At 41.9% G+C, this 144,179-nt stretch overlaps 2 protein-coding genes and 1 long non-coding RNA gene across 7 annotated transcripts; 2 read left to right on the top strand and 1 right to left on the bottom strand.

Moving 5' to 3' along the window:
• Positions 1 to 7,233: 7,233 nt before the first annotated feature.
• Positions 7,234 to 114,713, bottom strand: dlc1 (DLC1 Rho GTPase activating protein). Of its 3 annotated transcripts, XM_061772246.1 has the most exons (18): positions 114,149 to 114,713; positions 111,704 to 113,493; positions 105,794 to 105,928; positions 104,907 to 105,017; positions 80,141 to 80,171; positions 31,778 to 31,849; positions 30,346 to 30,427; positions 26,381 to 26,444; positions 23,197 to 24,857; positions 22,426 to 22,605; positions 20,472 to 20,631; positions 19,564 to 19,771; positions 18,112 to 18,328; positions 17,645 to 17,759; positions 13,996 to 14,211; positions 10,226 to 10,443; positions 9,979 to 10,152; positions 7,234 to 8,906 (listed from the first exon to the last, which is right to left on the bottom strand). In XM_061772246.1, the coding sequence occupies exons 2-18, from the start codon at positions 113,453 to 113,455 to the stop codon at positions 8,807 to 8,809; spliced, it is 5,496 nt and encodes a 1,831-aa protein (XP_061628230.1). In that variant the 5' UTR covers positions 113,456 to 113,493; positions 114,149 to 114,713; the 3' UTR covers positions 7,234 to 8,806. The 3 variants fall into 3 exon arrangements, with proteins under 3 accessions (XP_061628230.1, XP_061628231.1, XP_061628232.1); XM_061772247.1 differs by lacking the exons at positions 80,141 to 80,171; positions 104,907 to 105,017; positions 105,794 to 105,928; positions 111,704 to 113,493; positions 114,149 to 114,713 and adding an exon at positions 68,643 to 68,826; XM_061772248.1 differs by lacking the exons at positions 80,141 to 80,171; positions 104,907 to 105,017; positions 105,794 to 105,928; positions 111,704 to 113,493; positions 114,149 to 114,713 and adding an exon at positions 39,154 to 39,421.
• Positions 38,375 to 42,531, top strand: LOC133477464 (uncharacterized). The gene is made up of 3 exons (XR_009788375.1): positions 38,375 to 38,809; positions 38,964 to 39,033; positions 41,804 to 42,531. It is a non-coding gene; the product is annotated as an uncharacterized LOC133477464 (long non-coding RNA).
• A 7,570-nt stretch (positions 114,714 to 122,283) lies between the features above and the next one.
• LOC133477465 (choline transporter-like protein 1) lies at positions 122,284 to 140,749 on the top strand. 3 transcript variants are annotated; one of them, XM_061772249.1, is made up of 16 exons: positions 122,284 to 122,532; positions 122,837 to 122,923; positions 127,421 to 127,563; positions 129,903 to 130,039; positions 130,303 to 130,396; positions 130,474 to 130,643; positions 133,078 to 133,167; positions 133,286 to 133,428; positions 134,584 to 134,770; positions 137,191 to 137,359; positions 137,888 to 138,044; positions 138,128 to 138,211; positions 138,932 to 139,069; positions 139,703 to 139,939; positions 140,259 to 140,345; positions 140,437 to 140,749. In XM_061772249.1, exons 1-16 carry the CDS (start codon positions 122,509 to 122,511, stop codon positions 140,440 to 140,442), a joined length of 1,953 nt encoding a protein of 650 aa, XP_061628233.1. In that variant the 5' UTR covers positions 122,284 to 122,508; the 3' UTR covers positions 140,443 to 140,749. The 3 variants fall into 3 exon arrangements, with proteins under 3 accessions (XP_061628233.1, XP_061628235.1, XP_061628234.1); XM_061772250.1 differs by having other exon boundaries at positions 122,285 to 122,532; positions 140,259 to 140,333; XM_061772251.1 differs by lacking the exon at positions 122,837 to 122,923.
• The last annotated feature ends 3,430 nt before the right edge of the window (positions 140,750 to 144,179 follow it).

Raw genomic sequence — 144,179 nt, forward strand, 5'->3', positions numbered from 1 at the left:
TTTGAAGTTCTATCTTTGCTTCATTGGTCCACTTTTTCACTGTTTTCACTGTAGACTCCGCGCATTTAAGTTCTTGCCTGTATGTTGGTATGAAGTGAATTAAGCAGTGATTAGATGAGCGCAGGGCTGCACGAGGTATTTAGCGTAGTATAGCAGTGATCTAAAATGTTATTTTCCCTGGTAGGACAGTCGATGTGCTGCTTGTATTTAGGGAGTTCGTAGTTGAGTTTAGCTTTGTTAAAGTCCCTGAGAATAATGAGGGGTGAGTCCGGGTGTTTTTATTTCAATTTCATTTACTTGTTCAGCGAGCATTAGTAGTGCGGCATTTGTGTTAGCTTGAGGCGGAATGTAAACACCGGCGAGTAAGATGCGAACTCACGAGGCGAGTAGAATGTCTTACAGTTCAAAAACAGTGATTCTAAATGCGGGCTGCAGTGTGTGCTGAGCTCTGTGACGTCCGTACAAGATTTTTCATTGATATAGAAGCATATCCCGCCGTCTTTTGTTTTCCCCGATGATTCCATGTCGCGGTCTGTCCGGTGAAGATGGAAGCCGGGAAGCATAACGGAGCCATCGGGTACAGCCTCACAAAGCCAAGTCTCCGTAAAGCACAGGGTGGTGGAACACCCAAAGTCTTTAATGGTCTTTATCAGAAGATGAAGCTCGTCCATTTTGTTGGGTAGGGAGCGTAGATTCGCGAGGTGGATCGACAGAAACGCCAATCTGTATACTCTCTTGCGGAGCTTCACTTAGATGCCGGCTCTTCCCTCTGTGGCGTTGCCTCCGTCTCCATGCCCCAAAGACTGCGGTCGGTGCTCCAGTGAGTAACTCAGGGAAAAAACTGAGCGCATTTGCGAAAGTTGGTAAAAGAAAGTCCGGGGTAGACTCCTTGAAGTTTAGCAAGTCTCCCCTTGTGTAAGTGAGTCGCGTAATGTCTCCAAAGGCGAATGAAAAACACAAAAACAAAAACAATACGAGAGCGCGCGTAACCGAGGCGTCCACACGGGTAGGCGCCATCTTGTAGACAGTGCTCTGGTCTTCATGTTTGATTAAGAGCAAATGCAGTTTTCACAGGTGAAACCCAAAGCCAAAAACAAGCGCTATCAATGTTTAAGCAATCAATCTAAAAGGTAACACCTGAGCAACTAGAAACACCCATGAGTCACATGTTCCAATACTTTTTCTCACTTGAAAAGTGGGTGGCTTCCAACAGAAGGTGCTCTGTCCTGAGTTGTTTAACACATATAGATGTAAATACCATGAAAAAAAAGCTGGAATTCTTGCCGTCCCCTAAATGCCCTACACATTGTTGCTTAGGGGCTAACTGTAGGTAAAACTACGGGACTAAATTTGGGCAATCTCCCAACACGCATTGGGCCAGGGTGGCAGATTAGGGCCTATTCCTTCTTCATGACAGGACAACAAAAAACATGGTCCTCATTCCCCGGAGGCCAAAGAGCCTCTGCCTACGGCAGACAAGTTTGGCGGCAGAGGGTGCTAAGAATCATCGGGTTAATTAATGGATGCTTACAGACAACGGACTTGGCTATGCTAGACCAGAATACGGTTACTCCTACAAACATTTTAAGTCAAACCAAATGACAATCTTTAGAAGTAGTAAGAAAGAAGCAAAAAAGACATAACGCACGAAATCTAATTTTTGGGATGCTCAACGTGCGAACGCTAAAGGACGAGTCTTGATTAGATGAGCTACAACATGAGCTAGAAGCCATCAAATGGGATATAATTGGACTTTGTGAAATACGTCGGAAAGATGAAGCTATGTTGACTCTCGATAATGGCCATCTATTTTATTACAGAGGATCAGAAGGCGGACGCAATGGTGGAGTTGGTTTCATTATTAATAAAAGTATCGCCAATTACGTTACCAGTGTGTTTCCGATAGAATCGCCACATGTACCATTTCTATTAGAAAGCGTTACTCGCTTCAGTTGATACAAATATATGCGCCGACCATCAGCCACACCGACGATGAGGTGGAAGCATTTTACGAGGATTTATCCCATCTTTATAGTCAATCGAAGCACAAATTTCGAATAGTCATGGGTGACTTTAACACCAGGATTGACCTTAACTCTGGCGAGAAATCAATTGGATCCTACGGAAAGAGATCAAGAGACGAAAGAGGAGAAACAGAATTTGCTGAACAAGAAGGCTTATACTTTAACAATTTGTTCTTTAACAAGAAATGGAACAGAAAGTGGACATGGATAAGCCCAAAAAGGTAACACTAGCATCATAGACTACTTCCTGTCCAACGACAAAGGGGTATTTACGGATTGCACCACCCTAAACAAATTTGACATTGGAAGTGACCACTGATTGGTTCGGGTCAAAGTGCAAATCAACTGCCCACTTGAAAGAAAGAAACTTCAAAAGAGCAAGCTTACCAAATGAAACTTAATTCAAGAAAAAAATGACGGGTTTCAAATACGTTTAGCTAATCGCTTTAAAGCTCTTCTAACGTTGGAAGACACAGATCTGTCAACACACAACGACGAAATTGTAAACGGGATTGTTCAAACTGCACACAAAGTAACGCCAACGAGAAAGACGACAACATCCAGAATATCTAAAGCTACTCTCGACTTAATGAAAAAGCGACGAGAAATGAAGAAAGGGGGCAGCATTATTAACAAAATAATTCAACAAATAAGTTCAACAAATAATCGAACGACACAACGAGTACGAAATGCGTCTGTGTGTAGCCTTCATCGACTATGAAAAAGCGTTTGTCTCAGTCACCACCACTTTGATACTGCAGTCGCTAGTAAATCAAGGGATAGAGCCGACCAATATTAACATTCTACAATCTATAATATATAACGATTCTTCAGATTCACTACGAATTGATGATGAAAGAGTGCAAATAAGTCTAGGTAAAGGGGTCAGGAAAGGCGACACTGTCTCCGAAGCGATTTACAGCTTGCCTTGAAGAAATATTTCAAAAGCTCAATTGGGAAAAAGAAGGACCAAAAATTCACGGTGCTTATTTGAGCCATCTTCGTTTTGCAGGCGACATCATTTTATTTTCCTACGATGCTGAACAACTACAGCGTCGTATTCAGGAAGAGTTAGAAAGCTTTCGCTCAGGTCTTAAAATGAACAAAAGCAAAACGAAGGTCATGTTCAATCGTTACTGTCCACAAAAAGTTATCAAAATGGAGGACTATGTCCTAGACGCCATAGACAACTACATCTATTTAGGCCAACTTGTAACAATGGATGGAAATACAAGCACTGAAGTTGAATGCCGCGTAAAGCTTGCCTGGCAGGCTTATGGAAGGCTTAGTCTTATATTCAAGAACAATCTTCCCATTTGCTTGAAAAGAAAAGCTTTCGATCAATGTATTTTACCAGTTCTCACTTACGGTAGTGAAACTTGGACTACGAATGCCAAAGTTATACAAAGACAACGTTTAACCCAAAGGAACATGGATTGCCAAATGTTGAAAATAAGCATTCATGACAAGAAAAGATGCAGTTGGATAAGACAAAAGACGCGAGTTACCGACGTCATTCAAAAAATAAAAAGCCTTAAATGGAAATGGGCTGGCCACGTTGTCCAAAGAGCTGACAAAAGGTGGACCACAGAAACTATCAATTGGATATTACTGGACACAAAGCGACCACGGCGAAGACCTAAAAGTAGATGGATAGATGAAATCATTAAACACACCGGAATACACTGGCAACAAACTGCAAAATGTCGTAGTAGTTGGAAACGTGAAGAAGAGGCCTTCATCCTGCAGTGGATAGATAATGGCTGCTGCTGCTGATGATGTATATATATATATATATATATATATATATATATATATATATATATATATATATATATATATATATATATATATAAACTTACACTTACAGTCGGTACGAAAAGTATTCAGACGCCCTTAATTTGTTCACTCTTTTTGATATTGCAGCCATTTGTTAAAATCATTTAAATTAATTTTTCTCCACATTAATCTACACACAGCACCCCATATTGACAGAAAAAAACAAAATTGTTGAAATTTTTGCAGATTTATTTAAAATGAAAAACTGAAATATCACACAGCCATAAGTATTCAGACCCTTTGCTCAGTATTTAGTAGAAGCACCCTTTTGAGCTAATACAGCCATGAGTTTTTTGGGGAATGATGCAACAAGTTTTTCACACCTGGATTTGGGGATCATCTGCCATTCCTCGCAGATTCTCTCTGTCAGGTTGGATGTTGAACGTTGTTGGGCAGCCATTTTCAGGTCTTTCCAGAGATGCTCAATTGGGTTTAAGTCAGGGCTCTGGCTGGGCCATTCAAGAACAGTCACAGAGTTGTTCTGAAGCCACTCCTTCGGTATTTTAGCTGCATGCTTAGGGTCATTGTCTTGTTGGAAGGTGAACCTTCGGCCCAGTCTGAGGTTCTGAGCACTGTGGAGAAGGTGTTCGTACAGGATATACCTGTACTTGGTGTAAGCTGTAAGGTCTTACATAGACAAGGGTGTGGCTTTCCTAATCAAGTCCAATCAGTATAATCAATTACAGCTGGACTCCAATGAAGGTGTAGAACCATTTTAAGGATGATCAAAAGAAATGGACAGCACCCGAGTTAAATATATGATCACAGCAAAGGGTCTGAATTTCTTTTTTAACAAATCAGCAAAAATTTCAACAATTACGTTTTTTTTTTTGTCAATATGGGGTGTTGTGTGTACATTAACGAAAAACAATGAACTTAAATGATTTTAACAAATGGCTGCAATATAACAAAGAGTGAAAAATTTAAGGGGGTCTGAAAACGTTCCGTACCCACTCTGCATGTTTCTGCTCATTTATCAATGTGGGAACCCTCCTATGGCTGAAATTCAGACAAGTGTGCAGGAATGCATGCTGAGTCTGGATCAGCCTTATCTGGCCTGCATAATCTTTCTGGCGTGTTTGGGTTCCCAGTGCAAAATGCACATCTCCCAACGTACCAGCACTTTGAAGGAACATGTGCGTTTCAGGATGAAGCGAGGCTGATAGCGCTGATTGTTAATGAGACACATTAAAGAAATCTCAAAAACTGCAAGCCTTCTGGAGGCTCTGGTTCCTGGCCAGCTCCTCGTAGCCAAGTGAAGTGTGAGCGAGGGAGTTCCGGCATGTAACCCAAATGCGTAGTTCTCACAGTCAAGTTGCCACTTGCTACAGCTACCACACTTGGAACGAGCATCAACACACGATCCAAGGTCATGCGTCACAATTCCACTTAAAAGGACAACAACAGACAGCACCTGACACCTTGGTACACTATGTTCACAGGATAGACATTTCTTCTTTTTGAATTACCAACAAAAAAAATAGAAAAAAACCATAGCACACAGTAGTTTGCTTGGCTTTTTTTCTGCTTTGATTTTAGTTATCAAAAAAACCATAGAACCAGAAATGGAATTTGGACATAGGAAGGCGAATATGATCAATTTGCAATTAATTCAATATCACAAGGCGACAATACCTACAAAGCTCCATTAGGAGACTATCACACTTGGGTAAATAGTTGTATTTTATTTTAGTTGTATTATACAGTGGTTAGTTTCTAGTTTGCATCCAACCATTGTCTATACAGCTTATTAGGGTCGTGATTGAGCTGGAGCCTGTCCCTGCTGACTTTGGGCAAGAGGTGGGGTACATCATGCATGGACTAGTTGCTCGTCAATCGCAGGGCACATACCGCTGGCATTGGGCAGAATCTGCGTTCCTCCAAAACTCACTTTTCAGGAGAAAACCCACACTGCCCACACCGGAGTCAGGCAAATGTACCACTACACCGTTAGCGTAAAAATGTCACACATGTGGGAACTGTCCAATAGTATACCAACTGACCAATGAATAATCTAGAGTCCTTAATTTACCTCACATGCATGTTTTGGGAACGTGGGAGGCAGCCGGAGTACCTCCAGAAAACTCACATAAGCATGGAGAGAACATGCAAAATCCCCACAGGAAGGCCAGAGCATAGATTGGAACCCACAACCTCAGAACCATGAGGCAGCAATACATATAAAACGCCAATATGTGACTATTATCACTGTAAACAAGTTTTCAAGTGTCACCAAGGTAGTACTTTACAGTACTTTATTTTCATATTTGTATTTAGATGTATTTGTATTATACAGTGGTTCATATCACTTTATACATTGAAAAAAAAGTGATTCAAAAAGATGTTTTATGAACTAAAACAGATTTATCCACTTTACATTATAATAATACCCCGCTATATCGCGGTTTAGTTTTCACAGTCCCGGTATGTGTTTTTTTGTTTTGGGTGTGTGTAAGTGTTATTACAGTTGTTACTCTTTTTTTTTTTAAATACTGTTTGTAGAATATTTTTGTGTTATCCATGGCTCTTGCGCTCTCTCAATATATATTATAGATTTAAATGTTGGTATTGTTGGTTTGTTTAAAGACCTTAAAAGATTTACCATAAATGGTATAAAAACATGCCTTGGGTGTATTTAAATAGGGTATTGCTATCTCGCAGATTTTCCCTTATTGCGAGGGTTGTGGAACATGTTGGGGGGGGGGGGTAGTTCCTGTTGGCACAAAAATATATATATTTTTTGTTTTAATTAGAACAACTTGGAACTCGTACAGTCACAGAACTTAGTTTTTTCTGTTGGGAGGGTCCACTCGATCTCCAAATGTGGTGGACATTTACAGAAGCTGGTTGATGTCATTTATGCAGATTTTTTGACATCTGTAACTACTTACATTTGTGAAACTTTGCTTTGTAACTGCAATATCGTTGACTCTAAATGACAGAATTCAGGCAAAAGCAGCACGTGCACATCGTTGAATGTTAACAATTTGGTGCCAATTCAAATTAGGAGAGTTCGGTCTTGGTGGAGGTCTGCGGTCCACCAAGTATCATTCCGTGTACCCCTCTTCCAGGCCGCTGGCTTTGGAGCAGCTGTGCTACAAGGGACCCTATTGTCTAGTGCAATATGAAAGTACTGTAACAACATGTTATGTAAGAAACAAGTGAGAACAGCATCTAGAAAAAGGCAGTGGCCGGTACCAGACTCCCCTCAGTTCCTTGCTGGCTCAATCGGGGCTTAACTGGCATAGTTGAATGTGGCGATAACAGTAATCCACTTCTGGATCAGAACAAGCAAACAAATTAGTGAAGAGTTTATGAGGAATTATTTGTGGTGTGGCCTCCCAGTACACCTGATATTACATCAGACCTATGACATATGACCAAAATGTTTATTTTAATACATTTAATAGTGCACTTTGATTAAACTGTACAGAAATAATATTAATAAAAAAGATAAAGGATATTTTTTTCATTTCCATAACAGAGCGTAACATTTACAATACAACAAAACGATACAAAACAAACATATATCTGAGGTATAAATATATTTGTTTTAAATTAACGTTCATTGTCGTGTTATTATTTGGTATAGAGACACGGTTACATTAAAGATATGGACATTGGCTTAAGTGAAGTATGCAGACAGCGGTGTTAAAACAAGTGAACAACTACACAGAGAGAAGCTTCTCTTCCTTTTTTCAAAAAGCACACTAACATGCAATCTGCCCTCATCTTTACAGTAAAACCTGTAAAATCCCCACCTTTATAAAAGGACCTTTTCTTTTCCCATTTCTTTCCTACGATGAACGTGTTGTGTTTTCATGCACTATGACAGTCAACATTCTCAGAAATCACGTTTGTGGGTGTACAAAGCACAACTAAGTTTGTGTTGTGGAAAAGTCTGCAAAGATAAGAGGGTACTTTTTCTCAGATTTGGTCCGTTTTTGTCTATTAGTCTTCAACACTAATCATTCCTTGTAATGGAACGTTCAGGAAGGTGTCATGGTGCTCTCCTGCTGCTTTTGGTGAGCCAGCCACCGCTTCGTATTCTCTCCTCTCCATCCCACATGTCACCTCTATCCGGGCCAGCACATTCACGTCTTTCTTCAGCCATGCACTCATCAATCCGCACAACATCATAAATATTGTATGCGCTTCCTCCCACGCGTTGTAACAGAGAAAGAAACAAACCAAAAAAAAGGGACGGACGTAAGACAAGACAGAAAGTATTAATATTAAGTGAGGATAGCGTAGTTAGCGTATGCACGGTGCAGTGAAAAAGTATTGGCCCCCTTCTCAAATTCTTATTTTTGCATCGTTTCCCCACTTTGTTTAAGATCATCAAACAAATATAACCCGAGTGAATTTAAAATGCTGTTTTTAAATGGAGATTTCATTTATTAAAGAAAAAAAAAACTATTCAAAGTTAGCTGGCCCTGTGTGAAAAAGTAATGGCCCCCGAAACCTAATAACTGGTTGGGCCATCCTCAGCAGCAACAATTGAAATCAAGTGTTTTCTGTAATCTCTATGGCTATATTTTGGCCCACTCTTGCTTGCAGAATTGTATGAATTAAGCAAAAATGGAGGGTTTTCCAGCATGAACGGCATGAAAGTGGGGAAACTATGCAAAAATATAAGAATTTGAGAAGGCTTTTTCGCAGCACTGTACACTTCAGTCTGTTGGTCTTAACTATTGGTTGGACATGCAGTCACCTTTGCTTCTCAGAAGCAATAGCACTCGTTGGATTAAGCCTCACATCCCATCTCATCAATGTTCTTTGGCCCACATATTTGGATGGCAGGACCAGAGGGCATTTTATATAGTAACATCAATAATATGTTTTTTAAAAAAGTCCTTCAAATCCAGGAGCCAAGGTTCTTCCTGTGTTTTGTGTTTATGGAAGGTCTTCCTCACTCTTGGATTGACATCGAGAAGTCAGTCTCATTTGTCCACGGACAACGTGAAGGAGTCACGAATCCGCGTCGCTTCGGCAGCACACAAGTGTCCGTGCAATTTGTTGTACCACTCCGGGAAGCGACCTCTGTGTAAACAGACAACAGAGCGTGTCAACACGTGGCACTCAAGTGTTATTCAACAAGGCCTTGTTCACACCGCAGTTTCTTCTGATCGTTAGCCAAATCCCATCCTGAAGCGGTACTGTCATTTGCAAGTGGTCACAAAAGATTGATCATGTCACACACTATAAATCCGCATGTGTTGGAGTGGTAACGACATAGGGGTTAGGGATTAGGGATGCAAAATACAAGAGCAGTGAAACCTCCAAAGTTGAACAAAACCTGTTCCGTGATGCTGGTAAACTTGTAAAATGTTGTCATTTCAATCATAAAACCTTTATTTACTCTGCAGGCAATTTAAAAAAAGTAATCTTTTATCATTCTGAGCTGTCACACAAGTGCAAAAAGAAGGTAACCTTTGTTAGTAAATCATAAAACAAACATTCAGTTGGTTGATTAATTTATGGTTAAGAATTGTGTCTATTGTTCTTAGTAGTTGTATTTGTTTTCAATCATTTCAGACAAAATGTAGTCCACTACTCGGTTGCAACAACATGAGGTCACGTATGGAAAGTTGAGATACATCCATGCTATGGCAAATCATCCTGGCAGCAATAATCTGCTCAAAACAACACTGCCATGGAAACAGGAGTTTTTATTCCATATCAATTACAAAACTTTATCAAATTTCCATCCTTTCAAGCGAGCCATAAACATACTGATAACACATCGCACATTCTAATTAAAGTCAGCAAAGGGCTGATTAACGGATGTCTCTGAAAGATTTTTCTGAGTGATTATCCTGTGGTATGAGGTGTTGTTAAGAGGGATTTTTCCTCCCTGATCTGCTAGGAAAAGGATCGGGGCTGACAAGAGCAAATGTTAAACATATTTCCATTCACAAATCTTGGGCCGAGCCACGGATGCCGTGATAGCCAATCAAAAAGCTTGCACCGTTGACGCACATAAATGGAGGAGCAACTGGTTTGGTTGAGTGTTTGTATGTGTGTGAATAAAAATGACGAGGCGAGTTTGCCACTGCAATTATTCTATTTCTATTTTTTCTTTCGTCCAAGTGAAATAAAAAAAACCACTGACCTGCAGTCAATTCTGGAAATGTGCGTGAGCCGGGACTTGTTGGCTCCCCAGGGTTCGATAAAGTAGCGTGAGAGGAGAACGTTGACGCGCACACCCACCACGGGTGCCGCACCGTGATCCACTGATGTAGACACCAGCGCACACGCCCCCTTTGGCAAATCTGTTATCCATGTTCTAGTGAAAAACAAACAAAGTTTAGACCACAAGTGTCACAGCTGGGAGGGGGTCAAGATTGAGAGATATGTACCTGAGCACCAGGTGGTCCCTCATGGGATGAGGAGCCATGGTGTTCCGAACGTACTGGTACACCTCAGTCCTCTCGTCCAGGCTTTCCACCACACGGCTCTCGTACAGGTCCTCATCCCAGCGCACCTGCTCCCTCAGCAGCCGGGTCAGCACCTCCTCTGGAGCTGCAGGCACCTCCACGGTCACCTTCCACAGCCTCAGTGGGAAGCCGTCATGTACCTGAAGGAAACAACAGTAAGTGCTCACTATCAAAGTCTGTTTGAAACTCTTTTTGGAATTTTAAGGGATGGCTCGGGGATCATTTTGTCAACAAACAATCATACCAAATACAGGTGCATCTTAATTCATTAGAATATCATGGAAAGGTTTATTTCAGAAGGTCAAGTCAAAAAGAGAATATATCATAGATGAATGAAACATCAACATAAATAGCTCAGATTTTTTTCCTTTGTAATATTCAAATTTCTTGAGATAGAAAGAAAACACAAAATTCACAAATTATATAGACGTCAAAACGGTAAAAAATTTAAGAAAGAAATATTATACTCTGTTTAGGGAATCTGTGTACCATTTCATTTGAATTACCGAACTACATGACGCACTATTAACATTTATTGATATGAATTTGTATGCCAAGTCAGACTTAAAATAAACGCATGAAATGAATAGATTAGAACATGAAATATAGAAATGGTAAGAACCAAAGCGCACTGGACAGAGGCAGACTGGGCGGAACTAATCACCTCCCCAAAACATATTGTTGAATTCTCATTTTTAACACTGTGCCTTTTAGGCAGAGTGTCTATTGGAGTAGAAGGCCACTCACTATTTGAGAATTTCATGATTCAGGAATGTATTCCTAAATCTGCTTGTGGTGAAAAAAATGCTGCGATCACAAAATGAAAAGATAACAGAAACTGTGAAGTGATTTGGTGTTCTGCAAATAAAAATAAACTGAATGAAATGTGAAAAACAGATCAAACTAATCAAGACTCCCACTCTTCTGGGAAGACTTTCTACAAGATGTTGGAGTGCGTCTGTGGGAATTTTTGTCCATTCAACCAGAACAACATTTGTTGATGTTGGACCTGCGAGAGGGCCTGCTGCTTCCCAATCTCGGCTCTGGTCCATCCCAAACATGTTTGATTAGATTCTTCCACCTCGAAATCCACCAACCATGCAAAGGGCCTGATTGCTCCTGCTTGATGAATTCATTGATTAAGAGGCGTGTCTTTAAGAATATACAGCGGGTACGGAAAGTTTTCAGACCAGCCTTAAATTTTTCACTCTTTGCTATACTGCAGGCGGCACGGTGGACGACTGGTTAGAGCCTCTGCGTCACAGTTCTGAGGACCGGGGTTCGGTCCCCGGCACCGCCTGTGTGGAGTTTGCATGTTCTCCCAGTGCCTGCTTGGGTTTTCTCCGGGCACTCCGGTTTCCTCCCACGTCCCAAAAACATGCATGGTAGGTTAATTGAAGACTCTAAATTGCCCGTAGGTGTGAATGTGAGTGTGAATGGTTGTTTGTCTGTATGTGCCCTGCGATTGGCTGGCAACCAGTTCAGGCTGTACCCCGCCTCCTGCCCGATGATAGCTGGGATAGGCTCCAGCACTCCCGTGACCCTTGTGAGGATAAGTGGCTCAGATAATGGATGGATGTTATACTGCAGCCATTTGTTAAAATCATATAATTTAATTGTTTTCCTCATTACACATAGCACCCCATATTGACAGATAAAAAACTGAATTGTTGACATTTTTGCAGATTTCATTAAAAAAGAAAAACTGAAATATCACACAGCCATAGGTATTAAGACCCTTTGCTGTGACACTCATATTTAACTCGGGTGCTGTCCATTTCTTCTGATCATCCTTAAAATGGTTCTACACCTTCATTGGAGTCCAGCTGTGTTTGATTATACTGATTGGACTTGATTAGAAAAGCCACACCCGTCTATATCAGAGCTTACAGCTCACAGTGGATGTCAGAGCAAATGAGAATCATGAGGTCAAAGGAACTGCCCGAAGAGCTCAGAAACAGAATTGTGGCAAGGCACAGATCTGGCCAAGGTTAAAAAAATATTTATGCTGCACTTAAGGTTCCTAAAAGCACAGTGGCCTCCATAATCCTTAAATGGAAGACCTTTGGGACGACCAGAGCTGCCTAGAGCCAGCTGTCCGGCCAAACTGAGCAATCGGGGGTGAAGAGCCTTGGTGAGAGAGGTAAAGAAGAACCCAAAGATCACTGTGGCTGAGCTCCAGAGATGCAGTCGGGAGATGGGAGAAAGTTCTGGAAAGTCAATAATCACTGCAGCTCTCCACCAGTCCGGGCTGTATGGCAGAGTGGCCCGACGGAAGCCTCTCCTCAGTGCAAGACACATGAAAGCCCTGACTTAAACCCAACTGAGCATCTCTGGAAAGACCTGAAAATGGCTGTCCACCAATGTTCACCATCCAACCTGATAGAACAGGAGAGGATCTGCAAGGAGGAATGGCAGAGGATCCCAAAATCCAGGTGTGAAAAACTTCATTCCCAAAAAGACTCATGGCTGTATTAGCTCAAAAGGGTGCTTCTAGTAAATACTGAGCAAAGGATCTGAATACTTATGGCTGTGTGATATTTCAGTTTTTCTTTTTTAATAAATCTGCAAAGATTTCAACAATTCCGTTTTCTGTCAATATGGGGTGCTGTGTGTACATTAATGTGGAAAAAAAATTACTTAAATGATTTTAGCAAATTGCTACAATATAAAAAAAGAGTGAGTAAGGGGGTCTGAAAAACTTTCCATACCCACTGTAGATCCATTCATCCATTTTCCATACCGCTTATCCTCACTAGGGTCGCGGGCGAGCTGGGGGCTTTCCCAGCTGACTCTGGGCGAGAAGGGAGGGTACACCCTGAACTGGTCGCCAGCCCATTGTAGGGCACATGTAGACAAACAACCATTTGCCCTCACATTCACACCTATGGACAATTTAGAGTCTTCAGTTAACCTCCCATGCATGTTTATGGAATGTGGGAGGAAACCGGAGTACCAAGGGAAAACCCACACAGGAGGCGCGGGGAGAACATGCAAACTCCACACAGGCAACTTGATTTGAACCCAGGTCCTCAGAACTGTGAAGCAGATGTGTCGAGCAGTCGAGTTAGTTTTTTGTTGGACGTTTTAATGTCTTATGCATGTGAATGTGGTGTCATCTGTCATACAGATTTATTGATTTATTGAGTGATGCGTTCAGGCACAACAACCTGCTTGTGTTCTGGGCAGCCTCCAGCCAAGTCAGTTGCTTCCTCCTACCATCAGATGATAAAGATGACACTTTGAATCCTGAAGCCTTGTGACTTTGAGATAACCCCTCCACACTAAACATGGGAAATGTTACCCTGGGAGAATAGTGTGTGTGCATGTGTGTGTGTGTGTGTGTGAGACAAGCTGATGTCATAGTGGGACACTTTCCAGTGCTGGAGAGAGGAATGAGAAGCCAAGGGCCACGCTAGTTTCACACGGATGCGTTTCTCAGTACAGGAAACTTGAACTGTAGCTTTTCCACAAGATATTTAGAGAACAAGGACAGAGGGGAAGGCGGGACAGGAAACAGAGAAAGCAGGGAAGACACTTTGACGGACTGTTTACACTCAGGAGACTTGCTGACTGACCGCCAATCCTTTTTTTTAATAGCTCATTCGTCTATAGTTTGCGGAGGTTGGAGCCATTCCCACAAGGCACATACTTATATGAGTATGAGCAAAGCGTTTGACGTGATGAATTACCTTCCGATAGGCCAGCTCAGCTTGCTCGGGGGTAGAGAAACTGTCGTAACCTTTAAACTTGTCCTTGGCTTCCTTGAGGAGAGCGTCAAGACCGTCACGCAGGTAGGAGCGGTATCCTCCTCGTCCGCCGTCGCTACCCAACAGCTCCTCCAAGGGTCGCGGTAGCAAGGCCTGCTCCACATATGAGTTCCTACAGCGTCTCATCTCCTCGGGGATCTGCAGGAGGACAGGAGGGAATTTAAATTCAGTTGCATGTGATCTTCACTGTGGTGCACTTGGTTTCTTAGCTTGACCTCAACTGTGAAGGGCATTTAATGAAATACTACCCTGGGAAATCATTGTATAACAGTATTTGATTGTATATTGTATTGCAGCACAGTTCTCAGGTTCGGGGTTCAAATCTTGGCTCTGACGTTTCTGTGTGTTTGCATAATATCCCCATGCTGGTGTGGGTTTTCTGGGGGTACTCCATCTTCCTCCCGCATTCCAAAAATATGAATGTTAGGTTCATTAAAGACTAAAGTGTCTATAGGCGTGAATATGAGTATGAATGGTCTGGGGTGTACCCCGCTCTCACCCAAAATCTGCTGAGTTGGGCTCCAGATCACTTGTGACCCTAATGAGGACAAGAGCTATAGAAAATGGATGGCTGTATATTGTATTGTATATTGTATTTGGCATTTCCTCAACTTACTAACTTTTCTACATTCAGAATACTTATAGACACAATGATGACAGTGTGTGCAGTGTGTGCAGTACAACTATAACATTAATCACATGGTTCGTCTGCCATTGTGTTAGGAAAGTCACATATTTTTATTAACATACATGTTTAGTATAGACTACATACATATCACCTATATTCTATATGGAAAGTCCATTAATAAAAATATGTGCACAGTGAATTTCTGTAACGTGTGGGATACAATTTAACATTACCAACTATTGTTCCTCGCCCTATAAATAGCAACAAAACGTTTCAATCTACATAGATCTATCTAGGTTAAATGTGAATCAATGGGAGTCAGATAATGTACCGTAATTTCTCGTGTATAATGCGCAGCAATGAATAACACGCACCCCCAAAGTTGACCTCAAAATTCTGGAAAACCCTTCTCCCTATGTATAATGCATTTTTACAATGCATGAATTTGCTTCTACCCCTATGATCAAAACATGAAGTATTATTTGTATTTTGTTAGTTTTTTCAAATAATTATTCTGAAGTTAAGCACTTTATTTGAACACGTAATACTTTTTATTTACTTGCTCTTGTTTTGAAATTCACAGCCCTACTTTTATTTAGTAAACGAGAAAACAGACCGTTGTGCTCATATGTTTGATTACCCAGGCAGAATTTGTAAGATGGATACAATTCTTTAAAGAAAACATGAAGGGCCAGGTGAAACACATTTAATTTTATTTTAATGGGATTCAAATTAAACTGTCAAGCATTTCAGAAAAGCATTATCATCAAACAAAACATAACCATAAATATATTAATGATGGTTGTTGTTCAGTCATCAGTCGTATTTAAAAAAACAATATTTCACAAATTCTGCCATGGTATGTAAACTTATGAGCACAACTGCACATATTATGCGGTGGCGGTGGCATATTGGAATTAAAGTGTACAGCCTTTTCATAACCTCTGGATGGCGGCATACATTTACAAAATGGCATACATTTACAAAATGGGAAAGTTATTTTTTATTTTACTATACCTATACCCATGTATAATGCGCACCATTGACTTTTGACATTTTTTTGGGGGGGGGGGGGGGGGAAATGCGCATTATACACGAGAAATTACAGTAGGTCACCAAAATAATAGACTCACCTCGCAGTATGATTCAGTCCACCACGACAATAATAAACATATTGTTTAATTAATACCTCAATAACAGTGTCAATCAAACTGACCATTAGTATTTGTAAAGGCAGAATTTCTGATAAACTTTAGCATTAGATTGCGTAAGTGTACCTAATATTGTCCAGTGAGTGCATTGTATAATTATATTCTGATCCGCTGGCTATGTTTGCTGCGTTAACAGTATATATGTATATTGTAAATAACTGGATGATGTCCAGTGGGATACATTGTGGGTTTCTATGACTTTTCATGTCCACTTCAGACATTTCTGATACAGCTCTTGAACTGGTTGTCATTAGATGTGTGCAGGTGTACCTAATGCTTTATGCATCTATATTTTAAATTCTACTTCCACTGAAACACAGCAGAGATGTTTTGTTTTCATTCCTGAGAACGTGACTTAAACCAGAGCTCATGCACACTCACTGATTTACGAGTGTAGCGCAACACTCATCACTGAGGTAACAGTCAGTACAATTATGGCCTGCAAGATGAAGGATGTGTTACGAGATTACATAACCAAAAGTTGCACACGTGATCGTTATCTGCAAATCTCGCCAAAAGGCAATACATTTTTAAGACCTTTACTAATAGGGCTCGATACTTTTAGGGCCAATTTTACAAGCAGTAAATTGATGGTTTTCGCACGCTCAAGGTCTGGTAGATTACAAATTACAGTTACAGATGAGAAGCCAGGCCTCGCCAGAAAACAGCACTTTACTTATGTCGTAGGAAACGGAATCAAGCATGGAGGAGGATAACGATACTGAAAAACAGAGTAACTTGAAAACATGCCATGTCCTCTTTATGTTTCATCTTATCACTTTATCGTCCCTTCACAGTCTGACATTTTTCAGGGTTAACTGACTGTATTTAAAAAAAACTAAAAGAAGCATTATTCATTCCATAACAAAGGGTTTGCAGAATTGAAAACAAATTATTGTCAATTACAGACTCCTTTTATGAGCCTTGACTGGCAAACAGAAATTCAATTAAAGACCAATTATTTGCGAGGTAACTCTGTTAGTGACTGTGGGATACGACCATGACAGGAAGCTCTCCCACAATCTGATTAAGCGCTCACCCCTAATGACCCACAGCATGTCGCCCCTTTAGCGTGTGCTGTTGCGTGTCAGTGGGCAGCGACTGCGCCATGGTTTGGGACTGAAATTGGATTAGTAATCGTGTAGCAGGCTGATTATTTCCCGTTGATCCGCTACAGCTCTCTCCTTGTGGACACTCAACATTGGCGGAGATATTTCTGCTTATTGCTGGACTGCACTGAGGTGGGAATATTTATCTTGCGTTACCATAGCAGTGTTGAAGTCAAAGACAGCATGGACTGGATCAAATGGTTATGTAACCAAATGTTTGTTGATGGGACAGACACCAGAATAGCAGCTACTTGCTAACAATATTTCATCTTTAGCAAGAGGCATCATGCTTTCAGCAGATACATCCGAGGCAACATTTCAGACTTGAACCCGTGTACAGTGTTCCCACACATATTCACGATTCACCAGTTTGCTGATAATTAATTTTTTTAACCTATCATCCGTTATTCCATTTTGGTACCAAGGAACTAACTACTTTGACATGAGTTAAGGAGCTTTATTTAGACAAACGTAGTGCTTTGTTGGCCTCTTGAGACATTTATAGGCAATTATAAATTCTTCAGCAGGGACTGTGTCAGTTACTTATAAATCGAACAGTGTACTTTTTGAGGGGATCTATTCTCAAACACTAAAATTAGGCTAGGTTGTTGACTAACACTGACCCGGAAGAGTTTTCTGCACTCCTGAATCATGTGCGCCAGGCCGTGGGTCGCCGCCAGGTTCTCGTTCAGGTCTCTCTGGTCCGGCTTTCCCAGAGTCTGCTTCCTGTTCATCACCCTGCGAGGAAGATGAATGGGACAACAGAGAGAAGGAAGAGGTGGACACTATGAGATTAGAAAACAGAATTCATCAAAGAGACAGAGGCCTGTGGAAAAAAAAGCTGCATACACCTCCTGAACAAACTGTTTCTTAATGAGATCAAGACATTTATGTAACTTCTCCAGCAGATATGTCTCTCTCAAGCTGCGCTCTTTCCTTTTCTTGCCCCTCCATCTACTGTACATTATCGTGTTCTTTTGTTTCTTTAGTATGACCTGTTTGTGCAAGGTATGGCAAACATCTTCTGTAAGCTGCCAGTAACTGTCCATACCAACCATTGATTTAAATAAAATAAGTGATGGACACACACCTTGGTGAGGAGCTCTCCTTGCGCCTCAGCGTGTTGAGATGGAATACAGACGGTGCCAGGCAGACGGCCAGGTTTGTGGGCGTCATCTGGTTCTCCCCCACGCTGGCTGTCACATCACTCAGCAGGCACAGCAGTGTCCGCAGCGCCTCGCGATGCTCATCGGGCAGTAGCAGCACAGCTGCACGGGCGGCATGGAGGCGAAGCTCTTTGGGCATGTCTGCAGAGAAAGATGTCACCAATAACATCTGTCAACTTTCGTTATCTACTTCATGCACCTGGGAACACTGGGGAGGACGGAACATGTTTAAGTGGGATATGAGTGAATAAGTGGATTATGTAAAAGTGTGTGTGTATGAATGGCTTCATGTTCTCTTCCACCTTATGCAAACATTTCCTCACGCTGCCATCATGATCATAACGTAACAAGACTTCAGAGAGTGAAAGGGCCATGAACCAATTCTGTAAAAGTGCACGTCATCCCATAGGTATTTCCTGTTCTCGGCTTGTTTGTTTGCCTTTTAAATGTTGAAATTCTTGCCCTCCAGCGCTGAGGGAAAAAAAGAAAAAAGAAAAGAGAAACTGTACTTTTGGGGGTGGGAGTAACCCAGCTGTAAGGACTTAGGGTTTGGAAACGGAGGGTTCACAGTTCGAGTCCCGCTGAACATGAAAAAAATGGCTGCTATTCTGCTTCCGGACTACTGTTGAGGTGCCCTTGAGAAAGCCCCACCTCAAGAGTGGTGGAGCACTGTTTGCGCACCCCTTTCACTTTGACCCTCCACATCCTTCCCTCAGGTAGGCGCTATCGAACAATGCAAACCAAAACGAGCAGACATTCCAACAGCTTATTCCCTCCTGCCATTAACTTCTTAAACAGTTGACTTACAATTCCATTGTAACGTGCTGCTAATTTTGCACACCTCTTTGAGACACTGCTACATTATTCGTGCACTCACTGTAGTACTCTTGTCACTCTGAACTATTTGCTTATGTGTTGTTGACCAAGAATGGCCACTCATGTGCTTGAGAAGTATCTGCACCATTTGCACAATTGTCATTGTATCAGCATTACCACATTACCGGTAACCTTTCATTGCTCAACAACTCTTGGTAGTGTGTTTTTATGTCTCAAATGAATTTTTCTACACGTTGGCTGTCTGTTGTCGTACCAAATTGGCTCCAACCACCGGAGACAAATTCCTTGTGTGTTTTTGACATACTCTGCAAATAAAGATGATTCTGATTCTGATCTTTTGTTGCATGCCTGCATGTGTGTGATCTACTGTAGTTCCCTGTGTAGTATCCAGCACAAACATACAGCAGAGTTTGAGTTGAAGTTCTCTTTAAGGGATCATAATGAGAATAATAAAATAAAACTTAAATAACTAAAATAACTCCCTTCCCACCCTTTTCCCCAACACACACCTCTGATTGGACAAATGTGTGTATTCTTACACTGATAGATCTGAAGAAAGGTCTCGGACAGTTTGCTGGTGAGCAGCGGTTCGGGCAAATCTCGGAAGTACTGCTTGAGCATGTCAGCAACGTCATAGGCAGACTGGCCCTCATAGCTGACCCCACCCCCGTCGGCCCCGCTGGCCTCATTCATCTGACGCAGAGCCTGGATACGTGACTTCACTCCCGACTTTCTGAAAAGACCCACCTGGACAGAGAGGGATACAGGAATAGTTATGTCATGCATCCTATGGAATGTACGGCCTAGGTTTTGAAGCCTAAACCCTATATTACTCGTTGTAGTGCATATCAACAATACTCTGGGCAACAAAGAAAACAAACAAAAAATGTCTTTTCTGGTGCTGTTCGTCTGTTGGCTAATACAAATTCCTATAAATCCCACAAATCTCAAGCGTACTGCCAACAAGTTTTGTTAAATCTATTTAATAAAAGCGTCCATGAAACTGTGTTAGCTTGGAAGGAATTCATTAGTGAACTGTAAGAGTTGGTGCAAAATGTCCAGTACAAGCTTAAAACAATTACTCACAAGGTGTCTCATCAAAGGCACATGATCACCTCATCCTCTATTTTTGAACGTACACACAGTCCTAATCTTTCTTATTGTTTTTGAGTTAAACAGAAAGCGAGTGGTGATGTAACATCTATGAGCTGACTTTCCCTGGGCCCCTCTGCCTCAATAAGTGTGTGACAGAATGGAAAAACACAGGACACGTTTGGAAACACACTTGATGTCGCTTTGTAAAGAAACATTTTTTATCCCAAAAGTCAGTGTATTATGTAACTCTTCTTCAAGAAGAAATTGTTTTAAAACAAAAAAAAAGATTGGTTGAGCTACCAGACTACATTATTGAAAGAATCTGCGGTGTGTTAAGTTTGTGACACATTACCTGGTCTAAGCACTGGTTTCGCAAGTAGCGCATAGCTTGCTGGATGCCTTGAGGGAGGGGCTGACCAGTGCGCTGGACAATGACTTGCAGCGGAACACCGAACACATTCCTGCCTTTGTAGTCGCGCACCTTAATCCGCTTCATAAATTTGGGAACAGCCCTGCAACAAGAAGACACACAAATAACAGCTGATCAATATTTACTCTTTTGACAGGCAAATGAGTGCTCATATGTTGACCAGTCGAGTGTAAGGTGGAACCTCTGAAGTTTGAATCCCATGAGGTTGTAAACTTGGGAATTCAACCAAAATGCGCCCCTCCAGTCCACACAATGGCCATGAGACATGTCAATCCACTACAGGCGTGTTATGCGTTCTCTTTGTCTTTATGTAATTTATTTTTCTAATCTCCTTCAACAAGGGGTGTTAAGAGAAGAACGTGAGGGGACGAATAAAATGCAGAGGAAGTTACATGGAGACTGACTCATAGTATTCTCGTAAGACTCCAGTTAGCATCCTTGCCGTTACTCATCAGTTAGTGACAAGTACAGATGTTTAAAATTCAATCCAATCATTCAATTTCTATTCACAAAACATTTAAATGATCTTCAAATAGAATGAGACATTATAATCAATCAGCTCTTCAATCGATTTAGTGATATCGATCCATTTGTGTTTTTCACTGTTGACATTTTAAAGAAAACCTCTGCACCACCATGTGAACACACTTGACCACACCTCCGGCTTCCAAAGAGTGTGTGAGAGTATTTTATGGGCAAGAATGGAGGCAAGACAAGTGGCTGCAGAATCCCGTCTCCGGGTTTACGAGAGCGGATGATAAACAAGGCGAGGAAGACTGGGGGAGGTAGCTTTTGGGGTCGTGATGGGGTGTACTGTACTGTGACAAAAGGGGATGATTCCACCGCTTCACACTATTTGTACCATTTGTCTCTGTGTGTTTGTTCCCTTTGTTGTGTGTCCCTGTACTTGGGTTTAGCACTAGCACTGGAAAGTATCATCAGAGTGCCCCGACAGATTTATGAATGTGCACCTTTTTAAGAACGTTGTCAGTGTTTGAGATAGCAATGCTATATGTGAATTGGAACAAGCTCTTCTTTGTCAGAGTTGACGCCTTGAAGCCTCAGACTGATTCTGAGAACCACATTTTGGGAGTACATAGCAAAAGGAGCAAATTATGATCTTGACTTGGAATTCTGAATATGTGCAGGGTTCCAGCTGCCAACAAGTGGCCTCTGTCTTTGAGCAAAGCCCAGAAGTTCTATTCCTGTCCTAAGAAATGACCTCAAGCTCGAAAAAAATCGACACACAATAACATAATTTAGGAGACCATTTTCTTCACAGAACTTTTCTACATATCCTTTATTGAGAAAAAAATGTAGAGCATTGTTTCTAAAGCTAGACTGGCATTTCCAATTGAAGTCAAAATATATGTTTTTTCTGCAGTTGCTTAAGTCCTATGACTATAGCTAGCCTGTGGATTTCCCCATGAAATTTTGGTGGAAGTCACATGAAAAAATAAAAAATAAACTATATGCAGATGACTAGAGAAAACGGTGTACTTCAAAGAAATTGGACAATTGTGAGGAGAATGAACGCGATTGAGTTGGAAAGGTGGATGATAATTGTTAAGGACAGATCTTTCCAACCTCCAGCTCTTGTAAGACCATGCGTGTGAACGCCAATGATTGCCCCTTTGAGAAAAAGACAATGTAACCCCCTTCCCAGCAATTACAGGTCTAGGAAAAGAATGTGAAACCTAACCTCTGACGACAGAATTTACAATGACCTGCAGATGGAGGAAACAGAGATGGAGACGGTACACGAAAGCATTGATTGAAACCCGGACTGCAATTTTCATTACGTGCCTGCCTTCACTCTACATCACTTCGATATACTGTGACCTTCCCTTTGTATGGTTTCATCCAGACGACTCACCAGCTGAAGCCATGTTTGTTTGTTGGGGTGTGCCTCTCCAGAAGAGCGGTGAGCTGCAGCAGCGAGAGTTTCTGAAGAAGATTCATCTGCAGTACAGACTGGCAGCTAATCTGGAGCTGGGCAGAAGCCAAACTGGGCCGATGGGAGTTATGGAAGCTCAACCAGCGGAGTTTCTGTGGCCTGGAGCACAGGGGGAAAAAGAGAGGAAGGGCAGATGTTAAGAATAATGTCGGCTGGGAAAAAAAGCAGTAACGCTTGTTCTTTTGCATTCAAACTAAAGCCATGACTTACAGCCACGCACAGACACACAGTGCTTACAGTATTATCAAACAAGTGATCAGTTTTAAGGATTACAGGGATTTGTGTATACATCAATCAAGAGTTTGTCGAAAAACCCCTGTCACCAAATGTAAGGCTGTTAGTGGAATCCTAGAAAAGCAGCAACAGTCCCCATGGAGACCAGGCAGCATTCCAGAGAATTACATAAGGAGAGCAGTCTAAGCGTGTCTCCTGTTTAGCCTTTGCTGTCACCGGCTATAGAATACGCTTTGTGTTGGTAGACTTTGTCTTTCTATTGAACAATGACATGCTTTTTCCATTCGCAAATAATGAACGCAAAGATTGTCTGCAGATTTACAGAAGCGAAGATCTGTAGAAATTCAAAAAGTATGCTTTTTTTGCCCCGATAAAATTGTCACTGAACCATTAATAGTTTGTACAAACTGTATATTAAAAATCAACGGTAAGTCACATTCTAGGTTGTTGACTGACCTGCTGGTTCTTGTTAGTGATGCTCCAACACCAGAATCCCTCCTCTCCCTCATCCCTTCCTCCCCCTCCCCCAGCGGGTTCCCTGTGCTGTCTTGGTCACTTCCATTCTCGGTCTCTTCTAGATGGTTCTGCAGAGGAGAGGATGGGCATGGTGAGGCAGAGTCCAACGCTGAATCAGAGTCTCCTTCCTCTTCCTCCTCGTCCTCTTCATCTTCCTCCTCACCGGCCACCACAGCCTCGGACCAGGCGTTCACGAAGTGCTGCAGCCCGCTCACATGTTGTAGCACTTCCTCCAGTTTTCGGTCATCCCCCTCCACAGCCTCATCTCGCTCTATGTATGGGACGTTGTCATAAAAACTGAGGCGGCTGTCCACTGAGCCAGAAGAGACCCGACACTGCCGTCTACTTTGCCGTCCTCTTAGGATCACAGAGTTCCCATTATCATTACCATTGTTATTGCGTGAACCCCCATCTTGCAACGCTTTGGGGAAAGTGCCTGGCTTGTGACCTTCTGGTAAATAGAAAAAGAGCCTGCCTTTGTTGTCTTCTTCTTCCTCTGCTTGGCTGCCATTCTCCTGAATTCTGTGGTTGTTTCTTTGGTTCTGCTCGTCAATGCTCATATCAATATTTGCTTGACACGGGATAGGTGGGGCCGATTTGGGCGTTGGTGATGGTTGCCTATCGGCTGCTTGCTGGAGAAGGCTGAAGGGATCAAAACCCTCCAAGTACATCCCCCCTCTCTTACCGGAGCCCGCTGCGGTGCTGTGGCTACGAGCGCGAGTCACTGGGCTCGGTGTGCTCACTGTACTGCCACTGCTGGCTTCTGATTGGCTGCTCCCAGTGCTTCCAGTGCTACCGTTGCTAGTCTGAGTAGAGTAGGATACAGAACGATTCCTGTTAAGTGTCATAGTCTGAGTTGAATGGTGTTGGTGATTAAGGTTCTGGTTTAGGCTGATACTTGGGATATCCACACAGTTGAGTCTCCTCAACTTGTCATCATCAAGACCCTCTTTGATGACAGGGCCGCTGATCTCAATCTTCCCACCACTGATGCTCCCTTTCTTCTTTCTCTTGGAAGTGGTGCCACTGCGGAGACGAAGACTTTCCATCCTCTTTAGAAAGCTCTTGGCTCGTGAACGTGTGCTTTTATCACTGCCACCGCCACGGTCCAGACTTCCTCCAAGTTCTCCCATTTTCAGATCGAAGGTGAACTGTCCGAGCCTCTCCAAGGGTGATGGTGGCAGCCCATCAGACAGAGAGTCCTCATTAGCACACACTGACCCGCCTGTACCTGACGATGAACACACGCTCGCTACAGAGCTCGCACGCGTGGCTCCAACGGGAATGGCTTCATTTGGTAAATAGAGGATGGCGTCACGGCTCTTCTCCTCTGCTCTTCCGCCACTACCACTGCTGTGGATGGAGCCCACTTCAGGCTGCTCACTGAGATCAGTCAGCACACTCTCCGAACTGTTTCCCTCGCATAGGGCCAGCTTGGTTTTTTTGGATACTTGGTCCTTTGCTGGAGGTAATTGCGCGCTATCTGTGTACAAAGAGGAGAAAACCTCCAGCTCCTCCATCCGGGACCAGCGCTTGCTGTCTCTCTGAAAGGTCCAGCGGCCACTGATGGCACAGGGTTCATCCTCATCCGAGTCTTCACTCTGGATGAGAGCGAGCGAGAGAGTAAAAGATTATTTCCCTTATACAGAGGCTGAACAATACATTCGTGGCGTATATACTTATAGTCATTACATGAACTCGTACACATCTAAGCGTGGCCAAATTCTCATAAATCTCGAAAAACCCTAGACCCTTGACCATCTGGTGCATAAGTTACAGCAATTTTGTTCCCGGTCGACCAGAAAACATGTTTCAACACTTCCTGACTCCATGGAAGATATTTGCATACCAGAGAATATGGAAGCCACATTTACCACACATGCATCTTCTCTCAATGCACACACCTTCCCCAGCTTGGTTAATCTATCTCAGGCCCTGGAGCAATTTCAGGAAATTCCATTATGACCCCATAGATCACAATAAAGCCAGATAGACTCAGGTCACTCGCCTCCAGTCTTTAGTCAATCTGTCTGTATTTTAGCTGTGTCAGACAACCTCACTGATACCGCCTCTGTCATTCAACACTTACAGTCTATTCTCCCAGATTCCACAGATGACCCCACCTCACCTCCCTGTGGACACTAAATAAGACAGTAACTCAGTTGACCTTTAACCTATAATGATCACAACCCCTTTGAAAAGACGCAATGCTTGGAAATTAGCAGTTAAGATCCAGATGCAAAGATCAAGTCCGCAAAAGACGTATTTCTGTAATTTCAAATAAAAGTCAACAATGATTCAGCTAAAAAAACACATTGACTTTTACTCAACAATGATTTAAGGACGACAACGGGGGTTTTGGGGATATCTTTAACACATTCCACAGTAGCTTGTTTCTGATGTTATGTTGGTTGGAATGCGAGATAGCAATAGACAGCAGCTGATAGGCCAAATACACCTTCAAACATTTGTCAACATTCTGCAGCTATCTTATCAATTTATCAAAGCATTCTCTGCGACATGTGTGTGAACATCACTGTGCAGAATGAAAACTATTATTACTATAACATAGAGGGCGTAGACAAGAATTTAAGAGAGGCGTGGAGAGATCAATGCATTCCTAGGCTGTATAAGAAGCTGGTTGTCATCCCACTAGGAAGGCCAATGACCTCTTTGACTGCCCTGCTCCAAAATGAAAAGTGACATACAGAGGGTCATCCCAATGAATAGCACCACAAACAGGACAAGGGTGTTACTGTGTAGCACTTAAGACCATTAGGGAATTAAGGTTGATTAGCTTAAAAGACAGCAATTCTTGTCTCATCTATGTCAGGTTCTACATTACTTGAAAAACAGAAATTTGTTATGTGCATTGAAGTGGACAGTTTTTTTAAGGGGAAATCTGCCACATCATTATTAATGTATTAACAGCTTTTTTTCTCTAACTGTTGGGGCCCCTTGCAGTTCTCTTGATTTAGACACAGGTTACTGCTCATTCAATAAGATGAGAGAAAACCCAGCTTCGCCCTGTAGCTAGCCATAGACTTATTATTGAGGTGATGAAGTGGAAATGTGGTTGCAGAGAATGACTCATCATGCGTCTGCATGTGCACTTTATACTCACCCTTTTTCTTTGCGGTGATATCTCCAGTCTCATTAGAGCACACTTGTTGAGGGTGTTGAGCCTCCTGCAAGGAAACACATGCATGTAATAGATTATATTTAAAGTTGACCCCAAACGCACAGGGTGTAGAATAGAAGAAAGGAGGGAATATAAGGGAAAAGACAGAGGATGTTGTGCTCTCAGGGTGCCTAATGAAGTGCTGAAGGATAATCCCCACATGAGCGTAAAGAGATTGAGATGGAGACAGCAAAAGGGAGAGAATGTAATCTGCTGAAGTGGCTACGAAATCTCAGGGAGGGGACAGAAAGCTTATCCTCCCAGCCACCTGGTGAAGCGGAGCGAGAGTGGTGGGGTTCCTCTGGAGAGCTTTTAGAGGAGATCACGTAACAATGGAGAGATGAAGGGATGGAAACTGAGGAATAGTTTTGCTGGAGGAGGTGGGGTGGCAGCCACTGAGGGAGGAGACATTGATATGATAGCTTCCAGATGTATGAAGGCACACCTGCTGTGCTTTATGATTGAAAGCTGGAATTTGATGAAGCCAGCTTCATTAAAAGGCCATTAGCTTCCTCTAACTCCTATGCTAACTTATACAGCAATGACACAATGCAACTGTATGTGACCACTGCTACTTTTTTACTTTCATGGGCACAAAACAGGCTATCTCGACACCCTCTTAAAATAATGGCTTAAGTCATTTTTTAACATTTTTCAGAACACACAAAAAACTGCACCAAATGGTGAATATATGATATTTTGTAATTATCTCACTCAAAAAAGTAATGATAGTAGATGACTATTGACATAGTCATAACAATGTCTGTCAATTATGTTATGGAAGAGGAATAAATTACTTTGGCAAATTTTTTAACATGCCTTTATGACTTGAGCAATTTTAAACATTCGACTCAGTCAATAATAAAACATAACTAACAAACCAACTAAACATAATGCTGAGGAGGTATGTGCATCTCCTCACTTCTACCTCCAGCTCTTCTTTGCTTGGTTCTTGACTGATGCCTATTAATGTGGCAAATTGTCAAAGAAGTGATGACACTCGACTGGCATGACCTGTTTCATTGACTGGAGGTCCTGGAACTTTCTCTCCTTGATTGGTAGAGCACATGGAAACATTCTTATCCATGCCATTGGCTCATTTGGCACCTGTACCCTCTGTGGCAGTTCTTCCCACTCAGAGTCCTCCGAGAAGGACCGCTTGAAATGGACCTTGCCTTCACTGCTAAACTGAAGAGCCTGCAAGTCATGCACAGTTGGATCTCCAGCTTTTTTGCTAGGTCTGATGCTAATGAAGTAAGATCCCTTCAGTTTCTGGAACTCATCATGCTTGAGCACCTGCACATGGTAAGGTGATGGCCTGAGTCTTGCAGTGTGAAGTATGATGATTTAATCTCTTGGCGTGAAGATATCAGTAACTATTTTGCGTTCAATAGTAGTATGCATGCTGTCACACTCCATTTGTGTGTGCCATGCAACAAGGTATTTCTGTGTTATTAGTACCCCATATTTCCTTGCAAGCTCAGAGAATGCATTTGCCACACATGCATTGCGGTTTTGATATCCGCAACCATCGCTCCACACTATGATCTCCTTGAGTTCTGGATAAAATGGTGATATTGAAGGTGTGCAAATACCTCGCTACTGAGGTCGCCCTCCGATTCGTCCCAAATGTAGCAGTACCCTTCCTTTCAAGGTGAAGAGGGTGGTGTTATGGACCTGCAGTTTTGTTTTATAATACAGGCTGCTAGCTTTGATTTCTGGGCACAGCAGCACAGCTTGCAAGTCCATTGACCAAACAGACTTCTCATTATTTGCTGAATCCTTGTCACAGGATTTCTCTTGCCTCGCTTCATCTTTCTTGGTGACATGTGCACCATATTCGGCCTCACTAATATTACCATGTTTGAATGAAACGCAAACATCACACTGATCTTTCCGTGGAATGGATATTGAGTAGTTCTCTTCATGGAACACATTTGTGAAATATCGAATTGAAACTGCCCTCACTCCAGCAATTGCAGCTGCCTGTTGATATTCCCGGTGTAGATGGGAGATGGTTGTGCCCGCATGAAGGAACTTCTTGTCCTTATAGGTCTCTGTTCTTCTGCAGTATTGTGCATCAACAGTAGGCAATCAATCCTTAAGGAAATCTTTGACATCAGTTTCAAGCTTTGCATGCTTGCCGCTCTTAGGACCAGACTTAGCGAGTGGCGTTGCCGCTTGTTCATCATGGTCGATGGTGTCTTTGTTCAGCCACTGTATAATGGTTCTTTCAGGGAGACCAAGTGTAGAGGAAAAAAGTGCCTTGCACACTTTGAGACTCATTCCATCTTGAAGTTTCAGTTGGTAGGACAATGATGAATTGCGTCAGGATCCCTCAGCAACTTTCTTTTGCTTTATGTTAACCTTTGTGACCAGAGTGGTGACATATAAACGAAATTCTTCCCAGTTCTGAAATATCCACTGCCGCTGCTCTTCTGTAATGACTTGGCAGTCTCGGGTTGAGACTCGCTGACAGAACTTTGAGTTGCAGGGAGGATCCCTAACCTTTGCACCTATTTCTTTGTCACTTTTACTTTTATATGACATTCCTTTGACACGTTTATTCTTGGATTCATTTTGCTTCCATGTTCACGGACAAAGGCGTTTAATTTAGTTTCCTTATTTAGATCATAATGTGGAAAAAATGAGACAAAAGCTGTTTTTGAAATATTGTTTGAAAAGAGTTAGCAGAAAACCTTTCAGGTGTAACAGCCACAAGATTCTGCAGCCTTTCCACTCTTTGCGAAATGCTAGCTAGCTTCATGGTCTTAGACATTTTGCTGACAAAAAAGAATAAATAATAATGTCATATTTATAGCTTAGTCTATATCCATAGTAAACCTTATCACTTACCAATAGGGCATAAGCCCTGAATCATGGAAATAACTTCGGCTGCAACATATATTTTCTTTCTTCTTGAAACAGTTGCCATCTTGAAAAGCTTGTAAAAGTCACATTGTTGTTTGACTTAGGCAAAATCAAATGGCCCAAGTCTCACTCTTGACATAGGCCATTATATTCTAAGGGTAAAATCGCATGATCTGTTAAAAGTGAGGATGTGGGCGATTTTACCAGAGGTGGCCGGCATCATGAGGAGATGATTTAGCAACAACAACAAAAAAGTTTATGTGAAAAAATGACTTACCATTATTTTAGCAACGTGACTTTATACAAAACAAGGAATCAATTTCCCATGTGGGTTGTGGCTCAGTCACATCGATACATTTTTCAACAACTTTAAAGACAGGATTGAATTTAATGTAAAGAACATTACGTGACAAAGCAGCCTATAGTGAGTTCTGTGCTTTCTTCTAAAGCAGCCATGTATAACGATTATTTCCGCACAGGCCACCTCAGTTATGGTTTACCCCACATATGACTGTGAAAACCATATAAATGTATATTCACCTCAATATGAGCAAACAACCATTGTTCAGTTTATGTTAAGAAGGTATTTTGGTGAAAAAAGATTGTAATACCTGTTAAAATCGAAGAAAAAATTAAGTTCTGGTACCTATTTTCTGCTAAAATTAAAACAACCACCACAGTTAGCAAGAAACATGAAGTAGACACGTTTGAATTGCTTTGGTGGGTGACATAAAGGGATTTGGCGGGCCACATCTGGCCCTCGGGCCTTGAATTTGAGCCTTGTGCTTTGAAGGCTCTTAGAATCGCACACAAAAAAGGAGAATATATGACTGCAACATGCTTATCATCATCATATCGTCATTCTTTCATCCCCCTCAGTAACTCTCCAAACTATGCCTGCTTTTGAAGTCATACCCTCATGGTTTAATTGAGGTGGCATCAAGAGATAAGTACAGAAAAGAGGCAATGGAGGAGCAAGAGGAATAGTGCATAACATCAGAGGAAGAAGAAGGGATTTGTATCGGAATGAGTTTCACCTGCAGAGAGCTTCAATGGCATCCCGATCAAGGAAGTCGTGGTCCCTGGTGACTGAAGAGATGTCAATGGGAAACTGGGCATCTGAAGGGAGAGAGAGGTCAATGTTTTCAGATCAAACTCAACAACACCCACTCAAACACCCACCGAGGTCTTCCGTCCCACCTTCTCCCCCATACAGCCTGCATGAAAGCTAAAAGAGGAAGTGGCATCTTATCCGACCAAACAAACCCAGCTGCAGCTTTCAGAGGTAGCAGGCAGGGGGGATGTGGAGCACTGAGGGATTGATTGAAGAATGACAATAGGCACGCCACTGCAGCTTGGAGCTTCAACTTCCTCCTAATTCTTTCTGCTCTCAAGTCAACCTCATTAACAGCAAATCACTGCTCAAGTAAGTGCACACGTCAGACACTGAGGCACTGACACAAGGTGCGTATGAGAACACACTGCTGGGCTAACATTCAAGCACTTGTTGGAATGTTCTCACCCAACCCCAAATGGGAATCTTGCATCTGAACCATTAGGGTTGGTGATGATAAGAAAATACTATTGAGGGAATACCAGCACTTTCAGCTTTCTGTACCGACACAGACCTATCAGTCTGCTTATCTTTAGTGGGGCTGTAGTCTTGACAGCACTGACAATAGAGATTGTCTCATGGATACAAGAGAAGAAAAATGCATCATCCATTGGCACAAATTCCTAATTGTGTTTAGCTGGCTAAACTGTGAAGCCTGCAAAATGATGGATTGGTGTTTTTTAGTTTGTCTCTACTTCACTCGACACGGGTGTATGAAATTAGTGTCATCACCTTATCACAAAAACAATGAGCCTTTCTCTCCGATACTGTAGGAAGCCTTTCACAGTTAACCGGGACTGAATTTAGAGCTCCTGACAAATACAACTTTGTCCTGCAGTTACATAAGAGAAGGTCTATGGTATGCCATACTGTAGTTGGAAAAGAGAGACTCATGAATTTGGGGAGGTTTGACTTTACGATGACAAGTGAGAAAGACCTTTGGTGCTCAGTTATCATAGCTTAATATATAGTCCAAGTTAATGTTTGGAATACAGAAAGTCCTGCCTCCAATTGTATAAGAACAGTTTAACGCTGGTGCTAAGATCCCTCCCCCCCCCTTCACTCCTCAGGAATGTTTTTCCAGTGGGAGGTGTGCAACAAAATGAACACAACTGTGCATGATTCCACATAAGCTTAATTACATCCACAGGAAGAAGAGCAAAAGATTGTGCTCCCACAGTTTGGTCGAGTGTCGAGCATGTAAAATAAAACCGTGTACTGCTTTGATCTCAGTTGACTCTAATACAATTAGATCAGTTTGTGAACTAGGATTTGTGTGGCTAAAAAGCCTTCCAGAATTCTCACAATTATGATTACACCGTCACTCTCCCTAGCATCAGTAGGGGGATGCTTACCTTCATAAAGCTGGGCATACTGTGGGAAGCCTGCTGCTCGGAGCCATGTACAGGCCTCTTTGGCTTCAATCTCTGCAATAGAAAAAAACCCAAAAGAACACAGAGGCTTGTCAGATTGAGTGACACAACAAATTGAAATTATGCCATTCACAGGTACAAAGCATATGAAGACAATTGCGTGACACAAACATTTTGTCATCACAAAGTCTAATTGGATTGGTTGTGTAGAGGTTCACGCGGCTGAACCACGCTTAATTCTCAATTGAAGCCCACTGACAATGTCTCAACAATTGTTTAGTGCTCCAGGAAGTGGTATTGAAAATGAATGGGTGGGTGGACAAGCGTAATTTTATAAAAACCGAAAATCGAGTTAGTTTGCTGCTTATCAAATTTGAACCCTTTGACCTCATTAGCTATCTCACACTTGGTCACTCACCTCTCACATGCTTTAAAAGCTGGAGCTCAAAAGCATCCTTCGTGCAAATGGTGTTAACCCTCTCACACACTATGTGTGTGCCACTTAAGCTCCTTAGCCAGCACGCTGATGCTTTTTTTCACATCACTTTCAAACATTGAAAATGTCTTTGTTGAATATGTTTCCGTGAGCCAGCGATTTATATCATGTAAATCATTAAAGTTATCATAATAAAAAAATGCATTGGGGTCTTCTCACAAACATGTGAGAGCTATAATACAATCTCACAAAGTGTTGTAAGCTCACATGTCTACTAAATGGTACAAATGAGTGAATGAAATCCTTTATAGACTACAGTAATTACCTGCGAACGCTATTTAGATGACATATGCCAAATGTCTGCCCACACCCCTGTTTCCCCAATTGACTACATCTTCCCCTCAGTAAGTGTTTTTTGTAGACCGAAGACAGACAGGAGTCTGTCTCCGGGCCTAGAGGAGCTTATTTTACAATGCCATCTTAAGTGTTGTGACAGCTAGTACGAATGTAGCACAACCATGGGAAACCCTTGTAAACAAAACAAGCGTTACAAAGGCAGGAAGCGATGCTGGTAAAAATCTCAGATGAAAGTGGGACTGTATGGACTGAAAATTACTCATGTGAACTTGTGGGAATATATCAATCAAAAAACATGAAAACATGCAACACAAAAAAATTTAACTTTGCCAATTCATAAGAGCTGCTAACAGGATAACCTTTGAAGCATCAAGTTATACTTTCACATACATGTCATAAGACCTGTTTACTGCGATTTAAGGAGAACAATCACTATTCAAGAAGTGAAATTTCATGCGTCGTAACGGTGAGACTACCAACTGAGTTTTCATGCGCTAAGGAAAAATATGGTTGACAAACATCGGTCAAGACTGCTGCTGCAAAGGCTCTCATCTATACCATATATACTCATTTACATACCAACAACAAGACTAGACGGCAGACAAACCCACCAACAACAAGGTGTGAAACGAACAACGCAGGGTCTACTCTTCGCCTCAGCAGGGGCCAGCAGCTTCTGACGCAACAACTCTGACACCAGCATGCACCCAGTGTCAACTAACTTATTAAAAAGTATGTTTTACACCTATTTGACAAATGAGTTATATTTGTCACAGGCGATGTGCAAAGCTTGTGTGAGCACATACCGTATGTCGGTGTTGACACCCATACTTTGGGGTACTAAAAGAAAGGGGTAATTATCCAAACATCTGAAAGGACCTGGAATTCTTCAGTTTTCTTCTGTATCACTCTGTGTCACTCTGTGTGTGCACATACAAGTCTGTGTGTGTGTTTGAAAGGACCATCCTCATGTTTAAAGACAAACCACTGTAAAGACAGTAAAGCTATTAAAATGCAAATCAGACATGCAAACAGTTAGAGTTACTTGGATTTCAACCCCCAACCCCCCCTGAAAAGACGAGGAGATCCAATAAATGGATTAGGAAAGAGGCTATCGGCTGACACACCCCATATGTCTAGTGCTGATCAAAGTGACTTTGCAGTGGATTTTGGAGCGCCTTCAAAGAGAAAATATTACAACAGTAACCACCGTGTGGATTCAGAAAGCAATAGGCATAGATCTCAATTCATTCACGGACTGAATATGAATAATATATACAAATAATCGTTGTTTGTTTGCAACAGAAGGCGGGCAGGGGCATGAGGAATCTGGCACAAACATTCCAACAGGAGATGCTTAAGAATCAAAATGTAACCACAACTTATCCTCTGCCACAGAAATGCATTCCCAAACCACCCCTTCCAATTATTTATTCATCGTTTGGTTCCATAATTTAATAATTTTGTTGAGTTTTTTTTTTTTTTTTGGTCTTCCGCACTGTCCATCCCAATTCCTTTGACCTCGCCAGGGAACGACCTCACTTCCCCTTCCTGCTTCCCTCGCAGGAAGACAGCCGAGTGGCGCTGCAGTGGCTGCTGACAACCAGACTGTAAGGGCCTGCCTTCGTTTGTTCCTGGCTAGATAATAGGTGGGGAGGCAGCCAAGGCAAACAATGGCTTCTGGGATTGTGTGTACGCAACAAACGTCCTCACGGTTGCAGAGGCTCTAAAGCCATAAATGTTTTACAGCACCATTTTACCGTTAGAAATAGTAAGGTTACGGCACCTTGAAAAAAAGGTTGCGTTTGATGACATGTGCGAAGGTGACGGAAGTATAACTCATGAAAGCACACCGACCAGCACTTGAGATCAAGACCAAAAGCAACAGGAAAATTACTACATACTGTATCATAGTTAAAGTTATGGTAAAACTGACCACAGTATATCCTAGTTGCACAGTCAGGACGAATTCCTCTTCATATTTAGTTTCTTTATGTAGTGACAATTGTTATTGAGGATGAATGAGCAATTAAAGAAAGTGGGGATGATAAAGCGAGTCTAAAACATACAACCTAAATTCCAATGAAGTTGGGACGTTGTGTTAAACATAAATAAAAATAGAATACAATGATTTGCAAATCATGTTCAACCTATATTTAATTGAATACACTACAAAGACAAGATATTTAATGTTCAAACTGATAAACTTTATTGTTTTTAGTAAATAATAATTTAATTTGAATTTTATGGCTGCAACACATTCCAAAAAAGCTGGGACAGGGTCATGTTTACCAATGTGTTACATCACCTTTTCTGTTAACAACATTCAATAAACGTTTGGGAACTGAGGACACTAATTGTTGAAGCTTTGTAGGTGGCATTCTTTCCCATTCTTGCTTGATGTACAGCTTCAGCTGTTCAAGAGTCCGGGGTCTCCGTTGTCGTATTTTACGCTTCATAATGCGCCACACATTTTCAATGGGAGACAGGTCTGGACTGCAGGCAGGCCAGTCTAGTACCCGCACTCTTGTACTAAGAAAGCCACGCTGTTGTATCATGTGCAGAATGTGGTTTGGCATTGTCTTGCTGAAATAAGCAAGACAATGAAAAAGACGTTGCTTGGATGGCAGCATATGTTTCTCCAAAACCTGTATGTACCTTTCAGCATTAATGGTGTTTTCAAAGATGTGTAAATTACCCATGCCATTGGCACTAACACAGCCCCATACCATCACAGATGCTGGCTTTTGAACTTTATGTCCATAACAGTTCGGATGGTTCTTTTCCTCTTTGGCCCGATGGACACGACCTCCACAATTTCCAAAATCAATTTGAAATGTGGACTCGTCGGACCACAGAACACTTTTCCACTTTGCATCAGTCCATCTTAGATGAGCTAAGGCCCAGAGAAGCCAGCGGTGTTTCTGGGTGTTGTTGCTAAATGGCTTTTGCTTTGCATAGTAGAGTTTCAAGTTGCATTTACGGATGTAGCGCCGAACTGTATTTACTGACATTGGTTTTCTGAAGTGTTCCTGAGCCCATGTGGTGATATCCTTTACACATTAATGTCAGTTTTTGATGCAGTGTCGCCTGAGGGATCGAAGGTCACGGGCATTCAATGTTGGTTTTCGGCCTTGCCGCTTACATGCAGTGATTTCTCCAGATTCTCTGAACCTTTTGATGATATTATGGACCGTAGATGATGAAATCCCTAAATTCCTTGCAATTACGTTGAGGAACATTGTCCTTAAACTGTTCGACTATTTTCTCACGCACTAGTTCACAAAGAAGTGAACCTTGCCCCATCTTTGCTTGTGAATGACTGAGCCATTCAGGGAAGCTCCTTTTATACCCAATCATGGCACCCACCTGTTCCCAATTAGCCTGTTCACCTGTGGGATGTTCCAAACTGGTGTTTGATGAGCATTCCTCAACTTTCTTAGTCTTTTTTGCTACCTGTCCCAGCTTTTTTGGAACGTGTTGCAGCCATAAAATTCTCAGTTAATGATTATTTGCTAAAAACAATAGTTTATCAGTTTGAACATGACATATCTTGTCTTTGTAGTGTATTCAATTCAATATAGGTTGAACATAATTTACAAATCATTGTATTCTGTTTTTATTTATGTTTAACACGTCCCAACTTCACTGGAATTGGAGTTGTACATTGTTTGACAAGTACTTTGTCAGCCCTGTGTCAGTTTGACCCTTGTGACTTCAGCCTTGGAGCTCAAGGAGGAACATAAGACAACAACAGCATGCTGTTTCCTGACTGCAAATGGTCACCCTCAAAATGTTCTCCATCTTTTTTTTGCCTTAATCCCACCTCCAGTTAAAAGAATCAGATATAGAGACGAAGTTTATCAAGACAACAGAAGAAACTGGCTGACTACACTGGGGAAAAGAAGCAGGAAAGAGTGATGAGAGTGACTATCATGACTAATGACAGCCATGGTGGTGCTAATAGGGATGACATTACAATTGCCAGTGAATGTTTCTACTCAATTTATTTAGAATAACTAGTGAGCTACAATCACAGCTGCTTCCCAGCTACTCCTTGGCCAATTCTAAAATTAACCACTGCGGTCTTTTCTTTGCTTTTCTTTTCGATACACTCGCTGCCTCTTCTCCGTGGGCTCGTTTCAACTCTGCTCACCCCTTCTCTTCTCTCCTTTTCCTGTGGCAGGAAATTCTCACAATTGCCGGCCAGAGTTTCCCTCCATCGCAGGAGGCCGCAGGGTCTTGCTTGGCCAATCCGGAATGCTCAGATCCAGTAGGACTTTGTTCAGCGGCTCGCAAACAAAGGATGCTGCCTCCCACCTCAAAGGCTCAGCTGCAGACATTGAGGACTGGAGGTCAAGAGCCTGAATACAGTTATCATCGTGGCTGAGGCTTTGAAGTTGGCAGATTGAAAAGAATGCTTGACGAACAACTGTTGTGAGGCTTATCGGCAATAACCTAATCGCCGGTAGACCTCGCAGCACCAACTGTGACGCAAGACTAAAACGCAGTCAGGGGGGTTGTTATCAACTGCAGGACTGAGAGGCTCTTTCTAAAGGTGTTGCAAAGAGGGTCTAGACAGGAGAGGTGATAAATGAGACTGTGTGGCTCAGAAGCTATCAACGAGGAGGACTATCAAGACACAAAGTCATGATTCTGCTTGTCACCTGGACAACCAAAAAGCTCTTGACAATGAATACACGTAGAATTGGGGTGGTGAGTACTGTGTTGGGGGGGGTTGATGACGACCATAGTGGCTCATGACTGACAGGGCCCGAGAAAGCTGTTATGTTAACTTACAAGTTGACTGAGCTCATAACCTAATTTAGTGTGCACAAGTCTCAAATTGTGTGTGGAATGCGGGATGCTGGGCTTGCTTGTACTGACAAAAAAAAAAAATATATATATATATATATACATATATATATATATATGTTTTTATTTTAGAAACCACAGCAAAGGTTTGTAACCCAGACAACTTGTAAGTTGGTGCACTCGCAAGTCATCAGTGTAGAAAATTTGACTCGCAGTGCTATTCTGAAATGCAAAGATGGTTGATGCCATATGTTTTTAAATTTCTTTTTTTTTTTTTTATTGGGTATCAAGTTATTGCATGGCTGAGACAGCTGGGTCCCATGAGAAGATCGAGCTGCTGTTCAGTGAGTGAGACAGTGGCAGCACTATCACCATCTGGCTTGCCTCAAGCGATGCCCCCCCCCCTGCAACCACACATGCAAAAGAATAATGGAGACACAAGCATGGTCTCTTTCAGTTTGAGACACATGCACACATGTATGCATAAACACAGCTGGTCTAGATGGATCATTGTCGGCTAACCCCAATGGACACTGTGCTACCCCGATGATAGATTTATGCTCACACGGAGGGGCTAAAGTCAGGGATCAGGTGACCGCACGTATTCAAACTCATGATAAGCTTCCCACAGCCAGAAGGGAGCCAAAAGGCAGGACTCACTTGATACATTTGCTTGCAGATGCCAAAAGAGAAGGTGACAGCACTAATGCACATGGGTGTCTTCTCAAGGGATGTGAGCGGCGTGCCGGCTGGATGTGAAATCCTGCAGATAAGGCCTCAGCTCACTTCCTGCTTCACAAAGCAGAGAAGCTGAAGCGGGTTCGGTCTCTCTTTGAAGGCTCATTGACTCTCACTTAATCACACGAACATCAACTCCGACACCTGACTTCAGGTTTGCAAAACATTCAACCGCTGGATCACTCAGTGTTAGTATTGTAAACAGTGCCATGGCTATGTACTGTGATGCCATGATGTCTACAAGTGTGTTGGAGGTTGCTCCTGGTGGTTAGAACTGAAGCCTGCTGCGCTTTGTGTCTAGTCCAAAGACTGAGATACTGGCTCTGATAAGGAAGCATGTGACTTTAAAAAAAGAAAAAAAAGAAAAGAAAAAGTCTTTACTCAAGCACCAAAGCATACAAATCAAGTTAAGCCAGGCAGCACAGCCAAAAAGAGGATTTGATCCCAGCCTCATCTCCTCTCCCCTCATTAGCAAAAGGTTAGCTCTAGGGCAAAAGGCAAGGGTACTAGAATATACTGTGGCCCTTTGCTTGACATGAAATGACGAGACAAGGAGGGTCGCTATGCATAGTCATCATCTGAAAGAGTTCGGAAAAACACTGTAATTCTTGCTTCTTTCAACCACGGATCCCAAATGAGTCACGGCACGTCATGCTCTTCTAAGCCGGGTAAGTTCAAGCAAAACTGGACATGGCGCACCGATATATATTTTCGACAAAACTAATATAAACGGATATTTACCCAATAAATCGACAAGAGCGAAAATCATATCGAGGTCCATGTGAGATGTTCTGGAGAAAGCTAACGCAAATTTGTGCGCAGGTTTGAGCTGGGAGAAACTTTTCGTTTTGAAATCACGAATCACATCCTCGGAAGACAAAACATCTCAAAGGTATCAACAAATTAAAAAAACAAAAAGTACAGTACCGAGAGTCAAAATACACCACGTTTAGGATATATCATTATTGTACGTGGAACTCGTTGCTATTGAAAACGAAAAACAACAACTTACGTGTTAGTATCATTTTTTTTTTTTAAACCTCCCGGCTGAGTTCAGACAAGCGACGACTTTTGAGTCCACAGCTACAGCGAAGCCCTCATGATAAATCCAGGCACAAAGTCACACTATAAAGTCGGCAGCAAATGTCCTCTGGGGCGTCAATAAATCCATGGTTCGAATTCGATTCGGCAGCCAAATAACGTCCAGTCCACACTTTTGCGCTCCTTGCGAGAGCGCTCCACGGCAGGAGAGGGAATGCACGGGAGAGGAGAGATTCCAGCTTTTTGGGACGGCCGACTCCGCCCACAGCCACCCCCGCGACCCCCCCCCCCCCCCCCCCCCCCCCTTCCCCCGCTGCTCCCCACCTGACGAACCACACAAAGTGGTCTTTGGCTTTACTGGACGTGAACGGGGCTCGTTGTTACCATCCACTGGCTTCACTTGGGCTCCAAATGGGGTTCTCCAAATACTTTTCAGAGTCGCTATGGAATCGAAAGTGCTCCTCCTGCACTGCTGTCGTCCAGCAGCTCGGAGGTTTTTTTTTTTTGTTTTTTTTGGAACTGGTCTTGTCTGCTAATATTTTTAGTATGCAGCCACCCCCACGAGTAAACAAATTTTATTTTCTTCTTCTATATGGAATACCTTAAATTCCCCTTTACAACGCAGGTGGTGAAGGGCCACATCATTTTCAACTAATTAATGACGAATGAGTCATATGGATGGGAAACACGTTGCCTCCTCATATGTTTCAGATTTTGATAGATGAGTCTATGCACATGTTTGTAAGGGGGTGCATAGGATTTGTTTGAACTGGTTTGATTCAAAACAGCCTTTCCCATTTTTTCCCAATATTCTTTTCTCCCATCCTTCAGGACATGCAATTTCAGTGCATGGTAGTTTGTGATTCTTTAGATTTATTTTTTCTTGTCCTGTAAGGAAAGCATGAGGAAAAAGAGGTAATAGAACAAGTATGATGCAAAGGAGTGGGATATATAGTTGTGTCAGAGAGAGAAAGCTCAGACTGGTGGAGGAGAAGGACACAGGAATTAGAGATCGAAAGATTACCAAACAAGGCCAAATCCCAGTGCTACAAAACATGACCACCCAAAGCCTGAACCAAAGACTAGACTCAAATCGACCTTCGGCTAGCCATGGCTCAACCAAGCCTTCTTATAAAAAGGGTTACACATCTATGCCCTAGGTATAATAGGAGTAGTATTAATAGTAAAAGAAGAGGAATGGAATGTACCGGAAAGTGAGTTGTCTGAAGTGACTCATCTCCCAAGCACAGGCAGTTATCTCAGTCTGTCACCACATTCATCATTTAGTCAGCAAAGTTGAAGGTGAGTACACAATAACTCCTTTTTAAACTTGTATGACAGTCAAGAATGTTAAAATGTTACTCAACGGGGAAAGTTTGCTTTTTGGGGGGGTTTTAAGAAACCACCATGCCTGAGGAAGATCAACCTATGAGAGACAGAAGGCGTGACGGATGAGGTGTCAGTCATTTGCCGTGCACTATCGCGCACGGCCACTGCACTGCTCTGACCTGACACGGAAAGAAGCATCTAGAGGAGGGAAATGAGAATGAAAAATAACTTTCAAATCTACTTGACTTGCAGAGTAATGTGCAGAAGACAGTGGCAACATGTGAAAGGTAGAAAAGTACAATAAGAAAAATGCAAAAATTCCCAACCATTCCCCTTCCAATGCTTCAGCCTTCCTTTTGATGCACCTTCGGTGTGTACGCTCATTTTCTAACCCCAAACACAGAGGCCAGGTCAGTGGATGGACGTGTCAGTCCAACACACACACACACACATGCACACACACGCACACACACACACACACAACACACGCATGCACCCAAGCACACACATACGGCACACTCCCAAGGCCGTGTCAACAAAGACTCAATAAAGAGATAAGAGTTATGGCTCAGTCAAGGTCGAGCCGCATGAAAGACGTGAGGCATTTATGTACGTGTAAGTAACTATACCAGTATATCAATTATCGTAATTTCTCGTGTATAATGCGCACCCCAAATGTCAATAGTGCCCATTATACATAGGTATAAGGGCAAATGGAAAAAACCTTCACATTGTATAAATCTATGCCGCCATCTAGTGGTTATGAAAAAGCTGTACACTTTAATTCCAAAATGCCGCCGCCACCTAGTGGTTATAAAAAGAGTGTAGACTAGGTAATCAAACATAAGAGCACAACTAAATAAAAGTAGGGCTGTGAATTTCAAAATAAGAGCAAGTAAATACAAAAAAAGCATCACTTGTTGAAATAAAGTGCTTAACTTCAGAATAATTATTTCAAAAAACTAACAAAATACAGATAATACTTCATGTTTTGATCATATGGGTAGAAGCAAAATCATGCATTGTAAAAATGCTTTATACATAGGTAGAAGGGTTTTCCAGAATTTTGAGGTCCACTTTGGGGGTGCGTATTATACATGGGTGCGCATTACACACAAGAAATTACGGTTAGTTTCTTGTGTGGTGTTAAATACAATACAATTTGGCATGTGTGTGATGCATTCAAAACCTTAGGAAATTGGAATGTAAACGAATGAGTCCTGCAACTTTCACTGACACAGTTTGAGATAATGGCTTTAACTGCTGCTGTGTGTGTGTGTGTTTGTGTGCAGGTGAGCGGTGTGCTTTTAAAAACAGGAATCTTCAGAAACAGTGCATCTAAAGTAGATCTGCCCCCTCTGACAGTGATTGGAGAGAGAAAGAGAGAGAGAAAGCGATGCTTCCAAGCACACAACAGTGATGAGGAAGTCAAGAGAGACCTACACAGACCCACACACAGACACACAACACACACGTACACAAACAAAGGAAGTGTGAGGCAGACAGCGGCCCAAATGCCTTGCCGACACCCTCTCCGGGCTTTGATGGACTGACCACGATCACAATGGGGGCTGACACACACACACATAGGCACACACAAAAACAATGGACGACTTTTTCTGGCATGTATATTTTTTAAATTATATTTCTAAAACAAGCCCTTTTTGTCGAATCATCCTTTTATAAAGTGACTTACTTGGTGACCGCAGCAGTAAGGGTATATTACAATATGGTGCAAGTAGGAAAAAGAAAGCCATAGTCACAAAAACAGGCTATGCAGGAAGGCATTTGCATTTGCTGGATAATGTGCTTTTAAAGTGATGTTGTCGTGAGAATGTGCTTGTCTGCACGTTTACAAGACATAAACATGGAGTTTAAAGAAGACATTCCAAACCTTCTTGCTAAATGTTTGATCCTAATGTCTAACAGAATCTGTTCTATTATGCTCACCTGAAATTTGTTGTTATTTCAGAACAAATTTTCCTTTAAGAAATAATGTAAAATGTATGATAATGTACAATAAATGTAATTACTACAATCTGTTCCAAACTGTTGCCCTCATAAAACTTACCAGGCAATGTTTTAACTAACATTTTAGCCACTGTAATATCAAAACAAACAGCTTTCTTAGCAGTAATGATGATTGTAGCGTGTGAGAAGTTGTGTTGCTTTGGGACTCACAAGTTTGTATAACATAAAAATCAATAGAACACGCGGTTATACAAACTCGCTAACCGCTATAGCTCGTAGCTAACGTTAGCAGTCGAGTCGACGCCATGCGCCCACGACTGTACTTGGACTTCACTGTCTTTATCCTTACGATCTTTTGCTTCGCTGCTCGCTGTACTGAAATCTACTGAGCTACGCTGAAGACTTGCGTCTCATGTGATGTAGCTCAAAGTGAAAGTTCAACTTTGAGGTTGTTGTGCGACTTCTGATGCATATTCTTGCTCATCATTTCAGTCGAATATCAAATTCTATGACCTTTGGAGATCGGAATTTTGAGGTACTAATGTATTATGTAATAGGTGAAGCACTTCTTTGTAGGTCACTGAATGCAGACGAAGATGGGCCAAATACAATTTATGAGTAATTACAAGGGGATTGACTCAGTAATGAGGCTTTCATAGCCTTTTGGTTCTGGCTCAAAACAAATGACTTGAGAAATCCGTAAGTTAATAGAAGACTCTAAATTGCCCGTAGGTGTGAATGTGAGTGCGAATGGTTGTTTGTTTGTATGTGCCCTGCGATTGGCTGTCGACCAGTTCAGGGTGTACCCCGCCTCTCGCCCGAAGTTAGCTGGGATAGGCTCCAGCACGCCCGCAACCCTAGTGAGGATAAGCGCAACGGAAGATGAATGAATGAACTTGACAAATCCCATTCGTTGATCACAACTATGATGTTTAAGCAGTCAATTTGAGTTCTCTAAAAAAGTACAACCATATGTGTCTCTGGCTTAACCTTGACATTCTGACAATGGCAGAGAGGATGACTGGCCAACATGTAGGTGTAAATGCTAAAGTCAACAATAGGAATGTTAACCTCCACACATGTACACAGGCACTAAACCACGTGCAAGGACAGGCTTGTTGGAAATGAGTAAAACACGAGTCATCCAGTTCAGTTCACTGGAATACTTCAAGTATTCCTAATTGTATAGAACAGTAGCTGTGAGCACTGAGGAAATCCATTGATAAGCAGTAATGTAAATTCTGAATGACAACATAGAACGCACACATAGGGCAGATTATTGCCCCTATTTAGCATATTAGTCATGGGTAAGGAAACCAGATAATGAATTTGTTGCTTTATGCCAGGAGAAGGAAAGAGGCAGAAGAGCAGAGCCTGAGGGTAATTGTGAGGCATTTGGCAAAACAGAGAAGGCATTTTGGAAAAAGATGAGGGTGATATTAATAGTTGTACCTGCGGGCTGTGAGAAAAGAGGAGACGAAAAGAAGAAATTGTGTTCCTACATTTTCTTCCTAAAAAGGAGTAAATGTTGGTGAATTATATTAACCCCAGTGTTTTATGGAAAACCACAGTTTTTTTTTTCTGGACACGAAGTGAATACAACAAGCCACAGAAGAGCACGGAAGATCAATGCAATACAGAAGGAGTTTGTGTGTCTGACTGCATTTTCAAAGAATTACAACTAAATATCCTTGAAATGGCGTTGTGCCTGGAAATGTTGAAAATCGCTATTTTGTTTGGGACAAGTTAGATGTCATTGAGTCAGGTTTTCCAAACTGAACACACCCATTCATAAACCAAGATTTTCAAAAAGAAGTATGTATTTTCATTCATCCATTTTCTGTACTGCTTGTCCACTCCAGAGTTGTGGGTGAGTTGGAGCCTATCCCGGCTGATTTTGGGCAAGAGAGTTATCAGCCAATCACAGCAACCACAAACACTCATATTCACACCCGTGGGCAATTTAGAGTCTTAAATTAACTGAACATGCATGTTTTGGGCTGGGGGGAACTCAGAGAAACCCCATAGAAGTAAGGGGAGAACATGTAAACTTTACACAGGAAGACAAGATTAAAATTCTGTCACATCAGAGCAGCGAGGCAGATGTGCTAACCACAAGTCCACTCTGCTGCCCGTGCATGTATATGTACTCAGAGTGCATTTTCCTTGTTTCCTTTTGAGTCGAAATGATTAATCCTCATAATGAGCACAACAAAAGAATTGGTCACCATAAAGTGTTTTAACGCCTTAGTCTAGCAAAACTGCGGTGTAGTTTCAGTGGGTTGAAGTCATGTCGAATTGCCCACGGTACGGGTGGAGCTGGCAAAGTTGGCAAAAGATGCTTTATTCATGCATGAAAGAGAGCTTTGATTGACAATGTAGTATTACACAAGGATGACAATATTAGTTGTTTGTAGCAACAAAAGAAGCATGATGTAAACACACAGTTTTCCACAACTTTAACTAGTATGGTCGTAGAGCACACACCTTCACCAAGATTGAACCATGAACAAAAGGCAGTTTTTTGTTCATAGACAGACTCTACCGGTGTTTATTATAAGGCTGGGAAAATTGTTACATTGTGAGTCGTACAAAAAAAGCTAAAACAAATTCCTCAAACAAATCTAAAAGCATTTTGTTGCATTTGTGTTAGTGGTGTATATGTGTTTATTTATCTGAATGGCAAACAGTGCCATGTTATTTAAGAAGTAGTATATTACTTCAACTGAAAAACTTTCCATATGCCGCTTCATCCAGATACTACTGTAATTTCTCGTGTGTAATCCGCACCCATGTATAATACGCACCCCCAAAGTTGACCTCAAAATTCTGTAAAAACTCTTCTACCTATGTATAATGCGTTTTTACAATGCATGATTTTGCTTCTACCCCTATGATCAAAACATGAAGCATTATCTGTATTTTTTTAGTTTTTTCAAGTAATTATTCTGAAGTTAAGCACTTTATTTGAACAAGTAATCCTTTTTTAATTTACTTGCTCTTATTTTGAAATTCACAGCCCTACTTTTATTTAGTAACGTAGAAAACACACAGTTGTGCTCTTATGTTTGATTACCCAGGCAGAATTTGTAAGATGCATACAATTCTTTAAAGAAAACATGAATGACCAGGCAAAACACATTTAATTTTATTTTAATGGAATTCAAATTAGCCGGCACGGTGGCCGACTGGTCAAGAGCGTCAGCCTCACAGTTCTGAGGACCGGGGTTCAATCCCCGGCCCCGCCTGTGTGGAGTTTGCATGTTCTCCCCGTGCCAGCATGGGTTTTCTCCGGGCTCTCCGGTTTCCTCCCACATCCGAAAAACATGCATGAATTGGAGACTCTAAATTGCCCGTAGGTGTGAATGTGAGTGCAAATGGTTGTTTGTTTGTATGTGCCCTGCTATTAGCTGGCAGCCAGTTCAGGGTGTACCCCGCCTCCTGCCCAATGATAGCTGGGATAGGCTCCAGCACGCCCGCGACCCTAGTGAGGAGAAGCGGCTCAGAAAATGGATGGATGGATGGATGGAATTCAAATTAAACGGTTAAGCATTTCAGAAAAGCATTATCATTAAATAAAACATAACCATGAAGAAATTAATGATGGTTGTTGTTCAGTCCTTAGTCATATTTAAAAAAAAAAAAAAACAATATTTCACAAATTCTACCAGGGTATGTAAACTTATGAGCACAACTGTACATACATGCAGTCATACGTACCCCTGTCATATCGGAATGAAAGTGTAGTCTACACCTTTTTTATAACCATTAGGTGGCGGTGGCATTTTGGAATGAAAGTTTACAGCTTTTTCATAACCACTAGATGGGGGCATACATTTATAAAATGTGGAGGTTTTTTCCATTTGCCCTTATACCTATGTATAATGTGCACTATTGACTTTTGACAATTTTTTTGGGGGGGGGGAAATTATATGCATTATACACGAGACATTACGGGATATGTCCAAGAATTAAATGGGTTATACCTTTGGACCAGTTATCTCCCCTACCAAGTTTTGTAAGTTTTTTAATATTTGTGTAGCCCTGCTAAGTAACAATAAAACGACAGCCAATACCTATATTCCTGTGCAAAATTTCCGCTATGAAAGAGGAAATCATACACAATTCTCTTGCCTGTTCATATTTATTTTCTACTTTTGACTTCTGTGATGGCTTCCTACACAAATGGCACAAAGAGTAAATTCCAATGCACCAAATGTTAATTTTTTTCTGTATCCAGATTCAGCCCGCGAGTAAAACAGGAAGTTGATGCTTTAGTCTCGCCTGCCCTGACCTGCAACCTCCTCTGACCTCTCACGAAGCATGTGACAAAGCATGCAGACATCGAGACTGTCATGAGAAACAAACCAGATTCAGCCACGAGACTTTCACTGATCCAGACTTCTATGCAAATGTGCAATGCTTTGAGTTTTTGGAGCGATTTCTGCTGACTCTCAGTTTCGAACAGCTCCCGTCATGTCATTAATCGAAAGATAAGACGGAGACCGACTCTGCTGATTAAATAGAGATAGGAAAGAGGAGGGACACACCATGACGAATCCTATTACAACAATAAATCAGGACTTAAATAAATACATACACTTAGAATCCATCCATCCAACCATTTTCTATCTGTAGCATTTGTCCTCATCAGAGTCGCATCCCATGCTGACTTGACTACACCCAGGACTGGTGGCCAGTCGATCACAGGGCAGCTGTAGAGTGGGAAAACCAATTACACTCACACTCACCTTCACACAATCACTGAGCAGGAACTGAACCAGAGCAAACCACTAAACCATCAGTGACTGTTACACTTGGAATATACAATGAACCCCCGCCGATTCGCATTTCACCATTTGCGAACTCACCTACTTGCGATTTGTTTTGTGGAACCTAACTAACAACTAGTCGCTGAAAAACTCACCTATTTGTGCTTTCGCTAATGCCCTAAGAGACCACCATAAACACTGCTCCTTCGACAGCACCATGCCATGTTAGTGGAGGACCAGCTAGAATTGGCCACCAGCTGAAAGGCAACCGTCTTGGCAGCAAACAGCAGTCGAGAATCGAGTAGCTCTTTGTAGAGTTGACACAGGAGAAGAAGGGTGGTAAACCTCTCGAGATGATGCGGAGAAAGGTCCAACTCGTTATCGGTAGTGGTGGAAGTTAACAGCTGATCAGTTGGTAACCTAACTACTCAACGTAAGGTACAGTAAGAGCCCAGAGAAAGATAATGAGTCGTTGCAAAATATGTATTTAAAAAACGAGCGCATGTACAATCGTCAATAACATAATCAATGGCTAATAGGAAAACAGTAATTAGCTTTTTTTACGAGTTGGGAAGTGGGAACATACAGGCTAGCGTCCTCGCCCTTCTGGTACATTTTTAAATTAATTTTAAATTCAATATGTAAGCCGGTTATTTTTAAGGGTAAGGTTGTAAGATGAGTTTGAATTTATAGTGTCAGGAATCATATTTTGGGGTATATTAGGCTTTAAACTATTAATATAGGCAATTATAAGCATTTTTTGGGGGCGTCAATTTGCACAAATAGCAGGGGTTTCACGATCAAACAACAAGGTAAGTCGTAGATCTTGATAAAGAAATAATTAACTCGACATGCATAGTCGGAAATGACCACAATGTATACTACCTGGAATCATCCAAGTTGTTCAACAGTGACTGGTTCTTATGAAAACGGACAACTCATATGGACAAATAACTGTCTTTTGAAAATGTAATTGAATTCATGAGAAACAATGTCATAACTTTGTGTAAAGAACCAAGATATGGAGAAGGCCCACGTTGACATGCTTGGTACTGTTAAAAACGCACAAAATCTCAACGTGATGTAAAAAAAAAAAAAAAAAGACATGTTCTGCAGCTGTGGAAATACAATGCATTCCCCGGGGGGTTAATTAATTCCCTGAATGGAATTTAGAACAGAACAGAACAGATTTTTATGAATATCTAGTTTTAACGACCTTAACTTATGTTTTCATATTTGAGTTTCTGATCTTTTTTTCCCCTTTTAATACTGACAATATAGTTAAAATAATTACACATATTAATCTTTCAAGGTAATGTGCTTTTTATTGGTAATCTTGCTCAGTGTGCAAGCAATTATCTGCCCTTCAGCTCATCTGACAAATCCCTGCAGGAAGGCAGACATCGTCCTGATATTAACTCATTACTCTGGCGACAGCCTTGACCTACTAAACCAAAGATGGGCATGACGTTAGTCACAAAGATGCCTTACACATGCAGGAATTAAACAGTTCCAGCCAGGTTTCTTTTGGAGTGCATTCCTGAGCATACTGACAAATATAAGGACATATATTTGCATGCTTGACATACTTTTCAGGTGGATTTCAATGAACATTGACCACCAGAGATGGTTGTTGATATGATTACAGCTGGACTTGGAGATTTGAAATGTTTGCCTTTATAAATAGCTGACGCAAGTCCTGTGGACAAGAATCTAAGGAATTCTGTATAATAACCCTAATACAAATAAACAGCAGTAATAAAGTAGGTATTCCGCTACCGTTGAGTGCGGTGTGGAAAGAACCTCATGATGAATGGCACAACAAAATTATTTACAAGCAGTACTTTAGTAAGCAATTTAGAATTGAATGCATTATTTTCCCTACAGAGTCTGGCATGTATTGCCTTAAAAGGTAATAATATCAGGCATGGGATAAATTCATAGCAGACATATTGAGACAATAAAATATTATTTAATCTTTTCCTACCATTAAAGTCTGTAGTTGTTATTTACAGTGTGACATCTGAACAATTTCTCTGGTCACGTCCATAGACTTTAAGGATAGTAGAGCCTCATTTTCACAGTCCATACCCTCTCCTCACCCTCTGCTACGTACAGATACACTTGGTGCATTTACACGAGGAGCTAATGGACAGTGCTGATTTGTCTTGGGGGTGAGTTTTTTCAGAGATGAACAGGAGCCGCCCTCGTCCTCCTGCTCCTCATCGCTCCCCTGGGGAAGATTGCTCAACTTCTGTGCATGTAGGAAAACTAATACCGTCCAGCTGGAGACAAGCAACAGTGACTGATCGACCATATGCCCAGCAGATTTTTCTCTGCTTCTCATTGCTGACCTATTCTCTTTTTACCCATTTACCCCCACTCTCTCATGAATGAAGAAATTAGAGTGGACAGGAAACATAATACAAGGACAACTATACATGAAAAACACTGGCCTGATGGTCCATCATAATATTTTAACATAAAATTAGGTCAATGTCATGCTGTTCCAGTTCTGAATAATGATAACATGCTCAACTTTTTTAACACCACTGGGTGGAGGACAACCCTGGGCAACAATCCAATAGTTTTTCTCTGCACCACCTAAAGTTGGGAATACACTGTGCAAAGTCTTGTCCCACAGTTTGGGTACTCAAGTCTTGGCTCTCTGTCAGTCAGTCGCTGACTTTACGGTTTCATTACTTATGTCAACTTTTAAACCCATACCTACTGTCATTGAAATGTATTCAAAACCCAGCAGTTACATGTAGTGTTTCCTTAAAAAGTGACATCGTTTTTATAGGCTTCTGATTTCAAAACTGGCTATTCATCAATGTGTTGTGTATACTGTATGTAATTACAGTATAGGAGGTAATCTTTCATTTATATGGGTTCACAGTTGTAGCGGCCCTCCGAGGGAAGTCATAACTAAAAAAGGTTATGACAAAAAGGTTTGACACCCCTGCTCTAATGTTTAGGGGATTTAGACGCAGGCTCGGGGGCCATTTGCGGCCTGCCATGCATTTTGCAATGCTATTTAAAAAAAGGTCATGAAGGTGGGCACCATGAGAAGCAAGGTTGTTGGAAAAATGGGTGGAGGGGTGTTGCGACACCTTGGGTGGCGGGGAATTTGGTTGATGGGCACTACCTAACTACTAATAAATTGGTTTTATATATATTAGAGCTTTTCTGGATAAGCAAAGATCCAAACGAACTATTTACACCTTTCTCTTTCTCTTTAAAACACTGGTGAATAAAGATATTTCGTTTTTCGAAGCAAATATGGTTTCCTCTGATTTTTTTCTCCGTGTCAAGGTCAAATTTGTGACAAAACATTCATGATCCTCAAGTAACTGCTTCAAATATGGTCATCTACTACAGATCGCGTTTGTTTTGGTTTTGGATGTAGCCACACCTAACTGACGTATCAGTGTTTCAAAATACTATAATATCTAAACACTATATACTTTTAGTGTTTTTAATAAAGCCAAAGAATTTTAGTGGCCCTTGCATTCTTCGATTTCTGTATGTGGCCCTTGGAGGAAAAGGTTTGGACACCCATGATTTTAGAGTCTGAACATTCCCCCAGTTCCGGAATTGAAGAACCATACAAATCAAGAAACCCCCTTGCTCCTATATGTGTAGTGCAAATGGCTTAAAGGCAATGAGGCAAGCTAAGGGCGAGCATATAGACTGAAAGGAGATGCTGCTGTTGATGTTGTGGCGTACTTCACCCACAGATTTTGAACTTGATCCTCCAAACTGTCTTGCTCATGATGCATCAGACCGAACTGGCCTTTCTAGCTCACATTTCAGTGTATGCATATTAGAAGGGGCCACTCAAGTGCTTCACATGACACGTATACTACGTAATCCAACGTAAATTCTGTCAAAGAGAAGAAAAGTCTCAGCAGTTAAGTACTCATTAAGTTTCAAATGAAAGTTATTTGAGAAACCGGGCAGCATGAAAAAAAAAGTTTTACCAAAATCAAGAATGGATATCCAGCGTCACCTCAGGTAATATACAAAAACAGCTTTTCATAAGCGCTTTGTAAATGGGGCTGCTGCTTGGTTTCAAATCAAATCGTGTTTGGAGAGGAATGAGAGCGACCTTTGAAGGTGTTTTTTCAAGAAAGGCTAGCCACACTTTGTGTTATCTGACCGTGACCTCACGCACACACCCACAAAGACACTGGGCTGTCAATGTGTCACTTCACCAACGTGCTAATGCTGAGCGCTCCAGTGCTTGTATTATGACCAGCAACAAGGAGGTAGAAAGGGGAGGTCGGCCTGGACGCTTAGGGTGACACTCAGCCCGTGGCCTTCTGTTCATCCTTTCGGGGGACAATGGGGGTTACACTGCCCGTGTAATCATAAGGTGAAAGGTCAGAGCCAACACATCTTAAAGGCAAGGCGGAAGACACATTAAGTGGCGGCTCTGTCTATAGAGCAATTATCCTGAAGCACGATGGAGGTCTTCATTGGAATAAGCTGGCTGCTACAGTGTGTCAGCCAGTCCTGACTTTAAACACACATTGGATAGATAGATAGATAGATAGATAGATAGATAGATAGATAGATAGATAGATAGATAGATAGATAGATAGATAGATAGATAGATAGATAGATAGATAGATAGATAGATAGATAGATAGATAGATAGATAGATAGATAGATAGATAGATAGATAGATAGATAGATAGATAGATAGATAGATAGATAGATAGATATCTGCCCTTGGCAAATCCTTTCAAATTCTAAGAAATTGGTTTGGAAAAGGCCCTGCAAGCCTGAACGCATCCGTGTTTCGTTTCTCAGAATCACCCAACTTAAGCATGCCTTTATTGACCTTGCTTTGTGCTCTGGGGTGCAGTCATGCTGAAATAGAAAAGTGCCGAATGCAAACTGTTTCCACAGTTGGAAAAATAAAATTTTCCCAAATGTAAGTTCAGCACTGATTGGCACAAATTGCCTCACCATATTTTAACATAAAGTACTAGAATGTGAAATTTCTGCCATGTGATTACAAATATACATGGTTCCACTTGTGCCCTGTGATTGGCCGGCGACCAGTTCAGGGTGTATCACGCCTTTCGCCCGAAGATAGCTGGCATAGGCTCCAGCATGGCCGCGACCCTAGTGAGGATAAGCGGTACAGGAAATGAATGAATGAATGAATGGTTCCACTTCCCCTCCTTGAGCCATCATCTTATCGTGGTGGAGGGGTTTGTGTGTCCCAAAGATCCTAGAAGCTAAGTTGTCTGGGGCTTTATGCCTCTGGCAGGGTCACCCATGGCAAACAGGTCCTAGTTGAGGGACCAGGCAAAGCACGGCTCAGAAAACCCTATGATGGATAAAAACACTGGAAAATGTTTTCCGGATTCAGGTTACCAGGGCCCCCCTTCTGGAGCCAGGCCTATGCAACAAACAGCAGTTCAAAGTACCCACCTTTTTTGGAGTCCTTGAAGGGGGTGCTGGAGAGCGCTCCCGCTGAGGACTGCATCGTTCTGCTGGGGGACATCAATGCTCACGTTGGCAATGACAGTGAGACCTGGAAGGGCTTGATATGGAGGAACGGCCCCCCCGATCAGAATCCGAGCGGTATTCTGTTATTGGACTTCTGTGCTCATCACGGATTGTCCATAACAAACACCATGTTCAAGCATAAGGGTGTCCATACGTGCACTTGGCACCAGGACACTCAAGGCCGCAGTTCGATGATCGACTTTGTGGTCATGTCATCAGAATTGCGGCTGCATATTTTGGACACTTGGGCAAAGAGAGGGGTGGAGCTGTCAACTGATCAACACCTGGTGGTGTGTTGGCTCCGATGGTGGGGAAGATGATGGTCCGACCTGGCAGGATCAAACGTATTGTGAGGGTCTGCTGGGAACATCTGTCAGAATCCCCTGTCAGAAGGAGCTTCAACTCCCACTTCTGAAAGAACTTCACCCATGTCCCGGGGGGGTGGCGGGGGACATTGAGTCCGAGTGGACCATGTTCCGTAACTCCATTGCTTAGGGGGACCGGAGGGTGTGTTCCAACGACAGGGGATCCCACTCCTCAGCCTCCCTGGTAAGGTCAATTCAGGGTTGCTGCAGAGGAGGGTCCATCGGGAAGTCGAAGTCGAATCTCGGTTTCAGGAAGATGCAGTGTGGTTTTCGTGATGGCCGTGGAACAGTTGACTAGCAACCAACCAGTCCATGTGTTTTGTGGAATTGGAGAAGGCATTCGACCGTCTCCCCCGGGAGTCCTGTGGCGGGGTGCTTCGGGGGTATGGGGTGCCGAACCCACCGATACGGGCTGTTCGGTCCCTGTACGACCAGTGTCAGAGTTTGTTCCGCATTGCTGACAGTAAGTCGGATTCGTTTCCGGTGAGAGTAGGAATCCGCCAAGACTGCCCTTTGTCACCAATTCTGTTCATAACGTTTATGGACAGAATTTCTAGATGCAGCCAAGGCATAGAGGGGATCTGGTTTGGTGGCTTCAGTATTGCATCTCTGCTTTTTGCAGATGATGTGGTTATGTTGGCTTCTTCAAGCCGCGATCTCCAACTTTCACTGGAGTGATTCATAGCCGAGTGTGAAGCGGTTGGGATAAAAATCAGCACCTCCAAATCTGAGCCCATGGTCCCTAGTCGGAAAAGGGTAGAGTGTCCACTCCGGGTCGGGCATGAGATCCTATCTCGCGGTCTTATATGGAATGGGTGCGGCGTCTGCAGTGATGTAGACTTTGTATCGGTCCGTTGTGGCGAAGAAGGAGCAAAGCCGAAAGGCGAAGCTCTCAATTTACTGGTCGATCTATGTTCCTATACTCACTTATAGTCACAAGCTGTGGGTCACGACCAAAAGAACAAGATCCCGGATACAAGCGGCCGAAATTAGTTTCCTCCGCAGGGTGTCCAGGCTCCCGGTTAAATATAACCAGGAGGAGACCCTCGGGACGACCCAGGACATGCTGGTGAGACGACGTCTCCCGACTGGCCTGGGAAGGCCACGGGATCCCCCCGGAAGAGCTGGATGAAGTGGCTTGGGAGAGGGAAGTCTGGGCTTCCCTGCTTAAAGCTACTGCCCCCACAACCCAACCTTGGATAAGCAGAAGAAAATGGATAGATGGATGGATGGATGGTTCCACATTTTTCATTGCTAAATGTTTGTGATACACAAATTCTGCTTTATTGATAGTGGAAAGAAGACAAAGAGGTGCTTATCTAGTATAGTAATTTCATGAAAGAGATGATGAGTATAATAGTATAATTACCATTTAGTTAAAAAAAAAAAAGAGCACACCCCCTTTGCCTGAAATACATGTACATAATTTCCAAGGAATAGAGTCATTACATCCGGAATTTGAAGTATAAGGTGTAGTTCCAATATTATGTTTATTGTTGAATAATTTGACATTTATTAATCATATTGGCCAGTCATGTTTATCTCCATCCATCCATCCAGCCATCCATTCTCTGAGCCGCTTCTCCTCACTAGGGTCGTGGGCGTGCTGGAGCCTATCCCAGCTATCATCGGGTAGGAGGCGGGGTACACCCTGAACTGGTTGCCAGCCAATCGCAGGGCAAACAAACAACCATTTGCACTCACATTCACACCGACGGGCAATTTAGCGTTGTCAATTAACCTACCCTGCATGTTTTTGGGATGTGGGAGGAGTGCCCAGAGAAAACCCACGCAGGCACGGGGAGAACATGCAAACTCCACGAAGGCGGGGCCGGGTCCTCAGAACTGTGAGGCAGATGCTCTAACCAGTCGCCCACAGTGCCGCATGTTTATCTCCAGCATCACTATATTTGGAATAGGACACAAAACCTTTTTGCAATGTTTATTTTGCATCAACGTATAGGGCATTTTTTAAATTTAGTGTAGAAATAATAACTTAGTTGTAGAACCCTAAGAGGTAAAACCCTTAATCAAAAATACCAAGAAAGAGCTAGAGGATTAAACAAAAAAAAATAAAAAATAAAAAAATTCCCGAAATGACCGAGTAAACTAATAATAATAATAAAAAAGAGCCATCGAGGCATGCAAGACCCTCAAAAGGCAACAGACACAGGAAATGAAGGCCCACCGAAGAGTAAACAAGCAACATACCATGAGATCAGGCACCCTGAGAGGCAGTTAAGTCACCAGAGATGAAGCTGCTTTAATGGAGCACTAAAACATGTTGTTAGTACCCATCTGGAAAAGATTCGAATGGAATGTGACTGTTTTACATCTAATGACCAGTGACGAGCCCTCACGCCATCATCTAATCGTACATCCAAAGTCTTGTTAGACACAATAATATCACGGACACAGACTCAATCCCCCCCCTTTCCACCTTCGTCTTGCCTTCTCACCTGAGTGTTAGATATCTCGTGACAAGCTTGTCTTTCAAAAATGATCGCCACATTTGCGTAAATAATACCAACTTCAACGATCCTGTGTGTGGTTTGATTTCCTGAAAATAAAGGTTTTGGAAAGGACTCTACATTCAGGAGGACCCATTAACAGCTACTGTATGTATACATTTTATTTGAAGGGGAAATCCACAAGCTATTGGTAACCTCTGGAGAGGTATTTAAAGCCTGTGAAAGCCTTTATACGTTAAATTTGACAACTTATCCTTATGGAAAAGAGGTAAAAAAGCAGCTTCTCTCACAATAGCAGTCATAGCATTTCTGCTGACAGGAGCAAAGGTGTTGGCGAGACAGGCTAGAAAATCTGCAGTGCGAAATCAGATATTCTCAAGCACCAGGGCAGGAGCAAATTCCACATTGTGTGCAAATATTTGTGCACACCACTTTAGACTCTAAGCTGTGCTGAATCGAGGCTTCAATGAGTATCAGCACTACAAGGATCTGCACTCCATTGCAACGAATTGTCAGTGGGTACTTAAGCGGGTTTGTTTTTTCAGCTTCTATCTGGATGTCTGAGTGCTGGAGGGAGTGGAGAGTTTGGCCAAATTCTGTGCCTAACAATCACATCACCTTCCAGCTGGAATGGAGGCATGGGCAGCCAACGAGACAATGGGAAATCAAGAGCAGGCATCAAGTGAGCTTCTTGTGGTATAGCTGAAAAGTGCTTGAAGTCTCACTTGAGTGAGTATTGGGAGAAAAACAGAAATGAAAGAATAGGCTGAATAAAATTTTCCTTCCTTGGGTCTCTTGAAACGTGCTAAATAAATACAAGTTATTATTATTATTATTATTGTCATTTTATTTTTAAATTAACAGCTAAAACTTTGAATAAAATTATGCCGCTGAAGAACAGGTATCAAACTTAAGGCCCGTGGGCCAAATCCGACCCACCAAATTATTTTTTGCAGCCCCCAAGTATTTTTTGCTGAATAGATTTTAATTTTGACAGAAAATCTGCACTGAAATAGCATTTTTTATTTTGTATTTTTTTTTACAGATGTTACAAGCATTTTGTCCCACCAAATTTAAATCCCTTCTTAACAAGAATTGAACAATAATAATAATTAAATATTTGGTTGTCCATCCATCCATCCATTTTCTGAGCCGCTTCTCCTCACTAGGGTCGCGGGCGTGCTGGTGCCTATCCCAGCTGTCATCGGGCAGGAGGCGGGGTACACCCTGAACTGGTTGCCAGCCAATCGCAGGGCACATACGAACAAACAACCATTCGCACTCACAGTCATGCCTACGGGCAATTTAGAGTCTCCAATTAATGCATGTTTTTGGGATGTGGGAGGAAACCGGAGTACCCGGAGAAAACCCACGCAGGCACGGGGAGAACATGCAAACTCCACACAGGTGGGGCCAGGGATTGAACCCGGGTCCTCAGAACTGTGAGGCTGACGCTCTAACCAGTCGGCCACCGTGCCGCCTATTTGGTTGTCACTTTTCCATAACGTTTGATGTCATTACAAAAAAAATATTTTATATATAGACACATACACATATATAGTCATACACAATATATATAAACAATGATTAACTGTGTATACAGTGTATGTAATAATGTGATGAGATGATTATAAATTTATACGATTTTTACAGTCATAACAGCCCTCTGAGCAAGACCATAATGATGTGAACATTACTTTGACACCCTTGCTCTAAAGCAGGGTTGTCAAACTAATCTTTTGTCGCGGGTCACATTGTAGTTACGGTTTCCCTCAGAGGGCCGTTATGACTGTGAAACCATAAAAATCTTTAATCATTTTTTGTCCCGAATAACATAATCATATTATTACACGTGAAATTTATAAACTTGGTGGATGGCTGGTTAGAGCGTCTACGTCACAGTTCTGAGGACCTGGGTTCAATCCCCGGCCCCGCCTGTGTGGATTTGGCATGTTCTCCCTGTGCCTGTGTGGCTTTTCTCCGGGCACTGCGGTTTCCTCCCACATCCCAAAAACATGCATGTTGGGTTAATTGAGGTCTCTAAATTGCCCCTTGGTGTGAATGTGAGTGCGAATGGTTGTTTGTTTATGTGTGCCATGCGATTGGCTGGCAACTAGTTCAGGGTGTGCCCCGCCACCTGCCCAATGACAGCTGGGATAGGCTCCAGCACTCCCGCAACCCTTGTGAGGATAAGCGGCTCAGAAATTGGATGGATGGATGGATTTATAAACTAGTTTTGGAATCATAAATGGGTTTTTCAACTATTGTTCATATTTGGTAACACAAAAATGCTTGCAATATCTCAATGTTATTTACGAAATATGACCATTTGAAATCTTGGTACAGATTTGAACAAGAATCATGGAAGTTGACACACATGATTTACCTTCGCGGGCCACATAAACTCATGTGGCGGGCCGGATCTGGCCCCCGGGCCTTGAGTTTGACACCTGTGCTCTAACGTTTCGGGTGCACTTCATGACACCTATGTTTAGCGATCATCAAGACTAACTTTTAGGCTTTTTGTGGCTTTTTTTTAAATGACAAAAGGAGCAGCCACAACAATGTGTATGTGCTAAGAGAAGACCAAGATGAATAAACACAGAAAATAAGTGGACTTACAAACCCAGTAAGAATTGTATGGCTGTCATCAAAGTAAAGTGTATACCATTATGTTTTACTTAACACATTCACTGCTATTGACGGCTTTTGAAGTCAAATATCCATGTTAACTGGGAAGGCTGGCAGTGATTAAGGGTAACAACCTTCTTTTTACATATGTGTAAAATGTTAAAAAGTGCAAAGTGTGATGTGCAGCTGCGAAGCAACTCACCATTGCCATTCATTTACTTGCGTTAGTAAGTTGAGTTTTTAAATGACTTGTAACAATGTTTACTTCATAGTAAGGGATAGGCTCCAGCACGCCCACGACCCTAGTGAGGAGAAGCGGCTCAGAAAATGGATGGATGGACTTTTGAATGGGAATTTTCAAGGGATTTCATAATTGCAACCGTTCCATTATTATTATTAACATATTATCATATGTTGAAACCTTTACTACTCAGAGAATCAAAGATATCTTAAATTGTAAGGAGCTTTCTTAGGAAAGAATATATTTGGAAATTGGTGACACAGAGATGTTTCTTTTCGTGACAGTCAGAAGGTACATTGAAGGACTATACATGCTAAAAAGAGAAAGTGAGAAAAGACCTGAAGGAGAGGGGGTGCACGAAAGGAAGCAAAGTAAACAAGTTTGGCGTGAGCTTGTTCGAGTCACTGGGTTTAGCAAAACATTCCAGAGACTTCGAAACAAGCGGCCTTGTGAATGCACGGGGGCAGAAACAAGGGGGCTTTAAATCACTGAACAGGAACCGTGTTGAAGGACTCTAACTCAATCATAAATATCTCAAGAGTGCTCACTGTCCCACATATAAATGACAAGTTAAGTGACTACCATTCACCTACATCATCATGGAACAATCAGTCCAAATAACATGAACAGACATTACGAAAAGAGAGAATACAAATGACAGCTCATTGGAGCAGAAATTAGAAATGTGGGACTAAGATTTCTGTCTGAAATATCTATAGTTATCTATTATGCTATTAAGGACGGGTTTAAAAGAAAATCTAATTTAAGTCCTTGTGAAGACCTGGCCGTTGAGCACGTCTATTGTTCACATGTGGCTTAATTCGCTCACCAGACACATGGCAGCTTCAGGAAAGGTGTACTAAGGCATACAGAGTGGCCTACTTTTTCGGTTTCCTCATGACTAGATGGATGCTGGCGTTACACTGGGGAGACAGTGGAGCTTTTATCCTGCCTTAATAAAATAATCATTTGTTTCTTTTTATAGACACAAACTGAAGGGCCTGGCCTAAATGTGAAAACGTCCTGAAACGTGATTTCCCACCATGTGAATTGGTGCTTAGAAACTATCATTGTGTTCAGCACAACGATAATCTAAAAATACTCACTTTAAAATTGAGTTAACACCAGTTTAAATTGTGAAGGAGAGCCAGAGGATGCACACAGTTGACATTTTTTTTTCAATAGAAGATTAAGCTCTGAAAAGCTCTTAGGGTAAGAGTATCTTGTTGAGGCTAATTTGCTACAAGAGGGCCTGCTGCGCTTTTATTCACAAAGATCTCTGCTGATGTCACAGCGGTGCGCCCCTTCTGACTTCCTCTTTGGACATCCTTCAGGCGTGAAATGGTCCTGCTGGGTCCCTCTTGGCCCACAATGGACACAGGACGTCTGTGTCATTGAACAGTATGCTAGGCCTGACTAGACCTGAACATGTCATTGGACCTCCCACTGATCCACTCTTGAGTTACATCCAAAAGCCTAGTTGCCACTTCACAATAACACATTCATGCACAAGTAGGTATGTGTATGCAAAAAGACACAGTCGTACTATACTCTACCTGATCGTGGACAAGTCAGCTGAAAACCCCTAGTCTGAGAGTGTAGCTTCTGAATTAACCTAAGGAACCTATTGTGTTTAAAACAATTACGTTCTAAGATTTCTCCAAGGATAACAGGATTGACAGGAATTAATCTCTTCCAGTGTCCAACTGTCTAACTGTCACGATCAGAAAATACTTTTTAACTTAAGCACCATTTTAACATGATGGATGCCCTTTCTGACGCAACCCACCCATTTTTTGTATTACAGTCCACAAACCTCAATTCCACTGAAGTTGGCATGTAAAACGACGTAAAATGGAAATAAATACAGAAAACAATGATTTGGAAATGCTTTTCAACCTATATTCTAGATATTTAATGCTCACACTGATAAACTTTATAGTCTTTAGTTAAAAAAACAAATAAAAAAATCAGTCATTTTGAATTTGATGCCTGCAACGCATTTTAAAAAAAAGCTGGGATGGGGGCACTGTGTTACATCACCTTTCCTTTTAACAACACTCAATAAGCATTTGGGAACAGGATACTAAATTGTTGAAGCTTTGTCAGTGGAATTCTTTCCCATTCTTGGTTGATTTTCAGTTTCAGTTGTTCAACAGTGTCAGTGCTCTCTGTTGTTGTATTTTGTGCTTCATAATGCGCCATACATTGTCAATGGGAGACAGGTCTGGACTGCAGGCAGGCCAGTCTAGTACCCACATTCTTTTACTACGGAGCCACGCTGTTGTAAAACATGCAGAATGCGGCTTGGTATTGTCTTGCTGAAATAAGCAGAGATGTCCCTGAAAAAAAGAAACTACAAAACCTGTACCTTTTAGCATCAATGGTGCCTTCACAGATGTGCAAGTTACCTATACCATGGGCACTACCATCACAGATGCTGGCTTTTGAACTTTGCATTGATAACTTCTCCTCTTTGGGCCAAATGACATGACATCCATCATTTCCAAAAATAATTTAAAGTGTGAAGACCACAGCACACTTTTACACTTTGTGTCAGTACATCTCAGAGAAGCCGACGGCATTTCTGGATGTTGTTGATATATGGCTTTCACTTTGCATGGTCGAGTTGAAACTTGCATTTGTAGTTAACTGTGGTAAGTGACAATGGTTTTCTGAAGTGTTCCTGAGCCCACATGGCAATATCCTTTACACAATGAGGCTGTTTTTTTAATGCAGTGCAGCCTGAGGGATCGAAGGTCACCAGGTCTCTGAATCGTTCGATGATATTACGGACAGTAAATGATCGTAGATGATGAAATCCCCGAATTCCTTGTAATTGTACAATGCGAAGCGGTGCCCTTAAATTGTTGGACTATTTAGTCACGCAGTTGTTCACAAAGTGGCTCGCCCAATCCTTGCTCGTGAACAACTGAGCCTTTCAGGGATGCTCCTTTCAATAGGTGAGTTCATACCCAATCATGACACTCATCTATTTCCAGTGAACATGTTTACCTGTGGAATGTTCCAAACAGGTGGTTTTTGAGCCTTTCTCAACTTTCCCAGTCTTTTGATGACCCCGTCCCAGCTTTTTTGGGACACGTTTCAGGCTTCAAATTAAAAATGAAAGAATATTTGCAAAAAACAATACCGTTCATCAGTTTGAACATTAAATCTTTTGTAGTGTATTAATTTGAATGTTGAAAAAGATTCGCAATCATTGTTTTTTGTTGGTCAATGATGGTGAAGTGGTACACTTGCCTGAATTTGGTGCAGGCAGCGTGGGATCAGTTCCCACTCAGTGACGGTGTGAATGTGAGTGCCCTGCGACTGACTGGCGACCAGTTCATGGCGTAGTCCGCCTTTCGCCCAAAGTCAGCTGGGATAAGCTCCAGCGCCCCGCGACCCTAACCAGGATAAGCGGTGTTGACAATGAATGGATGTATTCTGTTTTTATTTAGATTTTACACAACGTCCCAAATTGGTGCATTAGCCTGACTTCGGTGCAGGCAGCGTGAGTTCAGTTCCCACGCACACCTGATGGTGTGCATGTGAGCGTGAGTGGTTGTCCGTGTCTATATGTGCCCTGCAGCTGACTGGCAACCAGTTCAGGGTGTAGTCTGCCTTTCCCCTGAAGTAGGCTGAAATACGTTCCAGAACCATGCGACCCTGAACAGGATAAGTGGTATTGACGAGGGATGGACACATTCATTGTAATTGGCATAATTTGGTATAAGGTTGGATAAAAACTATCCATCCATCGATCCATTTTCTGTACCGCTTATCCTAACTAGGGTCGGGGGCGTGCTGGAGTCTATCAAAGGTATCTTCGGGGAGAGGCGGGGTACGCCCTGAACTGGTCGGCAGCCAATCGCAGGGCACATAAACAAACAACCATTCGCACTCACATTCACACTTACGGGCAATTTAGAGACTCCAATCAACCTAACACGCGTGTTTTGGGGATGTGGGAGGAAACCGGAGTACCCGGAGAAAACCCACGCAGGCGCGGGGAGAACATGTGAACTCCACACTGGCGGGGCCGGGATTTGAACATCGGTCCTAAAAACTAATACACTGGAATTAGTGGACAACAGGTCAGCATTCATTTGCCTCTTTCACACAGAGATTGAGCTGAAGTGGTGAATCAGAGGCACAATGTAGTGACTTTAGTGCCGGCGTCTGATGTGACGTATAAAATATTTCAGACTGTGACAATTGTTCTTAACAGCCTGTTGTGGCTTCCACTATTCCCTATCACACAGTTTCTGTTATGTCCCTAACACTATCTCACAACCCGGCAAATCTGAAGGTTGACTTCCACACACTGTGTTAGTGATGTTCAGAAAGAACAGCGACCCAGGAAAAAGGTGGAAAATAGGCGGCGTGAAAGCAGCTATTGAGTACACACATACACACATCTTGTGTTAGGCAGTGCTAATTTAATGCAGGGTGCAACTAAGTATCCATTTAATACAGGGATGGGTGAAATTGGTGGAGTAGCACACACAGGCCTATACAGAGTCACAACCAAGCCCTTAATGAAAACTGACTTATTTGACTTTCGTTGACATTGCTCAACCAGTGGCAGTAGACCTCTAATTATTTTGGTTTAGCCCTTTGGAACACACGAGGGCTTGTTTTGAACAGAAGATGCATTTACATGGCATGTTGGTTAACATCATTGGGCCACACAGAAGTGGGTTAGCTCTTTGGATTTAACACTGTGGTAGATATGACTGCATGTGCAGCCGATGACAAAGCCAAGCCAAGAAGGCCTTAGTGATAAAGACACTGCCTGAAAATGCAAAGAAAAGTAGCTTCTGACAGTTAGAGGACATTGTGTTTGATTTCATGAGCTACTCTTCCAATTTCCACCCAGATGCTTACTTTGGATTTATATTAGATTATTCAAAATATTGCTTCGAATGTCATGTTTATCTATCGTCACCGCAGATGGGATTGTCATGCATGGCTGCCACTGATTCTGAATCATAGTGAGTTGTTTTTATATAGGATCTGTCAGCTAGCAGATACACTTCGACCTCTCTAAAAGTTGCAATCACCATTTCAAATAGGAGAGACCATTTATATGCGGAATTGGGAGAAAGTTACTCCTTTCACAATATTAAAGAACTTAACAGTTGATTTTAGAACATAAGGGTAGTCCAATTTTCCCCACAAAAGTGATTTAAAAAAAAATAATTTCCTAAAACTGTCAGTATGACCTGACAGGAGTACATTAGCAAAATGATCTGTAAAAACACAGCCTTCTCTGGCCCCATCTTATAATTCTAATTGGATTTTTAAGAAAACACTGCTCCACAGTACAGTATAATGAGAGTAATAAAAATGGTACATTCAAATAAATACTTTTTTTTTTTTGTCCTGTTCAGGTGCATGGCCATGCAGAATGGTGGATCTGTATGCCCTTTGTGCTGGAACAAGTTTGCTGTGCAACAGGAGTTTGAAATACTCATACAAATACATTTGTGTCAACAACAGCAGTCAATTCTACAGGAGTGGTGCACTGAAGAAAAGAAAGTGAATTCCTTTTTGTATGACTTTTTATTCTCCGAGTCCAAAACCGTGCATACTGTCTATTCATCTAATATTCGGGAAAACTGTGATTGTTTGGTGTTTTTTGAATTGAGCGATCTATGGTTGGCTTCAGTGCTATATTAAAATCGCCACCTTTCATAATTGTTGAATTAACTGACAAATTGGTCAGATGTGAAAAAAGTGTGTGAATAAAAGCTGGACGTATACATTAACTTTAACATTCAAATCAATTTAAACACTGCAAACTCCTATTCAGCCTGAATGATACACTATTGCCTCCTTGAAAAGAGCTTAAAGGATCAGAAAAACAAGTTGAAAAGTTTGACTCGTACACTCAATCAGTCTGAAAAAGAAGAAAGGGGATGAGTTGAGGGGGCGTCAGGGGACAGTGATGAAGCAGGGATCTTCTGGTTGAAATAGCCAGTGGACAGAGCGTACAAAGACTTGCATGACAGCTGGGATTTGGCAATGAATAACCTCAGTGTTCCCCGATACATGTTTTTACCTTTAGCTGTAAACATGCTGAAATATGTGATGCGATCACAAGGGCAGCAAGCGTAGAGTCAACAAGGTTATAAGATTTCGAGATGTGTGACTCCGGATGCCCGTAGGCCATGCTGCAAGTGTACAACTGATATGAATGCTTCATTAAAGATCACAGACCACACAACATGACTGCATCACATGCTGTGGGGTAAAAAAAAAAAAGAAATGAAATGATGAAAATTATATTCTGTATCTTGATTACTATACTATACTATACTATACTATACTATGATTTACACATTCACTGAATGAAAGTAGACACAATCTAATCAAATCCAAAACAAGCACTGCAGTAACCCACAAAAATCAGCCTGAAGATACATTTTGATTGACACTGTGGAATGATTTAATCTGATTTAAAAGCACTCAGTGGTATGGAACGGCACTTCTTCAGAATAATATTCTAATATTTTGATTAGATTATCTAGTTTTCCGGGGCTAAATGTTAGATACAGCTCTCGGTGTCATGTAATGCAAATCGACACCACTGCAAACTAAAACCACAATAATATATTCCATCCATCCATCCATTTTCTGAGCCGCTTCTCCTCACTAGGGTCGCGGGCGTGCTGGAGCCTATCCCAGCTGTCATCGGGCAGGAGGCGGGGTACACCCTGAACTGGTTGCCAGCCAATCACAGGGCACATCGAAACAAACAACCATTCGCACTCACAGTCATCCCTACGGGCAATTTAGAGTCTCCAATTAATGCATGTTTTTGGGATGTGGGAGGAAACCGGAGTGCCCGGAGAAAACCCACGCAGGCACGGGGAGAACATGCAAACTCCACACAGGCGGGGACGGGGATTGAACCCCGCACCTCAGAACTGTGAGGCTGACGCTCTAACCAGTCGGCCACCGTGCCGCCCACAATAATATATTGTTAAATGAATACCTCTCTGACAGTGTCATTTAAACTGAACATTATTATTATAAAGGCAATTTTTAATACAGATTCTGTACTGAATCTCATTATTAGTTTTACACATATCAGAACCTCAGAAGCTACAATTATAATGTCTAATGTAAAAGTGTACCTGTTCAATACAATGCAAGTAACTTCCTTTCAGTGTCTTGAGCAATCAAATTTGTTTAAAAAACTAATCGCGTGTCGGCAAAAGTGGTCACAAACACGTTGATTAAGCATGTCCCTCTTGGGACAAAACAATGAGTTGCTGCACTTTATGGCCTGGAAACATGCATACATCAAGTGAAAGGGGATCCGTTTTTACACACAGCGTCTTCACCACATGATTACCAAACAGAAAAAAGGACATGGCTTCACCATGATGCAGCAGATAACAGTACAGACCTTGGCAAGCTCCGCCTTGTCAGACTTGATCAATGCATTCCTTTTTTGTTGTCATTTACTGGATGTCTGACATATGTTGACAAATTCTTTCACCCGTACCGATTTCGAGGAAGTCGAGGCGTCCAAGACGATGTATTCAAACATCACATTACTCACCCCTCTTGAAGATGTTCACACCTATCGAATAGCAGAGGTGGGTAGTAACGTGTTACATTTACTCCGTTACATTTAACTCAAGTAACATTTTGGATAAATTGTACTTGTTGGAGTAGTTTGAATGCAGCATACGTTTTACTTTTACTTGAGTATTTTTGTGAAGAAGAATCAATATTTTTACTCGCTACTTTTATTTATCCATTCATGTGCGATCTATTTTTAGACTTCACCTTTTTTTTCAGCCGACTTCTAACTTGAGAAAACACCTTGCAGGAAGTTGAAGATGTCTCTCTCACTCTCTCTTTCTCTGTCTCTCTCACGCATGCTCAAACACACACACACACACACACACACACACGCACACATATACACACACACATATACAAGCACACACACACACGCACGCACACACACGCACGAACACACTCAATAAGTCAGTAAACAGTTTCTTCATTCAGTCATTTAAGTGAATAAAGCAAATAATGTTTCTGTAGGACCCAATGCAAGTGTTGTTGGTTTTTGGGCAATTAAAAATTTAAATGGTGGCAGGTGTTTGTGGACTCCCATATATTATTATTTTATTTGATGTTCATGCGCTGATTTTCTTTTTTTTTTTTTTTCAAATCAGAAGTTACTCACAAGTTAATCTTTACTTGAGTAGTTTTTTTCATTAAGTACTTTCTTACTCTTACTCAAGTGGATATTTGGAGGATTATCTTTTACTTTTACTTGAGTCATATTATTCTAAAGTAACAGTACCTCTACTTGAGTACAACAATTGGCTACTCTACCCACCTGTGTCTAATAGGAACTTTGAAGTGTCCGGAACACGTAGATAATAGATGGGCCATTTGCACAAGAAGGAATGTTATTTTGGCTTATTAATTGGCTTATTAATAATACAGTAGGACTTTGGCTGATAATTGCTGACCAAAGTCATTCAGATATCTACAAAAAAAGGGGTCTTTAAAAAAAAAGGGAGTTAATTTTGACCACATATTTGTTTTCTGTACTGTACATAAAACTGAAAAAAAAAAAAATGTGTAGGCAAAAACAATCATTGTCGCATAAATGTGGACTCACGATTGTCCTGTATCTTGCTGTATCATGGATACCCCGCCCTTTTCTGCTCACATTCATTTAGTTTAAACGTATGTCATCCCTTCACGATACGACACTGCATTTCTGTAATTTTACAGCCTTACGGCTTATATTAAATCATTTGAATATACAAAACAGTATTAGCGCAACAGTGAAAAGAACAAAAAAGCTGAGAGAGTGAATATCAAAATTGTGACACAAATATAAATTTGAGACCAGATCTTTTTTCTTGTCATTCTGTGAGTTTTCCTCTGGTATTATTTTATTCATTGGATACAATTATGCAAGGTAGTGGTTATTATGAATAACTGGTGGAATAAACAATTGCATTGACGTCACATTTACATTGTGAGTGCAACATGTGTCCGTGCATGAGCAAAGGTACCATGCTTCCACCCACCTCTGCCATCAGAGCATGCTGGAGCACAGCATTGAGTGTTCACACTAGTCAAATAATCTGGACTGTGTGTGTTAAGCGGGCCTAAGCATGGTCTGGATGGCCTGGTATGTGTGCGCCCAGAGTCAGAAAAACTCTGTTGATCCATCCAAGTCTGTGGATGCATTTATAGCATAGGTTAGCGTAGCAAATGTAACACTGAGAGGCAAACTGCTTTACGGGAGTTGAAAGCAGACTAATGGACCAGGTCCTCACCATGCACTGCTGGCTCATTAGTTAGAGAGGAAATGCGTGAGGAACCACTCACCCGTGCTTGCAGTAACGCATATAAAGCTGCAGTTGTCATGAGCACAGGACATTTAAGCACGACACGAAATAGTTAAGAGGAATACTGCAGGTCTTCACAAAACTGCATTACATGCTTCTAACAATTTCATCAATAGCCCTGTATTGATAATTCAGGTAATTTGTTTTGATTGGAACATATCCTTGAGTTCCTATGAGACAAATACGCCCAGTGTACAGTACATTATCTCCCATGCATGGTTTAAAACACAGCGGAAAACTACCGCAAACATAGAGACCTAGAGACGCGTCTGGTAAAGCTGAATTGCAATGTGTCTCTGAGATAATCATGAGTCATTATGAGTTTAATAGAAATGTATTGTCACTGAAATGTAATTTCATCTCCCATTCCCAATCCAAGTAGTTTCATAATACATAATACTATAAAGGACACTTCACTGTAGGCTGTATTTTTAGCTGACAGTCTATCAATCAGTACACCTAATACCCAGGTATGTAAACAGGTGTGGATCGAAACATCTGTCTGTCAATGGAGACAGGAGTCGTGAATTAGACTGGATTGGTCACTAGCCAATAATTGACCACGTAGGGAAAGACAACCATTCACTCTCACATTCACACCAATGGGAATTGATCACTCTGGCTGCTGGAAAGTCAGCCGTGTGAATCAATATATCATCAATGACCAATTCATCAGAACCCAACAGATATACAGTCCACATAATGGCATGAATACTACTCAAACTGTGGGATTACATTGGTCATCTCACTTACCCGTCAGTCGGCTTTCCCAAACGTTTTTGTTGATCATATCTAAGGCTTTCGAGCGAGAGGATGTGTTGTGGCCACTGAAGGTCCTCTGCAGCAGGAGCATCCTGATGGAGCGAGACATGCTGCTGACACCGCCAACAGATCAGCCTGATTTAACTCAAAACTGACTCCAACCTATTTTTCCTCACCTATTTTCGTTGCTGATCAGATCGATTTGTGCACCTTCCAAAAGCTTGCATCTATACTACTTCGAGCCTTCTTCTGCGTGGATGATTGTCTAAAATATAAATTGGCTACCTAGACTCTCCAGAACTCTGCCCTTTTTTTTTTTTTTTTTTTTTTTTTTGTATAGGTTTCTGCCTCGTCCTGGCTCTCACTCTGCTCTGTTTCAGTCTGGACTGTACACTCCCATCTGCTGCAGCAAGCTTCAATGCGGTAACTGCTGGGACACATCCAGCCAGTGCCGCAATACTCTCATATTCTATTCTCTCCAGTGTGTGTGTGTGTGTGTGTGTGTGTGTGTCTGTGTGAATATACTTTAAGTGTGAGTGTGAGTAAGTGCTTTCTGACTCAAGCTTCAGTGGTCACGGCGCATATCTGAGTGCTTTAGAGGCACAACTAAGGTCTCGCATCACAGTTCTATCCATTTACCTTGCCAGCTGTGGTCGTTTTTTGGTTGGCTACACATAATTGGCAGGCTTAGACATATACCTGTACAGCACGGCAAATTGTCCATTTGGGCACACCAGGGCAAGAGAGGGGGTTAATTCATATTGACCATTGGTTCTTACAAGATAGAGCAAGCTAGTTTGAGAGTATCTGAAGTTTTTTTTGTAAAGTGGCTGTTTTAGTATTTTATACTTTTGTGGATGGAGTATTTAACTAGAATTATTCTTATGGAGTCCTGGGGACCACAGGGATAATAAGATGTGGTACTATAACATTTTGACATCTGCTAATGGCTGTTATGACATCCCCCAGTAGCATCTAAGTGTGGCCATCCAGAGCATTTTTACAAAATATTTTTACAAAGTTTGGAGAAAACTTTACATTGCCCCGTACAAGACATGCTAGTTAGCTATATATTTCTAAATCTAAGTCAGATCTGAACCAACCTTAACCATAAATAGTGCCTAAAATGGTCAATGGAGAAACACTTTAGTTGGCTTTCTCAAAAACGAAACACTACAGAAATCACAGGGTTAAATAGTGTTTCAATTGTAGCATATAATGCATCAGAGTAGCCAATGATCACTTTCTCAGTCAGTCAGCCATGGACAATGCCTTGGCTGTGTTCAAAGCATGCAGAAAGCATTTTTTTTGGGGGTGGGCTTGTACTATTATAAAAAAAAAAAGCAGACATGCAATGTAAAACAGTTTTGCAAATAGGCCGAAGAATCTTAATTTGACTCATCACCAATTGCACCTTATTGAAGACAAGACTAATGCATTATTATGAAATTGAAGAAAATATCAACAACACATCTCAAAACTCAAATATCAAATTGCTTATTAGGTGCTACTGCTACTACTTCGATATTACAAATCACCTCTTTCGAAACCCATTAATTTATTTAACTTGTTCCAGTGAGTATTACAAAAGTCGAGAAGAATAATAGAATGAAATTAGTTTATTTTGTTGCTGCATGGGACCACAGCTTAACATCCAGTGCCCACACAATATATTTTATAACTAATACAAGAACTTAATGACTCTGATATTGTGACACTGGAATGATAATTTCTGCTTTTCATTTTGACTAAAAATGTTAAATGACCTATAGCATCCTCCAGATGGCCTATACTTCACTATCAAGTACTCTATGTATTCTTTTTCTCAAGAAAATGAAACTGGCAGTCATTTCCAATAATAGCAATCTGTATTGGAGCAGTGGCACGATGGCCGACTGGTAAGAGCGTCAGCCTCACAGTTCTTAGGACCCGGATTCAATCCCCGGTCCTGCCTGTGTGGAGTTTGCATGTTCTCCCCGTGCCTGCGTGGGATTTCTCCGGGCACTCCGGTTTCCTCCCACATCCCCAAAACATGCATTAATTGGAGACTCTAAATTGCCTGTAGGTGTGACTGTGAGTGCGACTGGTTGTTTGTTTGTATGTGCCCTGCGATTGGCTGGCAACCAGTTCAGGGTGTACCCCCACTCCTGCCCGATGACAGCTGGGATAGGCTAGTGAGGAGAAGCGGCTCAGAAAACGGATGGATGGATGTATTGGAGCAATCGGCAAATAACTCATTGCCCTGGGAATACTCCTTTTTCGACACGCCACCATGTCTTGGTGTGACATCAAAAACAGAACTGGAGCCCAAATTCGCTGCATAGCCGGTGTGGACAAAGGAATGTACTCTACTAAAAAGGGGCAGTATTTGCTCATATTTTATATATTGTCACTCTTGGGCAGAATCCCTCTACCTGACAGCATTTCAGGAAATAAAAAAAAAAAAAGACTTTTTGCTTGTTTCCAAACACCATTTTGTTCAAGTTGGTATTATATTATATCATTGCTATCATATACTTATATATACTATACACTATACTACATATACTACATCAACACAACACCACCTCAAAATTATGTTCAATTGGTAATTTAATATACAAAAAAAAAAAAAAAAAGAAAAAAGAAAGAAATAACTTATTTTTTACACTGTCATTGATTAAAATGGTAGAATACGGTGCTGGGCGCCATTACAAGCTTCGGTCATGCCAAGCTATCATATTTCGTTACACACGCACGTCAGCACAACAGCACCCCAAAATTGTGTTCAATCGCTAATTTACATGCTAACCAATTTATTACATTGTCATTCATTAAAAAGGTACAAACATGACGCAGGGTGCCAGCCGTGCACATGATGCCAGTGACTATAAAAAAATACTTTTACTTCACAAAAGCAAATGCCTCTGTTATGTCATCTTCCCAAACTCTTTTTCGAATACAACAATGAGCTGACTAAACCAGTGCATAAGTATACAGTATAGGCGGAAAGGAGTCTGCATGCACTTACCTCATGTTTCATGCTGCTTCAATTTGTCTGCAACGAAGCATTAAAGCAATTGATTTTTACAAAACAAGCCTACTCAAATGTATCTAACCTCGCTATTGTCTTAAACCACTTTACCACTTTCGATTGGTTAATATTGTGTACAAATAACGGACAAAGTGGGGGCAGACAATCGATTTGTGAAGCAACCAAGAACATGTGCTAATATAAGGGAATGCACTCGGCTTCTGTCACTCATGTCAGCAGGCTCACGCAAGTTTCGACCTAAATGTGGGCGGGCCGAAATCTGGTTGAAAATCAAATATGTCATCCAAAAACAAGCCTAAAATTACTACCGAGTCTATTTTTGGGGGTATTTTTTTTTTGTTTCGCAGACATCGTTTTTAAATTTAGAACTAAAGAAGAAGTGGTACTGTTCACAGTATTAGGAGATGTTTTGTCAAAAATATATAGTTTTGTGATCGATATTTGTTTGTCTGCCATGTTGGAGGTCGAGATCGTGAGGATACGGTAGTCTTGCAATGGAAAGACTAGTGCACTGACTTATGTTTGTCTTTGTTTGTTCGTTTTTTTCCCCTCTGTATAACCTTAATCATTTAATATCAGCTATGTTTTAAATTGGCATGAGGTAGAAATCTCGAGAAACATTGGATATGTTAACCATATTGCATTAACCATTTTATTAATTGCTGATACATCAGGAAAAAAAATTGCTTTGAAAAATTCTATTTTGAAAACAATACTTGTATTAAGATAGATCGTGTTCATATGAATAAATTGGTTATATAATATGCTAGCCATTGGCTGAATGTGTGGGTTTATTGTGCATGTAACTGAGTTGTATGCACTGTTCACAATGTCCTCAATTGCATTCCCCACTAAGCACTAACACATTCAAGCAAGAAAACCAAGCACTCCTGCTGATTGCTCTGGCTAGTGAAGATAATGTACCCGGCACTGGCTTATTGCAGTCTGCTGATGGCATTATGCTCATCACGGCCAATTGACTTTATGCCCTTCTGGTTTGCTGACACTGATAAGGTTGTATTCCCACGTTTGCTATTCGCTGTCCTGTATGTGCTTTGCAATTTTGGATTGATCTCTTAAAATATTATTGTAACAAGACTGGAGAAGGGTGTAGGTAAACAAACATGCAGGAAAAGACACATTTTACACAGAGACACACATTTTACCAAGCTCCCTCAAACATGTCTTCAAATTACTTGACATGAACCAAATTACCATTTTTTTTACCCATTAAACACCCTCCATCTGTGTGTATGTATGTTATTAAACTATGTTACTGAACGTTACGTTTTTTAAAATGATGTTAAGTAAAGATGAAGCAAGCTGTTCAACCCCTGAGGCAGCCAAGTAGGCCCATACCATGATAGTCGCGTCACCCTGCTTCAACGTTAGGATAAGGTTTTGACGTTGGTGTGCTCTGCCATTTTTCCTCCATGCATGGCGTTGCGTGTTCCTCAAAAACAATTATACTTTGGTTTCATCTGTCCACAGAATATTTAGCCAGTACTGCTGTGGAACATCCAAGTCCTCTGTAGCAAACGTCAAACGTGCAGGAAAGTTTTCCTGGGACAGCAACACCATCCTCCTTGATCTTCTCCAATGAAGCCCATTCTTGTTTAATGTTTTACGTGTGGTAGATTTTTTGACAGAGATGTTGCCATTTTTCAGTGACTTCTGAAAGTCTTCAGCTGACACTGTAGGTTTATTTATTTATTTATTTTTAACCTAATTGAGCATTGTACGCTGTGCTCTTACAGTGGTCTTTACAGGATGGCCACTCCTTGGAAGAAAAGCAACAGTGCCAAACTTTCTCCATTTAAGATAATTTGTCTACCCGGGGACTGATGAACATCAAATACCTTTAGAGATACTTTTGGAACCTCTTCAAACTTTATACAAGTTAAGTCATTCTTAATTGTAGGTTTTCTGAGAGCTCTTTTGAGCGAGGCACGGTACACATCAGACAATGCTTCTTGACAAGAGACAATTCTAAACTGGTGTGTGTTTTCGAGTGGCCACAGCAGCTTTCAGCCACACCTCGAATTTTCTTCATTGATTGGACTCCAGGTTGCCTCACACCTGACTCTGATTAGTTCTTGGAGAATCAGTCAAGATTTAAGAGTGTATCCTGAAAATTCAGGGGGAGTTAAAGGAACTAGTCCAAATACAATGTTGCGTATTAATTTTGTCCATACAGTTTAACTGTGGATAAACTAAGTGTAATGATGATAAAGGGGATATTAGCTGGACATGTGTAAACGACCGCAAAGGGTACTTAACAACATACTGACCGGGAATAAAAACCAGGGCAGTGGGTGTTCCTCCACAGACTTCAAACAGTGTGTAGAATTTATATCGAGTGCATATCATTAAAAACAATATTATTTACAGGACAGCCAAAAATGTGTCAGTATGCTGAAGCATGGACAGTATACAGTATGTAGGTGTGTGTGCCTGAAAGTGACTGAATTGTTTACAAGCTCCTTTGATGGTACTGTCTTCGATCAAACCTAGCCCTCAATCACTCAAACTAACTGCCTACCCTACTTTCTAACAGCCCCACTACATCTGTTTGATAACCTGACAGTCATCTGGGCAACAAAAATCCTACTTGAATCAACATATCAGACAACCCAACAATGTCAGATGAGAAAAAAACCAGAATATTTCTCACATACTGCTTCATGCCAGTCTCCTCGTCGCATTACTCCTCCTTGTAATGCAAATGTACAACCACCTTAAGAGCTTGTTTTAAAAGTACAACATTTATCATCATTATGATCATCATCAAATTAGTGGTTGTATAATTAAATAATAATCATTCATTCATTCATCTTCCGTACTACTTATCCTCACTAGGGTCACGGGTGTGCTGGAGCCTATCCCAGCTGACTCTAGGCGAGAGGCGGGGTGCAACCTGAACTGGTCGCCAGCCAATCGCAGGGCACATACTGTATAAACAAACAACCATGCACACGCACGTTCACACCTAAGGGCAATTTAGAGTCTTCAGTTTACCTACTATGCATGTTTTTGGAATGTGGGAGGAAACTGGAGTGAACCCACGCAGGCACGGTGAGAACATGGAAACTCCACACAGGCGAGGCCGGATTTGCACCCGGGTCCTCAGAACTGTGAGGCTGATGCGCTAACCACTCTCCACCATGCCGCCTTAAATAATCATATTAAGATAAAAGTGACTTGTCTAAAATATGGGGTGCCGTATGTAAAGCTGCTCACGACAAAAATAACACCAACATTTTGTCACATTTAGCTTCAAAACATGTTTAAAAAACTGGTGTGAATTTTCGATTCACTTTTCTGCACATTTACAGCAATATTTATCAACCTTATAGTTGACTCCAAATATTAAATGTTACACCTAAATCTCAATTCAAAATGTTTAAATATATATTTCAATGTTAAATATATATCTAAATATATACGTAAATCTAAATGTTAAATATACATACATATGTGTGTATATATATATATGTGTGTGTGTGTATAAAATATAAATCTTAAATGTAAATTGAAATATAAATCTGAAAACTAATATATATATATATATATATATATATATATATATATATATATATATATATATATATATATATATATATATAAATGTTAAACCTATAACTAAGTAGAAATCTTAAATTTAAATATAAATACTAAACCTAAATGTTAAATATATATTTAAATTTTAAATGTACAACCCCAATTCCAATGAAGTTGGGACGTTGTGTTAAACATCAAGAAAAACAGAATACAATGATTTGCAAATTATGTTCAACCTATATTGAATTGAATACACTACAAAGACAAGATATTTAATGTTCAAACTGATAAACTTTATTGTTTTAGCAAATAATCATTAATTTGTAATTTTCTGGCTGCAACACGTTCCAAAAAAGCTGGGACAGGTGGCAAAAAAGATTGAAGTTGAGGAATGCTCATCAAACACCTGTTTGGAACATCCCACAGGTGAACAGGCTAATTGGGAACAGGTAGGTGTCATGATTGGGTCCCAGAATTGCTCAGTCATTCATTGTCCCAACTTCATTGCAATTGGGATTGTAACTCTACATATAAATATTAATGTTAAATGCTAAATGTAAGTGTTTCGGGTCGAACTAAATTTTTACCTAATATGCAAATCCACACTGCCAAGAAACGGAAGTACCAAAATAAAAGCTGCGTGTTTGTAGTGTCAACTAAAAACATATATATTTTTTTAAATTAATAAAAAACAACTTACACAAGAAAATGGACCCTTGGAAATATATGATCACTACCTGAAATAAGAAACCAATTTATGGAAACTTTATTTGACGAGTACTTTGTCTAGTGTCACTTTAATGAAGCAGTGTCTCATGGAAGTCGCAGGGCGGGAGCCGGGGAAACAGGGGGAAGAAAAGAGAACCAGCTCGAGACGGGTGCTTCTTACTGGCCTGCCCGTCCCAGAGTGCTTGCTCGCCGGCCGCAAGAGCCGTGGTGGATTTGGAAAAAAACAGTGGCAAGGGGGTGAGGGGAGAAAAAACAAAAAACAAAAAGGACTGTTGCTGCAGCTGTGGTTCTTTCCTTCAACCGGGCATTTCAGGATATAATATATAAATCACAACATTTTTCCCAGTTCAATAAACATATTGCTAGGAAAGATATAACCAATGACATTCCAAAACTGTTTCAGAGATGGTTTAGTTGAAATTCTGGCAGTCAAGAACGCTGGCTTCCTGTTGTAAATTCCCCATGTGGTTTGGTTTCCTTCTAAGAGGGCCAGTGAAGCACAGACAGATGCCCAAAAGGGGTCTCAAATGCAATGCATGGGAAACAGGAGGAGGAACAAAGAGGTTCCTGGGGATTTTAACTCCAGTAAGGATTGCATCTGCATACGTATTTACTGCTGGTTGAAGTGTGAAATATAAATGTAATGCGTACAGTACCAGTCTCCACACAGGAAGCGAAGGGAGCGAAAGAGAGGGGCTAGTAGTGTTTTGGCGGGTGGGCTGTTACACTGACAAGGAAAGCCTGGAATGTGACCTTGCACAAAGACTCTTGTGCTATTTATGGATATGTGGCAAAAAAAGTAGGATAAGGCAGTCTCAAAAAGCAGGAACAGTAACAGAAAAAGAAACACCAGTCACAAGCTAATTTGGACTTGGCTTTGGGCTACTGGTGTTTAATTCCATCTTTCAACCCTCCTTTAAGCAAGGGCAAAGTAGAGTAGGTCAGAATTTGGGCAAAACAAAGCTGTATGTGTGAATGGTGATTGTTTTCGTTGTGATAGTCTAGACTGTGAAAAGTGGCAATTTTACGGATTCCAAATGACGCTGGCTGGGGCTGAAATGCTCAGTCACAAGATGAGCGGCTCATCTGCCGTGAAAGAACACGTTGTTTACTGAGATAAACAGAATATAATTATCACATCGCTGTATCAATCCTATGAAAGTAGGTTTTGACGTTGGCCTTTCTATTTTCACTGACAAATTCACATCCTTGTGTTTTATATTTGATACTAATGTACAAATATGCATTTGCAGTAACAATTAGACAAAACAACATATTGTAAATTTAAAGCAGAGTAGACAGGTGAATTTTGTTTGCGCTTAGATCAGACAAGCAAGATAGAACACGTTACTGTGTAATAATTAAGAGTTGCCGCGGAAATAATTTAGGGACAGAGCCAGACAAGCCATCGGCACTAATTCCATACTTGATGTTGTAATGAGCTAATTGTTTACTGGAATTCAAATGGAGTGTTTAGTTTAAAATGAACCAATTGCACTGACAGATGAGTGAGTGAACTAACTACCAAATCTCCTTCTTTTGCAACATGATATTGATTCTCTGCTGCACTGTGAGGAATGATGTATGAATTGACACGATTATCGCTTTGTCCAAATTGAAAACTAAATAACATGCAGATGTAAGCACAGCTGTCCTTCTACAATGGAGATCGTATGAATGACATGTTCACCAGTGCTCTGCAAAGGCCCGGCCGGGAAGCTCCAGATGTAACAAGCCTCACGGGAACCCCATAAAAACCTCCACAACAACAGGTAGTTCACTTTTAACTCTAAAAGACACATCCTCTTTGGACACAGGAAAGACGTGACACTGACTGCACGCTTGAGTACACCCACAACTGCAGGGAGGACATTAAGTGGCAGAGCATAACGGGTGTGGGGCTGTTGGAGCTTCTTGCTGATCATTAAAGTGCCCCAGTTGTTACAGAGATATAAATTAACCATGAATGGACAAGTCTCTCATGGCGGCGCAACGGGAGCCTTTAGGGCATACCGTGTGATGTAACACTGTCACAAACATGTCATTGCCAGGAACTTTAATGGTGATACAGAGGGGTCTTTGAAGTACCATAATGAACACTGGGCTTTGTGCTCTATCAAGGTCCCAAAAACTCCACCGACTTCCCGCATTCCCCCCCACCCCCCGATATATTCTCCATCACACAGAGGCAGCACTGATGCTTACATAACTTGCTTGGAGGAAGCCAGACGGATTTACATGAAGTCAAATTACGGAGAATGACAGACCTTTGGAAGTTTGCATGGTGCCTTTTGCAAATTTGAATTGTTAAAAAAAAAAAAAAGAGGTTTGGACCTTTGACTATAAAGTCGGTGCTGTCATAAGAACCAACATAATCACAGCCGCTGCACATTTCCTGCGAGAGGCTTTCACAGCAAGTGGCAGTAATTACAAGGCGAGACATAGCAATAGTGAGTGAGGACTCCCAGCAGGGTTTGCAACAGCGGGGGGCAATATGAAAGCCTCGTCCCCAAGTCACACCAACTCGACAACAATGTTTACTAAAGGCCTGAGGACATGGTGGGATATTTAATGAATACTGACCACCACCAGCCGCTTGTCCGTTCAGCCGTAGTTTTGTCTACCTGGTGCAATAGCACCAGACTGCTGGCTGAGAGAGTGGAGCCAGAGAGGCGGGAGACAGAGAGGTATTGTCCTTATGGTTGATTGGTTCATAAAGTGGATAACATGAAGCATTGCGAGATATTGACAAAAGAGAAGGCACTGAAGGCCATTCATCTGCAGGAAGTCATATGCTTTGATAATTGCGAGTCTAGTAGTGAACAAATTCTCCATGAATCCCTTTAGCTGATGATTTGTAGCTGCAGTTAATACAGATACAGTGGAACGTCTGACGTTGAATGCCCTCGATCTTGTATACTAATTTGTAATTCGACCAACATTTTGGGGAACATTTTGCCTGTGAAGTCGCACAGAGAAGTCCTCCAATAATCGTGCCTCACTGCATGCAAGACGTCAGCATATTTTTTCAGACTTATGCATAGTGAGCACAGGAATTTCCAAAGCTTACATACAAAAAACATGATGGATGTGGGAGCTTTGATATACTTCACCCTCTGTTTCTTAAACATGCTAAAACCAATGGAGGTCATGATATGCGAAGCACACAAAAGCAAGTAACGACAGCCTGCATCTCAGTTTTGCGTTTTCGGCGACTAAGCAAATAGTGGGTGGACCTAACTCTCTTTTGTAATGTTCTGATGAGGGCCACGTTTAATTCTTATTATTTTTTTTACAATATGCTATGGGCCAGACTTTCGATACCCCTGATCTAAAGGGCTGATTGCACATGTGCATTGTACTCTTGTGTTTATAGGGTTCTTGGTGATACTACCACATTACCACCTTTTCTAACAGACAAACAAAGGTAATACCAGATACTATTTGTAGTATTAATGATGTACTATACACAGCTAGACATTACAAAAATGAGTACAAAGTGGTTACTGAAAACATTGCCTCGACACTTAAATATGTTTAAATTAGAATGAATTGTTTTTGGCGCACCCTCTGACAGAATGGTCAACAGTCCAGTCCCCTGTATGTACTTTTCCTTTCACGAAGTCAACTTGGATCGACTTCAGGTCCCCGTAACTGTGAACAGGATAAGCAGTATAGAAAATGGATGGAAGAATGGTTGTTGGACAAGCAGGAAGAATTGTATTCGACTTTTTCAATCCTGACTGAAACGCACAAGTGACTGAGTAAGATTTGACTGGAATGGGTAAACAAATGCAGGTCAAATGTTTTGGGCATCAGGCTCGACAACCAGTCTGGCTCTTATCTCGGAAAGGCGACAGGCTAGATGGTCCGCTAGATGGGTCCGGGTCCTTATCAAGACCAACATCAAGCGAGTCATTGGACCAGATCCTGTTCCCCTTCATTCCCTCCTTCCCTCTCTTGCACCACGCCGATTACTGAACAATGATATCAGGAAATGTACTGCAAATCCTCCTCACATGACAACAGATGGAGGCAGATCAGGACAATTGCAGACAATTATGTTTTGGCAACACTAAAGGCACTAAAAACATGTTATAACATATGAGAAACCACACCAAAGAGTGTGGCTATTCATTTGCAATCTGTGTATCAACAAACTCACCCGCTTTTGTCCTCTCTGGAACTGCAGTACTCTGAAAAAGAGAAGGGAAAAAACAATTTGATGCTATTCAACCAAATCCTATTAACATTGTTAAAATAAAAACATTGTGTAACTTCCAACACAAGGAAGAAAACACACTTTTTAAGAAAATGGTTTTAGCTACATAATGTAGCTAAATGCTGACACGCCTTCAGAATGGACAATGGATAAAAAAACAAATGCAGCTTCATATGCATATTTTTCTGTTACTATAAAACATCTGACTACATGGTCACTAAACATAATTAACCTGAAGAGACTTCTCGACAAATATTGCATCATTAAGAGCCCAAGTACAGTAAGCTGTGCTCTGATTCATTGTTGACTCAAGACAGACAAAAGTAGTCCAGAGAGACTTGTCTGATAACATCATCATTCTCGGAATGTAATGGTTCATGCTTGGGATAAAAATAAATAAATAAATTAATTAAAAAAAATAAAAAATAAAAAGATAAATCTGAATCAACATAATGTTGAGGCAAAGAATAGAATTGTGCAGGCATGTTGTCGTTGGCTGTGTGTGTGTGCGTGTGTGTGCGTGTGTGTGTGTGTGTGGTGGGCAGCAGTCATTTGGAATGCAGAGGTCTTTCTTGCCTCTGACTTTTGACCCTGGGTTCCTTGGCTGACCCCCACACCCTGACCTGTTTTAATCCACCCTCCCCTGGAAGAGCTCAGACAAGGCAAGGAAAGAGAAGGTACATTTTCTGTGGCATTTGTCCACTTTGTCTAATTTACCCCATTTGTACGGAAACTACAAAATGGATGTATCCTTCTGATAGTTATAACAAGATAGACTAATCTCTCGTTCCATTTATTTATTTATTTTAAATGGCGTAATTAAGAGCGTTTAAGCAACAATGACCTGGTCCAAATGGGGATGTTTTTTTTGGTCTGTTTTGACAGTTTCAAAAAACAGCTGATGTCTCAATGATCCCTGGTCACACTAATGACAAAATCTACTGACATTTGCATGCCAAGCCAGTAGTTGCCGATGGCAACACTCAGCACAAGCTCACCAACTGCTCCACCAAGGAAAACCATCCTTTAAAAATCCTTGTGTATATTGGGTATGTGAATAAAGACTTTGTAAGTAATCTAACTCCACAAGAAAGCCTAAATGTAAACCTGGCTGCAAAAGAGAAAAAGCACCAAACCTATTTTACACAGATCAAGCAAAAGCATCAGCATCAGCGCCTTAACATAGGATCTGGAACTGTACCGCCAGTGCCTTTTGAACAGAACCCAGCGAAGCGTGAGCTTTTGACACGGCATCCTGCAATCAGATAATTAAATGCGTGCTGGAGTCAGTGCTGGCGAAGATGCGCCGCATGTCGGTTGTGCACCCCTGGGCGATCCTCAATGGGAGGGGGAAGGGGGGGTGCCGGCCCCCACGGGACGCCGCCCTGGACGGCTGCCTATATCGGAAACCACTCCTGGTTGTTGGCCATTTGCAGCTAATAAGGCCTTGTGTAAACACCTCCTGGATTGCTATGTAGGCTACCCTGCTTTACTCATCCACAAAAAAAAAAATAAATACAAATTTATAAAAAAGAACGGATGTGATATTTGGGTTATCAGTGCATCTGATCGCTTTAGATACAAGAGAGTCCAGCCTTCCATTGGGCATTACTTTGAAAACTGAGTGCCAAATGCAGTGATGGGCACAGAATAAAGAAGGGGACTATGCAGGACAGCCTTGAGTGCAGAAGCAAATGCCATTTTTTTTTTCAATACAACATGCACAACTGCATCCAAACCCCATTGATAGTGCCCACTAAATTATAGCCTATCCCTACAATTTGAGACAACTTTATCATTTTAATTGAATAAAGCACTGCACGGATTACTACGAGAAAGAAATTAGAAGACAATAAAAAGCTCAACTGTAACCATGTGCCTTTTGTTTCTCCACGCTCAAGATGAACCACCACAGCAACACAAGCGTGAGACACTGTGGTGGGAGAGAATACCAAGGACTGCTTTCATTCATTCATTACTTGTTTTCTCTCACGTGCGAGCTAATTGGCAGTACTAGATAAAGTGTTGCCTTTGTACAAATCTATCTGATTCCTTTCTTCCATCCATCCATCCATTTTCATCACCGCTTCTCCTCACTAGGGTCGCGGGCATGCTGGAGCCTATCCCAGCTATCATCGGGCAGGAGGCGGGGTACACCCTGAACTGGTTGCCAGCCAATTGCAGGGCACATACAAACAAACAACCATTCACACTCACATTCACACCTATGGGCAATTTAGAGTAGTCAATTAAGCGCCATGCATTGATTGATTGATGGATTGAACCCCAGTCCTCAGAACCTTGAGGCAGACGTTCTAACCAGTCGCCCACCTTGCCGCTGATTCCGTTCTTTTATAAGCTAATTGTAGAGTTTGAGTTTTCATACATAAAAGTTAAAAGTAAGTCCATCACTTGTCGTAAATCTTCCTGGGTTTGTATTTGTGTGTTGGCACTGTAGCCCTCACTGGGCAGTACTCACAAAACCGTTGAACCCTCAGTTCACTGGGGGGAAAAACCCAAACCGATTGTCGTAGGAACGAGCCCTCAAAACGCTTCAGTAGGCACAGCGACTGGATCCCGTAGCGTCGAAGCGGCAGCCCGGTGGCGTTGAGCAGGCAGGACCCGTGGCTTTGAAATAGTAAATCCGTTCGCGTTCAAAACAGTCCAAGAATCCGTTCGTGTCCAAAAACAGTCCAAGCATCCGTTCGTTTCCAAAAACAGTCCAAGCATCCGTTCGTGTCCAAAAACCAGGTGCAGACCCCCGCAAAAAAAAATCTCTCCCTCTGGACCCGCATCTCCCGCTCTTCCTCTTCACGACTCACCTCCTTCCCCCAATCCCATTGGACCACCACCCCTTCAATCAATCATTAAAACAAAAAAAAACCTGAAATGTTCACAGACCCCTCGGGACGCAGGAAACCCCAGTATCCATCCACACAAAGAACCAAACAAACTTTTAACTAGTTTTCACAACAGCAATTCAAACAAATACAGTTCAACACATTTTAGTCAGTACACTACACTCTCCCCCCACAAAAAAAAAATTTGTCATGCCCTCATGACATGTATAACAACATAAACTTTTATGAACAGGATAAACACTCCCCTCTCAAACCAATCCACTTATAAAAAATGCTCTTGTACCTCAAAGGTGATGGAGATAAACCATATGTCTTATCATCAACCTTAGCTAGAGAGACAGTATGAGTACTAACTGCCACAGAGCTTGGACTCCCTAACAAGTCATAGGTTAGTCGGGTAGGAACCCTTTTCAGTCTTTGAGGCCGTCGTGCCTCGTCTGAACTCTCTGTAACACTGTCTTGTCTCGCAGTCGTTACATCGAATGTCTGTGCTTCAGTGTCCCTTCCAGTATCACCAGTACTTTCAAAAGTCTCATCTTGCACTACGGATCCATCGTCATCTGTTGCCGCAGATGCCTCAACTGTAACCTCATCCATCTCTTGGTTAATTGGAGGGACAACTTGATCCAAATCCATGCTGACAGGTTCTGATTGAACAGTTTCCTGAGCTTCCGGTTGTCTTGACTCACATATGGAGTGATAATCATACCACACACCCATTTCATCCTCTTCTGAATCAGATGCAGACTCAATCTTTTCAACATGATCAAGCGCTGGTACACCAGAAAGATTACAGTTTTCAGCCCTCTTTGCTTTGAGTCTTTTGCTGGCTCTCCGTTTGCGTTGAAGTGTATCTTCGTTCTTTTCCACATTCAATTTCACTTCCTGTCCAATGGGCAGAATGTGATTTCGGTGCAATACTTTGTTAGAGCCTTGTCCGTTCTCTGGCTTCAACTTGAACACAGGCAAACCAGGGAGTTGACTCTCCACAACGTATGGTGTAGCTTTCCAACGATCAGCTAGCTTGTGTTTTCCTTGCAGTCCAAGATTTCTGATTAACACCCTGTCACCAGAGACTAATGGACAGAAACGAACTCTCTGATCGTAGCGTTGTTTGTTCCCTTCATTTTTTTTTCTAGCCATGCTCTCGGCGAGCTGGTAGGCAGTCTGTAATTCTCGTTTCATGTTTTTGACGTATTTCAGATAGGACTTGGTGGATGTACCATCACTTGAGACTCCAAATGCCACATCTACTGGCAGTCTAGCCTCTCGACCGAACATGAGAAGATATGGCGAGTGGCCTGTTGACTCATTTAGCGTGCAGTTGTATGCATGCACCAGCTGACTGATGTATTTACTCCATTTACTTTTGTCCTGCGCATCAAGAGTACCGAGCATGTTGAGAAGAGTTCTATTGAAACGCTCAGGTTGCGGGTCACCCTGCGGGTGGTAGGGTGTGGTTCTAGACTTCTTTATACCAAGCATACTCAACAGTTCATGAATGAGGCGGCTCTCGAAATCTCTGCCTTGATCCGAGTGTACTCGCTTCGGTAGACCATAGTGGACAAAATATTGTTCCCACAGGACCTTAGCAACTGTTGACGCCTTTTGATCCTTAGTCGCAAAAGCTTGAGCATAACGTGTGTAGTGATCTGTAATTACAAGAACATTACAAATGTTTCTGGAGTCAGGCTCAATTGTCAAGAAATCCATACAGACAAGATCCATCGGCCCCTCACTGGTAAGATGTGACAACCCAGCAGCTCTCTTGGGCAGCGTTTTTCTCTGAATACACCTTGGACAATTTTTACAATACGTCTCAACCTGTGTTTTCATACGAGGCCAGTAAAATCTCTCTCGCACCAACCCATAGGTTTTGTCAAACCCAAGGTGACCTGACTGGTCATGCAAAGACTGAAGAACAGTTTCTCGGAACTTCTGTGGGAGTAAGAGTTGTTGTCGAACTGGTTTGTTGGGAGGCTTACTGATTCGGTACAGTACAGAGTCCTTGACCTTTAACTTTTCCCACTCTTTTAACAACAATGACACATCCGGATGTTTTCGTTTGTTAGCCCGGTCCGCAAAGTTCTGCACAACAGCACACCACACTTCTCCGATGCATGGGTCTTCCTGCTGAGAATGTGAGATGTCAGCTAAAGACATTTGGGGCAGTGGCTGAGTGCTTACAGATAACACACTACAATAAGCTCTAGGTACAGCATGCTTGGATGAGCCCAGGAGATCCACAGCTCTGCAACGGTGAGGATAAGGTGTTCTAATTGACGACATGTGACAGACAGCTTGGACGCTGGTAGGAGACATGGACACTTCCTCTTCACCAGACACATCGCTGTCAGCATGAGGACGCCGTGACAAGGCATCTGCATCAATGTTTTGTTTTCCAGAGCGATATTTCAGGCTGAAATCATACATTGATAGCTCCGCTAACCATCTATGTCCTGTTGCGTCCAACTTAGCAGTGGTTAAGACATATGTTAACGGGTTATTGTCTGTGTGAACCTCAAACTTGACTCCATAGAGATAATCATGCAGCTTGGTAGTGACAGCCCATTTTAAAGCCAGAAATTCAAGTTTATGCGTGGGATAATTTTTTTCTGACGGAGAGAGGCTCCTACTTACAAATGCAACCGGACGCAAACCTTCTCCTTGGTCCTGATAGAGGACACCTCCTAAACCTTCTCTACTTGCATCAACATGCAGAACATAAGCCAGATTTGGGTTTGCGATTGCTAGGACAGGTGATTCTGTAAGACTGACCTTTAATTTCTCAAAAGCTTTCTCACAGTCTTCATTCCACCTTGCCCCAAACGGCTCTGAGGGGTGGTACCACTCTGTTTTTGAGTTCTCTTTCTCTTTGTTGTTCTTTTCCATTTTAGTCTTTCCTCCTGGCCTTCCAGTCACAATGCAGCCCTGCAGTAGCTGATTGAGCGGATGACAGACTCTGGAAAAGTCTTTCACAAACCGTCGGTAGTATCCGCAAAACCCAAGAAATGAACGGAGAGCAGTGATGTTCTCTGGGCGTGGCCACGACTTTACAGCTTCGATCTTTGAAGGATCAGTAGCAATGCCATTGCTAGAAACGACATGCCCAAGATAGGTTACAGAGGGACAGCAGAACTGACATTTATCCAAAGATAATTTAAGTCCCTCTTCCTTTAATCTGTCAAGCACTTTAAGAAGGCGCTGCTCATGTTCCTCCATTGTTCTCCCGAAAACAATGACATCATCAAGGTACACTAACACTTCCAGCAGATTCATATCACCAACCGTCCTTTCCATGATACGCTGAAACGTGGCTGGTGCTCCGCAGATGCCTTGTGGCATTCTCTCAAATTGATAAAATCCTGCCGGACAGGTAAATGCCGTTTTTTCTTTGTCAGCATCACATAAAGGGATCTGATAGTAGCCACTTCGGAGATCAAGCACGCTGAACCATTTGCTACCACTCAGGCATGTCAGGGCATCCTCCACACGTGGGACTGTATACTGGTCAGGAATTGTTCTCCTGTTTAATGTCCTGTAATCCACGCACATACGTATGGTCCCATTTTTCTTTCGGACCACAACGATAGGTGACGCATAGGGGCTTCTAGACTCTGAAATTATTCCAGCTTCTTTCAAATCATTTAAATGTTTTCTCACATCCTCCAAATCCTTTGGAGGTAAGCGTCTAGAGCGTTCTCTGAATGGTTTGTCCTCCGTCACTCGAATGCTGTGTTGTGTGCTCTTTGCACAACCAACGTCAAACTCACTACAGGAGAAAACCTCTTTCCTTTCCATCATTCTTTGACACAGCCTCTCCTTCCACTCAGGAGGCACAGGAGAATCTGCGAAGTTGAAAGACGAAGGGGATAGTTGAGATGTGGACGGCTTAGAGGACTTCTTTTCAGGGACTGCATTTATTACATCCACCCTGTGCAAATGAGCAATTTGCATACCACGTTTCAATGTCACAGAATGATTTGATACATTTCTCAAAGTTACTGTGATACGACGACAATGAACAGCACTTGCTTTATCAACAACGGGCATCACTAACAGTTCTTCAGGGAAGTAACCCTCCTCTGGGCGTTCTACAAGAACAGCCTGACCAGAAAACCCCCCCACAAATTTTGGCACGCCAACCACTTTTGCAACGCCCCCAGGAGACAGGACTAAGGGCTTCTCTCGAGTGAACCAGACTGTTCCTCTTTTTAGGTCAGCTGTGTCATCTGGGGTGCTCCGAAACTTCTCATAAGCCTCTTTTATTGAGGGGTGAACAGACATGTTATGTAAGAAATTATCTCCGTTTTGTGTCTTGCAGGAATGAAATAGGCTCCGAACTATGGAAGTGTTTGTGCCAACCACAATAGAAATCTCACCTTTCATGACTGGGTCTGGACACACAAGCACAAGTGTTTCTATGGTCTTAGCTACACCCACTACATCTCCAGCAAACTCAAGTTTCAAACACATATAACCATCATATGGATATCGGTCTACACTGAGGCCCCAAATCTCCAAGCACTCAATAGGGGTCAAGGGCAGGTGTTTCAGATACTTGTCATAAAAGGAGCGGTACAGCAGGGTAACTTGGGACCCACTATCAAGCAAAGCTTTGGCGTAAATGCCCTCAACTTGTACAGAAACAACAGAACTAGGTCCAATTAAACCCTCTGGCAAATCAGCCTTGCTTTCTTTTAGCGTATCACACTTTGTGGAACGTGTTCTCTCCAGAGCATCAGGCCGTTCCTTTACTGAGCTCCTGGGAAGTTTCCCATCAGCTGTTTTGCTTTCAGGAGACGCTTATTTACTTTTCGGAGATTCTCTGGGTTTTCACACTCCCGCTGAAAATGACCATCTTCACCACATTTGTAGCAAAAAACATCTGCACCATATTGAAATCTGGGAGTTCTCTCTTTCCCACTTGCATATTTTACAGCAGCTTTTTGAGTGTGGTTCTGGATTGGATGTTGTGGTGGACTTTCTGACGTAGCGACAGAGACAGATAGCAGACGTGCAATATCACTTTTAAGCCCCTGAATTTCCTTCTTCAGACTCTCTATGGCATGGTCGGTCTCCACTCCAACAGCTACTGATGGTGCAGACTCTGGTTGTTTTGACACCACTGACGCCGTAGCACAACCTGCACACTTAACCGCAGATGAAGAAACAACATTCTTCACTCTTTCTCTTTCAAGAACCATCCCCTCTTCTTCTCTTACCTCACGAAGGAGCTCTGTGAAGCTTGGAGCGGGCTTTAGCTTGTAAGTCATCCTTATACGAAGTGCAGCAAAATCATGAGTGAGTGCACCTCTAGCAATTTGCTCGATGCGTGTCCTGTTCATGTCAGTGACGTCGATCCCACCTTTCCGATGAACAGCGTGCAGCAGTTTGTCTAACCTGAGTAAGTATCCTGACAACTTCTCAGTTTCTTGCTGGAGTGTGTTACGGAACTTTACCATGAGATCAGCTGCACTATCTGTGGTCCCAAAAGCTGTTTCTAGGGCCTTAAGATACTCATTGGCAGTGGCACTGGGGTTAGTGGCTCTTAAACCCCGGACAATATCTGCTGCAGGCCCTTTGAGACTTTCAGCGATTCTCTGTTTCTTGACAACATCAGAACATTGCCACTCATCTAGCAGGTGGGTGGTCTGTTCCGCCCAAGAGTCATACTCCTCTTCTCCAGGTAGCGTTGGCTTTATGCCCGAGAAGAAGCGAAGTTTTCGATAGCATTGTCCGTCCATAGGCGGGGCTTGACATTTTTCCACAAGCAAAGAGATGGCATTGACAAGCTCTGTGTTCAAGTCAGGAACAGTGGGTGGGGCAGGCGTGGTCTTAAGCAAACCTGTCACATCATCTAAAGTCTTTCCTTCACTGGCTAAGAATGATACTAGCTTGGATTGGAAACCTCTTTTGTCACTAGTCACATGGAAAGTCTGAAAATCAGGGACACTTACTACCCACAAGTCTGACGGGTCCCCAGCAACCAACTGTTCAGGTAAGTCAGTTTTAGTCATGTCATCTGTGGTCTCAACTAATACGGACTGATTGTTGTTTGTGCGTGTTAGACACCGTCCTCTGATTTTAGTGCGACCAAAAATTTTAACTTCATCAAGTACCTTATAAATGTTCTCATCAGTAACATCAAGAGAAACCCCGCTAAGCACAATAGATTTCTTAACATCAATACCTTTGTCGTCACACCATTTGATTATTTGTTCGGACTCCATGTTTTGTTTTGAGTTTTTTTTTTTTCAAAACCAGTCACACAAAACACACTCAGTATTGTGATTACAGTACTATTACAACCCCGGTCAACATTGACCGAATTTCTTCCTTTTTTTTTTTTTTCCTCTTTGCTCACCAATACACTAGTGAACAATAACGATCCCGGACGAGCCCCCACATGTAGCCCTCACTGGGCAGTACTCACAAAACCGTTGAACCCTCAGTTCACTGGGGGGAAAAACCCAAACCGATTGTCGTAGGAACGAGCCCTCAAAACGCTTCAGTAGGCACAGCGACTGGATCCCGTAGCGTCGAAGCGGCAGCCCGGTGGCGTTGAGCAGGCAGGACCCGTGGCTTTGAAATAGTAAATCCGTTCGCGTTCAAAACAGTCCAAGAATCCGTTCGTGTCCAAAAACAGTCCAAGCATCCGTTCGTTTCCAAAAACAGTCCAAGCATCCGTTCGTGTCCAAAAACCAGGTGCAGACCCCCGCAAAAAAAAATCTCTCCCTCTGGACCCGCATCTCCCGCTCTTCCTCTTCACGACTCACCTCCTTCCCCCAATCCCATTGAACCACCACCCCTTCAATCAATCATTAAAACAAAAAAAAACCTGAAATGTTCACAGACCCCTCGGGACGCAGGAAACCCCAGTATCCATCCACACAAAGAACCAAACAAACTTTTAACTAGTTTTCACAACAGCAATTCAAACAAATACAGTTCAACACATTTTAGTCAGTACACTACAGCACATATGACTGTGGTTCTGCATATGTGGCCGAAAAAGACATGTCGTGAGTACAACTTGACTCTGTGGACAATTACATTTACAGTTAATTGCTTTTCCCCTATGGCTGTCTGGCCTAAAATGATTCGTTTTCTCCCCAAATTTGGGGTTAGTGAGTTGTTCTTTGTCAAATGATTATCTTTGAGCCTCTAAATAACATAAGGATATAGCAAAAGACGATAAGACATTGTGTTTGAAAAGTTTGCTGGAATCTGTCCCAGCAGACTCTGTTTGGAAGGTGGACTACACCCATGGCAGGTCACAAGTCAATCATAGGGCACAAACAGTCGTTCACACTCACATTCACACCATCACTGAGTGGGAATTTACGCTAACCCATGCTGCCTCCCTAAAATCGGTAAACCCCTATACAATTATACAGGCATATCCATTGTTCTAAATATAGAGAGGAGAATGTTTTGGTGAAATATGTTATTGTTTACTGCAAAAATGTTCACGTCCCCTTCTCCCTTTATGCAGTGCTTGATTACGTGTGGGGACTTTAGAGTGCAAACCGACACTGTCAGGCAGGTACCTATTTTTTCCACAAATCAATACTATTGGTCACTCCCCACGTCGGTGGCAATGCAATGTTAAAACATGCCATTTTTTTTTTTTGTCCACTGGCAGAAATGAGTGGACAGTCCAGGGAGTTAAACTAATCACTGCTGTGTCACTGCGAGGGGCCCGCCATCAAGCAACTAGATCCCAGAACCTCAGAGGAGCAAGAGGCCCCCACCTGCCAAAGTTATCCTTTCAACAAATAGGAAGAATCATTTCGACTCAAAATTTGAACCGACAGTATATGGTAGCATTTTATGGGGCCATAGATATTAGGTAACTTAAGTTTAATGAAATGAGTTTCCTCCGCAGGGTGTCCGGGCTCTCCCTTAGAGATAGGGTGAGAAGCTCTGTCATCTGGGAGGATCTCAGAGTAGAGCCGTTGCTCCTTCACATCGAGAGGAGCCAGATGAGGTGGCTCGGGCATCTGATTTGGATGCCTCCCGGACGCCTCCCTGGTGAGGTGTTCCGGGCACGTCCCATCGGGAGGAGACCCCGGGGACGACCCAGGACACGCAGGAGAGACTACGTCCTTCGGCTGGCCTGGGAACGCCTCGGGATCCCCCCGGAAGAGATGGAGGAAGTGGCTGGGGAGAGGGAAGTCTGGGCGTCCCTGCTAAAGCTAATGCCCCCGCGACCCGACCTCGGATAAGCGGTAGAAGATGGATGGATGGAAGTTTAAGTTCAAAGGGACACCAAAACACCTCACTATAAGGCTGCAGAACCTTCTAATTTCTTCCAGAAAATCAACAAATAAAAGGTAATATATGATAATCTGAAAAAGTACATAAATATAAAAAAAAAAAATACTACAGAATAAATACTGATTGATGTTTGAAAAAGGGAAATAAATAAATACATTCTTGCACTGTACCACATTCGTTTTCTGTGGTTAAACTGTTCCCCCTCCAAGTATTTCAACGTGTTTGATAAAGGGTTAAAGGCAACATGCAACATCTGTGTCACTTGATGCGTGGCGATGTGCTTCTAATACTTTCCGAGTTCATTTGGGGTGCTTGAAGACGGAATGGTCAAGAATGAAGGTCTCTGTATGGGAGGTCTGCGTCCCGCACTAATAAGACATTTCAGTTCAGCACTGTGTGCCCTTGCTATTGTGTAAACACCACACCACGGGTTCCTGTCATTGACCCATGAAGTCACTTACACCGTATAAATCTCCCTTTCACACAAGTCTGTGTTTCCCTCATAATAGCAATTACAGTGAAATGAATGTGAGTGAGAGACTGCAGAGCCGGACAGGAATGCGGGTGAATGGGTACCAGTGAGTACCAGTGTTTTCACAGCACCGCGGGCACATATTTTCTTGATTTTTACCCTGCATTTCCCATTGACATGCCACAGAGCAGGTTGGTCCCAGGGGCGAGGTTGTTCCGGCCTGTGTCAGGTGTCCACTGGGGAGCTGTAAGCTGCATAGCACACAGGCGTCAGCTGCCTCATTTACTACCACTAATTTACCGGTTGGGTTGGGGCACAGAAGGTTCGCTATGTTTGCTTTGCACATGTGTGAGTATATAATGACCGAGAACTATGTACTGATACACCGATGTTGGGTCTGCGTCCATGGAGTATGAGCATTTGTGGGTTAAATTTTTTTGTTTTGTTGTTTTTCTGAGGTTTAATTTGGTGTAATTACGTAGTGGGCCAGATATAATTCTGACTGATAGGCCCCCGCACACCTGGTGTAATGTGTTTGATCCCAATGTAAATGTTTTACAATAATGTCTGCGTTGAATTCCTGTGTCGCTGCCTCAACTACACAACCACACGTAAATCAAGTCATCGTGTTGCTCTTGCATAACAGACCTGATTAATCCACCGTGACTCAAGCCCACCACAGAGTGTCAACCTCTCGAGCCCCCCTCTTGCTGGCTGTGCAGCTGCAGTGTCTGTGCATGTGTGACCACCCATGGTCTGTGCTGGCCAAGGATTAGGGGGAGCTCAAGCTATCCATCCATCCATTTTCTGTAGCGCTTATCCTCACTGGGGTCGCGGGCGTGCTGGAGCCTATCCCAGCAGGTGGGGTACACCCTGAACTGGTCGCCAGCCAATTGCAGGGCACATGTAAACAAACAATCGCTCACACTCACATCCACACCTTCGGGCAATTGCGAGTCTTCAATTAACCTACCATACATGTTTTTGGGATGTGGGAGGAAACCGGAGTACCCGGCGAAAACTCACGCAGGCACGGGGAGAACATGCAAACTCCACACAGGCGAGGCTGGGATTTGAACCCTGGTCTTCAGAACTGTGAGGCTGTTGTGCTAACCAGTCGACCACCGTGCCGTGAGCTCAAGCTAACCCAAACTCTTTTTTTTCCCTCCACTGCTTAACACAAATGGCCAAATTGGCATGGATGGCTCAGGTAAGAAGTTGGCTCCAGTACTAAAAATAAGGTAAACGTGTGTACGTGCGATCGAGGGAAATTGTTTTTGTGTTGTGTGTATTTCGGTGGGAGCACATGTGCAAACCTCTACAGACTCTTTTGAGATGTTTCCTGGAGCGCATTGCTTTTTTCTTTTGAGTGGCATGATTTGCTCTCTTTGCCCAGCTCTTATAGAGGAATTTATTCTCCATGCTGTGCCGAGGCCCACGTGCAGATGTGCGGGGAGACGTGGGAAACAATTTAATGTTACACTTCTCCTCCATAAAAAAATCTTGCCCCCACCCACTATCCTCAACTCCTACTTTCTCCCTCCATGTTCTGTTGACACATTTTGATAGCTTCCATATGTCGTAGTTGGATTGTGTCAACAGGAAGTGAGGCAATAACTTCGTACTGATTGGAATGACCACTCCTGGCTGAAATGTGAGTGTCCAGGTGTTGGTTCAAACTGATAATTATTTGGCATACAAAACAGTGGTGGCTCACCTGGCTTGGGGCAAACATGGATGCAAAAAACAATGGACTTTAAGGACTAAGGAAATTGGCTGGCTGGCTTCTTGAGAACCACCGTGACCTTGAGCAATGCGCCGAACCCCCAGCTGATTGCCTGCTACTCCTGTGTGCCACTCACCCCGACTCTTTCCTTATCACGTGTGTTGGGGGAATGATACGATTTAGTATATGCATGCAGAAAGAAACTCAAGAAAGTTAAGGAAATTTCCCCTTACGGGACAAATAAATGATGTTTGCTGTTGTTGTTGCTGTTCAAGGGCTTATGGGTACTTTCAAAAGTACTGCATTTGTACCCTTGACACTTGATTTTGTAATGCAATTATTAGCCCTAAGGGTATGGAGTACATTAACATTGATTGCACTATGAGGGACAGAAATGGAATCTGACTTCACCTTATTTTTTTACAGTGTTGCATGTACAGTTCACGTTACACATAAATGACTCATGCGCACAAAGCTATTGTCCAGAGTCATGACATACTGCATGTACGCAACTTTGTTTGCAAGCGTAATAGCAAGCAACGGGCTTTTGTTTGAGGCAGTGTCGGGACCCTGGGGGTCAATGCTATCAACCACCCTTGGAATTCATCTCCAGAGGAGACAATGGCCCTCTTCGGATTCTCGTTTTTGCTTTGGAACTTTCCTTTCCTTTCCTATCCGAGCGAGATGAACCGGAAGTACTTGGAGGATAGGTCCTTAGAAATCTACATAATGCTTAGAAAAAGAGCCTCCATGCCACTTTTAAGCCATCTGTAGCGTATGTTATTCCTGAGCAACCTTTATGATAGGAAAGGAAACTTACTACCCATAATCCTTTAGTACACCAGCAACATTTAAAGCAATAGACCACCGACGAGGTTTACAGACTACATGAAGATGCTTGAGTGTCACTATAGAGACTTCAAAAAAAGAATTACATAAAACTTTTATCTTAATAAAATAGGACATAATAGTATATATAAACAAGCATTCATCAAGAATACAGTCCTAGTGAACCATAGCAATGTGAAGATAAAATGTGCCTCAATAATTGTAAGACTAATATATCCAAACAAAAAAACAGCTGTAAACACAAAATATTATAAAATACAGAAACATCTGCGAGGGATAAAACTTCCAGTGAGAGAAAAAAAGGACAGAAAAAAACAAGGTAAAGAACTTTTTTCATTAATATTTATTCAGAAAACAGAACATACAAACACAATCGCCAGGGGTGACATAGAATCAGTGCAAAAAGGCAGATGATCGTATTACAAAAATACATTATAAAGACCACATAGTATAGATCCAAAGTTTGAATGGCTTTCACAGTGTCTAATGGTCCTAATATATTGTTTGACTTCATTTTAGTATCCATCCATCCATTTTCCGTACTGCTTATCCTCACTAGGGTCACGGGCGTGCTGGAGCCTATCCCAGCTATCTTTGGGCGAGAGGCAGGGTAACACCCTGGACTGGTCGCCAGTCAATCGAAGGCATTTTAATGAGTGGACAGTCCAATATCAATGATGTGACTAACATTCCAAGCCTTGTTTTACCCCAGAGCTTCAGTCGTTGCGCCACATTCTGTGAAGCACTTTACCTCTTAATATGTTCCAGTGTCCCCTTCATTTGCTGTTGTGAAGAGTTGGAAATTTAACCTTAATTGACTCTCTAATTACCAACTCACTGCATTTGCGTAGCTCTTTTTAACCTTAGTGGTATGAACCGCGTTTACCATTTTAGTACTTTGAGACAATTTTTTTTCCAGGCACTTTTTAGGTTCGATATTGTGGATTGAGTTACACTACAAATGTTTTTTAAAGTTGGTTGTGCTCAAATAAATGATGTAAACTGTATTCAAGCCTTGTGTACTTCCTTGGTCACCCAGTGTTGCTCTCTCAGCCAATTAAAAATCAGAACCTACACAACAATTCCCGACAGTTACATTGAATTACATACATCCATACTGGATATCATTTTGATCCCCCTCCCCACGTCACATAGAGATATTAAAACAAAACTACTCAAATCCAAGCCAAAGATAGTTTCGTAGAAGTTATTGGCTGAAATAAAAAACAAACAAAAAAAACAAACAAGAAGATGAATCAAATGTATCGAATTAAAATACACAGAAGCTCCGAGTCACATGATAGCATCATATTAAGAAACCAAACGCTTCACCTTTTTCCCACTCACCAGGTGGAATTTGTGGCTGAGTCACCCGGGTTAATAGAGATAATCCTTATAATCCCGACTGCACTAGCAATGCCAGATTGTAGATTAGCCACTGGCTTTATTGGGAGAAAACAGATGGTTAACAACACAGAGGGATTACGTTTGCCTACTTGGGGAGACGACCGTGGCACCACAGCAGCTCACTGACTTCGGAGGATAGAACATAGCTGGGTCCAAACTTTATTGCAAAAAATTGTATTGTTGTTGTAATTTAAGAATGAAGACAATTCATTGACTCAAGCAATACATTTAAACTATCTAGGCCATCAGATAATTGCTGGATAGCTTATACCGTCAACAAACAAATGTTCAAAATTTGCTTTATTTTCTCAAATCATAATTATGTCTGTGGCAACCCCTGACAAAAAAAAAAAAAAAAAAAGCCGAGTCACTTCTTCTAGTCTATACAGATTAAGTGGATTCAATTAAATTAGCTTCAAGGGAAAATAGAAACAAGCAACAATTGGGAACCCAAATGCAATGCAATGTTATCAACGAATGCCTTATAACTCTTCAAAGAACACACGGAGCGGCCCAAAGATGTGGTGTCGTCCCCGGGTGCTTCAGTTGACGTCCAAGGAGAGCTTGAGGTAATGTTCATGTACATTAATAAGGCTCGCAAGCAGGCAACATAACTCGCTATCTTAAGATAATGCTGGCACTAATGTTCGAGTGTCCACATGCTGGCGTTCTGTCCATTGACACTCTAGCAGAGGTTGCTAACCGGTGGACAACGGGTCCTGAGTCCGGCCCCAGAAGCAGTCCCAAATTGGTCCACACCGAAGCCAGAGCCTATCTTAGGTGACTCTGGGCGAGCGCTGCGGTACACCCCAAGCTGGTCGCCAGCCAATCGCAGGGCACATACAAACACCCAACCATCCGCACTGACATTCACACCTATGAAGAAGCGGTGAAAACTGACGAAGAAGATGCGGCTGCATTTTCAATAAACATCAGAATAATTTAAAAATAAGCAGAGGGAGTATTTCAAACTCCTGCACAGCAAAACTGTTCCAGGACAAAGGGATACAGATCCACCATTCTGCATGGCAATGGCGCTGAACAGGACAGGTACAAATAAATAAATAAATAATAATAATTAAAAAAAATAATAAAATAGCACCAACACACAATGCTGCAGTCATGGAGTCAAGAGAGGGCGAACGTAAGCAACCTCAAGATGCACAGTGCCTAATCTCAAGGCCTTTTTACAAGGAAGGTCTTGTGGTGACATGTGCACAGTTGTGGTCTTAAACCAGGCACAGAACCTCCGAAGCCTGGGAAGAACCATGTTTAGTCAATGTATAAGTACACAGATGCCTCCCCACATGTGTAGGCAACTGTGGAGTGTCATCAGTGCCATGAATCTTGACCCAATCACTGATATCATAATATATGGCAAAGTCATTATCGGTATTGGTCAGTGCATGTGGAAAAACGATGGAACATAGGCAAAAAAAAAATTAGGATTATCATTCATTCATTCAACTTCCGTTCCGCTTCTCCTCACTAGGGTCACGGGCGTGCTGGAGCCTAACCCAGCTGTCATCGGGTAGGAGGCGGGGTACACCCTGAACTGGTTGCCAGCCAATCGCAGGGCACATAGAAACAAACAACCGTTCGCACTCACAGTCATGCCTACGGGCAATTTAGAGTCTCCAATTAATGCATGTTTCCTGGGATGCGGGAGGAAACCGGAGTGCCCGGAGAAAACCCACGCAGGCACGCGGAGAACATGCAAACTCCACACTGGCGGGGCCGGGGATTGAACCCGGGTCCTCAGAACTGTGAGGCTGACGCTCTAACCAGTCGGCCACCATGCCGCAAAATTAGGATTATGTGCGAGGAAATGTAAAATTTCATCTGAACAATGTGAAGCCAGAATGTGTGTGTGTGTGTGTGTGTGCGTGCGTGTAGGTGTGTGGTTAGAGCGCATTCAGTTTGTCACTTCTGGGATTTATTTCACTTCAATATCTGCAGGCTGCAGGTTGCCTGCTTTTTAGAGTCATCCATAACATTTACTGTCAACATGTACATCATCCTATAACTAGTCAATTTAGTTTTCACGGTCTTTGTTAAGAAAATACAAACGTGGGCATCTTATCACTGACTCACTGCGTGTCAACACTACCAATTTGTGGTTATTAGTAACAAAGTAGAAGAGTGATGTCTTTACATCGCCTGACGCATGATTTATTGTAAAAACGGAAACGCTAAGTCAATACAACATACTTGGGAGTTGATTTAAGCACCGTTCCATAAAACCGAGCGGCTAGTAAACACATTTTGATATGCTGAAAAGGGAAGCGCACATAGAACACATTTAAGTATGGACTATTTTGGCAGTGCGTTCTTCTTTGGAAAAAACGAAAGTGCAGCCACTGCCCTCTTTATTAGAACTACTTGCACAACTTGAAATGAGAACCAACACAGGAGCAAAATCCAAAATTATGCCTCTAAAGATGATAATAATGCTCATTTTGATTGATGCTGTCAGGGGTGGGGGCAGGGGGGGCAATTCGTCAACTTGAGAGTTATTATCTTTGTAAAAGCTAAATCTTCTTTGATTATACCTGATAAAGAAGCCAGTAAGTTTTAATCAGCTATGACTTTGGAGTGTGTCTCCTTCCTGTTCCTGAAGTGCAGTGCATGATTTCCTTTTGTGAGTTGAGAAGTTCAATTTCCATATCCTGTATCACATACTAGTCTTTTTTTTTGTTGCTTTTTCTTACTTTTTTATTTTAATTTTTTTTAGGTCTGTATTTGTCTCCTTATTACAGCTCTGCCGAGCCGAGTGAGGAGTGACCTTGGGCACAATGCCACCATACAACGTGGCTGCCGTGGCCAGAGTAACCACTGGAATTCAATCCCAAACTAAGCAGTGGTTGGATTCATACCTCCTTAAAGCAAAGTAAATGCTAACATTACCATCTCGGAGCTTTCCATAGGTTGTTGTCCGACAACAGGCATGAGGCATAGTGGGTACATATCTACTGTGGAGATAAAGGAAAGGTACCAAAGTTAAGTATTTCACAGGACCTTGAGAAGGTGTGGTTGGGATAGAGGATGTTTGGGGACTGACAGGCAACCAAACCGGAACACAGAGGAAGGACAGAGCAAAGATCTGCTCGCGACCTTAGCACGCAAACCACAGCTCTTCTATTGTCCACTAACTACAGACGGATAAAGAGCCATGCACATACATAACCTACTGACAAGAAGGAAAGTACTCATCAGACTAAAATAAAAATATCTCCAGCAAATCCTCCGGCCAAAAGAAGTTTCCAGAACGGAAAGATTCAGATTTCACTGTGAAATTCCGACAACCTCATCAACAGAGAAGGCAGAAGTCATATTTGGAGTAGCATTGTTTTATGCCACACACAGAGCGACTCGGCCGAAAGTGACTTAAGTGGACCATTGTGAAAAAAAATTACAGTTAGCGACTCTTCACCGCACACCAAGCAAATGAGCACCGCACAATCATCGTTGTGCTGCAACCGAAAAACAATGACCCCGTAATGGGTTTTGAGGCTCCACAACCAATATATACTGTGCTGTCTTATTGTTAATTGAACCACAAAAACGTGAAAAAAATCGAACAAAAACATTTCAAAAGTGTTTCCCAATATGCAGAACAACACTATAATATTGTAATTTATGAATGTAAAAATAGATCTTAACATTCATTGTGCCAATGCAGCTCCTTACGCTGTGCATGCTTTGGCCACCTAGGGGGAGTATAATACAGACATACGAATTTGCACGGAGATGGTCACAACCCAGCACAGTAAGGTGCAGTAATATATATATATATTTTTTTGTGTGTGTGGAGGCTAAAGAAAATATATATGTTAGTATTGTCTGGCTACATGTGTTGCTCCACCGTTTGCGTTGAAATATCATTTGCTTCAAGAGGTAAAACACCATGATGCTAATCGTTATCCCAAATTAATCGGAATTCCTTGTGCAAAGCGATGTGGTTGTTTTGAATGTGCTGTGTAATTGTCTTTTTTGTTTAGTTTAACAGTGAAATTGAACTGGGAGTGGCAAAAGTGAATTGAGTTCACTACCCCCATACGTCACTCATAGCTCGGATTTTTGCTCATCAAAGCAAAAACCCGTCCAAATGATGGCTTGTATCTTGAAAAACCTTGAAGTGGAATCACTTGTATCTCAACGAATCATTGTATACAGTATACTGTAGCAGCATGGAACGGTCCCGCTTATGCCTAGATCAGAGTACAGGATTTTAGCTCCGATTTTGGCCAAATTTGCTGTCGTGGGCGATTTTACAGATCGGTAACAACAAAACATCTTTTAGTGTGACATAATCCATGAACAACGAGTTAGCCCTACAATAGCCTTACGACGCCAGAGTGAAAAATCTATCATATTTGGTTTTTTGGATATCTTCTGTGTAGTGTGACATCCCAACAAAAACTTTCCAGCAGCGCACCTTGACGTCGACCAATAGGATTGCCTATTGTGACCACCTCCCTTCCTCATTATCAACACACTTAGTCAACCTTTGTCAGCATTTATTCACACGTACAAACCAATGTTTACCGAAGCTTGAGAGCATGATTTGACAAAACCCCAGCATGTTTGCGTACAAATGTTAGTGCTAGCACTAGCTTGCTAGGCTACATAACGTTTTGTTGCTTGCTTGCGAGTCGTAAAAGTATGTGAACATACACCAAGCCCTCCTTAAATGGACAGAGCCAAACATCCCAAGCACACGTTTTTCCTCTTTTTGTCATTTTTGTAGTCTGATCCAGGTGTTACACTTAAAACCTTTTCGGTGAACGCTCATCTACTCCATCTGCACCGTTCCAACCAGGTTCACACGCGCAGCAAAACTAGTGGCCGACGGTCAGTCACTCATGAAAACTAGTTAACAAGTCTCGGGCACTGCACAACAGTTCAGTTGGTTTCGGCCGTGTCGCTCGGTGTGTGGCGGGCCTCGGAGACAGAATACAGATCCATGCGAGGGGTCAAAAGTTTCCCCATTATGGAATGTTTCGATGAGGCCTGGTAGAATCTGTCACCATATCAGTGAGAGCCTTTTTTAAACAGACCTTCGCTGAATGTGACAGCCAGTCTGTGCCTGGTTTAGTGGCACATATCTTTAAGGGATGCCGCATATGTCTTTGCTGGTGAGAAAGCTCAGCACTCAAGGTGACTGATATGTTGTTTCCGAATGTAACATTCAGAGGAAGGTAGTCAGGGGTCAGCAGCCTCCACCCGCCTGTGTGGCTTGGCATATCCTTTCCAGCCACTGACCTCTAAAAATAGAGACAAAACAAATGGCTCTTACACAGCACGTAACTTCAATTTGTCAATGCTGATTACATGCATGAAGCCATGTAACGACTGCTGATATTTAAAATGACAAACCCATTACACAAATGCCTCTAAATCCATACGTAAAATGAGTGATGAATATTGAAATATTCAAGATTGTTCATCTTTTGCTATGGTATGGTTTGGATTGGTGGTAGATTTAGCTGTGTCAAGTTAATAGCTTGCCAATGTAGTAGCGCGACAGCGTGTGGCAAAGCTACGGGCAGCAAGGTGTGACGTGGTTAGCATGTCGGCCTTACAGTCAAAGGTTTCGGTTTAACACACACCTGTTGCAACACAATGATTCGTGGCAGAGTGTTAATAATTCAATAACACTGTGAGACGCCTGCTGCACTAAGTAAATAAAAGAAACTTACCAACAAAAACAATAAGGTCAAAGAATAGCAGACGGAGAACAAAACACCTGCTGTGTCAACATCCGTTTGAGATTAGGCACAAATTCGATGCAAGAATAACAGCCACCTGCTTCAGGCTAAATATAGGCACCGGTTATAATGGCAAAGAGCTGATATTCTCTTCTTCCCTTCGACCCACAGCAGCAACTAAGTGATATAGAGCTTGCTGAGTGAACGGTCACTCATCAAAAAACAACTACGGTCACATACTACCAACTCCACACTTATCATGATTACATAAAAGACCGAATGGTGCTAGGTACAATCACACCCGTTACAGACTGTGTCAGTGGGTGTGAGGGGGACATTATAGCGCAAACACAGTTATCCCTGCGCGGGATGGAAGGAATGCTAACGCAAATTCAGCCAGGCTCCAAGGACCGAACTATAAATCATCACACACATAGCCTACATATTTTTCCTAGTACAAGCTCAAAATCTGGCATAAGGCTTTGGAAAAAAAATAGCTCAGATGCCAACATGAACTGAAGTTCAAGTTCTTTGTGTTTCAGTACTGATCCCAAAATAAAGGTTGTTTTGTGAAGGAGTGCACCAGCCTGAAGCGTGACCTGTAGAGTGTGTACCTATAGAGTGGCCACCTGGCGCTTATACGTAAGTGCTTTCTCACCTTTAACTGCCTTTAAAAAAGATACATAGATGTGTATATGAGGATTTCACTTTGAAAATGTATGAATACAGTACATTCTTGCATGTCATGCTGAATGAGAAATAATTTTGGAATGGCGTAATGAGGAAGATGATTTATTTCCTGATTATTATTACTTTTTTAATGTAGAGATGCTCTACCATTTTATGTTTAATTTTGTTTTTAGTCTGTGCTTTTATTACTTGGATCGATTCATTCAGTCATTCGTTCATTTTCCGTACCGCTTCTCCTCACTAGGGTTGCAGGCGTGCTGGAGCCTATCCCAGCTATCTTGGGGTGAGAGGCGGGGCACGCCCTGAACTGGTCGCCAGCCAATCGCAGGCCACATATAAACAAACAACCATTCGCACCCACATGCACACCTAAGGGCAATTTAGAGTCTTCAATTAACCTACCACACATGTTTTTGGGATGGGAGAGGCATGGGTAGGACATGCAAACTCCACACAGGCGGGGCCGGGATTTGAACCCCGGTATTTGGAAATGTGAGGCAGACGTGCTAACCAGTCGCTCACCGTGCCGCCTGGATGCATCCAGTCACTGGATAAGTGGATCAAATGGGAACATGAACAACTAATCGAAATAAAAACTCGTTAATCAGTTAAGCATTCAAAAAACAAAATTGACAATACAAATCTGTGGTGTATCAGAATCAAAATCATCTTTATTTGCCAAGTATGTCCAAAACACACAAGGAATTTGTCTCCGGCAGTTGGAGCCGCTCCAGTACAACAGACAGTCAATTTACAGAACACTTTGGAGACATAAAGACATTGACAAAAAACAATTGTGCAAAAAGATGCAGAGTCCTCTAGCACTTATGTTGCTAGATCTCATTAACTACTCATACAGATCATGGTGTTGATGGGTCAAAACATTTCACTGTTTGTGAAAATCAAAAGTTACATTTGACAAGATCCTTGACAGTCCTCAGATCTTGGTATTATAACTTTATTCCTGTAAGATTAGGACTTTTTTTGAATTTATTTTTTTTTAAATCATAATATTGTGACTGTGTTGTTTAGTCCCTGTACAACTGGTGTCAGAGTTTGGTCCGCATTGATGATTAATTTCCAGTGAGGATTGGACTGGCTGCCCTTTGTCACAGATTCTGTTCATAACCTTTATGGACAGAATTTCTAGCAGCAGAATTTCATTGCATTTTTTTGCTTTTTTTGCAGATGATGTGGTTCTGTTGGCTTCATCAAGCCTTTATCTGTCACTGGAGCGGTTCGCAGCAGAGTGTGAAGCAGTTGCGGTTAAAATCAGCACCAACTCTGAGGGCATGGTCCTCAGTCAGAAAGGGTGGAAGGCCCTCTCCGGGTCGGGAATGAGATCCTGCCCCGAGTGGAGGAGTTCAAGTATCTCGGGGTTTTGGTCATGAGTGCGGGAAGAAAGGAACGGGAGATCGACAGACGGAATAGTGTAGCGTCTGCAGTGACTCTGTATCACTCTGTGGTGGTGAAGAAGGACCCGACCTCGGATAAGCGGAAGAAAATGGATGGATGAAAAAGGTGTTTTCACGTAATTTAAAAGATATTATCCTCATATTATTCTTTTATGATTGAGTTTTTGTTTTTTGTTTTTAATGTGTCAAAATATCACGTGAAAAAGTAATCAATCTGGTATAGTTTATGCTCTCATTGACCTTGAGTCTTAATCACATCTGCCCTTTGCTTACATAATGTTAAGGATATGTATTGTTTGTCTCAAAAGATTAATTGAGCTATAGGTGTGAAAGGATTCAACTGCCCCCTGCAACTAATTAACAAGTAAAAATCCTTTTTTTTTGTCATCTCTGTGGCCTCTATCAGTCACTCCATAGGGTCTCCACTGTAAAAAAAAATAAAAAATAAAAAATAAATAAAAAGTCTCCTATTAGCAGCAGTGAAAGCGATGTTTACCCAAGCTTATAATCTTATTTAAGAATGGAGGTTGTGAAAAGTGCTGACCACATACATAACAGATCATTGCGTACGTTGCATTGCCTGGCTCGTCTAAACTAATCCAAAGCCTTTTGAAAACCTGTGACGTGCTATGTGAACACAGAATCACAGCAGAGGATGCTGGAATTTGAGAAAGGAATTGTTTTTCTTCAAGGGATAACCCACATTAGAGCACACAAGAACATCAACAGACAATATTTATATATTTTCATTTCAAACACTTTCCAAATGATTGCACTTCGTGTTCCCTTTGCTCAGCAAACAAAGCAAGACTGACAAAGTCATTACGTGAGCAAAAGGGTTTGAGGAGGTGCGTCTCACATGAAGCGCATCCCCCATAACTCCCCTTTCCTGGTTTTTCAACTCTCAGACACCCCTTGAGCCCTTCTGTTGAGGCGAATGGATCTAGATATCAGGAAACAGCTAATTATAGAATTTTAACGTCTGCTTGGCGAATCTTTAAGTGCTGGTACAATCCTACAATTGTGTGTGTATGAGCACCCAATGTTTGTTTGCTCTTTTTAGTTAAAATCATTCCACAAAGAATTTGTTTCCCCTGAGCACGACTCAAAGTGTTGTGCAGGGCAATACAAGAGAAAAACACGTAATGATAAAAACATCCTGCAATGTGAAATCAATACTTTTTTCAGACATTCAATTGTATTCCGCATGGATTTCTGTTGGCACAATAGTCAAAACATTTGTCACAATGGGGTTTGTATTTCATTCTGTACAACCCTATTCAAGACTGACTTACCCCACTCTTAGGTTTTGCTCCAAGGGCTGTTGGGGTCTTTGAAACTGGGGCATCAGAGCCACGCAAATGCTGCATGTATGATGCTGTGGGTACAGATCCCAAATCAAAGTCCTGCATCAATAAAATACAAAATGTCAGTGTTTTCCCTCACATTTATTCTAATGTTATTGTTCACACATTATAGTCATTAGCAGATTACTAACATAGGTTTCAGTTGTTCTGGCTATGCCTCATATCAACCATGAGGGCAGTGGTTCTTAAACTTTTAAGACTAAGTTCTATTTTTTTTTTAAATACTTAGCTCTGCAAGTACCACTATCATGATAACAGTGATAGGCCCAAGGGTTCATCCACCCTGAGACAGAGGTTTTATTCCTATTCCTAAAAAGTATATTTCATATTATTGTAAGCCAGTGTCAATTATGCACAGCTTTAATAATAACACTGCCTTTAATTATATGAATATAAACAATACACTTAAATAATGATTTACTTAAAATCTATTGCACCCAAATACATGTCGACTAAAAACAAAGCGTCCTTAAAAGATTAAATGCAAATGTATTGCACCTAGAAGTTAAATACTGTGTAACTGAACTCTACATAACCCATGTACTATGCTGTATTAAATTAAAAAATATATATATTAAAAAAAAAATGTTCAAGCCACTGTAACATTACACCAACATTTAATTTGATGATTCTTTTGTGTACCACTAGTGGGACAAGGACCACACATTGAGAGTCACTGCATTAGGGGATAGATGAGTAAATTATATGTGTGCATTGTTTATGGAACAGTTGTGTGTACACAAAATATTTAAGCCTGAATCTGCAGCTGAAGCACATGACGGTAAAATCAAGCAAGGTCATAGGCAGCTTTGTACCAGTTGTCGTCGCCGAGGGAGGGTGGGGGTGCTTCCGACGGAAGAGTTGGCACTCAGGGCATTTTCAATTTCTTGGTCCAACTGGTCCAGCTTCATCATCAGCAGGACCATCGAATCCAGACGGGCACAGTCTCGCTGAAACAACATTATTTCAAAGAGAAATAAGTAACAAATGATACAATAAAATGCATTGATGTCGGCAACCATAATTTATTTCACAGCACTCTTATGTACTGTACATGTAAAATTGAGTTCCATTACTAAAGTTAATTCAATTTGGAATGACTTTGAATGAATGGGAAAATGTGCTCACTTCACTAAAATTCAGATTTCATTTTTGAGCCATGTTGAGATTGGACGTAATGTCACAAAAGCAATTTCATCCAAATTAACAAAAGAAAATATCTGCTGAGGAAAGGATGATTGCTCTAATGTGCTAATGTACATCCCGGGTTCCCCAAATCAAAAACAATAATATGGAGGAAGAATTTTACTTATCATGGCAGATCCTTGTTTGGACAGCATATGTGCCAAAGAAAACTAATTCTAATTTGAGGATTACTCTGTAATCAACATTGCTGAAACTAAATGCAAAGTATACTTATTGGTTTGATTGTGTGGCCTTGTGCTTAACTTACATTAAGCCCAAATAATTCTTGACTTTAATAGCAAACTCTGCGTCATGGCATGATGGGCAAAGAGGTAACCGGCACTGTTCCGTGCTCCAATTCAATAGTGATTAAAAGTCTCACAGTGACCCCAGGTGGTGTTCCTCCAGTAAGGCAAGCCCTCCTTTACAACTCTTGTCTTCTATAATATTTAATATGATGAAGATTTGTTAGACATAAGTCAGACATGCTTTCATTTCTTTCTGATCGTCTCTAACAATGGGTGGGAACAACTTGCAGGCTGTGCCTCCTACCACGCGAAGACCCCAACAAACAAACAACATCACAAGACTGGCTCATTAGCACCAAACAAACCTTGTTAAAATCGCCTCAAACAGAAACCGTTAAAACACTTTAAGAGGGTGAGCTCATAGGACAATGAGACACTTGGATTGTATGTTGCTTGTATAGGCATGGCGGCATGGAAACATGTGAATGTGAGCCCAGTCTTCAGGTGCCACATCTGCACTCGAGGGTAATACATTACTTGGAAATCACATGAAATTATGGCGGAGAAGAAATACAAATCGTAAACATGTTTGAATGTGGTTGGAGTTTAATTAATGGATGGGTGTGGACGGAAGACAGCACTCACATGGGCTGAGTCATGACTAATGGTAACGTGTGTGTGTTTGTGTGTGTGTGTGTGTGTGAGTGTGTGTGTGAGAGTTATAAAGTAGCACTAATTCAACACAATAAGTAGCCAACGATACAATCCTACCTTTTCTCAGAACTTCAGTTACTCATGGATTTTCGCTAGTCGTGACAGGGATCGATCCCTATCCCCAGTGAAAAGCGGGGAAAACTGTACGGAGGAACCAATAAATTTCAACTGCCCCAAAGGTCATCAAACTTGAAAACAGAAGACAATCTGTAGGGAAATGTGCCACAAAAACCACTCAAGAATTTGAAGGTTGAACCATCATCTTGTGTGAACTCGTGCGAGGCGTCTACATATTCTGCGAGACTTCAGCAATTGCAAGATTTCCTCAATAGAGCTCAGTTCAGCCAGAATCAAAGCTTTAAACTCTTGTCTTTTTCTTTCTTTGTGCCCCATATAATGGTGCCTTGAGACAAAAGTTTCATTAGCTCCTTGACCCCTCTCATAATTCAAAACATTCATATCTCAAATCATCTTTCCCCATTGAAATGAATGGAAATTCGATGAATACGTTCCAGCCTCACCCCCAAAAAAAAAAAAAACATTAAAAAGGAAAACTACCACTCTAAAATAACATAATTAAATAGAATGTAAAGAATTAAGCAGTTTGTGCATCGTTATTTAATTCTGCAATCCAATTCATTGTGCTCCACCTTCTGGAGGCACTATAATACTACAGTTATGCAGACTGACAAACCACGAAGAATCGTACTTCTTCAGCTACTACTGTAAGTGACTCAGTACAATGCTGTAACAGTATTCATTTTCGCACAGTAAAAACGAATATATGCCTGTGAGTATTGTTATATTACCCGTTTAAATGTGTTGCACCACGGTTTGTCTTCAAATATGTTGCTTCTAAAACCACAACTATCGATGCTAACAAATTATTAGGTCAGTGGTGTTTTGCATAGTTTGTGAGCACTGCGGCGTTTCCTAAGGCAAAGATGTGGTTGTTTCAAATACACAACGTATAATTCTCCTGGTTTTATGTTTCGGGAAAAGGTCAACAAACAGCTTGAAACATCATTGACGATGAATTGTTCCTCTATTTTGCAAAGTGTGTATTGTGAACTGAGCTGAGTTCACTGCCACCATACAACGCTCGTATCTCAAGTTTGCGCTCGTAAGTGAATCCATCCATCCATTTTCTGTACCGCTCATCCTCCAGTTTGAATGTATCCGTCATATGACTTTTTATTTATTTTTTTTAGTGGCCGAGTAGCCTGCCAATACCTGTTCCCATTAGTTTGGCTCAGAACACATCACGGCATTGCGGGACATGCGTGTCTTGGCAAAATCTCTCACATTTGTCCATTCACTGACATTCCAGGCTGGTAGCGGCGCACATTGCCGTGTTCTGCCTCTTTAGCAGAGTATCACAATGAAACACTGTCACAGTAAAACAATGACATCTTCACGAGGCCTCGCTGAATGAACAAACACATCTGACTGGAGACAGCAACAACAGCGACCACAAAACAGCAGAGTGAAAAACAAGTGTCGAGCAAGGTCTGTGTCGTTTTATGGGGAGTTCTGGTGGTTTGGATGCTCCTTTTCTCTCCACCCGTTACATTCCTCTCCACTTCCTGTTTTATTTTTTTTTTGATGCGAGACAGTTCCCACACTGGACTGCCGGGCACTTCCCTCCCCTTGTCCTTTATTTAAACTGCATTGTTTGAAAACGTTTGCAAAATCAAATGCCAAACTATGATACACAGCGATGCACTAACACAAAGATGAGCGCTTTCTTGTGAAACGAGAACAGAAATTTCAGACCGACAGAAATATGGAGAGAAACAGCTCATTTATAGCCAAGTCGTCTGCTGCCAGATAGACGACCGTTGAGCCAGATCGGCCCTGAGGCTGGGATAAGGCCTTGTTGCTAAAACAAATAAACACAGTAACAAAGTCCGCTATCAAGTTAATCTAAAGTCATTATGCACACCAGATGGGTTTCATTTTACTAATTCGATCCACAACAGCATGAGCCTCGTGGGATGTCATCATGAATTGAACATCTTGTGCTGAATTTTACATCATCTATCATGAGATTCATCTGTTTAATCCACATTCTATTTAAAAGTGTTTCGTATTCACGGCTTTCATACTAAATGCATCCTCTTTTTGACAACAATAATACATAGAGTATGTTTGTATTTCTGACAAAAGTAATTTGTGGTAAAAACCTCATGGCTTTAATCAGCATATGGTAAAACTATTCCCTCTGCCCGTGGATTTCTTTGCATTTTTGTGGTTACCCAGCTCTTTTGGAGTGCCACGATCTTTGGTATTCAACCCCAATATTTAAAAGGTGCAAGATGGCTATGGTATTAATGTAGCACTGATTTAGCATGCACCCCCAAAACCTGGCTGTGATCTCTGCTTCCTGGCAGCTGAAGGACTGATGTCATCCTTGCTGGTATGTAAGAGGAAAGCCAGATATTCTACATAGAAACCAATTTTGATACACTAAAATGTCTGAAATAACAGGGCACACATTCTTTTAAGTATACTGACAACCATAATGTCAAGTACTATCACTGTTCACATGGGTCACTCACTGAGCATCATAGCCTAGTCCCAGTTTGTGACTCAAGGCAAACAAAACTGTGGTTGTCAGTATGACATTGCAGCATTTCCAGTGTGGACTGTAATGAGTACTTCACCCAAAATATGTATTAAAAGCACAGTGACACAGTGTAACAAAAGATAGTAAGACATTGCGTTCGAGATAAATGAGAAATACCCAGGTGTGCTGGCACCTATCCCAGCTGGCATCACTAAATTAATATATATTGTAGTCTTATACCACTTTCTTCATCCCCAGCTCAAATATATCCATTTAATGGATACAAATTTACTTTAACCTGGCCATTGAATTAATAACTTTGAATTTCACTATATCGAACGCAGACAAAATAACATTTACAATGACAACTCAAGTAACTTACGCATTTGCTATCTGCAAAATCATCAAACAGATGGCTGCACTCTCGGATCTTCATAGTTGACTTACATTAAAATGAATAATTTCTATTCCACAGTTTGATTTGTTCCTTCAATTTAGTAATAATCATAATGTTTTCAATCTGAGGACTCCTGACAAAACTCAGCAGGGCATGCTTGGAGAAATACCTACAAGAGACAGGAATCTGCACACAAACAAATGGACAAACGCGCGCAGATTAAAAGGTAATTTCGTGGGTGTAGGTAATAACTATGCTTACCCTATTAAGGAGAAAAACTAACATTTGTAATACATATTAACGAAGGGATTTTCATTACTACTAAATCCATAGAAAAGTAACATTTTAGGATTTTCAGGAGTCAGGAGTCATCATACAAATGTAACATTCACAATAGGGTCAACAACATGCCGTAGTGTGCATTTTGAGACGCAATTCATTTATTTTTTTTGTTGTTGCCATTCTAAGTGGCAACTTTGAAGTACTTTTTCTTTATTTCAATTAATATTTAAAAAAATCAGGTGGCCAAAAAACATGCATGGTAGGTTAATTGAAGACACTAAATTGCCTGTAGGTGTGAATGTGAGTGCGAATGGTTGTTTGTTTATATGTGCCCTGCGATTGGCTGGCGACCGGTTCAGGGTGTACCCTGCCTTTCGCCCGAAGATAGCTGGGATAGGTTCCAGCACGCCCGCGACCCTAGTGAGGATAAGCGGGACGGAAGATGAATGAATGAATTAACAAATAAATAAAAAAAACATGGACAGCTTTTTCTTTGTAAACAGTGAGCCGAAATCCATCTTTGGCACTTTACTGTGGCCGCTGTGCAGACCACAGATTGTAAATAACCTAGTGTACAATTATGCGAGAAGCTTAAACCTTTCACCCTGGCAAGAGGTTAAGCATTCAAATCTCTGTGTTCATAGTCTCCACTTACTTATAGGACCTTGTTTTGAAATGAGTCGTTGAGAAAGACAAACATATCCATCCAGCCATCCATTTTCTGAGCCGCTTATCCTCATAAGGGAGTGCTGGAGCCTATCCCAGCTATCATCGGGCAGGAGGCGGGGTACACCCTGAACCGGTTGCCAGCCAATCGCAGGGCACATACAAACAAACAATCATTCACACTCACATTCACACCTACGGGCAATTTAGAGTTGTCAATTAATCTACCATGCATGTTTTTGGGATGTGGGAGGAAACCGGAGTGCCTGGAGAAAACCCACGCAGGCACGGGGAGAACATGCAAACTCCACACAGGCGAGGCTGGATTTGAACCCGGGTCCTCAGAACTGTGAGGCAGACGCTTTAACCAGTCTTCCGCCCTGCTGCGACAAACATATAAACACTGTAAAATAGTTTCACATACACGCACACGCACACACACACACAGATATGTAAGCATGTGAGAGTGACATCATTGTTTTCCGAGAACTTTGCCAAAGTGTGGGACAAAAATGATTCACTGGCTGTGTATGTCAGTTTCTTAAGAAAAACAAAAACAACTTTGTAAGTGTGGCGCATTAATCACTAAACCACGAACAACCAGTAACTGTCTCACAAAGTTGCTTCTACAGCTACATATCTTCTACAATATCTTCATCCTTACCGTCTTAATGCGGACTTTCACAACTTCCTCCTCCTTCCGAACTCCAGACTCACGCATCCCATCCAAAGCTGGGTTGACAGGATATGTGTGTGTAGAGGGAATACAGTCCCGTGTGACATTGTCGGTCTGCTCGGTTCTTGAGTCGGCCACTTGTGTGTGGCGTTCACGCTGACCATCTGCTACCGTAGAGCCAGGTGACTCACTGAGGCGACCAGAGGCTTCGTTGCCATGGAAACCCTCCGGCGAGAGCACATTGTTGACCTCTGCTGAGAGTGGAAGCAGGTTTTGGGGGTGTTTTTCAGTCGCTGTATATTCACCATCCTTCTGGCAGTGAAACGTTTTGGTGATAGTCTCTGGAGCAGGTGCACGGCTACCACCTGCCTCAACCTGATTCACCGCTGGGACAGTTTCCAATGATGAAGACGTTTTATCAAAGTCTTTGTTTGGCTGACGAGCAGTCGTCATAGTCAAGTTGAGCTGTGCTTCTTGAATAATGGTTTTCGGTGTGCAGGCTTCTGCTGACTTCCCCGATCCTTCTTGTTGACATGTCACCTTACCATTGACTGAAAAACACTGCACTTTGACAGAAGTATCAGGTGATGAGATTGGCCACAACCTGACATCTTCAGATTTGTTGCTGCTTTCTGCATGTCTACTTTCCTCCCCCTGAGACATTTGGATTGCTCTTGTTTCAGAATCACGCTGCTCTGACATTTCACAACCAGCTCCAACAGCATCCTGCTTTCCTTCTCGAATGTCTCTGGAAAGATGCTCATGCCCTGATTTTTCATTTAGAGTTTCTGGGTTATTTAATCCATCCGGTTTGTCAGATGAATCTGTGGTCCAGGTTTCAATTGCTCCTTTGTCACATTTTCCTTCTCCAGCTGTGGTCACAATTGGCTCCACAGCTTTGTTAGCCAATGACATCACAAGAAGACTATCCATTTTATTGAGTGGACTGAGTACACCGACATCCAAGGTTATCTTTGTGCCAGCATGGCCAGGGAGGGCAATCACGTCCTCGACATCTGGGAGGTCATTCTGAGTTTCTTGTTGAGCAGCAGAGCACGACTTCAGTGTGGCATCTGAGATTTCAGGAGGTCTGCTGTAACTATCTGTATGTCCCTCCTTTGTTTGCCAATGATTTGGGAGTGTGCCAGGCTGTCCAGCAGCAGACTGTGACAGTGGAGGCCCATTGTTTGAAGAAATAGAGACGCATTGTCGCTCATCACGATAGATATGTGAATTTTTAAAGACATCATCATTCTCGGTGCCAACTTCATTTTTACCATCGACAGTTTCCTGAGCGTTGTGGTCCATTGCACAAAAATTAATGGCACTGCTTTTGTCACTTTGTGAGATGCCGTCAAAATGATTTGTCGTTTTCAGGTGGTCTGTAACCCTTTGCGGCACATCTAGACATTTGTGAGGGCTGCAAACTAACTTCTTTTCAAGCGGCGCTTCAACACCGTATGTTAGCTTTGCATGCTCCAAATGGATGTCATCATGTACTCCAGAGGTGGTCACATCCGGCCTCTCAACAAGCTCATCTGTGAGCAGTTGGTGGCAACCCTCTGGCATGGAGGCGCACCTTGTCCATCGGCCCTGCTTGGAGGCCCCTGAACCTCTCCAAATCCCCTCGCTGTCAACACCGTGGCAACAGATCAGGTCCAGATCATCGTAGCTATACTGCAATCCCGAGGGATGAGTCACATGATCCTCCCAACTTCTCTTGCGTATCGCCACTGGCATTATTGGTAGCCAGTGCTATTCCATAGGGCTGATTTTGACTGAGGATGAAAAAGAAGAATTGGATATGGATGTGAGAAGGCCAATACGGAAACATTACCAATCTTATGCATTGACAGCCAGCCATGTGACTGTTTTTCTGCGTTGATAATTTCCCTAACTAATAGGAACTCAGCCTGATGTTTATATAGTATAAACTGATATTTTCAAAACACCATTAGCATGCTTTTATTCCATTGGGTGACTGTGATATTGGACAGAGAATCAGCCATAAAACAAGTGATCAGAAGAAAAAAAAAAGAATATATTTGCAGTGAACTTTCATCTTAATGAACAAAACAAAACAGATACACACTGAGCTTTAATGGTTAGACTGCAAAACTGCATGACAATTAATAGACATTTTTTTGGGCAAGCAAACTGTCACCAACAATTTAAAAATCACACATTAAAAATTACCAGATTTCTGACAGTCATTATGCCCCCATTTCATCCAGCACAATGACAGAATTAACAATTTTGAAAAATAAAATAAAAACTAATAATGGGTACAAAATAATATCATTTGACTAATGTCATTATATTAAGAGGTTGCTTTAAATGATGCAGTTTAAAAACAATGTCATAGTCCAACCATCCTATTACAGGTAGAAACAGTCATCTCAATTCACTTGAGTTTTTCCATCATAATATTACCTTTGTTTCCTTAGAAGTCGCGCAGGTGGGTACTGTCATTTGCGTCCTGTGCATGAAACTGCAGCGCTTATGAATCATGGGGGTTAAAAAAACAACTTCAATATGTCATTCAGCCAAACAATCAAGTGTCACCTGCATGGACCAAGTTTGTTTCTCCTTTTTCTTCTTGTGGTGAGCAATGACACTGTTTTATGACATTATTATAAAGCCATAAAGTCAACAGTAAAACATCTGGTGATAACCAACAAATTGGCTTCAGATCTGCTCCTAGTGCTGTCCGCCAGAAATATGTGGAAGTCGCCTGTTCATTCATCCACTGAGTGAAATTGCCACAATCTTAAGGAAATATGATTCCATATCTGTCTGAGAAGTTGTTGAGTGTCTTCACTTGAGGATACGGACTGGAGTCGGTAGCTTCCCCGCACCGCGGCCGGCGATTTGAAGAACACCCCAAAGTCAGGCAGAAAGCCCGGGAGCAGTGGAAAGTCCAAAGACATCTTGCATCTTGATCACATTAGTGTTTTTGCTGACGCTGAATGCTGAGAGCTGGGTGGTGTGAGAGGGGTTGGGTTTGCCTTCTCCCACTCCTCCCCTCGTCTTCTCCATTCGATCCCTCTCTCATCAGGTCTCCTCCCCACTGATTTTGACAGGGAGCCTGAGTCACATCCCACCAGCTACCAACCCCCCAGCTTATAACTTGCACAACATACTGAATGCATTTATTTACTCCACCTCTCACATATGTCTTGCCGCTTTTTACAACTCTCCGTGCCATTTTAGAAACTTCTTCACACGTCTTCTTTTCTCACAAAACTACTATTTCCTTGCGTCAGTGAACCTGTTTGCCTTCTTATAGCGCCTTGCTGAGCAAAAAAAGGCTCTCGCCAATGGGTTTAATAATACACAGACTACCCTGTAAGAAACTGAGCACTCGGCCAAGAAGATTGTACTGTTTTAGCAATTCTATCTAAGGCATGCTTTTACCCCACTCATGTAACTACACAAGAATCCTTGGTAAAACACCCTGACACAATAATAAAACTGCAACGCAGCATAGCTCAACATAAAATAATCTGTATAAACAGATGGACACTATGAGGGATATTTCACATTTATCACTGGGTTTCAGTTGATTTGGCTTCGGAATTCTGAGAATGGACTTGTCAAAACTACAGATTTAGATGAGTATGAAACTGCATACAAAAACACTTCATACAAAGATTATGGATCATTGTGTTTCATTTTACAGCAAACTAGCACTTTATCAACGTGGCTTAAGTATAGCTGATAATATACAAAGAAATACAAAGCCGGCTAATCATTGTGTGACACCTTTCGGTCTCTGTGTAGCGAGGCACAACAGCGGCACATTAGCGGCCTGAAACAGCTGTGGAACAGGCTGAAATCCCTTCTCTATAATCTTGTGTCACCCTAAAATGCATTGTTGCCGAATTTCACTCCAATTGTGACCACATTTAGCAAGATCATACAACACGCAGAAAACAATGGGAACAATATGCAAAACTGGAATGAAACACTCTGCGACTATGCCTGCAAGCTTGGCCTTTTCACCTGGGGGTCATCCAGATGTGAGGCGGAGGATCTTTTTTTCAGGGGTGTCTTGCTGGGAAACGGTCGCTCTCGACTCTTAAGGGACACAGATGGTCGTACTTAAAGGAAAAGATCCAAGTTCAACAAGAATTCTCTGTCGTATGTCACATGATGTGCTCTGCGGTTATGCAAAGTGTAGTGTAACGAAATACAGATCTGGTTGTGCCACAGCGGCTTCAGCGTGGATACGGCTGCCGATTGAAGTGTACAGGCCGACACGGACCGTGACTCAGGCTATCCACTCATTACTGCCTGTAGACATCGAACTCTAGCTCTATAATTTAAAAACCCAAAGCCTCCCTCCGCCATTCAGACCCCCTTGCGCGGCCACATGGTGAGAAGTTCACGTCATACTCTGGTGCATCAGTGACATTCTGCAAACAAGAATTCAACCAGCAACATGTAAGAGACAACGTGAGCAACGGATGTGTGGTTGGGAGTGAGCTGCAACAGTGGTGAAGCATCAAGGTGGACAGCTAAGACCAGTTACTGCTCTTTATTGGATTGTGGGAGACTTTGATAGGGGGCCATCGGTAGCGTAGTGGTTCACATTGCTGACATTCAGGAAATTTACATGGGATCAATTCCCTGTGATTGCCTAGCAACCAACGGTCGGGGTAGTTCCCCTTTAACCCTACTGCCCCTTCTCCACCGCATGATTTCTACTGGGCTCGAATGACTATTTACACTTTTCCGTTGACAAAATCAGGTACTACCGGGTACTATTTCTAGTACCCGATACCATCTGGATGACATAACCACTGCAGGTGGCTCATTGGTGGAATAGCTTAGTTATCATTATAACATTTGAAGATACACAGCTAGAGATGCAAACAATAAACGTGCGCTACAGTTAGCTGTGTCTCAGCTTTGGACACTGCAGTATTATAATCCACAGTCTCCACTTTTCTGCAGCGGCCCATTTTACTGCAGACCTCAGTCTCCACGGACACATGTCGAGAAGTAAATACCCTCGTTGTCCTTCTTTGACATGGGTTTCAGTTTCCTGCGGTTCTATTACAATATGGACAACTGACGGCCAAAAATGAGGTCGAATCGAGCTGGTAGTGTGCAGTGGAACAGCAGGATGAGTCAGCTGGGATCAGGCTCCTGTGACCATAAACAGGATAAGCAATGTAAAACTTGACTACATTTGCAAATACAATCCATTTTTGGAGCCAACCATCGAGTTTGCTCATGTAGCTTTAATGTTACGCTCCCAGACAGCGAACCATCATCTGATTGGCCGGCTCTCTGAGACCTGTGAGACAGTACCTGGTGAGCTTGGAGCAAATGGCTGCATGAAAACACCCATGATGACAAACTGACATCAGATCACCATAACAGACTGCAATGTTATTTTTTCTTTTTAGGAATCCTGTTTAGGGAAACGTGTTGGTTTGTTTTTGTATTTTTACTTTGAAGACTAATGTGCGGTGTGGTTGAGTTATTGAAGTGCTATACTGAGAAACATAACACATTTTAGGTAGATGTAATTTGCATGGACAGGTCTTTATAAATTGCACATGGGGAAGCACCATTGGTCACAAACATTGTTAAAAATGACCCACTTATGAATGTGATTCACACCATAATCCCTCACTGTTCAAACCCTTGGCTTCTTAAATGGAGCAGTGACGCCCCAAAGGAAACAGTCTCACATTCCTAACCACTTTAGTTTATTATTGGAAAAATACGTCACTAAATTACTGGCATTGAAAAACGTTTGACAGAAGGGGAAAGTAGGTGACACTAGAGTCCTCCCTGAACCAGTCTACTGGAGTTGCGAGAGGTCTACGAGAAGACGTTGCGACCTTCATTTCAAATGTCTTCTTGCTGTTCATTGAAAAAAAACTTTTTTTAAATCTGTTATTATAAGATATAATGTAATGTTTCAGTCAATTTGTAGTATTCATCTGGTGTACCAAATGGGTGAAGGGCTGTGAAGACTTCTGTCTTCATTTCCCAATAATGCACAACAGAGAAAAATGGCAAGCCATCACTCGTCGGCTGTGGCTGAGAGCAGAAGACTACAAAGTGTGTGGAGTATGCAACAAATGAGCATACAAGAAATCATTGCAGGCGGAACCCTAGGGGGCCTTGGCCTGTAACCACGGTTTATGTGCAATTTACCGTGGGAACAGGAAGTACAAGTTATTGAGGGTACTGACCATAATAATCTCCAGGCTAAAATAATCTATCTAGTCTTTTGTGTGTGGGCGTGTGCGTAGTGTTTGGTTAGACTTGTGTCATCTAGGGCAAAAAGTTATATGACAGTGGAAAAAAAGGACTAATACTACATCACGGTTCCCTGTGTGGCATCTGGTCTGTTCTCTCGTACATTCTGTACTTCACCCAAAGTCAGGAAAGTCTCATGCACATTTGGTCTTGTATACAGTGTACACGATTGTCTTCGTGACACGTGACTCACACAGCAGAAGAGCGTCAGCTTGGAATGTGCACGGATGATGTGTGCTTTTACAGAAAGGTCAAAACTGATTCACACGGGGACACTGAAAACAAGAATAATGTTTTAAACACAACAAAATCGTCCATCCAATAGGCTTCAAACCAATCACATCTTGGATGTAATCACGAAGCTGGCATTCTGTGAGTCCTTTTTTTGGACTCAGTGAAAAATGTATCCCCTTGTCCTGCCATTTACAAGGGCCCATCTATCCTTGAGCTCAGTGGGCCAGAATTGATGTGGAACATTCACAATTTTCCCCCTCGCACCCATCAAAGATTAGGCCAAACATGTGCTGTGCTGGCTTGGACTCTTCCACGAGAGAGCCAGGAAAATGCGATGTCCTCCGACACTGTTGCCAAAGCGTTTGTGTACTGTTACTTTCGAGTCCCAAAAAGTCAGGAGATGAGTGGCGTCATTATGTTCGTTGCCAACTGCATCCTCCCAACACCTGCTCTCATTCTCTCATGTAATGCTCATCAGCTGCTGAGGTCCTGTATGATTTAATTACACCTGTTAGTGCTTCCATGCTCCAAATATACAAAAGCACCATTCTGGGACGACGCTCAATCTCTGATTTATTTGCATTTTGAGAGAATTGGAAAGGAACTTGCCATTATAAAATTGGAAAGCGATTTTTATATCTATTTGATACAAGGTTCTAAACTTCCATCCACGTAAAAAAGAAGTTAGAACCACTGTGTTGTGACATTGAAAGATGCGAACTCACCATTAATCAGATGATCCTGATGCAGTGAAAATGCTTAGGAACGAGATAGGCAAAGCTGAGTCTCTTCAGACCCTTTGCTCACGCTATGTCACCAGAAAAGCCATTTGCCATTACTCACATTCACAGCTCTGGGAAAATGAGGGTCTTCGTCATCCTAACATACCTCCACTGTGATGCCCTCCCCCCCAATACCCGTGTGATTATTTAATTTAACTGTACAAACGTCTATCTGGATTGACGGAATGGATGAATGTATACATAGAAGAAAAATAGCAACAGACAAGAGCCACTGTTGCCACAATGCTCCCCTTCCATCTGATTCTTTGATTTGAATTATCTTGTATCTTATGTGGGACCAAAAAAATAATAAAATAATAATGCTCCCAATCTGTAAAATAGGAGTAAATGGGACAAAAGGAATATCTTTGAGGGGACCACTCCAGCAAAAAGACATTGTACCCCTAAAATTACAATAATGTACTAAACTGTCTGGAAGTGAACTATAGTCAACCGCCTCTCTGAGAAAATAAAAGGGTCCCTTATTTCTAGGAAACATTGAGCACATTCCAGGAGCTTTTATGTGATGAGACATCCGCTTGAAGTGGTGATATTCTTAAAGTAATGATGGCATGTTGTAAAAAAAAAAAAAAAAAAAAAGGGAGTTGTGTGTGGGTAATTTCGATTTAGATGTCCGAAGAATTGAACACAGAACCCAAAAGCAAGGGGGAAAACAAAGACAGCATTTTGTCTTGACTTACAGAATAGTGTCCATCCGGCAAACGCAAAGAATGAAGGACATTGTTCTTCATCAGCAGGTTTATGTTTACCTACTGCTGGACAGTCCTTGCAGCAGTCTGTCACTAATCAAATCAGGGCAATAGACAGGTTGCGATAACAACGCAGGGGCAGCAGGAGGCGCCAAACTCTAATTCCTGTAAATAGACGGGGGGAATCCTTTATTTGAAAAAAAAGAAAAAAAATTATTAATTCAACCATTCATTCATTCATTCATTCATTCATTCAGTGAGAAACTTGTGGGCCGTTGTGTGCAGGAGAAGAGTCGAAAACACACAAAATATAAGATCCACAAACTGTATGGAATGCATGGCATGAGAACAGAAGTGGGTAGTAATAGTCAGTATTCTGGCTATTGAGCTTTTGCAAACGTTGTCCAGTTTCGTTTATATGATCTTAAATTGGCTTGAAACGGATCAAACCAAGATCGTGGGGTTCTCTCATACAAAGGGACACCAATTTAACAGCCAAAGGAAAACTTCTTCACTACAGCAGCTTTTAAGCTCTAAGTGTCTTTTATCAGGAGCTTTCATTTAAATGGTCTCTAAACTTTGGGGCGAAGCTGCTTCTCTCCCACTTGGCAATATCATACGCAAAACTAAGCTTGCACTGTTATGCTGACGATACTTAGTGATACACGGCATTTAAAACTAACTGGCCCACGCGATTGCTCTAATCTGGAGTCATCTCTCGCTAAGACTTAACTGTGGATGCCCTGTAACTTCTTGCTCCATGAGAAACCCTGAGAAAACTGAGCTGTTGATTACTGGCCCTGCTGAACATAGCCACTTGTTTAAGGACACCACTCTGAGTTTTGCCAAAAGCACCATTACCCAAAGTGAGTCAGCAAAAACATCTTGGCGTTATATTTGACTCAACTTTCTCCTTTCAAAAGCAAATTAAGAATATTACCAAAACTCCGTTCCCCCCCCCCCCCCCCCCCCCCCCCCTCTTGGATGGCCTACCCGCGGATATTAGAGCTGCTACCTTGTAAAAACGTTTAAATCCCAACTTAAGACTTATTTCTACACTTTGGCATTCAGTTAAAGTACATGTAGGCCTGTTTTACTGCCACTGTTCCTATCTCCTCCCCCCTCCCTAAGTGATGTTGACTGAATCTGAGGCTGTTGCGGTTTGTGTTCTGGATCGACCAACCGGGACAAAATCTGAGGCGGACTACTTTCCCTAGAGTCATTGGCATGGAAAATTTTGCTCTGACTGAGGTCCTGAGGCAGAACCACTGAATGGGTCTACCCTGTGGCGCTTTAAATGGACTCTTATGCCATTGTAATGAACATTGTACAACACCAGAATATGTGATATGTGATACGCTCAATTTATGAATATTAATTAGACGAAAGCGTCATTTGTTCCTTTTAAAATGTTCATGACAAATAAAATCAGAGATTTACACTTAAAATATTACATAATGGCGGCACGGTGGTCGACTGGTTAGAGCGTCAGCCTCACAGTTCTGAGGACCCGGGTTCAATCCCCGGTCCCGCCTGTGTGGAGTTTGCATGTTCTCCCCGTGCCTGCGTGGGTTTTCTCCGGGCACTCCGGTTTCCTCCCACATCCCAAAAACATGCATTAATTGGAGACTCTAAATTGCCCGTAGGCGTGTCTGTGAGTGCAAATGGTTGTTTGTTTGTATGTGCCCTGCGATTGGCTGGCAACCAGTTCAGGGTGTACCCCGCCTCCTGCCCGATGACAGCTGGGATAGGCTCCAGCACGCCCGCGACCCTAGTGAGGAGAAGCGGCTCAGAAAATGGATGGATGGATGGATATTACATAATATATACCCATCTAACATCTACATCACATTTTCTTGTTGTTGACGGGATATGTTCCTTTTGTAAAACTGAACCTGAAAGTGTTACTCATATACAACATTTTACAGTTGCCCCATTAGTGGTACATTCTGGAAAGAACTTTACTACATATAGTGCAAAACAACATATAAGACTAAGCTTTAAAGGAAAAAAAAAACTTTTTATGAGTCAAATATATATATTATGTATACACATTTCATTTTAATATAATTATATTGAAGGAGGTGGCACAGTGGATGATATATATATATCTTTTGTTTGCTATATCCTTTGTTTGTCTGCTAGTTTGTTTGTCTTTATTTCCTTTATTATTATTATCATTAAAATGTCATTAATTGTAGTCTATAACATTGAGATTTCTATTAGAAAAGTGTGGAAGCTATGTAAACTGGACTGACTGATTTTTTTGTAAATCTTATTGATTGTTAATTTAAAAAAAAAAGACGCACGCATGGTTTAAATTAAACAATTTGCGATTTTGCCATCTTGCTTAACAGTAGGAAATTCCCAAATTTGCACCACTTTCTGTCACACTGCAGATAAAACGCTTCACAAATAAAAGACTGAATGATGTGATGCAGGGGGAATATGTCATTTTAATTTAAGATACATTGGAGATAATAAAACCTAGAGTATGTGCGCATCTCGTTGCGCTCTTGTTGCTAATGGTATAATGTCCGAAGGCTCCTGAAGGCAGCATACGAAATTTTGTTGTCTTCCGCGTTGACTGACTGGAAGTTGGCGAAAAATGGCGTCAAGTCCTTAATACAATAACTTGTGTGAATTAAGTGATACCTAGTTTTTTTTTTTTTTTAAAGAAAGAAATGAGCTGTGAAAAGAGAACAACAAAACTTTAGTCAAAGAAACCCCGCCCGAAGTTTTGTTCTTTTTTCGCCTCGCTCCAGCTGTCTTTTTCTTGTCTACAATGGGGTGTTGTAGCAGCACGAAGGTAGAGTCCCAATGGAGAGCAATTGAGAGGTTTTGTGAACCGTGACGCACGTCTGCTCTGTTGTTGAAGTTGTTGTGTGTGTGTGCGCGCGCGTGTGAGTGAGAGACACGTTTGTTCTGTTTCGTGTGTCTGTGTGCGCGTGGAACAATTCGCGTCACTTTTCGGACAAAGACGGCCTCTTTCGCCGACACAACACACACAAACAAAACGGGGACTCGCAAACAACCATTGGGCTCGACATCGCGCCGCTCTCCCAAAACTAAAATAGTCAAGCACAAGTTTCTGTCTGTTCATGCCTTGGCAGAGTAAACGTGACTGGAGCCCGCTGAAGGAGCGCAGTTGCACGGACATCCCATGGCTCATCATCTTCACGCTCTTCTGCGTTGGAATGGTATGTGTGCCATTTGAGTGCTTGATAAAATGATTTGTCGGAACTTTGCAGTGTTTCTAATGCTGTGTTCTCAGCAAACGCGCAATCGCTTGACACTACCATTCAAACTCAAGACAAGAGGAAACCCAAAAACTGTCTGCTTAGTGCTTCAGCCTGGAGGCATAGTTAATAAATTGACACATGCCTTGTGGATATACGTGATGTGCCCACAAAATTCCAGTCTTAGTCATGCAGTATGCCACCCATAGGGCGGGGTTATCAAGTGCTAAGGCGACCACAGCCTCAGGGTGGGTGCACAAAATAATAAAAAACAAGTTATATTTAAAAAAATGTTTTTTATTTTTGGGAAAAAAATTGGAGTGGGGGGGGGGGGGGGGGGGCGAAATTCAGCATCAATATATTCATTCATTCATTTTCCTTACCGCTTAACCTCACTCGGGTCGTGGGCGTGCTGGACCCTATCCCACTTATTTTCGGGTGAGAGGCGGGGTACACCCTGAACTGGTTGCCAGCCAATAGCAGGGCACATATAAATTAACAACAATTCACACGCACTTTCACACCTATGGGCAATTTAGAGTCTTCAATTAACCTACCATGCATGTTTTTGGGATGTGGGGGGTACCTAGAGAAAACCCATGCAGGCACGGGGAGTCTGTACTGTGAGGCAGATGTGCTAACCAGTCGTCCACTGTGCCGCCAATATAATTATATTAAAATGAAATTAGAATTTGCGGCACGGTGGACGACTGGTTAGAGTGTCAGCCTCACAGTTCTGAGGACCTGGGTTCAATCCCCGGCCCCGGCTGTGTGGAGTTTGCATGTTCTCCCCGTGCCTGTTTTCTCCGGGCACTCCGGTTTCCTCCCACATCCACAAAACATGCATGAATTGGAGACTCTAAATTGCCCATAGGTGTGAATGTGAGTGCGAATGGTTGTTTGTTTGTATGTGCCCTGCGATTGACTGGCAACCAGTTCAGGGTGTACCCCGCCTCCTGCCCGATGATAGCTGGGATAGGCTCCAGCACACCCGCGACCCTAGTGAGGAGAAGCGGGTCAGAAAATGGATGGATGGATGGAAATTAGAATTATATTCATATAAACAATAAAAGAAATGCAAGATGAACTATGTACACTACTTTTGAAATCAGCTCACCCTTCTCGCTTACGTTTTCCACGCGATGTGCAGACTGACGTATTCAAAGTCCCTCGGAATTAACATTGTTAAGCACAACAGAACACTTTGCTCTCACAAACCCCCAAAAGCAACACGCAACAATAAACCCACATAATGTAACTGTGGAGAAGGCTACAGTGTCCTTTATAGAAAGGTTTTAATTTTCATCATTTATTGTTCCTTAAATCTTTGCTAATTATGTACATATTTATATAATATTGTTCTTTAAGAAGTTTTGTTTACGTGATTCTCACATGCAGAGTGGCACGTGTGGCTCACGAGGCAGTCTGTGACGCAGTAAGTCAGACGCGAGCGTTTGGCCGGCTCACACACCCACAGTCCGTAACTATACATAATAAAGTAGGGCTGCAACGATTGATCGATAAAATCGATAAAAATCGATAATTAAAAGTGTTGGCAATGAATTTCATTACTGATTTGTTGTCTTGCGCGATTATGACGTCAGTCACCCGCTGCGTCACGTCATTATGACATCAATCACCCACTCCATTGCAGAGGCTGCTGAGTCATGAGGGCCGCATGACATACTGTATTGTATTTATTTCTAAACCAATCAATACGCTTAATTTGAATGGTGTCAGCACTGCTAGTTAATGATTGGATCCTGCTTAACCAATCACAAAAACGTCACAGAGGCAGACTGCAGAGACATAATGGCTGCCTATATTCCAAGTCAATTGGTGTACCCAGCCTTTCGCCCAGAGTCAGCTGGGATTGGCTCCAGCACGCCCACGACCCTCGTGAGGATAAGCGGTACGGAAAATGCGTGGATGGATGTATGTGCTCATTTTATAAATCAAAAATACACATTTATGCACGTGCCAGCCAAACAAACTTGCTCTCACTATAAATTTGAGTATGACAAGTGACAATATTCTTAGTTATTCTGAACATATATTTCATTCCTCCCGCCCGCAGTTAGCTGGGATAAGGTCCAGCATACCCATGTCCCTACTGATGATAAGCGGTGTAGAAAATGGATGGATGGATGTTTTTTTACTTTTTTAAAAAAAAATCCTGCTGGACAGAAAAGCCTTTTAGGGGACAGACAGAGGGACAGAACGGACCAGGGTTGCGAACCACAGCAAAACAATAGTTAGCCAAAATATTTGCCAACAAGCAACATTACAAAAGTCAAATCATCTTTATATTTATGGACGGGGGAGGCGGGCGGTGAGGACATGCAACAACTAACCAATAGAACAGGGGGGGGGGGTGAGGACATGCAACAACTAACCAATAGAACAAGATGAGAAAGGACAGAAAAAGCCAGGACAGGATGTGGGAAATGAGCAAAGCGGTCGTACTGATGAGTGGTGAGGTGGGATGCTTTTATCGTGTCTAAACACCTGTAAGAACCCGTGAATTGATATCTTAATACAACCTCTGCTATTTATTAGTGGTCCTAGCACAAACAGTTAAAGCCTATCACGTGTCTATGGAACTTATTAGTCAATGAACACCATATCACATGCATGTTAGTTGGCTGGTATACGCAGCTGCTGAGCAGGCGCATTGAGGAAGAATGGGCCCGCCCCCCTCCACCCGCAAGGGGGAGGCAAAGCCAGCGAGCCCATCCTGCGGGGGACCCAGCCAGGAGGACGTGTCCCAAAGGAAGGGGCAAGGGTACCTTACCACCACCCCACAGGCCCGGTCTCCCCCGCATTCCCCCAAACCCAACCAACTACCCACCCACCCAGCACGTCCCACCGCTGCCACCAGCCCTACCACCCCGGGAGAGCGTGACCCACCAACAGGGCCCAACGCAGGAGCCCGCCAAAAGCGAGCCCATGTCAAGCGCCTGCCTTGAGCAATGACGAGCGAGGGAGCCAGGAGAGGGGAGAGGGGGGAACCTGTAGTCAAGCAAAGATAAATTTGAATAAACACCACACACCTAGTATGGTTACTAGGTTCCCGACTGCGAACTATTATTCCTGTACCGTGATCGTGTGTGGTAGGGGGTCGTGCATTAAAATTGAGGAGACTGGTGAGTCTCCCCAAAGGACGTGCAAATGTATGTGGTGCATTAAAAATACGCTGGGGAAAGGCACAGCGGGCGAGAGAGCAGGCCGGAGTGCCGGAACACTTGGTGTCCTCCCCAGCCCGACACTGCCCTCCCCCCACAGACGGGTGTATGATGCATTAAAACTGGAGGACCGGCAGGGCAGAGAAGGGGGCGACTGGACCGGAGACCAGCACAGATGTGCCAGGACCTGGCCCAGCGTCCGCCTCAACATGCCTCGTGCCAGCATCTAAGGCGGTGACCCGCGTCCGGGCAAGGGAAACTTATATCTTCACTGGATGCCAGTTTTGTAAACTTTCCCCAGACACGAGAACCAGGCCCGTATGAAAATCTTGAAGTGGCAGTTGAGACTGAGGAGACACAGTCTCATGACAGATGATGACAAAAACAATATTTTGAAGCAGATATTGTATAGCAAACATTGTTGTTCTGTGGTTGGTCCATGGCCTTTTGTAAAACTATTTGACCTCAACATTTAGTTTTTGACTTTTTAAAACAATAGTTTACCATGTTAAGAGCTATGGGATGCTTACGCAGCAACCATTTTGTGCACTGCCAATTTAAAATTATATCAGTTTTTGAATTAAGGAATGGAAATTAAGAAACAGTTTTTTGTCTGATGGATCGATTTATTGAAAAAATAATCGAAAGATTAATCGATTATTAAAAAAATCGTTTGTTGCAGCCCTATAATATAAACATGAAGGGGAAATGATCGTATTGCAGGGAAAACGGAAGTAAAAAATCCAAACATCTGTCCCAGTGCCTTGATTGTGGTCCCATCTCTTGTGTCGGCCTCAAGTGGTGTTTGGCCTACATACACGGACGTGAAAACAGCCCATTTACCCTGAACTAGCTTCACTACATAAGAGTTTGTTACAATATCAAAGGGCAATAAGAACATGTAAATACATCAATTATTACTGCTTTGATATGAAAATAAACAATGAACATTTACTGTTGTGAGGATTTGGTCAGTTTTAGGTTAAACAAGGTCTCTAAGCAAGTATCGGTTGTCGATTAATTTGATGATCTATTAGTTGTCAATTAATTGCTGCACCTCTAAAGATAATGCAATCAAAATGTCTGTATCAAGTAATTAGCGAGTGGCTTCACAGCAAGCGACCAAATCCCGCAGTCGTGTGTCTTGGGCGACATGCGAGTAAATCAGCTTCACCACACGCGCACATTAATAATCACCCGAGTTGTTGTGAAGGTACAAAGAGGACGGAGGGATTCTATTTATTAACGTTCCATTGTTATCTGTGTTCCGCAGGTTTGTATATGTGGCTACACCATCGCCACAGGAGCTGCCTCACGACTTATATCGGGATACGACAGCTATGGCAACATCTGTGGTCACAATAACACCAAGATCCAGGACGTTGAGCTCAGCGGCCGGAACATGCTTGAAAACAAGTGGGTTAATTGCACTACATACAACATCCTTCTCATTGCAATCTGTTTCGAACCTGACCTGCAGTCTTTTACTCTTAATTTATCATGATCCATGCTGGGATGCGGGTCAACTTCCAAGTTGTTCAAATTTAGATTTTTTTTTTACCCATAGGAAATAATGGAAGCTGATTTAATCTGTGGTTTAGTGGTTAGCATGTCTGCATGTTAGCTCCAATTTTTCGCTGTAGTTTGCATTTTCTATCGTGCTTGCGTGGGTTTACTGCAGGTTTTGAAGGGGTTTCCTTCAAAAACATGCATATTGGGTAAATTGAAGACTCTAAATTGCCCATAGGTATAAATGTGAATGGTTGGTGGTCAATATGTGCCCTGCATTTGACTGGCTTCCCTGCAACCCTAATGAGGACAAGCGCCATAGAAATGGATTGATGGATGGAAATAATGGCAATTAAATTAATCTGTTCCAGAGGTCAAACTGTCACGGCAACTTAAACTGTACAGACAGACAATGCTTTATTTATTAGCTGTCAAGTGGATCTTGCAGTCAACTGCTGTAGCATACAACCTAAAACCAACAAATTGTGTACTTACCCAGGGTTCGAGAGGATTTCTCAGTGGTGTGCCTGAAAAAATTTAGAGGGCGCACCCGTATGCCCAGCCATTTGAGTTGTGGTGTTATTAATGTTGTGACTTTGCATTTTTTCTTAACCAACTGGAAACTTGATTAGCAGTATAGCCTGTTAAGGCATTAATGACTCTCTGTGCCAAATGTTTAATATTTGTTTAAGTGTAATTTTTGTTTTATTTATTATTTTTCATTTATCTAAGATATTTTAGTTATTGTCCATTACAATGTCAATTTTCAATATTCTTGAGAATGAAAAGTTAATTGCTATTAAAACGGATATAGTTGAATTATTAGGCTCGAATATCATTATATAAGTAGCATAAAAAAACAGCAACATCTACGATACTGTTGTTGACTATGATCGTCCAGCTATCCATTTTCTGAACCGCTTATTCACACCAAGGTCGCGGGTGTGCCGGCGCCTATCTCAGCTGACTTCCAGTTGGAGGCGGGGTACACCCTGAACTGGTCGCCAGCCAATTGCATAGCACATATAGACAAACAAAAGCACTCACATTCACACCTACGGACAATTTAGAGTCTTAACCTACCATGCATGTTTTTGGAATGTGGGAGGAAACCAGAATACCCGGAGAAAAACCACACAGGCAAGGGGAGAACATGCAAACGCCACACAGGGGAGGCTGGATTTTAACCCGGGTCCTCAGTACTGTGTGGCAGATGCGCAAACCAGTCCTCCACCATGCTGCTATGGTGATAATTTCTGGGAAAATATACCACCCTAAGAAAATGTGTTATCATGTTAGGCCTAGGTGAGTGACCTAGTAGGCCCATCAGATTTTTAGCGTCCTCCTTCACGCACCCTTCCCCCTTTACGTCCGCATGCTGTCCTCAGACGTGGCTGCTTTCCTCTGTATAAGGAGAGTGTCAGTCAAGCGGCCAAAAGAAAGTTTAAAAAAAAAAAAAAAAAAAAAAAGTCAAGCGGAGTGCTCATCACACAACAACATTTCTAGAACTTGGTGCACACATAAGGCGTGCCGCATTATAAGGCGCCCTGTCCATTTTGGAGAAAATTTATGACTTTTACGTGCGCCTTATGGCCGTGAAAATACGGTAGTTACCCTTCGCCTTGACACATCACAGACATATAGACTTTATTGCATGACACTTTAACAATGTTAGTTGTCATGCAAATGTAAAAACAACTTAACTGATGTATGATAAAACTTTAAAACAACACTTTGTGTGCTTAAACGGATGTATTGCAACTGCAACATTGGTCTGAGGACATATAGAATCATTTTGAATTGTAAAGCAGCTCTTAGGACATCATGCTTGCTTGTGTGTTCTTGCTAACATTCTTCACATTTCTGTAATCTTTTTATACTTTCTCTGAAAGTGGTTCAAGATTGTGGTCTTATTCTTTATTTCTATAGATGCTAGTTTCCAGCAGCATTCAGCCTACAGGCCCAGTGGTACTCAAACAATGGCGCAGGCTTTATTGATGCTTGATTTTCCATCAAGGCTTTTCTGGTACAAAGAGACAACTGTGCAGCGGGGAAGCAAATGCCACTGTTTTTTTTATTTTCTGCCCTCACTAAAAGTCCAGACTTGCATTCTAATGACCAAATAGGCTCCTGTTTTAATCCAAGGCAATTGTGTGGGTTTTCCTCTTTTTTTTTTCTACCCAAAAAACAAAACAAAAACTCGATGAGGTAACAGCACAATAACATTTTCTGATTGTGTTTGTCAGGTATGTATTCTTTCTGGACCCGTGCAACATAGACATCATAAACAGGAAGATGAAGAGCATCGCTTTGTGCGTCTCCAAATGTCCTGCTACTGAACTGAAGACCCATTATGATTTAAAGCAGTTTGCACTATCTAATGGTGAGAAAAGTACCACTATTTGTGTTATTCAAGCTCTTTGTAGTTGAAGTGCAGCCAAAAAGGACAACACTTTTACTCCAGCTACAATTACTACAATTAATTTTACTGCCAATCGCTTACATTATTATTATTTCAATTAATACACTGCTTCCTTATCACAATTGCACTCTCTCTCTCTCTCTCGCCGAGAGAGTAGTTCCTTCGGTACTGTTGAATATTTAGGAATTATTTCAATCATGTAAATATATTTTTTTTATTAAAAGGATCTGCACTCTGCACCTATGATATCAGTCCAGCAAGATACCCAGGCCACTCGGATCGATTCACCAAATGTCCCAAGCTCCCTGTTCCACCAAGGTAATCAAACCTTTAATGTTTTCCTCTCAATGAGTTGCTTATAATCAATTTTAAATTGGACTGTGTCTTCTCTTCAGTAAGTCAGTGCCACTGTTCCGCCGTTGCATACCAGCGGACATCAGTTGCTATGCGGAATTGGCCCTCTCCTTCTTCACATTCATTAGTGACAACAACGTTTTCCGTCGAGTCGTCGCAGGAGTGATGGCCAGCAAGGACATCATTATGGGACTTTGTCTTCTGTCCTTCGGTGAAGCACAAACGCAAACACATTCCTACTCTCATCTGGCTTCCAGTGCACATATTACTGCATACATATCACAAACATAATCCGTTCTTCAAAACAGCTGTTGCGATCAAAAAACTTAAAATAACAGTTTAACATTTCTAGCTGTCATACAAGAGAAATGAAACACGAATAAAACTAAAATAAAGAATGATTTCTCCATTGATATAGTGATATTAGAGCATAATAATTAAAGTACATCCTTTTTTTAAAACAATTATAACTCTAAAAATATGTTGAACATTGGCATGGTAATGCAGAACAATAAATAAAATATCTTGGATAAATAAAAGGCATAAATAAGACATTCATGCTCTGTTCACAAAAATTGCCCTTGAACAATCATTAAACATTTGCACAGATTAACAGATTTCACACATTGATGCTTTAACAGGCAATATACTGCCAATCAAATTTCCAATTAGTTAAGAAAAAGTGCAAAGTACAACATTAATAACAGCGCAACAAGTAGATCAAAGCAACCTGTTTTGATTCAAGATTTGTACTACTTTTCAAAAGTGTGCAGTCTTTAAGAGCTGCTTTGTCAACATGTTCAATGGCTACATCTCTTACAGTAGTGAGTAACGCTATACTGTATATAATGTGAGCATACAGTACGCTGTCACGTTTGTATTTGCATCGTTGGGGAAATGGTTCCATAAGTGCAAGCTGCCAGGAAACGGGAAATGTCCCACCGTGTTTTTTGTTCTCAGCTGAAGGAATTGGATGGGATGGTTGCGTTTAAAATTGATTTTGTCACTTTGAAGTTTTAAGTTGTGCTGTCTTTTTTGGGACTTCATACAAATTCAACATACCAGCTCGTTGGTGTTAACTGGATGACCGCGTTCATCTGGATTGAATCCAAAATGTTCCCACATCGTCGTGGTGGTGTTAGGCTTTGGAACTAAATCCATTTATGCCGCTCAACCTTCTGTAACTGTGCAGAAGCACACGTGCACACAGCCAATCAGAGGTAGTGTGGGAGGGTGGAAGGCTCCTGGCCCGCCGTTCACTATGTCTGATTAGTTTAGAGATGGGTTTCATGTCACTTTTTTTTTCTTCCTCAAACGACTGGGCATACAGCTGGACCCGCTCTTTTGTTTTTTTTTACCACGCCGGAATACTTTAATCCTTGCACGCAGATTGATCTTAATTTATGCGTCCCTGCTCATTTTTGTGCGTCTCAGATGCTGGGCGCACATCAAACGAGATCTCTGCTGTTGTGATTTTGTTGAATAGGCTTAATTTGTCTGTTCAATGTTACTTGAAATTTAGGCTTATGATGCCTGGTGCTGCTTTCAAATTGTTTGCAAGCCTTTTTTGAGTACTGAAATATAGACCTGATGTCTTTGTGCGTGTTCACTAGATATTTTATTTGGTGCTCGTTGTTTTTAAAAGGAAATTGTTTTTGTAGTTTATGTGTGTGTTTGAAAAGCACTTTGTATGTGTTTTGGGGAGTACATTTATTCTTGTTCATGCATTGTTGACCCTCAGTAGGATCAAAATATTCATTTATGGTAAATGCATTCATTTTTTCATGGAAAACAAAACATCGTATTTACAAAACCACAAATGTGAAAAGAAAAAGGAAGGTGACATTTCAATATGAGTTTGACAGGTTGGCTACGTGGCGGCACGGTGGACGACTGATGAGCACATCCGCCTCAGAGTTCATTAGTCGTGCGTTCAAACCCTTCCTGTGTGGAGTTTGCATGTTCTTCCTCTGCCTGTGTGGGTTTTCTCCAGGTACTCTGGTTTTCTCCCACAATCCAAAAAAAAACAAAAACATGAATGTCAGGTCAATTGAAAACACAAAATTGTACGTAGGTGTGGCTGTGAGTGTGATGTGAACGCTTTTCTATATGTGCCTTGCGATTGGCTGGCCACGAGTTCGCCCAAAGTCAGCTGGGATAGGCTCCAGCACTCTCGCGACCCTAGTGAGAAAACGCGGTACAGAAAATCGATGGATGGATGGGTTGGCTATGCAGATCAAAACATTGCGGTCCGGACCTTTGCCCTGAGAAATCCTTTGTAACCGGACCCCACCGAATTTTAGTTGAAGATTCCTGATTTAAACCAATTAAGGTGACAGACTAACTTCATTCAGCACACACGCATCTGTTGCTGCAAGCAGCTCTGCCTCATCCTCAAGCCAATTGCAAGTGATTAGCGGCTAGTCAACGTCACGCTCTAAACGTTATTGTCGAGTAGTAAAGTGGACTATTCTCTACAACCCTTAGTTATGCATGATACAGTAACTCGATTGACTTTTGAGATATTGTTTTCCAGAACATTTTGGTTGAGTTACCAAAGTCCAGCCAGGCTTGTTCCATTCATGGTTTTTAGTGTGTTTTCTATGATTTCAATTGTGCATAAACTTTTGTTTTGTTTGATGCAGTTCTTTCCCTCATCATGATGGTCGTTATCCGTTACATCTCTAAAGTGCTGGTGTGGATTCTCACGGTCCTTGTAGTCATTGGCACTCTAGGTAACTGTTAATATATGCTGTCGTGTTCCTCATATTAATAAAAAAAAAAAAATGATGTAGTTGGCTCACATACAGTATAGTTTTAACTATACTGTGGGTGTGTAACTTTTTTTTGCAGGGGGGACTGGCGTCCTCTGGTGGCTGTATGTGGACCACAGGAAGGCCCTCAATAACAACACCACCTCTGTCTTCGGGAAAGAAGTGGCAGCCGATAATGTGAAGGCTCTCCTCGTGTATGCCATTGGTGCCACTGTTTTCACGGTACGTCTAAAGACATTCTGTTGATCTTTTAAACATGGGAAGCCAAAGAACACAACTGAAGCTGCTCTAGCAATGTTTGGAGGCTTTTATGTGTACGTCAGCTTAGTGATGTACAGTATTTCAGATAAATTTGTTCAGTTCTGCTTTTCACATTTTTGACACAAACTGATAAGTAGAAATGTAATTGACCCAGTTAGGGATTAAAAGTGTTGGACACACATGTTTTCATACACAAGAGGTATGTCATTAAAATTGCATATTTAGAAATGTCGAAAAAAATTTCCCTTAGGCTCACTACGCACAAAGACAATCGACTTGTTTTTGTGCCAATTCTGCCCCTTCCCGACCGAGCACGTCAAACACCAGACAACCCTAAGTCTTATAAGATTATTCTATAAGATTGTCCTTTGGTCTGATGTGTGTTAAGAGTGGATTCGTCCCAATTTTAGGGTCTGAAACATGTCGGGCCGAGAATCTTAAATGTTGCTGCTTAGGATGGCCCAACTGTTAAATGCCCGATTTCACGTGCACGTAATTTTGGACGACCTGGTAAATAGCTAATCGGGAAAATATCGGGGCTAAATTCCTGTAGTCTGATTTATGCATTAGGTAATAAATGGAATTTGCCTATTTATAAAACCTTTCGTGACTCTACAGACAATGTTTTAAGTAACATTTTAACATTCTTAACTGTCATACAAGTGACACCCCTTATGGTCACACTGGACAAAAGTATTGGGATTCGAAATCTCTTCTCACATTGAGGCTGCTCCTTCTTTGGAATACAGTGATTGGGATTGTGACCCACAGCCAAAAACAACAACACCAAAAAAAAAATGTTTTTGTTAATGTAAAAAGCCACTGAAAGGAAAAGAACAAGCCAAACCCACAGCATTTGATGCTTGCTGAATTGTGTAGGTGTACCACTACCTCACGGTGTGGATGATGACGATTTCACTCAAAACCACCAAAGTGACGGACCTACCAGGCAACAATTATGTTCAGTGTCCTTGCTGCGGTTGTCATTTGAAATGTGTTCGTCAGGCAGCCATTTGAGAAACATTTTTATATAGCCATGTGAGAAAATAATTTTTTAGGTCCAAAGTTATATTGAGAAATTTCTAAGGCTTGTGGAACACACTGTCTGTCCTCCAGATGGTTCTCCTGCTGATCATGTTCTTCTTGAGGAAGCGCGTGGCTCTCACAATTTCCCTGTTCCACGTGGCTGGAAAAGTGTTCATCCACATTCCCTTGCTGGTCCTGCAGCCTTTCTGGACCTTCCTCTGCCTCATCCTCTTCTGGGTCTACTGGCTGGCCGTGTTTCTCCTCCTTGGACTTTCAGGTTGAATGCGCCTACCTTTTTGTTACACTCGCTTCAACAGATAAAAGCATAAAAGAGCATTTGTTTCATAGATGTGCACTACATTTGTTTTGTATGCTAAATGAGTTGATCGTGAGCCCGTTTCTAAGAAGTTTGTTTTGTGACATTTTGTCCTGGTCTCGTGGCGCAACTTAACTCCCACATCCGGAATCTTGTGCCAATCTGTGGTGTGGGAGGATGGAGTCAAAGAGCCGTTTCTCTTCTCATCTCCCACTTCTCTTTTCTGCAGTTAACTCATTATTATTCTCAGCAAAATTTTGCCAATGAGCTGTGCAAGTTGACTCTAAAGACCACAAATTCAGGTACTTACAGAACTGGAACACAAGTGAAAATGTTAAAGGAAACTTTAGAAAGCCAGTTGCCCCTAAATTACCAAAGTTGGACTGTGTGATTTTCAAAATGTATTACACATTGTCTTCATGAGTGTTTAAAACGAGCAAATAAAACAAAAACTGTTATTATGGAGTCTTATGGCTGGATCAGACTACAAGAAAAATTTGGTATTTCACGATTGCCCTATGTCAGACTATTGGCATAAAATCCTGCCGTATCTCGGGCAGACAGTGGTAGCATTACACGACATGTATTCTGGTGATGACAACAACAATGCGCCGTGCCAATTCACTGTATTGTGTCTGGGGGGGACAAAATGAGGAAAATGTGTGGTTGTCATCATTGGTGCTCGGGAGACGGCGTTCTTCCAAGGATAATATGATACGGCTCACAAGCAGGCAACAAAATGTTATGTAGCCTAGCAAGCTAGCACTAACGGGTGTACGTAAACATGCCAGCGTTCTGTCGACTCATGCTGAAAAGCGTCAGTAAACATTTGTTCAACATATTGGAATGCAAATAGCAAACTCACAAAGATTGCGATTAAAAAAAATGTGTGCAGTGTTGTCAAGGAGAGGAATAACGTTGTGGGAAAGATAAAAAGAGAGTTTAAAAAATGCGAAGTATAATTACAATTGCAAAATATCTTTCTTCTGTTCTTAGTTTTGTTTTCTTTAAGCTTAAATCAATGTTCTGCATTCTTACTACTGTAAATGTTAGCGGGTTGACTAGAGGGTTGTGACATTCACCAACGAAGCAAGCCATTAACATGAACGATGGGATTGGCACCGAGTCGCAATTGTGATCCGTTTTTTCTTTTATCGCTGTGTGTTTCACACAGATGCAAACACAATCTCCTCCTTTGTCATTTCACTGTCTGGGAACCTGACCGCCTGCGAGTGCTTTGCGATGGCGGAGGGGCTCGCGGCAGCACTCACTGCTCGTTGAGGACATTAACTGCAAAGTGATACGTGCGTTCATGTCTCCAAAACATCCAAAAGTCTCTCGATTTGTCGCGAGTCGCATTTGCGAAGAAAAAAAAGTCACTAAGAGGAGTTGGAGAGTCGCCATATTTAGCGAGAGAGTTGCCAAGTTGGTTGTGCACATGCAGTGATGCCGGTACTGTTTTAGTTACTATTCCCAGGGAAGTATTTACAAAGAAGAGTGTGAGCTTTCACCGTCATTCGGACTGCTAAGGTGTCGCTAGCTAGCTGGCTTAACTCGTCGCGCCTCAGACGAAAGCGCTTCGCCTCGCGTCAATCACCCACAGCTTTACTATTTAAACACCACATTACCAAAGTCAGCTGCAAAACTTGTCACCGGGAATAAAAATAAGTTTTTTTTAGCAGTTGACGTTCCGTATCACCGTCAGCGTATCAAAATTACGACAGTGGGAGGTGTGTGACTGCGTGTGCCCGTGCGTGTATGTGAAATGTAAATGTAATGTCCCTCACAGCATGAATAAAGTGTCTTATCTGTCTATCTATCGATCGATCTGCATTACATGTTCCTCCTGTCCAGCGAAAAATATTTCCCACCCAAAATTTGATATATTATCGACGTTAAAGTGAGAATTTCAGAAAATTCTATTATTTCCTGAGCTAGATAAACTCAAAGTCCTTTTCGACGGTTTTTATCGAACAAGTAAGTCATCTCAAACCTTTTACTGTAATCGATAAGAACATTCACCTACATTTAATATATTTTACTATTTGGGCTGCTTTAATTCTGACTCGTGTCGCTCTCCACTTTATCGCTATACTGCATCCTCCTTGGCTGACATTGACAGCAGTGCTACTGCCACTGGCAAGAGCATCACATTATGTTTCCAGGGCTTGAAGTCAAATCATCAATCCATCCGCTTATGCTCACTAGGGTTGTGTGTGTGTTGCGCATTCACACCTCCGGGACAATTTCGAGTTTTCAATTCACCTACCATGCATGTTTTTGGAACGCGGGAGGAAACCGGAGAAAACGGGGCGAGGCGGATGTGCGAGCCAAAGTTAAATCAATCGGTCAATTTAATCCAAGTTGTGCGTCTTCCGCAGGAAGTCCGGTGAAGAACAACTCCACAAATGCGGTGGAGTACCCGATGAACGGAGCCGCTCAGTACTTGGTCTGGTATCACGCGGTGGGTTTGATCTGGATCAGCGAGTTCATCCTCGCCTTCCAGCAGATGACTATCGCCGGTGCTGTGGTCACCTACTACTTCACACGGTAAAAATGAACTCGTATTCTGATGGGGTTGACTAGCATTTAAAAAGCCTCACATTAGCTCATCCACACACATGCATACACAAATGGGTGGCTGCTGCCACGCAACGCGCTGCCGGGGCTCCTGGGAGCAAACGAGGGTTAAGTGTCTTGACCATGGACACTTCGTGACGACAGTCGGCGTCAGGATTCGATCCGGCAACCCTTCGGTCACTGGACGATCCGCTCCGCCTGATCTGATCCACAGCCGCCCAGTATGTATTATACGGTGACATTTCAAAATGAAGCATATAAAGTGCAATGTGGGCTCATTCTGTAGCGAATGTATTTTTTTTGAATGACTGATGGTGAAAATCTACATTAGTACAACTAAAAAGCTTGAACAAATATCCGTTACAATTGGAGCAGTGCTTGATGATTGGAGAAGGGATTGACCAAGAAATTATTTTTTAAAAAAGTATACTGTATGTATGTAAACTCAAAGTTTTGCCTCTTGCCACCAGCCATATTTTCGTACTTGCTCTTTTGCAGGAATAAATCCAACATGCCGTCCACCCCCATCCTGTCCGCAACGGTGCGTACCCTCCGCTACCATCTCGGTACTCTGGCCAAAGGCTCCTTCATCATCACGCTGGTCAAGATTCCTCGGCTCATCCTGACATACATCCACAGTCAACTCAAAGGAAAAGTGAGCCGACCTGGCAAACGGTAAAATAATGTTCAACTTCTGAAGTTACTTTGTTGACGACGACTTTGTGCTATCTTTCCCAGGAGAATGCGTGTGCTCGCTGCATGCTAAAATCATGCGTCTGCTGCTTATGGTGTTTGGAGAAGTGCTTGGCGTACTTGAATCAAGTAAGTGAAATCCAATTAGGACCTAGGCTGCGTGATATGGCCTTAAAATAAAATTTTAAAAAAAATGTTCCCAATAAAATATGATTTCCAGTTTTAATTTTTTACCTTGAGCTAATAGAAAAAGCAAATGACAATCAAAATGTTTTGCTTCCCCTCCTTTCTGTAATACCAAACAGACTTTGAAACATTTTTTTCCCCCCCAACTTCCGTAGAAGTAATATTAGTAATATATTGTGCTTCTTCTTTGAAAAATGCTTGGCTGGTCCATATGAGTTTTAAAAATGCCATCCAAACAACGACAAGAGCCACACCGCACCTCCTCAGGGTCTCACACTCTTTTCAACCTGAAGAGTTGTACAGGTGAGGTAAGGTGACCTCGGCAAAACATTTGCGACGTGGCACACATACCTAGATCACTGCTTTTGCAACATAGAAATGGGAACCTTGTCTTTGGCAATGCTCAGCTTCATTGACTGCGATTTCTTTCTGATGGACTCTTTTTTTTTTTTTTTTTTGTCGGAGGGAAAACATGAAAATGATTCCACACGCGTTGTTTGCAGCCATGTTGTGTGCACGTACACAGCACACAAAAAAAAAAAAAAAACACATCCTCACTTGATTTAACTGCTAAAATCGATTAATCACCCAGCCCAAGTGAGGCCAAAAAAATAACTCGAGCATTGAATGTTTAATGACTTCCCCCTATGTGTTGTTGTATAGAACGCTTATACAGCCACAGCCATCAACAGCACCAGTTTCTGCACATCAGCCCGTGACGCTTTTGTAATCCTGGTGGAGAACGCAGTGCGAGTAGCTACCATCAACACAGTGGGCGACTTTGTCCTCTTTTTGGGAAAGGTACCGAAGCCTTTATACAGTATCTGACAAAAGTGAGTACAGCCCTCACACTAAAGAAATGAAACATTGCCTCATTGTGAAGTAGTCAGCTTGTATAACAGTTTAAATTGACTGTCCTCTAAAAATAACTCAACACACAGCCATACATGGCAACAAAAGTGAGGACATCCCTAAGTGAAAATGTGCTAAGTTGGGCCTATTTCACCATTTTCCCTCGCTGGTGTCATGCGACTCATTAGTGATACAATGGTCACTGGAAGTTCAATATGGCACCGCCTATGAAAAGATATTAAAAAATAGTTTGAAAATGTGGTGGCTTATCTCTGGGTACTCCAGTTTCCTCCCACATCCCAAATACACGCATGCTAGGTTAAAGGGAGACTCTAAATTGCCCGTAGGTGCGAATGGTTGTTTGTTTATATGTGCTCTGCGATTGGCTGGCGACCAATTCAGGGTGTACCGTGCCTCCTGCCGAAAGATAGCTGATATAGGCTCTAGCATGCCCGCGACCCTCGTGAGGATAAGCCGTCCAGAAAATGGATAGAAAAATGCGAGGGTTGTGCTCACTTTCGACCTACCTCGAGCTTGATGTGGCGCCAGCCTGACTAATCTTGTCTGGCGTGTGCATGGCAGGTGCTCATCGTGGCCTGCACGGCGTTCGCCGGTGTGCTGGCGTTGAACTACCAGCGCGAGTACACGGTGTGGGTTCTCCCTCTTCTCATCGTCTGCGTCTTTGCCTACATGGTGGCCCACTGTTTCCTCTCAGTGTTCGAGAATGTGGTAGACGTCCTCTTCCTCTGCTTTGCCGTCGACAGCAAGTACAACGACGGCAGCTCCGGTCGGGAGTACTTCATGGACAAGACCTTAATGGTACCAGCACTCACATAGTGTTCCCCCACTATGTTGCGGTTCAAATTTATTTTGTGGAATAGCTAACTTGTCTTTTGTGTAAATCTGTGGTTTACAACAATATATATATTTTTTAACGACAAAGGAGAGGCAGACATGCTAACCACTATTTTGGCACGCTGCCCATTATTTTCATGTCATTTTTCCTAATCAATACACTTTTCATGCACACTCCTTTGTGTTGAAATGTACAGCACAATCTCTCCTTCTTGCTGAGTTGCTATTTGAAATGATTTATGATCCGGTGCAGTGTCCCAAAGACTTTTGTTTGTCTTCCCAGGAATATGTTGAGAACAGTAAGAAAAGTGGCCGTTACAAGCCAGAAGATGGAAGTGGGCGAGAGATGAAGCCCATGGTGAGTTCAAAGGTGTTGGTCAGTTACAATGTTAGTAGCTCTTACATGGTAAATGTGAGTTAACTAATGAATGAATTGAACTTTTTTTTTTTTCAATTTGCAGACGTGAGAGGGGACGCCGGATAGATGGAAAGAGATCTAACCAAGAAAATTATTAATAAGTTTGACAGGAAATACTTTGTTTTGATTTGATGACACTAAAGTTGTGGGGCTGCATTCTAGTAAATCTGTTAAATGTCTTTCTTAAACTCCAAATATAGCTTTTATTCCATTTCAACCTCAGCAACGACCGATTTAACATGGTTTAACATGTTTGGTAACTAAAAACAGTTGGTGTACATTTTTAAGCGTTGTAATAACTGTGCGACTGCTTATTACTAGTTTTTGTATTTCAAATAAAGAAAGCTATCATGTGATTAGTAATCTCCAACCTTCTTCCTAAATTGTATACCACACTGCCTAAACAGCAGGGGGCAGTAAATGCATAGAATAGAAATGAGCAAGACAAACAACAGGCACATGTTAGTCAAGTTCAAGCTTAGCATGAATTGGATGGAAATATGTAATAATATATATAATATAATATCGTGGAAAACTTGACTCATTTTAGTAGTTCAAATCCAAAAGTGAAACTCGTGTGCAATAGATTCAGTACACACAGTGTATTTTTATTTTTCATAATTTTGAAGAGAATGGCTTACAGCTAACAACAACCCTACATTTAACCATTTCAAAACATTGGAATCTTAACAATCCACATTATTATTATTATTATGAAAAATTAGGTAGAAATTGGCCTTAAACTAAACTAACGATATATGAGTCACATTTTAAACTGAACTATGGCAATGAGTGAACTATACAGCAATATTTTCATATACTGAGATGCACTTGTATTAAATGTAAGCATTCCTTCCTTGTACATTATAGGAAGGCCTCAGGAACTTTATATTACTCCGTCGTGGCTGCATTTCTCATATATGCTAAAGTTTCTGTTCCTCACTATCCAATTATAACCTGAAAAAAAAAAAAAAAAAACAGGAAATGAAAAGTACTGCTCTTATAAGTTGTTGAGAGCCAACAACAAAGACAAAATTATGTTTTGTAAAAGACCCACACAGCAAATTTCTCATCTGGGCTAATATGTTTTTGATGGTAAATAATCACTCTTGATTACCTCCAATTTATAAGAAACCTAACAACCATGAACTGGCGCTAGTATTCCAAAAAAGTAGCATTCTGTAAATCCTACTAATAAGATATTTTCATAAATCTCTTTACTTTTTAATTACTCGGGGGGGGGGGGGGGGGATTGCATACAGTATGTACTACATTTAGTGAGAACATATAGGAAAATGTCTAATGAAGTATTTGAAAATCCAGCATTTCAGGAGACTCGATCAAAGTGTGTCCCCATGACAACACGCAATCTCACTGACGCATACATTACTGCCTCATGCCCATTTGCCTTCCGGTGCGGAATCAAGCCACTAAGCCATTAGGTTATTGATGGGAAAGCTCTCTTTGTGTGTTGCTGCCTGTCTCCTCCCATAAAACTCCGGAATATAGAGGAGCACGGCTTGATGGCCAGCTGTAAGTCACAGCTAAGTGATCGCTTTAATACTTACAGAGTGTTCCTGGAAGCCCTTTGTAGAGAGGCCGAAAAAGACAGGAAAACATATCTTTTGTCAGAGCTGATTCAAGGGGGTGCAACATCATTTTGATGATTACTGTTTTTGTGGGGTATTTTGAGTACCTTTAATCGCTTTTCAAATTTAGCAGAGCCTTTAGTAGGTTTTTCGTACAAAAGTAGTGCACAACAAACTAATTCAATTGTACAAGAATGCCTTTTTTACGCTACAATACAGTTTTGAGTATGTTGAATCACTTGTTTTGTGGCATTTTCATAATTGAATAGGCTTTCATAGAAGAACTACCAAACTAACCTTGGGAGAAAAGTGACTAATATGTATGATTACTACACCGTTATTACCCGACAATGTTTTGTGTATGTTGAATCACTTGGCTTGTCGTTGTTTGGATGGCATTTTTAAGATTTTGTAGGATTTCATACAAAAAATGAACGTATATGATTATTATGTCATTACCTTACAATGGTTTGATTATTTGCATACAAAAAGTACCGCAGAAAAATGACTAATGTGTAACTTCTTTAACTCTCACTTTTTCATTGTGCAATTAGAAGAAAGAAAACGAAATCCTTATCCATTGTTTTTACAGTACTTATGAATTTGTACTGGCTCTGCTATGTCGCTACTGTCAGATTTCCTACAAAATGTAGCGCACTAATGCCAAAATGTCTACCATTAGATTTTGATGTAGCTTTTCGTCTTTCCAAGTTATACACTTTTGTCTTTACTGTTACACAAACCCCAATTCCAATGAATTTGGGACATTGTGCAACGTGTAAATAAAAGCAGTAAATATATTCAATTAAATGCACTACAAAAACAATCTATTTAATGTTCAAACTGATTAACTTGTTTTTTTTTTTTGTTGCAAATATTCTCTAATTTAAATGTGACGCCTACAACGCATTCTAAAAAAGCTAAGACAGGGGAATCAAAAGACTGGGAAAGTTGGAGAATACGCAAAAACACCTGAACATTCCACAAGTGAACAGGTTAACTGGAAAAAGGGGAAAGGGTCTGTTGATCACAAGCAACGGTGGGGTGAGGTTCACCAATTTGTGAACAACTGCGTGAGCAAATACTCCAACAGGTTAAGAACAATGTTTCTGTTTTTTTTTTTTCCTTTCCTGTTCGGCTGTGAGGTCAAGCAGAAAGGAAGATCTGTATCTCTTTTTATGCTGAAACAGTTTTAATGTGTCACAGTGGACTTTTAAGTTGCCGCCGTGGTTTCTTTGTATTCCGATGGATACTTATGGAATTACAGTCGTTCAGTCGAACACAACCAAGTTTTTAAAGAGGAGTAACAGAAAAAAAAAAAGGAGAGGGAGTGGAAAGGTAACTAAATAATATAGGAAAAGAAGACAACAAAAGACAAAGCGCTAGCTGTAAAGAAGACGACGAAAGTAAAGCATTGGTGGACGGGAAACTTCTCACACCGAGGGATCCAGCGTGGTCCACCAGCCCCACCAGCCACCTGGAGGAGGCCGCAGGGACCGAACGCCACCCCCCAGCCAACTCCCACCAACCCGCTAGGCCCACAATGTAGCCAGTCCCCACCCAGCCCGAGGGCAAGATGGTGTCTCCTGTTTGGTGGAAAGGATTGTGCATTAAAAGAAAGAAGATGAGTGTGTGTGTAACGCATTAAAATCATGGGGAGCAGGCAGGGCGGAGGAGCAGGGAGCCTAGACCGGGAAACAGCACTGACGTACTGAAACCTGGTCCGACACCCGCACTCTCCCGACCCCTCACCAGCCCCTGGAGGTGTGTACCCGGATGTGACTACTACAAAAAATATTTCCAGTGAATGGTGTGAGTGTAGGCGGCACGGCGGCCGACTGGTTAGAGCGTCAGCCTCACAGTTCTGAGGACCGGAGTTTACATGTTCTTTCTTCGGGTACCCCGGTTTCCTCCCACATCCCAAAAATGTGTGGTGGGTTTTTTGAAGACTCTAAATATAAATGGAATCATTGAGAATAATTCATTCATAATTCATTTTTAGTGTAGCTATTTTTCCCAGTAGTGATATACCCAAGTTAGTCCAGCGTATTGAGTCAGCTGAAAGTTTTTTTTCCCCAGAAGTTGTGTGTAATTTAACTCTGTGAGTTTTGGCTAAATATTAATATCTAAATACTTAATGTTTCCAATAAGAATGGGGTAATCTGGGATTTGATCTGCAGTATTCTACAAGTTTGCT

This window comes from Phyllopteryx taeniolatus, chromosome 4, assembly GCF_024500385.1.
Source record: "Phyllopteryx taeniolatus isolate TA_2022b chromosome 4, UOR_Ptae_1.2, whole genome shotgun sequence".
Taxonomy (NCBI): Eukaryota; Metazoa; Chordata; class Actinopteri; order Syngnathiformes; family Syngnathidae; genus Phyllopteryx; species Phyllopteryx taeniolatus.

Excerpts from the sequence above, each read along its gene's own strand:
- LOC133477465 (XM_061772249.1), top strand. The coding sequence starts at position 122,509 with ATGGGGTGTTGTAGCAGCACGAAG. Across the intron at positions 122,924-127,420 it reads CGCTCTTCTGCGTTGGAATG|GTTTGTATATGTGGCTACAC; the intron begins GTATGTGTGCCA and ends TGTGTTCCGCAG. Across the intron at positions 127,564-129,902 it reads CGGAACATGCTTGAAAACAA|GTATGTATTCTTTCTGGACC; the intron begins GTGGGTTAATTG and ends TGTGTTTGTCAG.
- dlc1 (XM_061772246.1), bottom strand. The coding sequence starts at position 113,455 with ATGCCAGTGGCGATACGCAAGAGAAGTTGGGAGGATCATGTGACTCAT. Across the intron at positions 14,212-17,644 it reads AGTGCAGAAAACTCTTCCGG|ATCCCCGAGGAGATGAGACG; the intron begins GTCAGTGTTAGT and ends GTCCTCCTGCAG. Across the intron at positions 10,444-13,995 it reads CTGAGCTGGCCTATCGGAAG|GTACATGACGGCTTCCCACT; the intron begins GTAATTCATCAC and ends TGTTTCCTTCAG.